The following is a 144179-nucleotide window of genomic DNA, read 5'->3' on the forward strand; positions in this document are numbered from 1 at the left end:
CCAGCTCCATTCTCATTGCACAATATACCATTAATATTTTTCTGCCCATGTTTTTCTACCAGTTCTCCATTTCCACAATGTTTCCTTATTCTAACCACAGGGTTGCTCCTTGGGAATATATATTGATCTCAGTGGGGAGGTTTCATGTAGAACTGGGGAAGTGTCCTTGAAATGGCCTTGCCATGTCATTAAATGAGAGCTTATCGCCACCAGCCCACATGGGAGGTAGTAGAAATCATGGATCTGTTTTGAGGAAGGTTAGAGAGCAAAGCAGGGAGATCCAGACAGCCCCCTGCCAGGATTCACTTACTACTCGGGCATGTAAGTTCAGCAGTGTGTTGTGAGCATGCTCCGTCCAGACGAGGAACTTGCTCCAGTTGCTGGCCTGGGTGGAGACAAAACAGTGGAGGAACTTCTCCAGCTCCTGTTTGGCCCTCTCTGTTTGCACATTCGACAGTGGGTGGAATCCAGAGGAGAGACTCACCGACGCCCCCAACAGGGAACAGAAGGCTTTCCAATACCGTGCGACAAACTGGGGCCCACGATCCGAGACGATGTCCTGGGGAAGTCTGCGAGGTCGAAAGACATGGGTAATCATGAGATCAGCGGTCTCCTTCGCTGAAGGCAACTTGGGTAAGGCAATGAAATGATCTGCCTTGGAGAAGTGATCAACAACCACCAACCACCAGGATAGTGGTAAGCCCTTGGGATGGCGGTAGCTCTGTGATAAAGTCTATGGACAGGTGGGACCAGGACCAGCTGGGGATGGGCAGAGGTTGGAGCAACTTGCTTTGGGCACGGGTGGAACAGGCCGCAACAAAGGATCTCACATCCTCAATCATGTTGGGCCAACAGAATTTCTGCCTCAGGAACTCCAGTGTCCGATTAACCCCTGGATACCCAGTTAATTTAGAGGACTGTCTCCATTGTAGTACTCAAGAACGGGCTGATCGCGGAACGTAAAGTATGTTAGTGGGTCCCCAGCCAGGGTCAGGTTCTCGGGTCTGGGCTTGTCGGACCGTGGTCTCAATACTTGACATCACAGGGGCCGCAATGCCGGAGCTGGGGATGATGGGCTCGGAGTCCCTCTCCTCGTTAGAGACATCAGATTGTAAGTGTTGAAGATTGTAAATTGACGTATTCGGGAGGGAGAGTGGAGAAGTCTTGGTCTCAATGGATGCAGGAAAACACAGCAAGGCTCTTGGTGGGGTCTTAGACATTTAGTCTGGCAGTCCTTACCCTTGTCTAGTAGGTGTCCCGTGGACCAGGAGAATAGTGGGTTATGTAACGCTAGCCAGGGGTACCCTAGGATATGGGGGTTCTCGGGAGCAGTGATCAAAAGAAAATGAAGAGTCTTTGAGTGGTTCACCCCAAACTGCTGTAAAATGGTCTTTGTCTGATATTCCACCTGACCGGAGCCAATGGTCCATCCATTGAGGGCTTGAATCTGCAGAGGGATGGGACACTTCACACAGGAGATTTGTAATTCTCTGGCGAAGTCCTGATCAACTAAATTATCTGCTGTCCCGGAGTCCACGAAGGCTTTAATCTGGTGCTGACGGTTGTCCCAGTGGAGGGTAGTGACAGATGGTGACTGGGTAGCTGGGAAGTAACTGCACAGCTCATCAGGGTCTCCCCTTGTCCTGGCGAGTCATAGCATTTCTCGTCAGCTCTGGGCATGTAGCACGGAGATGGCCGAGACATCCGCAGTAGAGGTAGCACCCTTCGATCATGCACATGTCACACACCTGTGGGCTCAGACGTGTGTGTCCCAGCTGCATGAGTCCTCAATGCTGTGTTCAAGGGGGTTGGGGTGCTCAGGAAACCGGGATACTGGGGTAGTGTCAAAAAGGCACCTTCTCACGAGTTCTCAGAAGTTGTTGTCGATCCTGATTGCCAGCGTTATCAGGGACTCGAGGTCCTCTCCCAGTTCCTAAGAGGCCAGTTCATCCTTGATGGAGTTAGACAAACCCTGGTGGAAAGCGTGACCAGGGGCTCCATATTCCAACCACGAATGTGCGGAACTCAATGGCGAAGTCAGCCACTGCTCTGGCCGCTTGGCAGATGTTGAACAGTCGGCTGGCCACTTCTCGTCCACTGACTGGGTGGTCGAAGACTTGTCTCAGCTCGGCAATGAAGGCTAATATGGAGCTGCAGGATGGTGGCTGCTGTTCCCACACCGCCGTTGCCCATGCCAGGGCCTTGCCCGAGAGTAGAGAGAATGTAGGCAATCATGGCCCAATCTGTGTCGAAGATAGAGGACTGTAGCTCGAACACTGATTGAGGAACCCCTTACATCCTCCTGGGTGGCTGTCATACCGCTCGGGGGCTGGGATCTTGGTTTTCCAGTGCAGGTTCCCTGGAGGAACAACGACGACGCCTGTAGCACTGGGCGATGAGACGTGAACATTGGCTCCTCCTGGGTTGAGGTTGGACTGTGGTTGGACTGATTCGGTAAGTGCCCAGAGGTGTCTCTGATATTTGGGAGATTTGTTCTTGCTGCCGCCCCAGCAGTGCTTCTTGGTGGGTTACAACCTTCTTGATCTGGGTGAGCTCTGCTGGTTCCATATTTTGGCAGAAGCTTGCTGTGACGTGGTAAGGCTGGACCCAGGTGCAGAGAAGAGAGCAGTTGGGGAATCAGTGGTTAAGGATAAACATAGTACTTTACTGAGAATCAGTAGACACAGGATCACAGTACACTTGAGAAAACAACAAACACTAACTCTCAAACTCACTCAGGAAACGAACCCACACGGTAAACAATTCAATCTTCTGCAAAGGACAACAGAAAACACACATCTTTTAACCTCTTAAGCGCACCCGACACGCAGGCGTCCCATCTAGCCATCTGGAAATGCAAATGCGCTACGCTAAATGCTAATAGCACTCGTTAAAACTCAAACGTTCATTAAAACACACATGCAGGGTACTGAATTAAAGCTACACTCGTTGTGAATCCAGCCAACGAGTCAGATTTTTAAAATGCTTTTCGGCGAAAGCATGAGAAGCTATTATCTGATAGCATGGAACACCCCAAAATACCTGAAAGAGACGTAAACAAAATAATTAGCATAGCCGGCGCTACACAAAACGCAGAAATAAAATATAAAACATTCATTACCTTCGACGAGCTTCTTTGTTGGCACTCCTAGATGTCCCATAAACATCACTATTGGGTCTTTTTTTTATTAAATCGGTCCATATATACCCTAAATATCGATCTATGAAAAGTGTGTGATTCAGAAAAAAACAGCGTTTTGAAACGCAACGTCATTTTTTTAAATTAAAAAAGTTGATGGTAAACTTTCACAAAACACTTCGAAATACTTTTGTAATCCAACTTTAGGTATTAGTAAACGTTAATAATCTATCAAATTGATCACGGGGCGATGTGTATTGAATAGCTCCACGTCTTCAAATCATGTTCTGAAATTTCTCCTCCAAAACATCCTGTCGGAGACCGGAAGGAATGGGCTCTCTCTTACTCGTTTGACCAAGAAACAAAGCCCAGGCAATTGACAAGACTGGCGACATCGTGTGGAAGCTGTGGGACTTGCAATCTCAGCCCCATGTAATTTGGTTTCCCATAGACAATACATGCAAGTGGCGCATGGATATTTTTCCCAGCTTTCGGTGATCAGTTTTTCTTGCGCTTTTCGATGAAACACACGCTCTGTTATAGTCACAGCCGTGATTTATCCAGTTTTAGAAACGTCAGAGTGTTTTCTATCCACACATACTAATCATATGCATATACTATATTCCTGGCATGAGTAGCAGGCCGCTGAAATGTTGCGCGATTTTTAACAGAATGTTCGAAAAAGTAAGGGGTAGGCTTAACAAGGTTGGGATATCATAATGAGTAAATTGGACACATCTGAGTGCCATTAATGTCTCAAAGACGGTCTCTGCCGCCCTCTGGTGACAGGTGGAACAAAGACAGGCACACTTGAAATGCGTTCCTCATGAAGCTAGTTGAGAAAATGCCAAAAGTGTGCAAAGGGTGTCTACTTTGAAGAATCTCCATTATAAAATATATTTATTTGGTTACTACGTGATTCCATACACACTTAAAGTCGGAAGTTTACATACACTTAAATTGTAGTCATTTATAAAACTATTTTTTTAACCACTCCACACATTTCTTGTTAACAAACTATAGTTTTGGCAAGTCGGCTAGGACATCTACTTTGTGCATGACATAAGTCATTTTTCCAACAATTATTTACAGACAGATTATTTCACTTATAATTCACTGTATCAAAATTCCAGTGGGTCAGTTACACTAAGTTGACTGTGCCTTTAAACAGCTTGGAAAATTCCAGAAAATGATGTCAAGGCTTTAGAAGCTTCTGATATGCTAATTGACATCATTTGAGTCAATTGGAGGTGTACCTGTGGATGTATTTCAAGGCCTACCTTCAAACCTTCAAACAGTGCCTCTTTGCTTGACATCATGGAAAGTCAAAAGAAATCAGCCAAAATAATTGGAGACCTCCACAAGTCTGGTTCATCCTTGGGAGCAATTACCAAATGTCTGAAGGTACCACATTCATCTGTAAAAACAATAGTATCCAAGTATGAACACCATGGGACCACGCAGCAGTCATACAGCTCAAGAAGGAGAAGCGTTCTGTCTCCTAGAGATAAACATACCTTGGTGCGAAAAGTGCAAATCAATCTCAGAACAACAGCAAAGGAACTTGTGAATATGCTGGAGGAAACAGGTACAAAAGTATCTATATCCACAGTAAAACGAGTCCTATATTGACATAACCTGAAAGGCCTCTCAGCAAGGAAGAAGCCACTGCTCCAAAACCGGCATGAAAAATGAGATGTATATGAGAAATTATGACATTTACATTTACATTTAAGTCATTTGCAACTGCACATGGGGACTTTAAAATAGTGCATCTAAATCTTAAAGTGAGGATTTTCCTGGAGAAATGTCCTCTGGTCTGATGAAACAAAAGTTTTGATAGAACTGTGGTTGGTCATAATGACCATCCGTGGTCTTGTATATTTGGAGGAAAAAGAACTTGGGGGTTGAAGCTTTCTGGATGAGTTGTAGGGGTTTAATGGCACGGCAAGAACACCATCCCAACCGTTCCTGTGTGAAGCACGATGTTGTAGGTGAACCTACAGGAACAGCATCATGTTGTGAGGGTTCTTAGCTCTGGGAGGAGGACACAATGGAGTTGTCAGGAGGGACTGGGGCACTTCTTGCCGACAGAAATAGATGGCATCATGAGATAGGAAAATTATGTGGTTATATTGAAGCGACATCTCAAGACATCAGTCAGGAAGTTAAAGCTTGGTTGCAAATGGGTCTTCAGAGGAGAGAGTTAGCAAATGGACATTCCAGTTGAATGGACATTGACCCCAAGCATACATCCAAAGTTGTGGTAAAATGGCTTAAGGACAGCAAATGAGTTGATGAAGGGGAGGAGGTCTCCGGATTGGAGTGGCCATTGTTGGGCACAAAGCATCTGGAGAGAGGGGAGAAAGAGGTCAGACACAGGGTCAATGTGAAGCCATCTATCAGTCAGAAAATTGTAAATGGCAGATCTCAAAACATCCCAAAGTTGTGTAAAATGGCTTAAGGACAGCAAGTCAAGGTAGGCCTACAAACCTGACTCAGTTACACCTGCTCTGTCAGGAGCTGTACTATTATTCTGACATTTCACATTCTTAAAATAAAGTGGTGATCCTAACTGACCTAAGACAGGAAATTGTTACTAGGATTAAATGTCAGGAATTGTGAAAAACTGAGTTTAAATGTATTTGGCTAAGGTGTGTGTAAACTTCCGACTTCAACTGTATGTTATTTCATCGTTTTGGACAGATTGGAGTGGCAGCAAGTCTTAAACCTTAAATAGTTGAGCATTTAGCCATGTCATCTTGATCGTTTTTCCCCTGTAGCTGCCTGTAAGCTACAGTGTAGTAGAGCCATGCAGCATTTTCCCTCCATGCTGCCGTGTTAAAATGTCAATGGTGCCTGGAGGTCACCCTTCACCCTCCTCTACCAGGCAGCTGACTCCTAGATGTGAAGCGACACCCCTGGAATGTTGGAACTAGCTGCTCATTTGGAACTAACCTTTCTCCAGCAGGAGAGAGAGAGTATATAGATATATATACACACACACTGGGGCTAGGCTGCTGACATATGCTTTTCTCGGCTATAGGAACTTGTAGCTGACCCCTGACCTCCTATAGCCTTGGAGGATTACTCTGTCCGTCTCTACCAAGCTTGGATTAAGGAAACTCTGCATGCTACACATTGCACTTTAAAAAGCTTATTAAAACAGTGTTCGTTATTTAGGGCATATCAGATCATTTAAAGGTCTCCAGATTGGTACACTACATCAGTTAAATGGAGCTCATTAGCCTTCAATTCCATACTATTTTATAAATATGATATAAAAATAGATTATATGGATATAAATCATGTACCACAGGGACAGAGCACCAGCTGGACCGTGTATTGTTTTATTAGAATCTCTCTCTCTGACAGACAGACAGACAGACAGACAGACAGACAGACAGACAGACAGACAGACAGACAGACAGACAGACAGACAGACACACACCGACCTAACCTACCTACCTATTCACACACACCCTCAGTGACACCAGCCTGGCTAGTGGCCATCCACCCACAGGGCATGCCAAGCTCTTGTTGACTCTAGGAAGGAGAGGCTTGATAAGTTACAGCCACAAAGTTATAAAAATAAGGTGATCTGACAGACAACCTTGAAATTATGATATTTTCGGTGTATGCTGCTTATACAATAGTTGGCTACACAATGAACTATGCACTTTGCAGACTTGGCAATACACAGTATTAGTCATGTTATAACATATTAATAACCTTACACCACGTCCCCTACATTCCTTGCAGCAATCACTTTGTACTTGCACTTCAGTCTAGCAGACACCAATCTGACTGATAGAGAAACTGATAACTGAATGCAATTCTATTCAGATTATAATCAGATGATCACATTTTTTGGGAAAGGGTGTGTGTTTGTGTCTCTTAGGTTCTAGATAACACTTTTTTTTAAATATCTAGAACCTAAAAGGGTTATTCACCTGTACGCATAGGAGAACCCCTTTTTGTTCCGTATAGAACCCTTTACACAGAGGGTTCTACATGGAACACAAAATAGTTCTACCTGGAACCAAAAAAGGTTCTAACTGGAACCAAAAAGGCTTTTCCTGTGGTGGACAGCAAAATACCCATTTGGAACCCTTTTTTTCTAAGAGTATAATGAAGTGAACTGTATATGTATAAAAGGCAACAGTGAATGATGACAAGGAGTTTTATGGTGGCTGGCAGGCTGCCTAAGGTGAGCAGAGGTACTGCTGTGCCAGCCTCCAGACTCTAGCCTGGTATGTGTCTGATCTGTGGCAAATTGATGCACATCACGTGGGAGGGGAAGTGTCATGATGGCGTCATGGTAGCTCTTATCCTAGCAGGGTTTTTGTCAGGTCCCTGTCCCCGTCACACTGTCTGTATACATATTGCAGCTTAGAAATGGCCTTGGTCTCAAAAGGTGCATCCCAAATGGCACCGTAATGCCTATGCCGTGCCCTACATATGCACTATGTAGGGAATGGGGTGCCATTTGGGACACAACCACAGTCTCACATTGCACTCAGAGAGAACAGAGAGTTCAGATTATTACATGTTATTACTGTGGGCCCAGAGTTTTTCCTGAGCATGTGACCTGACTAGGAAAAACCCAGGTCCCTAATTATGACTACATATGAGCAACAACTGCAGGTATTTGCTGCATATCTGGCTCGTCATTTTCACTCATTGGAGAAGGAAACAGTAGCTTTACCGAAAGCATACGAGACAATACGGAAGTATTTCAAAAAGCCCAAATGGAGGAGGTGTGGACTGCAGACCCCCCAGCCCACTGTGTTAGTCAGTATCAGTGAGACAGATGATGAGGAGGAGGATGGTGAAGGTATTGGGATTTGCTTTCACAAGTGGTGTGTTGCATTGCAGACACAGTGACTGCCTGAGAGTGAATTGGATGGTGAACTGAATGCACCCCCAACCCACACAGATGAATCAGAAAGATTTCCTCTTTTCAGGCGTTGTGTGGTTCAGACTTCTTCTGTAAAAGGGCTGTACTCTTCCTGACTCAGTTGACGCCTGTGTATAAGGCCTGAGGGGAAATTCCTAGGCTGCGTCTGAAATGGTACCCTATTCCATATATAGTGCACTACTTTTCACCAGGGACCACAGGGCTCGCAGTGCACTATATAGGAAAAAGCGTGCCATTATGGACATAGCTCTAGATTCTGTACATAACTGTGGAGGTATGTAGATCAAATTGTTTTGACTCCCTCCCCTCTTAGTATTCTGGTGGTGTTTCCGAAAGCTTGCAGAGTTTGAGGATTTGTAGAGGTTATTTGGGGATTTTACTGTGGTCATGTGCTCTCTAATCTTGAGGTAATTATGGAAGACTTCCCCTTTTACCACATCAGGCCACCAGGGACAGCTGGCCCTGGCCATGTGTCGATGTGGCAACACTGAAAGATTGACACCAGCATTCTCTCTCCATCACATATCCCCCTCCTCCTAATAGCCCCTTCGTCTTCTCTTTCGATCCTCGCTAACCCTATTCTCACACTGTTTTCCAAGCAGCAGCGTTGGTCCATGAGTAGGCCTAGTGAGTGTGTCGCTATGACAACCGACAGTGAAAGGTTGACACCGGCACTCGCTCTTCCATCAAATAGCCTCCCCCTCATATCTTCCCTTTTCTTCTTTCTCTATCCTCTCTAACCTTATTCTCCCTCTTCATTTCCACCAGCAGCCTCGGCCCATGAGGAGTTGTCGCTCTGACAACAGGCAGGGAAAGGTTGATGACAGCCCCCTGTCTTCCATCACATATCCACCCACTTCATCCACAATTCTGTCAAAAGCATCCGAAGCCTGACTTTTAGAGGGAAAACCCTTCTTTAAAAGACGTCCAGGAAGTACAGATACAGGGACTCTTTAATACAGCTGTTTAATGGATACATTTACCAAAAGACTCTTGATTGGTTATTAATAGGAGTGCACATATGTGTTGAACTTTCACTGTAAATACGATGCCTATTGCACTTTCCATATGAAATGTCTTTGGACTTTTTAAGCACATGCCTAAACCAATTTCCCCCTGGTGGGATAATAAAGTGTTCCTAATCTAATCCTCCTTGTAGTGCTATCTTCTTGTTCTTCTCTTTCTATCATCCCTACTATTCTAACCTCCCTCCGTATTCCCCCCAGCAGTAGCGCTCTGGGGTATATTGACGACCAGCTTGTTCTGGCCTTCTCACGGTAGGAATAGGAAAGGCCAGGGTCATGTATTGTAATAGCCAGCATCCTCGGTGCAGGGTGAACTGCTGCTGGTATGGGCTCCCTCCCCCTTCCCTCCCCGCCTCCCTCTCATTGTGCTCCAACTAAGAAGACCCAGTAAGCTGGTGTTCTGGTTCAACTCCAACAACAGCTGTTTCCAAGGGAGGGAGAGACGGTGGATGTGTTTGTGCGAAGGGAGGGGAATGGGTCCATGGTCTATACACCACATCACAGATCCAACTCTGGCTATGTGGTCATGTAAGGTCCTTGTAACAATGTAATCATACTGAGGTGAAGCCAGCAAAGCCATAGTTGCAGACTGTCTGTTGTGGCCACAGCCAGAGTCCCTGAACCTTTACATGCCAGAACGATTGGTTCTGATTGAACATTTATTGGGTGACATATTATACAGTTGGGTGTAGTAAAAACATTCACTTCGATCGCCACCGGAGGAGTGAGCTTGACAGGAAAGGTCTCTGCCCTGTCAATATATCATGACACACACGCCAGGATAGTATGAGAGAATACGATGCGTATATAAAGTGTGCAAGCCAGGCTGGATGGTTTAGTATTAGACGGACAGCTTTGTTTGGGTTCATAGAGATTACCCTGGGGCTAGTCACGTGGGAGAAGAAAAATGAATGTATCTGATTGGTTCACAAGATGTCTTGAGTCATGCTGTATCTAAGCATTATTTCAAATCACTGATCTATCCATGGGTCTCTGGAATGGACCGTTAAAAGGGCTGAAAGCCAGCATTAGGAAATGCATGATTACATAAAAAGCTCTTTTAATGTGACAACTTGATGTACTGGGGGAAAATGTTCCCATCTAGAAATGCTGCTACATCATTCACAACGGTCCCGTATGGAAAGTTAGATTTACACCACACAAAAAAACGACTTTCCTGGTGGATCCATCCCGGCAGGGTAGAGTGTGATGACGTGGTGTCGTCCTGGGATCCTAACAGATCCCTGTGCGTAATGTTATATTATGCTCTTTTCTCTGTATGAACCAAGGTGAATCCAGGAGGATTATATTGTATAATCTGCATATGACTAACAGACCAGACACTGAACAGCAGAGAGGCTGGTGAGCATAGAGTCAGAGTCAAAGCAAGCCAAGGAGCCAGGAGACAGAGTCTGTTTAACTGTCCGTGATGCTTTTTGAATTCTTCCCCTATTCATGCAAATGGCCTCATGCACAATTCAATTACTGCCCGTATCACCGGTAAAGAGGTGTGCTGCACTGAGATAAGAAGGCTCTGTTATAGAAGCTTTTATGTCTCTGTGTTTTTGGTGTGCGTGCATGCGCGTGAGCACGCGTGAGTGAATCTTTGTGTGCGGTTGTGTGTATGTTAAATGACGTGTGTGTATGATGAGATTATGACCAATTCTCCGACACCCATTTCAGACTCCCAAAATGAGACGCTAGCCTCAAACTGGATTTAACTTTTGGTCCGAATGATTATAGAGGGAAGTGACTCTAAAGCCTTTCCACAGAGGGTTCCATATAGAACCCTTTCCACATAGAGGTTCTTCATGGAACCGAAAATGGTTTTTACCTAGAACCAAAAAGGTTCCAAAGGAGTGTATCTGAAGAGTTTTTTTTCTTTCTAAAACACTACTGTATATCCACTAAATGTTCACATTTGTGTTTTTTCATCAGAATGATTGTTTATGAGTACTTTCATGTGCGTGTTAGATATTAGTGTTCTCAGGTTTTTTTGATTTTAGAGGCAGAAAAAAAATCATCAAATGTTAGCTTTTTCTCTTGCAAACCACTATATATCCATTTTTGCTGGAATGGAATGTTTGTATTAGAGGTCGACTGATTATGATTTTTCAATGCTGATACCGATACCAATTATTGGAGGACCAAAAAAGCTGATACCGATTAATCGGCCGATTTTTTTAATATTTTATTTTAATTTTAATTTTATTTTTTGTAATAATGACAATTACAACAATACTGAATTAACACTTATTTTAACTTAATATAAAACATCAATACAATCAATTTAGCCTCAAATAAATAATGAAACATGTTCAATTTGGTTTAAATAATGCAAAAACAAAGTGTTGGAGAAGAAAGTAATATGTGCCATGTAAAAATGTGTGCCATGTAAAAAAGCTAACGTTTTAAGTTCCTTGCTCAGAACATGAGAACATATGAAAGTTGGTGGTTCCTTTTAACATGAGACTTCAATATTCCAAGGTAAGAGGTTTTTAGGTTGTAGTTAATATAGTATTTATAGGACTATTTCTCTCTATACCATTTGTATTTCATATACCTTTGACTATTGGATGTTCTTATAGGCACTATAGTATTGCCAGTGTAACAGTATAGCTTCCGTCCCCGTCCTTGCCCCTACCTGGGCTCGAACCAGGAACACATCGACAACAGCCACACTCGAAGCATCGTTACCCATCGCTCCACAAAAGCTGCGGCCCTTACAGAACCGTTCGATATTTTATCTAACGGGTGGCATCCCTAAGTCTAAATATTCTTGTTACATTGCACAACCTTCAATGTATGTCATAATTACGTAAAATTCTGGCAAATTAGTTTGCAATGAGCCAGGCAGCCCAAACTGTTGCATATACCCTGACTCTGCGTGCAATGAACGCAAGAGAAATTACACAATTTCACCTGGTTAATATTGCCTGCTTTAACTGGACCAGTAGTTATAACTAGTGATTATGATTTGATTGATTGTTTTTTATAAGATAAGTTTAATGCTAGCTAGCAATTTACCTTGGCTTCTACTACATTCGCGTAACAGGCAGGCTACTCGTGGAGTGCAATGATTAGAGCGTTGGACTAGTTAACTCTGTGGTTGCAAGATTGGAACCCCTGAGCTGACAAGGTGAAAATCTGTCGTTCTGCCCCTGAACAAGGCAGTTAACCCACAGTTCCTAGGCAGTCATTGAAAATAAGAATGTGTTCTTAACTGACTTGCCTAGTTAAATAAAAGGTATAAAAAATACAAATATATTTTTAAATAATTGGAAATCGGCGCCCAAATATCCCGATTTCCGACTGTTATGAAAGCTTGAAATCGGCCCTAATTAATCGGCCATTCCGATTAATCGGTTGACCTCCAGTTTGTATCCTGTATATTGGACTGTGATATCTGGTTGTCTCACCTAGCTGTAAGTCGCTCTGGATAAGAGCATCTGTTAAATGACTAAAATGTCAAATACACATGTTTTACATACTGATCTCAAATAACTGCGTCTTAATTTAATTATTTAAATAAAAAAATATGTCATAAATGTATTGTTTGTACAGTCATTTAAAAAACATTTGTTACATTTGACTGTATAAAAATGTCAAACTTATTTCTCTGAGAGTAAGACAGATAAGTAGCATTTAGCAAAAATAAATAAATAATTATTTGTTTCTCTAAAATGAAACCATCAAGTGGTAGATTTTAAACAAATACATTTCTGTCATTGAACAAACCTATGCCATGATTAGATAGTGAAAAAAACACACCAAGCTCTTTAATAATTTATTTAAACAATAAAACATATAATTTACTCATATTTCTGAAAATGGATGTAGCGTTTTGGAATGAAACTTTCCATCTATCTCTTGCATGTTGTGTTTTAACTGTGCCATGAGGGATTCCTATGTTTGCCTGTATGGTCCAGAGCAGTGTGAAACTCACATAAGGAGGATAGAGAGGAGTTTCCCTTGGTACTTGCATATCCAGATCGCTTAAATGCCAAACATCTGGGATGCTTACCAGATATGCCTCTGTCTTTCCACGGAATGGACCTAAATATAACAAACGCCAATCTCTTTATCGGCTGCTCCCTGTGTTGCTGTGTTCCCAGAGGCAACACACCCCCCCTCTCTCTCTCACCCAACAGTATAACCCCCCAGGAGTGCCTGGCACTGGCCACCGTGGCTAGACTATATTTACCAAAGTATGCTACACCCACTGCATGCCCCTAATGTCCTTCAATCCTCAATAAATACCTCCGCTCCTATTGCTTACACTGCTTATTCTGACATGTGCCTGTCAATTTGTACGTGTGTGTGTGTGCACATGTTTGTGTGTGCACTGTGTATTAATCGGGATTTACGTCTGTTTTGTCTGCGCGCGTGCTTGTGTGTGTGTGTGTGATCAGTTGATCCCAACTGAATGGGATCAATGTTTATTATACCCAACGCTAAGCATTGCTTCATTATTGCTAAACCTGGGAGGGAGAGGCAGGGTGGAAGGCAAGGAGGAGGGAGGGAAGTGAGGTAGATGGGGAGGCAAGAGGGAGGGAGAAGGCAGGGAGGGGGAGGCATGAGAGAAGGGGAGGCAAGGGGGAGAGACGTGGGAGGCAGGGGGAGGTAGCATCAGGGCACCCAGAAGGCAATGCTCTGGCTCAGCCTCCAATACTAATCTGGCCTAGTTTGCCTGCCTGGACTACATCTTGCAGCGGTGCACTCACACAGCATTATAGCAGGTGGGCTGTCAACATCACAGGCTGACTCCAGCAGTCTAACCTCTCCCATTTCCCAGAAAACACACAGAGATCCAGCTGAGACCAAATCAGACAATTCAGCATTATCCTAGATTCTCTGTTCATCACTTCAAATCAATGTACACATGCAGATAGTCTATTTTAAAAAGGTAGCCAACATCCAGTCACCCAGTAGTCAGGGAATATCCTTATAGAATAGACTACTTAGTCTTAACACACATTCACATTTCTTTCCCCATTTACCAGTGCTTTGATTGCACCGCTTTGGTGTCCTGGAGGATAATCATTTAGTAGATAGGATAGAGACTCAGATCTCTCATTTCCCCAGTACGGGGTTCCACACCCTCTAATGTGAGCTTATCTTAATTACAGTCTGTCTCGCTGCCTGTCTGTCCAGCAGGAGCACAGAGGAAGGGCTTGGCTGGTGGTGGTGAGAAGGTGGAATGAAGCTTACTGGAACTATGAGAGAGAGAGAGAGTGTGTGTGTGTGAGAGAGAGAGTGTGTGTGTGAGAGAGAGAGTGTGTGTGAGAGAGAGAGTGTGTGTGAGAGAGAGAGTGTGTGTGTGAGAGAGATAGAGAGAGAGAGAGAGACTGCCAGGTCTGCAGACAGTGATAGATATCGTCCCCAGGCTCTAGGCCAGATGACCTGCCCCCTGACAGCCACCCATCAAGTGGTCACACGCACACACACACACACACACACACAATCTCTCTCTGAGGGGAGGATGTCTGATCCTTACAGATTCACACACCTGCATCACTGTCCCAAGCAGTAGAAGCCTAACAGCTTTCTGTTGTGTGAGAATGCGAGCACAGAGTATGTGTGTGCACATGAGTAGGGGGAGTGTGTGGTGTGTGAATCTTTTACGTCAAGGTGTGGAAAATCGTGCCTTTGGAATCACTTTGCTGGCTTAGCGTGTCTGACAACCCAAATTGTTCTATTCCCGACACCCCTCTATTCACAAAACAATGGCAGGAATGCTACATATCCCACAATGTACACACACGCTGTACTGACTCAGCCTCTCTCAATGCAGTGCACACGTTCTCACAGGTCAAGGGACAGACAACCCCAAAGAAAATGCCAGTGTCCGTTGTCTAGACAGTTTGTTTTCGATTTGTCAGAGTAATTAACCATTTTCGTCAGAACTTGTTTCTGCGGTCCTGTCATCGACAGCGCAGTTATGAGACTGAAGAGAAGCTGACATCCGCTGGGTGGGTTTGACATGTAACCTGCCTGTAGCAACTCAGTGCATCACACTTCCTGGAAGAAAACGTGGCAATGGTGTAACAAACTGCTGTGTTTCTCCGTTCTGCTTCATCCTATGACTGATCATAGTTTATTTTTTTGTTGTTGCTTTTAGTGTTAACACATTCCGACCCATCCAGGAACATATAGTAAATACTGTGTGTGTTTGCTCTTGATCAATATTCTGGGATGGTCCAAGAGACTTCTGAATTTGACATTCAGATCCATGTCGGGACAAAAGGAGGCAAACAACAGAATATGGATCTCTATTCATTTACACCTGTCGTTGTTCAAACAAGTCCAAAACGCAGAAGCTCCCCAAACGTGGGAGAGGCTTTCCAAATGCAAGCGCTTTCCAAGCACAGTTTGCAGTTTGGTCTGTTGGTGATCATCATGGCTCTGCCCTCATTCCTCGATCTAGAAATGGTCAAATTTACAGGGGATGGGATATGACCAAATGTTACATACTATGATGGTTAGGTCAAGTGTAAACAGGGCCTTTGGCATCCCTCTATCCCCTAGCCGCTAAATATAGCCCCACTCCTCTTTGCCCTAGGGCGATGTCTGGGGGTAGTGGACCTGGGAGAAAGGGGAGGGAGGACTGGACGAGGTCTATGCAGAGAAATGTCTGGCATGTGACCGCTCGGCTGGAGCAAAACTTTTCACCCCCACTGCTTGTTTGTGTTAGATCAGACGACTTAGAAATCCTTTATCACCTGAGTGACTGGTTGTGGCAGTTTGTTTAACCAGCCCGACAATAAAGTAGTGAGAAAGAGAGTGGTGAGCAGTGGAGGGAGCCGAGCTTGCCTGCCTGCCAGCATTGTGCTGGAAGAAAAAGGGAGTCGTGATGGAAAGGCACGTGTTGGCCGGGGGTATCGGGTCTCCAGCTCTCTCGCTCTAGCTCACTACAAACTCACTCTCCTTCCTCCTCCACTCAGAGACAAGAGCCCGGCCAGCCAATCACAGGGCGCTGAGCACGGAATCTTTTGCGTCTTTGTCGAGGCCTCTGACTTGCCTCCAAAATGAAAGCCGTTAAGCCGGAGGCGCGCTCAACGGGTTCAGTGTGCTGTGCTCTGCTGTATGCATATAGGACGCTACATGCACCACATCACTGTGCCACACAGGTCATACTGCGAGTTAAGCATCCCCCTCAATACATTGCATTTTACACATGCCTCAGCGGAGAGACATATAGGTTGCTGAACATCTGGCTGTTTTTTTCTACAGCTCTGTGATTGTAGGTGATGCTCAGTCGTGAGAAGCACACGCACACCATTCATTCATAGTCTTTCCCGCTCTTGTTGTTAATTGTACATTGACTTATTAAGAGCATGTCAGTGATGTTACATGTATTGTAGATTTATCACTCAGTACGGATTATCCACGTGACATGAATGACAGTGACCTAAGATTCGGATGAAATTGGATGCTATGAAGAGATGTCCGAATCAATCGTTGTTTTGTTTATATACATTACCAGAGATAAATGTGTGTGAGCTAAACGCTCAATGAAATCAATCAACCACAAGAAAAGCCACTAATTTCCAAATAGTGTCAAACTGCATCAAAAGTTGGCATGTAAATATAGGATAGGGCATTTTCGTTCTTCTCTCTTATAGAACTCTCCCAACCATACATTACTGACTGATAATGGGCATGGTATCGATGACGCCCATTATTGACTTGTGAGCTGACCTGTCCTCTTGACCCCCGATGGATCACAACAAAATTGTCAGTGATCAGTCACAGGTAGCGAGCGGTATGATAAGGAGGACCCAGACTAGAGCTTACCACTTACGGTGCATCAACCCCTAAAATGATCCGCGCCATTAGATCAGACATGTGACTGGGGCTATGCCAGGCCGCGTCACATTGGGAAATGTTGTCGACATGCGGCGAAAGCGACGTGTTGCTCTCCTTTCCTTTCCATTGATCATGACTGAGCAAAATACCCCTGTCACCAATCAACAACAGTGGCGTGCTAGCCCCCCTCTCGGAAAAGATTGTGTGAATCCGATTGATTGGCGTCCTTGAACAACTGGGGTAGGCTGAGCTGAACGTGCAGCAGGCAGCCCCACTGTATTGACCTCCCACATCGCATCAGGCCTTTCCTCCTGACAGATCAATGAGATGATATAACTGATGAAATGGGGCACTCTACTGATTGATGACCATAGACAGCCTAGTTCTAGTAGTAGCCCACGACAACAACGTTTCCTAGTAGTCGACAGCAACATTTCCACTAGCCTGGTTCTGTTTGTGCAATTCCTATGGTCATTGTCGTTGTAAAATCAAGTGTTTAGGATCTGAACACATGACTAAAAACTTTTCTGCAACACTTTTTAAACGTGTCAAGCTATTTAGAATTTCAATGAAAATACGTTAGTGTTTTTGTAAACATATTTATTTGCTGTAGCACTTTTTAAATGCAAAAGCACATTTATTCAGTACAAGGCGTTTAAGTTTTAACATAGGGTGTAACGCCGTATTTGCATATTTCCCAGCATGTCTTTTGAGTGAATGTGAGAGATACCCACCCATGACTGTCTTTGTTAGTGACAGAGACATGCCTGTTGCATTCATTGATTTCTATTCCTGAAGCCTTCACCAAGTAACTGCCAGAGTGAATGTGTTTCAATTCAAAGTGAACACTTTATGACCGCATATTATACATTTAATAAGGCCTTTAGTTATGGCCTAGTTATCCTCAACATTATGGTCTGAAAATCCTGGCTCATGGGCCCCATCAGACTTGCAAGTCATATTATGCTGGTTTGTGAAGTCTGTCGGAATCCTGCCAGAGGGAAGAATTTGAATATTTCATCACCCCCAACCTGCACTCAGAATGACTGCTAAGGTGAAGGTCTCAATAAAAAACACTACCTAAACCATCTTAACTGGAACAACCATGTCAGTAACGGGTGCAGTAAATCCAACCCCTTACTACAGATAGGAATAGTTTAGAAAAATGTTATTTATCTTTGTATAAGATAAATGAATCAATCAATGTGCATGAGATATTAAAACAAACTATTCTAAACATAAACCTGCAACAAAGCATACCAGGAAAAATGATAATGAGGCCCCCTTCCCATGTCTTTTTTACGCTGAGAGTTAACTGAAATTAACTCAATACAGTTGAGTAACAACAACACCACGCAATTGAACAGATGACAAGAATCAAATGACCTGTTCAGTGCTGAAATATAGGTAAGATGACAAACATTCCTAACACTAACCAGGTTTCCATATAATTGGCGACAGATTTTTATGGTAATATTCTAGAATCGGCATTAAGAAAATATGTGCATTTTCATACCAGTGGTGTGCTTCCACCAAATTGACTTGTTGTGTACCCGATAACTCTACCGATAATGTTGTCACAAAAACGGCATTAAATAGCAAAATGTGACTATTCTGATTTTAGCATGTGCGCTTTAGCGAGCCAACAGCTCGCAGATACAGTGCAGGTAGGCTATGCAGGTATGCTAGTCTACCTGATGAGATTATTATGGTAGTCAAGCATTATTCATGTCAACAGAATAAGACCCTCAATATTTATTGGAAAGCAGCATCAAGATCACCATGCACTTTCACCACCCTGTGAAGTTTATCAGAATTTATAACATCTGTAGCCTAATAAACTGCATGGTTTCAAAATCAAATAAAATTTTATTGGTCACATACACACGGTTAGCAGATGTTATTGCAGCGAAATGCTTGTGCTTCTAGTTCCGACAGGGCAGCAATATCAACAAGTAATCTAACAATTCCACAACAACTACCTAACACACACAAAACTAAGTAAAGGGATGGAATAAGAATATGTACATATAAATATATGGATGAGAAATGACCAAGCGGCATAGGCAAGATGCAAAAGATGGTTTTAAAACCCTTTGCGATGAGACTCAAAATTGAGCTCAGGTGGATCCCGTTACCATTTATCACACTTGAGATGTTTTTACAACTTGATTGGAGTCCACCTGTGTTAAATTCAATTGATTGGACATGATTTGGAAAGGCACACACCTGTCTATAGGTTCCACAGTTGACCGTGCATGTTAGATCAAAAACCAAACATTGAGGTCAAAGTAAATGTCCGTAGAGCTTCGAGACAGGATTGTGTTGAGGCACAGCTCTGGGGAAGGGTACCAAAACATGTCTGCAAAAAATTAGCTTGGCCCCGGTGATGTACTGGGCCGTACGCACTACCCTCTGTAGTGCCTCGCGGTCGGAGGCCGAGCAATTGCCATACCAGGCAGTGATGCAACCCGTCAGAATGCTCTCGATGGTGCAGCTGTATCACCTTTTGAGGATCTGAGGACCCATGCCAAATCTTTTCAGTCTCCTGAGGGGGAATAGGTTTTGTTGTCCTTGTACCACACGGTCAGGTCTCTGACTTCCTCCCCATAGGCTGTCTCATCATTGTCGGTGATCAGGCCTACCACTGTTGTGTCGTCAGCAAACTTAATGATGGTGTTGGAGTCGTGCATGGCCGTGCAGACATGAGTGAACAGGGAGTACAGGAAGGGAATGAGCACGCACCCCTGAGGGGCCCCCGTGTTAAGGATCAGCGTGGTGGATGTGTTGTTACCTACCCTTACCACCTGGCGGCGGCCTGTCAGGAAGTCCAGGATCCAGTTGCAGAAGGAGGTATTTAGTCCCAGGGTCCTTAGCTTAGTGATGAGCTTTGAGGGCACTATGTTGTTGAACGCCAAGCTGTAGTCAATGAATAGCATTCTCACATAGGTGTTCCTTTTGCCCAGGTGGGAAAAGGCAGTGTGATGTGCAATAGAGATTGCATCATCTGTGGATCTGTTGGTACAGTATGCAAATTGGAGTGGGTCTAGGGTTTCTGGGATAATGGTGTTGATGTGAGCCATGACCCGCCTTTCAAAGTATTTCATGGCTACAGATGTGAGTGCTACAGGTTGGTAGTCATTTAGGCAGATTACCTTAGTGTTCTTGGGCACAGGGACTATGGTGGTCTGCTTTAAACATATTGGTATTACAGACTCACACAGGGAGAGGTTGAAAATGTCAGTGAAGACACTTGCCAGTTGGTCAGCGCATGCTCGAAGTACACGTCCTGGTAATCCGTCTGCCCCAGCGGCCTTGTGAATGTTGACCTGTTTAAAGGTCTTACTCACATCGGCTGCGGAGAGAGTGATCACACAGTCACCCGGAACAGCTGATGCTCTCATGCATGTTTCAGTGATACTTGCCTTGAAGCGAGCATAGAAGTAATTTAGCTTGTCTTGTAGGCTCGTGTCACTGGGCAGCTCTCGGCTGTGCTTCCCTTTGTAGTCTGTAATAGTTTGCAAGCCCTACCACATCCAACGAGCGTCGGAGCCGGTGTAGTACTATTCGATCTTAGTCCTGTATTGACCCTTTGCCCGTGTGATGGTTCGTCGGAGGGCATAGCAGGATTTCTTATAAGCTTCCGGGTTAGAGTCCCGCTCCTTGAAAGCAGCAGCTCTACCCTTTAGCTCAGTGCAAATGTTGCTTGTAATCCATGGCTTCTGGTTGGGGTATGTACATACAGTCACTGTGGGGACGAAGTCCCCGATGCACTTATTGATAAAGCCAGTGACTGATGTGGTGTACTCCTCAATGCCATTGGAAGAATCCCGGAACATATTCCAGTCTGTGCTAGCAAAACTGTCCTGTAGTTTAGCATCTGCTTCATCTGACCACTTTTTTATAGACTGAGTCACTGGTGCTTCCTGCTTTAATTTTAGCTTGTAAGCAGGAATCAGGAGGATAGAGTCATGGTCAGATATGCCAAATGGAGGGCGAGGGAGAGCTTTGTACGCGTCTTTGTGTGTGGAGTAAAGGTGGTCTAGAGTTTTCTTTTCTCCCTCTGGTTGCACATTTAAGTTTCCTTGCATTAAAGTCTTGGCCACTAGGAGCGCCGCCTCTGGATGAGCGTTTTTCCTGTTTGCTTATTATAGGAATACAGCTCATTGAGTGCGGTTTTAGTGCCAGCTTCGGTCTGTTGTGGTATGTAGACAGCTAAAAATACAGATGAAATCTCTCTAGGTTAGATAGCGTGGTCTACAGCTTATCATGAGATACTCTACCACAGGCGAGCAAAACCCTGAGACTTCCTTAGATATCACCCCAATCTGAGTGATATTGTCTCCATTGAGGTGTAGTCTTTGTGAATTACTTATCAGTTAGGATCAAGGGACAGGAATTAGGGAATTGACCAACCAAGAAATGACATCCTAAAGACATATTTCAATTAATTTTTTTGCCTTGAAAATCAGAGCTGATTATTTATTTTCCAAGGACTTCTATTAGGTCAGCACAGGGATACATTCAACCTCGAGTTCAAGACACACAACCAACCACCAGGCATTCATCTCAAGAACCTAAAATGTACATACAGAGCATCAACCATCTTGTCAATCAAAAAGAGCATATTAGAACAAATCAAATTCTAATGAAACGACAAATGCATTATGCTTCTTTGATATACTGTGCAACATGCCTGGCCCACATTCATTTGTATTGCTGGAAGACTTGGCCAAGATGACAGGAAGATTACAGGCGAACATTAATGCCAGCCTATGTGGGTTATTTTTGAAACATCCTTAGATTAATTTATTTAAACCAAATGTCCAACACAACATGATGAAGACCCGTCATAGAAAAGGGTTACGGGACCTAAAAATAGGAATGAGAGTACCAGTATATGATTTCTTAGACAGTGGCATAACAGAGTGAAGACGTAACAGCAATTGTCCCTGGCCTTGTCATGTTCAAAGCCCTTACTGTCCAGTGGTGTGACATGCTGGCATCAGCTGCATACAAAAGCATTAAAGGACTGTGTTTGTGCACATTTGTGTGTGGTGAGCAAACCAATTAGTTAGCTAATCGTGTGTAAACCTTGCTAGGGCAATTGTACAATTCATAACCTTCATAAGATAGCTAAGTCAACAATAAGCACCATTAGCTGCCTGTGTTGAGTTGTGAATGGTAAATAAATGAAGTGGGGCATTGGGGAGTAGATGGAGGAACCACAATGTAGTAGCCGAGCTTACACTTGTCCCTGAAACATGATCCAACTGATATGCAATCAGGAGGGGCAAAGGTGGGCCAAATGAGCAAACCATATATCCTTACCTGCTGTCAATAGGGATATTGTAGGCATAATAGCAAGGAATGACAAATGTCCATTTATTATATTTAGATTTTGACCCCATTTTTTTTGTGTGTGGGGGGGGCACACTGTTGGAGTGGTGGCAAATGTCCTGAATTCTGTGCACTTTATGTATTACAGGAGTGTGTCAAAATAGAACGAAATGAAAATGGAAAAGTATGTTCAAATATGAGTTATAGATTGTTAGGCTTGTTGTGTAAACAGATTAGTTGCTTTGCGTGTCTGAGTCATCATCGTAGTCACCACACGCAGTGTCCATTCTAGCCTGGCAGAAATTCATATTTTGCTCATATCAATGTTGTTTTTCCAAGCATTACTTATGTCAAGGTCAATATGCCTACATATCGATTGATTTGCACCTTTCGTGGGTAAATGTATCTAATTTGCTTATTCAAACAGTGTTATGACATCATTACTTACGAGGCTCGGTAATAGTATATCTGTATTCAGTCTATGCCGTCTATAACAACGCCCTCAACCGGCGACTAGCTGCAACTGCATGTGAACAGACCTGTATCACACTGTACTACATACAGTCTTTGCCTGTATACTCCGCTCTCTGACTTCTCCGCTCTCATTCTCTAGAAAATGGCGGACTGCGCTTCACTGTTAGATGAGGAGCTCACTTCCTTTGTCTTCAATTACCTGACAGAAAACTCCGGGAGCCAGGTAAGGGATGTTCATATTCTACATGTGCAGGGTCAGGACTACATTGCCGGGGTTTCATGTTTGCATGTTATTCACAGAAGCATGCGTAATTTCATCTTCATGTGTGCTCTGGCTGTAAAGCATCACCGCTCTCGATAGCTAACCGGCGTCTTCAAACCTTGACGCCTGGGCTTCACGTGGAGTTTTAAGGAAATGTCATTAGCGCATACAACGTGGTGATAGGACGTCATAAAACATTTAGTTGAATAGTTTTGTTTGTGCTATATGATTTTGGTTTTAACAGCGACATAACAATGTATTTGTCGCTTTTAAAACGTTTACTCTACTTTTACTCCTTCTTACAATTGTTTTACTAATGTCAGTCGTGCCAAATCAGAGACTAACGTTAGTACTAATGGCATGAATGTGACTTGTGGCTCTTTAAACAGTTGATATTGAAATAACTGTAAAATACTGATATGTTGGCAATATTTTTATACAAAGGTTTGACTAATGTTATCTAGAAATATTGATGCATTTGTTATGTTGGTTCTACTACTACAATGCAATTTTCCCCCATCCTATCTACGTTAACGTTAATAGCCAACAATCTATAAGCAATGGGTCGTTACGGGACGAAGCAAGGTTGTTTTGATTCATATTTCTGTTATTGCAAAACAATGCAATTTGCTTGTGTTGACTAGCCTACTGTTTTACCATCACCAGCCATCTGAAAACGAAAGATATTTCAACTAGACCGGTAGGCTGCTGTTTCTGTATATTACGCCTCTCACGGTTCAAAGTTTAGCAACTTCAATGCAACGAGAATGATAGTCGACGTCCTTGGAGTTTCAGGTGCTGCAAGAATGACGATGAGATTGACAAATGCGTAATATTGTGCCCGTCTGTGAAAAATTAATGCGATTATGTATTCGTAGCTAATCGTTTGCGTAAGCACCGAGCTATTGTTACAAAACCTTGTTACCGGTAGTTCCCAAAAGTGTCTGTCCTAGTGTAACATAATAATTAGGGTGAAACATTCTGGATCTGATTCGCATTAGTGATATTAGCATTGTATAATTAGATTCGTTGCGGTGTTACATACTGTTGCATGTTCATTTAGTCGGGTTGACAGTGCTATATGGTCATTGTAATAGTACTCGATTCTCGTGACCAGAATTATAGAACACGTAGTTGCTGCAGTCATGTGCTTTCTGCAGTTATGCGTAGTAGTACGGAGGCGGTTCCAGTGACGTGCATGAGCGACAGCTACACTCCCTTCTTTTGGTTGCATCATGTGACTGCTACTGCCGCCACTGCTGCTGCTTCTAAGCAGCCTAGATCACGACTAATGCTGCGTTCACAACGATGTGGGAAGGTGGTATTTACCACATACGACTGGGGAAAATATCTTGAACGCCCCTCCAACTGGTAATAAGTGGGAAACTCGTTTATCATCAGTGAGGTCTGCTTTATCCCACATGATGACCTCTGCCGTCACCTACTAAGGAAATTACCTTGATAACATCATTTTCTATAGTTAAATGGAAACAACTAAACATTATTTATTAGAAGCAATCTATTAATATATTTTTTAAACAATATAATTTGTTTACAAGCATGTTAGCTGTACTTTTAGTTTATGGTGGAAGCAACTTGTTGGCAATTGGCCAATCAGCCTCACTCAACAAGTTCGAAGCACGTGAATGCATCCAACTGGTTTTTACGACTTTACAACTGGTAATTACCACCTTCCCACTTCACCTGGTCTACTCAAGTCTTGTCCAGTCAAGAGGATCTAAAGATCCGGCCTACTTACACACAACCCTGCCTGAACCACATAGTTCTAGTTTAGAAATTGATCATGCTGGATCTTATGTCCTGTAGTATTTGCAGATCCATCTCAATCCATTTTTATTAGATTTTTTGGAAATGTAATTATCCATTTTGATGTAAATATTTAAAAGCCTGTGCTATTATGTAGCCCAGTTATGTTCTTCCCCTAATATTAATGAGATGCATACATAGCAAATTAATTTCTGTAGTTTATTTCATCATAGCCTACATCATACAGAATGTGGTTTTAACAGCTGCCAGTCAGTGGTTCCTTTGATTCTGGTTGCTGAGAGAGTTGTTGTCCAAAAGGACTCCTGGCTTAGTCGTCAAATGTATTATGGTCATATCAGCTTCGAAACGGAAGTCTTATGTTCCCAGATTTAGTCAGACAGAGAAACAATATAGCCCACTGCACCAGGCAGTCTTCGCTTTGCTCAGCAGTCTCTCTGCAATGAAATGCTGTGTATTATTACACAGACACAGAGCTGTCCTGTCGTGATGGAATACTGCAGTGTTATGTGTTCAGCTTCCGTGATATGGGCTGAGTCACCTGTCAGCCCTAAAGTGCAGACCTATTCTGTAACTAGAGCAAATGCGTTAGGCTATGTCTATGAAATGAGGACTTCCTACCGTACCCCTCCCTGTCTCTCAGATGGAATAAATTAAATTAGCTTTGGCTATGCTGTGTACTGATTGACTGAAGATGATGGATAAGACTGGCCTTTATTTTTGCTCAGGGGGGTTCGATGCTGGTTTAAACTGGGCACGATCCACAGGACACTTTGAAGAGAAGTGTCAGACAGTAGCTTATGTGTTTGGATGTTCACTGTGACATTACTGTATCTTTTAGCCCTATTTGAAATTGTGCTAATCTGGGAAACCAATCAATGAAACTGTTACAGAGATGATTCTTATCACCGATAAGCGTGCTTCTTTCTTTACCTCTTTTATGTTTTTATATGGATTTGAGTGGATTATCATAATATACAACCCACTGGGCACAGACATCATTTCGATGTCTGGTTTTAATTTACATTTGTTTGAGTTGTCAACCTAATGTGAGTAAAACGTGAAATCAACAAAAAAAATAGTTCATCACTCAAAATGATCAAATCAAATGAGGTTTAAGGAGTCTAGTCTCCCAGAAGTGTTACTGGGAGGTTTTGCGTGTGTCACTGCCTGGCTGTGTGGTTTGTCACTGAGGATGTGAATGGTTGCTTCCTCTCCCAAAGCCCCAGAGATCCATCATCCGGCTGAGGCTTTAAAGCTCGGAGGCTTCTCCTCAGGGAGGCCTGAGGATGCACTGTCACGGATCACTGTACCGCTCCCCTCCCCTTCGCTCTGAGCCTCTATGTGCTTCCCAAATGTCACCCTATTCCCTTTCATAGTGCACTACCTTTGCCCTGATGAGCTCTGCTCAAAAGTACAGACGCAGGATCTTAATTTGAGCCAATTTGCTGCAGCAACTATGAAACAGGTGATTAGATATCAATAATTGATGCAGACTAATACGTCTTCGGCTGATTGCACAACTGGCATCAAAGGTTAGCCTTTGCATGGACTCGCGAGGCACACACTGACTACATCACGCAGTTGGTTGTCTACATATTCAGGCTGTGTACTTCTAAGTCAATAAGGAGAAAATATTTTTGCTTTTTATTGTGTTTTTATTATCTCTTGTCCTATGACTCATCTTTTGCTGTGCCAACATGCAAATGTCGTATCTTTTTGCATTTTCTTTTTTGAAATTAGCCGTGGTTTTTAAACTCGTCTAGAAATATGATATTATGAAGGAATGGGTTATGTATAGTCAAGCCATACTGTTTTTGCCTTTAAGATTGAGTTATGTCCTTAATGAATTAATATCCAAGTGTTTTGTATTCATCACAACAACTCTAATGATATTGACAACACCATCATGAGGCTGTTTCATATTCTGTACCTTGCTTGGGGAAATACATCAAGGGCTTTAACATTATGCCTTATGGGAATAAATGACATGTTAGAGCTGAGAAAGGTCGAAACGCAGATTCAGCACCCATAGGCTCTGGTCAAAAGTAGTGCACTATATAGGGAATAGGGGGCCATTTGGGATGCACGAATTTACTCTGGAAACTTTAGGAGCACAGGCAGCTGCTTCACTTTGTAGTCTGCCGTGTGTGTTTGTTTTTCCTGGCCACTAAAGCAGATGACTGTTGAGACAGGTCATCATATGCTGCAGAGGCCAGGACAGCAGCAGACTGTCTGATGAGGCTGACTTATGCAAAGAGAAGTTGGAACTGGGTTGCCAGGTGTGCCCGTCCCCTGATGATATTCACCACCACCTGCTTTACTATTTAAATGTGCAATCAGGCATTTGGCCGTAGTCAGCATCCTCCAGGTCATTGTACTGTACCACAGCCACGGGCAAACAATGGATCTGTAGGTAGCCTATTGTTGATGGATTAGGAGACAGATTGTGTGACTGTAGGGTCAACAGGCTTGCAAGTTAGTTTTTGAAGTTTATGTTTTTTATGGTGTGTATAAAACATTAGGAACACCTGAACAAAGTGACCAGGTGAATCTAGGTGAAAGTTATGGTCCCTTATTGAAGTGGATTGAAAGGGTGACATCAATCATTGTAGATGAAGGGGAGGAGACAGGTCAAAGAATAATTGAGACAGTTGAGACATGGATTGTGTATGTGTGCCATACAGAGGGTGATTGGGCAAGACAAAAGATGTAAGTTCCTTTGGAACAGGGTATGCTAGTAGGTCCTAGGCGCACGGTTTGAGTGTGTCAAGAACTGCAACGCTGCTGGGGTTTTCACACTCAACAGTTTCCCTTGTGTATCCAGAATGGTCCACCACCCAAAGAACATCCGGCCAACTTGACACAACTTTTGGAAGCATTGGGCCAGCATCCCAGTGGAACGCTTTGGACACCTTGTTCTGTCCATGCCCCGATGAATTGAGGCTGTTCTAACGGCAAAAGGGGGTGCAAACTCAATATTAGGAAGTTGTTCCTAGTATTTTGTACACTCAGGGTATTGTGTTAAGACGAAATGGGCCTGAAGATTTCTTTCCTGAAAAAACACAAGATGAACGTTCATATTCATTTAGATGATTTAAAGCTGGAATCCTTAATGGTCAAACTGCCACGCCTGTTTGCGACAGTACAACAAGAAAGGAGTTACTGCAAAAAAACAAATACGTTTTCTTTTTTTTTTCATTGTACAGGCGATAGAACAGAGTAATATATACTTTTACCATGTTATGTGATGCTCTTTACCTCCGCTTCATCAACAAACAATAATAATAACAGCGGCCGTGGGGCGGATTCCCCTACAATGGCACCGTTTCCCCGACCATCTTTTCTGGACACTTTGTAGTAGAAGTTTGTAAAACAGCGATTAATGAGAGAGCGAGAGGGTTGCAGTTAGTTCAGTTGTAAATTCAAGTCTGGTCAGGTTGAGTGGGCAACGGTCCAAGTCTTTGTCAGCCCTGAGCCATGGTAAATGAACACATTCTCTCGCAGATAACACTTCACATCCCAAAGTGTGGTCTTGCATGATCATATACAGTGCGTGCTCGGGCAACAGAGTACAGACTCCTCTTCTGTCAAAGGCGTGGAGAGTGTGTGTATGTGCCAGTGCGTGCGTGTGGAATATGGATTGAGATACTTAAACCCTGAGGTTTAAATAGCCAGTCTGATCGGCATTGCTCACTAATTCAGAGTGTGTCAGGAGAACCATTAGATGTAGATATGAATAGAATTAAGCAATAAGGCACGAGAGGGTGTGGTACATGGTCAATATGCCACGTCTAGGGGTTGTTCTTAGGGTACGACGCAACGCGGCTTACCACAAACATCCTAGGTGTTTTATTGCTGATATTTGTTACCAACGTAATTAAAGCAGTACAAATACATTTTTTTTGTCATACGGCTTTCAGCCAATCAGCATTCAGGGCTTGAACCACCCAGTTAATAATGTCCGAGGCAGCACTTTACATGTGATTCTGTTGTTGTTATTTATTTATCCCTAAAGCCCATCCATCTGATGATCTGGGTGATAAATGCATGACTTTTCCACAACAAACCCTCACTGTTGGTGGACCAACCGGTTGAGGCGGAAGCCTGCCTCATACTAAATGACCTCCACTCTTTGTAGTAAAGTCATGTGCACTCTAAATAGCCTGGTGGCCTGAGTAGCCAGAGGACGTGGCCAGGGTCAGAAAGCGTTCAGCGACGACATCACTGAGATGTGGGCTTCTCTCTCTCTCTCCCTCTCTCTCTCTCTTGCTCTCTCTCTCCCTCTCTCTCTCTCTTGCTCTCTCTCTCTCTCTTGCTCTCTCTCTCTCTCTCTCTCTCTTGCTCTCTCTCTCCCTCTCTCTCTCTCTTGCTCTCTCTCTCTTGCTTTCTCTCTCTCGCTCTCTCTCGCTCTCTCTTGCTCTCTCTGTCTCTGTTCTCTCTTTCTCTCTCTCTCTTGCTCTCTCTCTTCTCTCTCTCTGTCTCTCTCTCTCTCTTGCTCTCTCTCTCTTGCTCTCTCTCTCTTTCTCTCTCTCTGTCTCTCTTTCTCTCTCGCTCTCTCTCTGTCTCGCTCTCTTTCTCTTTCTCTCTCGCTCTCTCTCTGTCTCGCTCTCTCTCTCTCTCGCTCTCTCTCTCTCTCTCTCGGGTGTGATTGTAAACCACGGAAAGGTTAAAGGAAAATTCCAAGGTCCTGATAGGGCAGTACTGTACGGTTTCGCTGTGTACCAGCCCTGCCATGGTAACTCAGCACATGGGACTGGGGAGGGCAAGCTCAGACTGGCAAGGGCTTACCTCCTAACACCGGCTGGGTTATGGATGGCAGCTCAACTCAATTTCATAACCTGCTCATTAAGTAGTGGTGTGTATTGTTCATGCTCAGAGCAGGAATGGATGTTGACTTCCTGTTCTTTAGTTTAACAAGTTTAGAACTCACCGGCTGACAGTAAATGCCTAATCTGTTATTATGTCAACTATGTGGTAAGGCACAGGCGGTATGTAGTGCTTGACCTGCAGCTATAGCCTACTCGGTTATTTATTATACAGGCTGGATATTAGTGATGTATATCACATGCTCAATAACCTTTTGTCAGACATCTCTCATGTACTGTTCCTCTGTTGGCAGTTGAACACACAACTCATGGCTATAACACTGTTCTTAAAAAAACTGGTCGCTAATGACTAGGGCAGGGAATTGCCAGGGACCTCACGATATGATATTATCACAATACCTAGGTGCCGATACGATATGTATTGCGATTCTCACGACTCTATATGTATTGTGATTTGATGTTCCAAACCTATTGCTCACCATTTGACTGCTGCAGAGAGACAAGAGAAAGCAAAAGTAGATTTTGTCAGGCATGGAATAGAAGTGCTGAAAACATGACGGCTCACTATTTAAAAGATGGAGAACAAGCTATAGGTTGAAAAACGGGTGCAGGTACAGCCGACTAGCGCAAGCTAACACACTTTTTTTTACATTTAAAAAAATCTTACAAATCAATACTTTGAGTCAAAGTATCGCTATAATATTGGCCAAAATAATATTGCGATGTGCAGCTGCATCAATCACTACTAATGACACAGCCAGGCATACAGAGCCTCGGACCGGCTGACAGCAAGCGAAGTGAACAGAAATCCTGCATTTTTTTAAAGGCTAGGGTATTACTATTCTTATCAGCACGATTCCTTGTATTTCCACTGCCTAAATGAAGGTGCAGTTTATAAATAGCTGCCATGGCAGTGGCACAGTTCTGCATCTGCATGATGTGTTGTCAGCATGTCAGGTTAGATGACCTGACCGTGTGAAGTCATGATGCCGTCTTATCATCATCAAGCTCTCTGGGGGATTACGACTCCTTTACAACTACTCTCCTTACTGCAACCTGAACACAAGATAGAGTGAGAGTTACTGCCTGGTTGTCTTTCTATATGATCACCCATCTGCACTATCCAGAGTGGCCTATCTGATCGTCACTGCTCTGTGATGTGGTAACCAGTTATGAAAGGGTAAACATGAACCTGCCCTGTGGAAATGGACCGGACAATTGATCTGACCCTTGTAACGTCATGAGTGCAGGCCATCACTATCATCATGATTTTGACTGTTAACTTAACCTCAGAGTTACGAGTAGAACACTTTAACCATGATGGTGACCTTTTCATGGACGCCTGGCACACACTTTTAAAACTTCACCTGTGTTGTGTTGTGGTCCCTCCCCTTTTCTTGCCTCAACATTTTAAATTTCACTCAAGACACATTATCTTCACACATATTTCAGATGCTTTTCACTGACAGCCGCAACTCAATAATCAGCTAGGTTTATTCCCGAATAGGCATAGGCCTACGAGCTTGTGATTTGAAACAATCCACAGCAATTTTTTTTAATAGAAGCTAATGATCCTTGATTCCTCTGTGGCTAAGTCATGCTTTCTGGTGAAGTATTTTTAATGATTTAATTTGTTTCTGTTTAGGCGGGTGTAATTATATCATTTTGGCAAATGCATTTCCATTTACTTCCCTATTGGACCCAACGCCATGCCATTTCTCTCCTGTTCTATTGGTTTTCATATGAACCTTCTTTCGTTGTCCAGAAGCCAAAGGCACAATCCTAGTCGTGTTAGCAACCCATCCCAGTTGTTGCATTTTTAGATTCCCCCTCTTTCTAAGTTTCTAACAGAGATTTTCCTGTCACTTGTGGAACTGCTATCAGTTGTGCTGTTTAGAATAGTGTTTTCCCAGGTGCGCTGTTTAAAATGGTGTTTTCCTGCAAATTACATTTTGGCAAATGTTTGAAAATGACATTTTATTGGCTGCTTCATTACATTAGTTGCATGTTCTGTTAAGATGTATTACCATAATCAAAATGTGATTTGTGTCATTCTGAGCACGGTGGGTGGATGCCCTAATGGGTTATGCACCCAATGAATATGGATCTGGTAAATGTATCAAATGAAATAAATAAATACAAATCTTCCCAGTCACATTTTCCTCATGGAAACCCTGGTAGGTAGGTAGGTAGGTAGGTAGTAAACATGTTGCTGAGGGCTGCTACTGCCAGGGAGTGTGTAAATGTTACACAGTATGAAACTGTTTGGGTGAGTGAGTGATGGGGTGCACTGCAAGCCACTACCCACACACGTGTAAAAAAAAAAAACCCATTCCACTCACGGAGAAGAAAAGGGCTCCGCTCAACAGTACAGGGATGCGAGAGGCTAGCAGTCTACTGGTAACGGTGTTCAGTGACCAGCACAGTGCCCTCCCGCGTCAACAAGGCAACACAGTGTTCCACCACACGGTGTGTTGGCTAGGGAAACTACAGGAGCAGGGGAGGGATCTGATTGGTGGTCTGGTTCTCTAGTGCCTCCCTAAACTCTCTGATTCCCTGACAGTGGCCTCCAGCCAGCCAGGCTGCTCAAAACCTGTACATTTCCATTATCCCTGTTCAGGCGGTTTGGCAACAACAATGGCTGGTTCACCATGATGGCACCCAGCGTCGCAGGTGAACAGTAGGTAGAATCACCCCCCCCCACTGACCTAGTTCGACAGTGAACCTTTTGCTTGGCAGGCTTAGGTGTTGGTTGCGTGACTGGAGCTTGGGGGCTGAAGCTGGTTTTTGACTTGGGAGCTTGACTGGCTTTACTCACAGCAACCCTCTGACCCCTGCTGCCGCCCTACGCCATAAATGTCCTTCTCACACCCCACCCCTCCCCACCACCCCATACACTGCTCCCCCACCCTTAGGCTTTCTTGCTGTTCTAATAAGAGACCATTTCTCTGCTGACTGTCTAATGCACAGGTGGTGAAGGGCCTGGATACAACACTTTATTACCTTGTTTTGTAAGATAACTCTGTATTGGCTAGATGGTCTCTTCAGCTGGGATTTGTACAATTTTGTTCAAACGAGTGTTGGCTTGTCCTGTGTCTGCACATGATTACAACTAAGAATACCAACCCATCTCATAGTATTTCCTCCCACTCGAAACATACCAGATTCCCTCTGTTGAAATACGGCGTGCCATGATGCAATACAGGTAACTCTTACAATCCTCAGTCAAGGCTGTTACCTTGAAAACCGGTTTTCACACTTTGAGTTCCTTCCAACATGTGTATTAGAATGGTAGGTTACATCTCCCAAATAGGATCATAAAAATACTAAGAGAAAATATTGGTATAATTGTGGATTCCCAACCTTGACTTGCACAGAGAGAAATCAAATTGAAGATGACTCTCTCTCTCTCTCTCTCTCTCCTTTTGCTGGACATATCTTGGGATGATATTGTAGCTCTATGTCTTCGGTTTGACTGATATGGAACCTGACGGAGCCCAGTGACATCTCCTACTCGCTGCATTTGACTGTTGCTGCTTCTGCCCCACTAGAAACTCGGTATAAGTAGCCTAAGTTAAACCTTTCTAACTTCATGGAAGAAAGTGGTGTGTTCCTGCGATAAAGGTCTGACTGTCTCGGTCCTCGAAAGCCCTTGTCTTCAACCACCGAGGGAAGAGAGAGTTAAGTCCTTTAGACAAGGTCTACTCTGGGCCCTCGTTGTTGTTCAATGCCAATGGGCACATTTTTTGCAATCACCAAAGAATGTTCCGGAGTCAGTTCTATTCCTTGTCAAAGCCTTGAATTCTGCCCACTCCACAAAATGCTTTTTCTTTCTCGTTCTCTCTCTCCCCCTGCATTAGTCCTTTCATGTACTCTCTCAGCACTCTTTGTGCTTTTCACTGCTTCACTGCTGCCTAGCCTGACCTTATTTTCAGCCTTTCTCCGTATTCGTCAACACAAGGAAGTAAGAGCCAACTCATTGGGACGACTGCAGATTCATTTGCACGTTATTCTTTGAATAAATTATTCGAACCTGATGATATCAGTGCATCATCAGGTTCGATACAGAATGGATTGTTTGACGCAGACAGGTGAAAACACACACACACACACACACACACACACACACACACACACACACACACACACACACACACACACACACACACACACACACACACACACACACACACACACACACACACACACACACACACACACACACACACACACACACAGGAACACACACACAGGAACACCTATTAGCAGAGACTGTAGGCGTTATCCCCATTTTTATTTATCATGTATCTAGTAAAAGTGTCAGTCACCTGGGAAGACGCCTGGATGAGGAAGGCAAACAGTGAACGGAGTTGACATGGGGATGCTCTCTGGCCCTGATGACTCATTGATTTCTCTGCAGGTATTTGTCTTGAGGTGATTTTAGGAAAGATATGGAAAACGATTTGCACAGATTCCCACTCTGCCCACTTTCCGGACGCTTTCTCAAGGGACTGTTTCTGCTTTTCTCTACACTCTATTTAGATAACGTGGCCAAGGGGGAAGGTCTGTGGTTGGCTGCGAGTCTAGAAATGCAGAAGATATGTCTGCCTGGGAAGATTTGTACTCGTGCTAAGCCATTTCGGGTTTTCCTTTGTCTGTAACTAGATCCAATGTTTCTCTGCTGTTCCTCTCTCTCTGCTGAAGGTGCTATGCTGAAGTCACAAGACTGAGCTGGATCTCCCCAGCGGCCTGATGATTTTTCTTCAAATTCCACTCAAAAACAATCTTTTGGGATCTGTTTCATTAGTACATTGTCCCAAAATGTTCCGTGTGGCTCAGTTGGTAGAGCATGGCGCTTGCAATGCCAGAGTTGTGGGTTCAATTGCCATGGGGGACCAGTTAAAAAAAAGTATGCACTCACTCCTATAAATCGCTCTGGATAAGACGGTCTGCTAAATAACAAACAACAAAAAAGCCCCACTCTGTTTGGAGAGAGTATGGCACTGTGCAGTGGAAAGGGAATGCATCATGCTCTGGTCTCAGACAGCTCATCAGGGACTCTAAAGGCCAAGCACATGTTTTAGAGGCTTCTGCCAAGCTGCGGTATCACTGACAATACAATCCTGCCTAATTAGGAGTCGGGTCATGTGGAGGCTGCTGGAGTTGTCCTTTTATGTTGGGGTACATGGCAGTGTTTGGGTGGTGTCACCATGATTGTCTGTTGATGGTGGTGGGCCATAGTGAGGACTGAATGCTTTCAGAGGGGTCTCTCTGTTTCTATCTGAAGGGTCATTAGAATGCGAGAGGCACATTGGGCCATTTGTTTCATGCTATTTAAGCGCAATGTTGGTACAAAAAAAGGGTGAATAGAGCTGGAATTGTTAAGAACCTGTGGAGGAAGTTTTTCTAGAATGTTCTAGCACCATGTTCTTAGCAATGCAGCCGAGCTGAAGGAATAAGACATACCAGCAACACAGATTTAAATACGTTACAATTAGGGATGCCAACATGCCAACATCGGTATCAGCCCGAAGTCTAGTTTAACAGCGATGTTAAAAACTGATGTCAAAGCTGCCGTGCATACCTATGTAACGTAGGTACATGACGTGATGACGCCACGTACAATTGTGCGCTGCACGTGCAACACAGCATCCCTAACCTAGCCTACAATGTCTCATTTGTGGATTGAGTAGTCAACAAGTCGAGCAGTCGTTTGAAAGAGTAGGAAAATTTCTGCGAGACAACTCAAAGGCGAAATCCATTACAGCCAAGATAATTGAGTTCATTGCCCTTGACAATCAACCACTCTCTGTCTGGCTTTCTGGTCGACTGGTCGAGCACCGGTACACACTACAAAGTGTGCTTTTTTTCAGATGTTTCCTTACCGGATTTACACAGTAATAGCGTCACTGCTATTAGCTTCATGACATACATACTATGGAACGCCGTTTGGGTCTTTGCGTGTCAAAAAATGTACAGTAGCACTGTCAAAGCTGTACAAAAAAGTCTGTAAACACCGGCCACGAACAATGTGTTTTCAATACCGCGTTGGTAATAAAACATCATTTGTTCGACCGCAACTTCTGGGGTAGCTAGATTTAGCTTGGTACCTAGCTAGCACCAATACATCCCGCCTGAAAACAATGACCAATAGAAACTGCAGTCATTTTCATTATTCTTAGCAATGATTTAGGAATCATTGTGAGTAAATATTAGCTAGGTTGCCACTTGTTGTTCGCCTATTGAAATTGAACTTCAGTTCATGAAAATAAATAGCTAGCCAGCTACTTAACCCAGTTGCCCAAAGCTAACGTTATAAGCAGCGAGTTAGCTTCATTTGGCTAGTGAGGCTCGACCGGACCGGGTTATGTTTTGTGAAGCTAGCCACAATAAGGATTAGGCACAATAGTGGAATTTGCGGTTTGCCTTCAAAATAAAAGTATGTCATTGACAGGGATGGAAATGAATACAAATAGTAGAATTGTGCCATAATTTTATTTTGAAGACTAACCGCAAAGTCCACTATTGTGGCTAATCCTTATTGTGGCTAGCTTCACACAGATGTGTCCGACCACCATTCATCAATCAAGAACCGTCTTATAAATTACAGTTATTTTAGATGATGACACCTAGCTATATAGTTAGCTAGCTAACTGAAACAAGAATAGAGTGACGAGTTTCAGAAGAAAGTTCTTTGTTTCTGGCCATTTAGAGCCTGTAATCAAACCCACAAAAGCTGATGCTCCAGAACGGTAGTGTATATTTTTTGACATGCAAAGACCCAAACGGCGCTCCATAGAAATCCTGGTTGAGAATGAAATGATTGAAGAAATGGACAATGAAACAGCACAGCAAGTAAGTGTAATAAATCGTTTTTGATTATGTTTTACTGGTAATGGGGACATTTGTAAATGCCAAAAAAATTATTTTTGTGTGTGTGTGTAACCTTTTATTTAACTATGCAAGTAAGTTAAGAACACATTCTTATTGACTATTTTCTGCATTGTATAATAATAGTGAAATAATATACAGAATCACGTAGTAACCAAAAACTGTTAAACAAATTATTAAAAGTTGCCTTGATGACAGCTTTGCACACTCTTGGCATTCTCTCAACCAGCTTCACCTGGAATGATTTTCCAACAGTCTTCAAGGAGTTCCCACATGCTGAGCACTTGTTGGCTGCTTTTCCTTGATTCTTTGGTTCAAATCATCCCAAACCATCTCAATTGGGTTGAGGTCAGGTGATTGTGGAGGCCAGGTCATCTGATGCAGCACTCCATCACTCTCCTTGTTGGTCAAATGGCCCTTACATAGCCTGGAGGTGTGTTGGGTCATTGTCCTGTTGAAAAACAAATGATAGTCCCACTAAGCGTAAACCAGATGGGATGGTGTATCACTGCAGAATGCTGTGGTAGCCATGCTGGTTAAGTGTGCCTTGAATTCAAAATAAATCACTGACAGTGTCACCAGCAAAGCACACCCACACCTCCTTCTCCAAGCTTCACGGTGGGAACCACACATGCGGAGATCATCCGTTCACCTAGTCTCTCACAAATGCACGGCGGTTGGAACCAAAAATCTCACATTTTGACTCATCAGACCAAAGGACAGATTTCCACTGGTCTAATGTTAATTGCTCGTGTTTCTTGGCCCAAGCAAGTCTCTTATTCTTATTGGTGTCTTTTAATAGTGGTTTCTTTGAAGCAATTCGACCATGAAGGCCTGATTCACACAGTCTCCTCTGAACAGTTGATGTTGAGATGTCTGTTACTTGAACTCTGTGAAGCATTTATTTGGGCTGCAATTTCTGAGGCTGGTAACTCTCTAATGAACTTATCCTCTGCAGCAGAGGTAACTCTGGTTCTTCCTTTCCTGTGGCGGTCCTCATGAGAGCCATGGTTGAGAGCCATGGTTTCTTCAAGTGCGACTTAAAATGTTCTGGATTGACTGACCTTATGAAGCTTTTTGAGAGAATGCCAAGAATGTGCAAAGCTGTCATCAAGGCAAAGGGTGGCTACTTTGAAGAATCACAAATATAAAAATATAAAATATATTTTGATTTGTTTTACACTTTTTTGGTTACTAGATAATTCCATGTGTTATTTCATAGTTGTGATGTCTTCACTATTATTCTACAATGTAGAAAATAGTAAAAAGAAAGATAAACCCTTGAAGTAGGTGATCTAAAACTTTTCACTGGTACTGTAGGTGAAGGGGCAAGTTACTACATCTGCATGCAAGGGTAGTAACTTTTCATGTTTCACAATCCGTTACCATGAATGTGAGGCCAGTCGTGTGACGTTTCTGTAGGATTAGCAAAAGACTCCAGTGATGTGAGGGAAATGTTGGTGAAATTAGTAAGTCATTCTGTCCTCTCGTCTAGCAGTGAATTCACCCTGTGCTGTGCTGCCGACTGACACCGACACCTGTCCTGAAATATTCTATGGCAGCACTTACAAAACACCAGGGAATTTTCAGCACACGATACCTGAGGTATTTGTCCGGCAGGTCCAGAGGGCTATTTTCTCTCTATATCACTGGCATTAATAATTAAACCACTAGCCTTGATGTTGTGGACTGTTCAGGGCTAGCTAACGATCTCTTGCGACACTAGTTGGAAACGTACTGGGGCACTTTCATCAAAGGCGCACATCCGTCACTGGTGAATCGTGTGTGTGTGCCACTGCCAGGGGCTTCCATTAGTGGAGTAGCGTGACTGTGAATGACAGCGGAGCGTCAACAGCGCAGAGCACCCCCCCCCGTCTTCTGGTGTCCCGCAGGGTTACTGAGCTGTGAAGGGGACATTCCTTTCTTTCGCCCCAATTCCTCCCTTCCTAAACCAAGGCCAGCCCTCTCTCCTCTCCTCTGTGGACTGTCACGGGGGACACCTAGTCAGTGGGTGGACACTTCCTGATGACATGAGGTGGGATGGGAGGAGGTGGGACCGGACCCGAGAGGGGAGAGGGGCCTGGAGATGGATCACCTGGTGTCTCTTTCCACTGATCACCACGTATGGCACAAAGTCCTAAGAGGACCTCTTTCACAATCCCTCTTTCACTGTTTCCCTCCTCTACCTCTCCTATCTTCTTGGAGAGGACACAGTGTCACACAGTCAGACAACAGCAGGAACATGATGCAGTGATTAACAGTACTTAGGGTTCTGCTCTGCCTCAGAACAATCACCAAAACAATTGCAACACGCTTCACACGCCTGCACTTGTTTGCTCTACTTTAGTTTAGCTCTTAAACCCATGACCCTTATCGATACATTTCAAACACTTATATAGTGTATCACAATTAGCAAGAGTGGTTACACATAGTTAGGAAGAAGAATAAAATAAAGACAAGCCTAACCAATCACAGGGTGTTCTGTGGGACTGCTGGCGTGAAGGTCACCATGGTGCCATAAAGAGCTCCACTGCTCGAGGTCACCCGCTCCATCCTGAGGGTGACACCAGTGTAGCGTGTCCACATCCCTCCCCTCTACAGGGAAGAAACATGGGGCCGGGATAGGCCTTCAGAGTCTGGAATCACAAGGTCACTCGTGAGATGAAGTGAACTGGACGGGAGAACGAGCTTCACAGCCATGTATTATTTACTACTATTACCTCAGCAAACAAGCGTGTAGTGCTGCCTGCCTGCCTGGATACAGCGACCCCATACAAGGGGGTTTGAGACAGTTTGAACCTGCATGGCTTAAGGTTTACAGTAGAGCTGGGGAAAATGAAGCAGCCCCATGGTGGCCTATAGGTCTTGCTCTGAGAAAGAGAGAGATTGATGGAGAGTGGAGCCATTTGGTCCACATTATTCCTCCACTGGGTCTGTTTGTTTGAACTCATGTATAATCACCTTTTTGCGAAATGTAATAAGAGCGATGAATAGAATAGTCTTGATTGTTACCTTTGTGAAGCAGGTGATTTTTTTACATGTGTTTGGGCTGGGGTCTTTGCTTTTGGGGACGTAGGCTTGTGTTGTGTGATTGCCATGGATCTGTGCGATAGCGGGACTGGCAGAGACCAGGCTGTTTGTGGAAATCTCAAAGGAAGATGCTCTTTGATCGGACAGCTGTGAAGTTCAAAGGACTAGCGCCTTGTCTGATGAGAGAACGCGTGTCCTTTTGTAGTCGCCCATGTCCTTTTTAACCGGAGCTGCTGTTCTCTCTGATAAGATAGGCTGCACCGATGACACACACACACACACACACACCATTTTAGAAAAAGAAATGGCCAAGTTAACGAAAGCCAGATTTGTGTAACTATTATTTTTAGCCAGTCAGTGGGCTTGTCTTGAGTTGACTGTATTTGGTGATTGATTGAGGAAGTCAAGCAGCCCAGCAGGGTTTAGTGCAGAGTCTGCAGACGCTTTCCTCTATCACTGTTTTACTCGGATGAGGTTTTTCTACCAAATATGGCAGTGGAGCTGAGGAGTCACATGCTGCTAGAGCCTCACAGTTCACTGACATGGTTCTCATAGTCCCCGGTTGTTTCAACAGTGTTTCAACAGGGTTATTCCACTGGGTAAACAAGTGTGCACCTCTAATCTCTTCCAATCATTTTCTTGGAAAAAAAATGTAACGCTAACCAACACGACACCAATGTCAGATCTGCTCATGATGATTTACTCACACCATAAATGTTGTAACTGTATCATGGTGAAATAATGTTAGAGTTCACCAATTTCTCCACTAAAGTCTCGTCTCCAAAGGGAAAAATAGCCAACTCTGTAAGCTTTTAAGCTTTTTTTATATTTATTTAGTCAAGCTAGGAGGATCTTTTTTTTTTAGGGTTGTTGTGTCAAGGCAGAGCTGAGACTGTCTGCCATCTGTCAACTAAATGTTAAATGTGAACGTCCATTTCTGTGTGATGTTTTTCTCTATAACTCAATTAGACAGAAGAAAGCCTATAAGACCCTGCAAATACAGGGAAACAGCAGTTGACTTAAAAATCATTACAGTAGTGTAATTCCTAACATTATTTTAACCCTTAGAACATTAATAGCTTAACCACTATGCCCAGTTATCTCCTCACATTCAGTTAAGCTCCCTCCCACAACAGCTATTCTGATTGACAGCACCTGCCCTTTTGCCTACTTCACCCAGGCACCCAAAATGGTAATGGAGGAAAGATAGCAGCCAGCGAGTCTCCCGGGCTGGACAGTCCAACGACACTGCCTGGTCTCTAGTACTATTCTGTCTTTCTGTGTGAATGTGTGGAATTTAAGAGGCTAATTTGGCAAGACGTGTTACTGTTAGGCAGGCTGTCAGGCAGTGCTGCTAAGGCTAAAGCCAATTGATGTTTCCCAATATGCATACTACCATGCTCCACACTCTCATGCGCCCAAGTTCGTTCTCCGACCACGTTCTCTTGGGTGCTTTCTTGTGAGGGCGAGAGTGTGGAGAATGCATAAAACAATACATTTGAGCAGCACTCACACTCCCCACTACTGTATTAACTCACTCTTCACATCCCCATTCACTGAACCTTCTTCCAGCCAGGACAATGGGAACAAAGCATACATTTTACTTCATAATTATCAGCTAGATATGCGAATCTTAATAATCTAGCTAGCCAACTATTTAAACAGGCAATAATTACCTAAAGCTAATGTTATGCAAGGTAGATATACATTTTTTGTAGGTAATTACCAATTATTCGTAGCTAGCTAGCCATTTAGTCCTATTGACTTACTATGGACTGACCCATTCACTGAACCATCTTCCAAGCAGGACAACCATGGCAATGGAGACAAAACATGATATACACAAAGCAACTGTTTTACTTCATAACTATCAGCTAGCTATATGTGAATCGTAATAATGTAGTTAACCAGATAGTTTAACATGCAAAAAATACTAATATTATGCAAGATATATGTCAGTTCTTTGTGGGTAGCGAGCTAACATTTCTTTGTGGCTATCTGGCTAGCTAACAGTACTAGTAGCTAGCCAGTGAGCCCTATTGACTTATTATGGGCTTGTGATCTACGGTACGTAGGCTGGTAAACATGCCAAAATGAACACAGCAGGGATTTATTAACGTATCAAATAAAATATTGGAGTCAGGCAACATATGAGATGTGAATAGGCAACATTTCATTCCAAAGTTGGAGTCTATTTTCTCTTGCTTCAGCTCAAATAATGGCCGCCATTGATTTCAATACCTTTTGCTCCATTTTTTACATGGTTGCGTCATATTTCTTTGTATACTTTCCATTGAAGCTTGCATCAAAATATGTACAAATGGAGTACGCATTCAGGAAGTGGACCCTGTGTCCATTTCGCATACTTTGATTTGGACTCATACTCCGACCCTCGCTCGCTCCGGGTTTGGTAGTATGGATTTTGAGGAACACCCAATGTGTCCAGAGTGAGTCGTGATGATGAGCGCTGAAGGAAATCCTTTCTCGGTTGTCTGAGGTGAGGTGAACAGCAGGAAATGGCTGCCTTGTGGTTTGCCATCCCCATCCCCCTTCAGGCATCTGTGGCGCTCTGAATCTCTGAGAGAGAGAGGGAGCGTTACTCCAAGTCTCGCGCCGTGATAAAAAGTGCCCCAAATGTCAGCCATTTGCGGAGATAATAAAGGGATGCACACAGCAGCACGTGGCGCTCTGTGGTGCAGATGGCGTCACGACGGCGTCCTGAGGCAGACACACACACATTTAAACTGTCATGCACCTCGCCACCATCCCTTATCACAGCATGCCACGCACGTGGCTTACACACAGGCGCACAGACTCTCTCTCTCTCACACACACACACACACACACACACACACACACACACACACACACACACACACACACACACACACACACACACACACACACACACACACACTCTAAAACGGCAACATTTTCTCTCAGCTCCATAAAGCAAATTTCCTGCAATGGCTAATGCCATGTTATTTTACTCAAACATAATAACAAAATCAATACTGCTAAATCAATTGTTTGGAATCTTCCATTCCCTCTGACTGTCTAGCTTTTATTTGGTGATTATTAGTTCCCAAATATTATATTGTAAAATATATAGGTCCATTATCTTTCCTACATACTTTATATCTGCTTTTAGTCGTTTAAAAGTTTACACTGAAAGCCTTTTTCCATCCCGATTATTTTGGGTAATTAATTCATTAACCCCCCAACACACACAATCTAGTTTTTTTTACTGTTTGGTCTTAGGGGGCCCACCCAAGGATTTCAATGGCAAAAACACACACACACACACACACACACACACACACACACACACACACACACACACACACACACACACACACACACACACACACACACACACACACACACACACTGTCCTGGAATCGTGCCTGGGACAGGGATCGGTGATCTTCAGGCAGTAACCCAGACGTGGCTGCATGGTGTAAATCTGCCCCGATTTATTCACGTTGACCATGTCCCTGTCAATATCAGATTGAGGAAGACTTGGGGGGGGTTCTTTGTTGACTGTTGTGGTGTGGGGTATGGGGCAGTCGGGGTGATTCACCAGGGGGCTGGTTGATGAGAGCAGAGTGGAGAGAGGTGAGTAATGGGGTGGAAGTGTGGTGATGATGTGTCACAGAGACATCCCTCACCCTGTGTTTGGCGCTCAAGGACAGCAATGCTGATTATATTGGCAGTGGGCCAGCAAAGGCACAGGGGTGGGGTTTGGAGGAGGAGGGGAGGTAGGGGCACACCAGTCGTTGTGAGGTCGCTGGGGTTGTGACCGATATCTGAACACTCATCTGAAACATCGCTTAGTGTGCAACCTTAATCCGCCAGGGGCATTTCTTGGAATACACCAGAGTGTGATTCAGGTTAGCGTGGACATACATTCATGATATGTACCCATTGATTCTTAAAGAATATAACTTATGCAGTAAGTGCCTCGTGAACTTAGTTCAACTGTTGTGCCCAATAGGAACCCAAAATATAAGCTTGTTTTACCCCGATGTTTGTAAAAGTAAATGTAAAACTCTTTATAGCCTCAAAACATGGCTAAAGCTATAGTTTCGATATCAAGGATGGTCAGTCCTTGCATCCATAGCTCGGTCTATTAATTTGAGAGTGGTTGCATTTCCCCAGCCCCAGCCCCATTCAGATTCAGATTTTTACCGAAACAGTGGCGTGGAGAACGCTTTTCGATTGTTTCAACTGCTGATTGCCACTTTAAGCATGCATGACTATAACCAGAGTATGTTACCAGTAAAATAATAACCCTGTATTATGTCTCTCTCTCTCTCTCTGCACACAAACACACTAGCAGCCTTGTAATTGTGTAGCAGAATCTCGTCAACATCAGGCCAAAAGTCACCTTTAATGCACTAGCAGCTCTGATAATTACCTACCGCATAATAGCTAATGATCACTGATTTGAGACAAACTCACATGAGTCCCTGAATTAAATTCTCATTTTTAGGGTTTGCAGCAAGGCTTAGTGATTAAGGCTGGTGGTACTCTGAGTGTCACTAGTGATTGTTCACAGCAGGGGGGCTGTGAGAGGGTCTAGGGTGGTGTTGGTTGGGGGTTAGGGAGCATGGAGACGATCCAGCTCCAGCCGCCTGTTCTGCCTCTGTCAGTGAGCCGGACCTTGACAGTGATAGATTGGACAGACTGCGAAAGAGAGAATGACATCTGCTGTGACCTCACAGCCCCCCCCACCCCCACATCCCTCCCTCTGGATTTATTACACCCCAGGCACACACATGCTCCCTCCGTATCTGTGTGTGTGAGGGAGAGAGAGTGCCTAAAATCCCTGTAATGCTGTCATGCTTTGCATCATCCTGGACCTTGTCTTTTGTTTATGGAACTAGCCGACATAGTAAAAGTCCCTATGTGAGGTCACTGATCATAGAGCTGTGGCAGTTAGCATAGTGGTTTAGAGTGTTGGGCCAGTAACCGAAAGGGTCCCTTGTTCAAATCCAAGAGCCGTCTAGGTGAAAAATCTGTCGATGTGCCCTTGAGCAAGGCACTTAATCCTATTTGCTCCTGTAAATTGCTCTGGATAAGATTGCCTGCTAAGTGACTAAAATGTCATGTGAAATGTAGAACCAAGTCCTCGTCTGTCTGGTAAACCTGAACACAGGTAAGAAAGTAAAAGCTTCCCAAATGGCCCCTCGTCTAACTAATTGAATCAATAAGCAAATGATAACTGCGAGAAACGTAGGAGCTCAAGGTGCTCCTATGTGTTCCCCACGCTGAGTGGTTAAAGCCATGAAGAATAGAAACCGTCACCAGCAACACACTTTTTAGCATATTACGGCCACCACCCCAATGAATTTCCTTTTCACATGTTTAAGATGTTACGTGGAATTACGTGTGCGCCTAAGTTGAAAAATGTAGGTGCACACGGAGAGATTTAGGAGCACAATAAAAATATTTGAGATATTAAAGCTAGAATCCTTAATTCTTCTAGGCGAATTGGTGCTATTTCGGCGCATATGCAAGTAAAATGGTCGCACTGTAGAGCCCACTTTGGTTTCTGCCTAGGCTCTTCTCTTCATGATGCAGCTGTCAGAATGGCTACTCGTGAAGGCCAATGACACATTTCAAAAGGCTTCATAATCATTAGGGGAGATGGTAGGAGATTGTAAAATACTGTAAAGGGGCCATCCTGACCATACCACAGCAGGGACTAACGCTAGAGCCTGTTTCTACTCAGAGATCTGCACATTAGTACCCTGTAAAGGTGCTACATATCTGGTCACCAACGTACCAGCATACAGATGTAGGATCTTAATTCAACCAGTTTCTCACAGCAGGAAAATAATCCTACAGCAAATGGAAATGTGAATTATTGTGTGGATTATAATTAATGAACATTTTTGTAGGGGTTGATACATTTTTAAAATATATTGCATATCAAGTCTGAAATGTGGAAAGTACAACTTTAGAAGCCTTTTAAACCTTGAATACGCTACGAAATTTCCTGCAAGAACTGGGTGATCAGATTAAGATCCTACATCTGTATGTCCATCCAGCAGCGAATGTGAATCTGGGCCAGGCAAGTGTAATAGACCTTAGGGGACAAGGACCACTTTCTTAGCATTTCAATTAGTTCCCTCAGGAGGGCTCCTACTGTAGCTAGTAGCCTAGTCTTGGTGTAGGAGGAGGAAAGGGAGACATAGGATCTGCCTACTGCACCGCACGACTCCACTCTGCCATAGTGTCCTTGATGCCGGGCAGGGACGGACCGGTGTGCTGCGCTGTCAATGTGCCCTTCATGGCTTGTGTTGTGCGTATCAGCAGATTTGGGCAGACAGGCAGGAGGAAAGGTGTGGCCGTCCGTGGGGGTTTAACACCGCGTCGGTCGCTTAGCGCCAATCCCTGTACCTATGGCAGCCAGAGAAGTGGCTGCCCGTCTGTCTGTTCTTTTCCTACAGCACACCTCCCTTGATACCGGCAGACACACTGGCAGTGACACAGAAACAGACACAGCACCCTGCTACCAGAGCTGAGGGAGAGGGGTAGATGAAGAGATAGAGAGAGAGAGGAAGAGGGAGAGCAGGGAGTTGTGAAAAGCACCAAACGTGATGTATTTTACAATGCTGCCGGGCTTGGAGGGAGAGGGAAAGAGGGGCTGCTAAAGGAGTGGAGACATTTTTTTTTGCTTAGAAACCACACGTCTTTCTCTCTCCCTCCTACCTCTTTCTGTGTCCTGCTCTCTCTTGCTCACTCACACATGCCCCTTCCCCTCTTTCCCTCTACCTCTTTCTGTCTCCGGCTATCTCTGACTCACTCGCGCCTGCCCCTTCCCCTCTCCGGTTCTCTCACTCTCTCACGCTTTGAGTTCTCACTGCAGTCACGTGTGTGTGTGTGTGTGTGTGTGTGTGTGTGTGTGTGTGTGTGTGTGTGTGTGTGTGTGTGTGTGTGTGTGTGTGTGTGTGTGTGTGTGTGTGTGTGTGTGTGTGTGTGTGTGTGTGTGTGTGTGTGTGTTGTGCGCGTGCGTGGGTCGGCTAAGGATAGCAGCGTCTGCTAGGCTCCTTTTTCTCTGCTGCTGAAATGAAAGCAGCTGAATAGACCCGCTCGGTTTTCGACAGTGAAAAGATGTAAAGTCAGGCGGGGGTGTGACGGACCAACCAGCAAACCAACCACTGTTTCACCACTACAGCTCCTATCCTCCTCTGACAGACAGACACAGCTCATTCGGCTAATGAGAGGAGCGACGGTGGAGAACGTGTGTGAACTATCAGTCAGCGGGCAGACGGGCACTTTCTCCATCTGGCTCAAAGGGAGGGGCAGGGGGCTAAAGAGAAAGGTGTGACTGCACTGAGCGTGCCTGAACTGACTTCAAGTTGAATCTATCTCTATTCTTTCTCATTACTCAATGTTTATTTGAACTAGGCTCCTATTTAGTGCAACAAGGCTTAACCTATAAAAACAGTCTGGTAGATGGTAGATAAGAAAATGTGTATAATAAGTTACATATTCTCTTCATGTGTCACACAGGTGCTCTTCGGGGGGTTATTACTGTATTTGTCTCCTAGCAATGCTTTTGTTTAGGCATCCCTAGGCTAGGGTTGATTTCACCATGGAATTAATGCCTGAGTGAAAGTCCGTCGGAGGAAGAATGGGTCAAGGTGTAGCCTAGTCTCAACCCCTTATCTGGATGTGTCTGACAGACCTCTTTAGTGGCACTACTACCACGGCCCTCCCTCATGACTGGCTGCCAAGCAAGTTCAGGCTTCACAATCAAAGCAAATTGGAACGTTTTTGTGGAAGGCAAGGCGCCCTTTGCGTCGCCCCCTCCCACCCTGATTTCAATAGACGTCGTTGGCTGTGAAAGGGCGTCCATTCCTTTTTCTTATCATCAACCCAGGTCCATGATAAATGATTAAAGGGAGAAGGTGCCTGATGTTTTCTCTGCTTACACCCACTGTGGTGAATAAGAGGTATTTGTAGGATTCTTCTCTCCGTTTGAAAGGACCAAATCTATCCGTCAAACTTCAGCACTTGTGGAAGGTGATTTTATTGGACTGGCCATGCAGGGAACAACACAGCAAACACGGTCTCTTTCTCTAGTACTAATGGATTTGTGCCAGGGCTCGGTACTCTTTGAGTTTTGTCTCGGTCTGCATGCTCTCTAGATGGATCGAGGTATATACACTGTTCTCAGTTCAGTGAATATGGCCTAATGTGGACAGGCTCATAAGAGAGAGAGGGTGCAGGCTACTACCGGGTAGCTTAGCTCTTAGTGTAGCTTTACTGTGTTCACTAGGGAAAGGGGATCCTCTCCAATTAGAAATGAGTCAGGCCAAGGTGAGGCGGTGCACTGCGTGGAATACGACACGACGGCACCCACCGCCCGTCGTCTCCTCACGAGTTTCAGATGCTCAAATATCTCTGGTGGTGAGAGGTGGGGGGGCTCTGTTTCCACCCATCTGTGCAAGAGTCCGGATATTTAGCACCCCAAAGGTCTGACCTTTTGGAGTGGCAAGGTGCTGAGAGACACCACAGGGATATGATGGGACTGGCACATTGTATTCCCACCACCCCATCCCTCTGAGGTGAAATAGCAGGTACAGAAGCAAGCAGCAGGTTGACCATCATCACATGAGTTCAGAATGACTTCCATGGGTGCTCCAATTACATTTAGAATTACAGTTGCTCAGTTGTCACTTGTTTCCAGGGAGTAAACTGTTTGTTATTGTTAAATTGTGTTGAAAATACATCTGCAATGTTGTCCTCTAGGAAAATACTATCATATTCCACACATAGTAGTCCGAATGCACTGAAGTATAAAAAGAGAAGGATTTGTCTTGGTCACCTGCCAAGAAGAGAATTCATCACAATTTCTCAGAAAATGCAATTAATTTGGTTGGAACGCATGTGGCTTTGAAATGGCATGTCTAGGAGTACACACATAATCTACACTAAAAGACTATCAGATCAGACCCCTTGCTTCACAAAGCTCATTAGTCTGTTAGCTTTATGACACACGTGCGGTTCACAGGAGCTACTTTTGTTGGGGGGGGTCATCCAACTGTGCTCTAATAGGCCTACATACAGCCGGGTTGATTGATGAATGGATTAGTCCATAGACCAATCAGATATGGTCCAATTCCTAAACTCTGGAAAGTAATGCCTGACGACTGGAACAGGGGCTCCCATTCACGGCTTAGCTTACCTTGGTGAGGCATTTGTGCGCCGTACATTTCATACAGGAGATGTATCCTGCGGTTTAAAAGGAATGTGTACATGGATTTTAGATGGCTGGAAGGACCTGATTATCCCTTTCCCTCCATTAAGGGGGTCCCTGATGGGGAATGTGCCATTTCACCCAGAGGAAACTGGTCGTTAAGCGGGGTACATCATCGGGGTTACAGCCAGGACAACCCTCCTGCCCACTAACCCCCCCTGCCCCTAACCCCCCCTGCTCTGCCGGTCCGCAGTCATGACCTTCTGTCCCTTCCTCTGTCTAGGTGCAGTGCTCAGCACGTGTTAAGCTGGTGCAACGTCTTTAACATGACAGCCCGCTCTACCATAGACAGGAGGAAAACTGAAGTGGAAAAGAAATCTTGCCCTGCAGTAATTACTCCTTAACGACTTTAACTGTTGGCTTAGCCTGGAAGATTCATTAGTGGCCAAAAACAGGTTGCCTGATAACCTCCTCTGAGTTGAGTGCTAGGCTAAATCATAGCCATGCCTAGCTAGCCCAGCAGTGTTTCCACTGCAGCCATCTGGCTTGCGGCGCCGCGTCACAGAGAAATAGATGGTACATGAGGCGCCCTTTGAAGATGCTGAAACGGTCCACATGTGCTTTTCCTCCGCAAACAAAACGAGTGATGAGTAGAAATATCTGACAAACCCATAGTAGAATAGTTGATCTATTTACCTAGTCGACTTGTTGTTGTGTGTTCTATGCCAGAGAATTATTCCTCTCGAGGCGCATTCAAGTTACAAGTGCCATAGGGAGGGAATTCCCAGAATCTGATATAGGCTACATTTAGTTAGAAGGCTACTCAAACCTTTACCAGCCGCACCGGTTTACACCTTCTATGTCCTGCGTGTGGTCTAATGAACAAAAGCCTGAATGAATATGAGAGTTTACTGAGTTATTGAAAACGGTGCATAAGCATAAGCCCACCGCACCCCCCCCACACACACACACACACACACACACACACACACACACACACACACACACACACTTCTACACAGAGGAAACAATATTAAGCTTAGGCTATAACTGAGTTCAGTTAGTACAGTGTCTTCCTGTCTACCATTTCCCGAGGCCAACGGCTCTGTGCTTTAAATAATACATACCTGTCCGTATCTCTCTGTTATTTCAGACCTGGTCATAATTTTAAAAAGAAGACAGTTCAACAGCTTTAGGCATAGGATGTTTATAGGCGGATCCGCAGTAGACGAAGCCAGTTGTTGTTAAGGAGCATTGTGAAGGTACTTACTACTGGATATCAGCCCCCTAATGGCTACAGTAGGGAGGACGGCGAGCAGATGGCAGAGCCTTCTGCTTGACCATTAGATAGGATGAGTCACCCCCAACTTCCAAAGCTCACCTGGCCAAGAATCCCTGTGCAGCAGTGTCCTATAGACCTCTTTCTCACCCAACGACGGCTTCTTCCTTAAGGGCTGCATGGTAAAAAATGCTGAATCATAGAAAACACCTCATGTTGATGCAGGTTCCTGCTGAAGACTATAGGCTATGCTAGGCAGGCTGAGGGGGAACTGAGAGAGTAGATTTCAGAGCAGATATCTGAGGGGTTATGATGTCTGCCTTCTTATTGTGTCTCGTTTATGTAGAACCAATTACCATACTGTCAGAGTGTGAAGCTTGTCCTATGGGTCTGTGCAGGGGCAAACTGCCGGTTTGGGAGGTTGGAACCTACTGTCACTGAAATAACCTGCTTGGAGCAGCTGGAAGCAAATCAAAATACAATTTTATTGGTCACATATACATATTTTGCAGGATGTTATCACAGGTGCAGCAAAATGCTTATGTTTCAGTGCAGTTATATACCAAACCGTACAAAACAATACACACAAATACAAAAAAAAAACACAAAACAATCTAAGAAAGGAATGAAGGGATATCAGAATGAGCAATGTCAGGCCAAGCAGAAGTGTGAATTTTGAGATCCACGGTGACCACTTTAGCACTGCCAGGCATTTTATTATCTACAGTCAGTCTGATTTCCTTTTATTAGGTTGTATTTAATGCCAGAGAGCATTTTTGGTCATGAGGATGTTGGATCAAAATGTGTTTTGCGTCAATCCAACTCTATTTATGCCATGGGGTCAAGTATTTTAGAGCGTCAAAGTAATTTCTTAGAGGTTGAAAACGGAGGACCTTATTTACTGTGTTGTCAGTATACATGGATAGCTGGGTCACCTTACATAATTGTGGATATGCTACTGTAGGGTCATACTGTTTAGCCCTATTGGTCATACAGGGTCATATAGCCCTAGGTCTTAAACAAAGAAAGGTCTTCGGACATCTCCTGACAAGGTTGGAGGTTTCTACTAGAGGTCGACCGATTATGATGTTTCAACGCCGATACCGATTTATTGGAGGACCATAAAAGCCGATACCGATTTTATTTATTTGTAATAATGACAATTGCAACAATACTGAATGAACACTTAATATAATACATCAATAAAATCAATTTAGCCTCAAGTAAATAATGAAACATGTTCAATTTGGTTTAAATAATGCAAAAACAAAGTGTTGAAGAAGAAAGTAAAAGTGCAATATGTGCCATGTAAGAAAGCTAACGTTTCAGTTTCTTGCTCAGAACATGAGAACATATGAAAGCTGGTGGTTCCTTTTAACATGAATCTTCAATATTCCCAGGTAAGAAGTTTTCGGTTGTAGTTGTTATAGGAATTATAGGACTATTTTCCTCTATACCATTTGTATTTCATTAACCTTTGACTATTGGATGTTCTTATAGGCACTTTAGTATTGCCAGTGTAACAGTATAGCTTCCGTCCCTATCCTCCCTCCCCCCTTGGCTTGAACCAGCAACACAATGACAATTAGCGCGCGCTAACTAGCTAGCCATTTCACTTCGGTTACACAAGCCTCATCTCGGGAGTTGATAGGCTTGAAGTCATAAACAGCGCAATGCTTGACGCACAACGAAGAGCTGCTGGCAAAATGCACAAAAGGGCTGTTTGAATGGATGTCTACGCACCTGCTTCTGCCTACCACCGCTCAGTCAGATACTTGTATGCTCAGTCAGATTATATGCAACGCAGGACACGCTAGATAATATCTAGTAATATCATCAACTAGTGATTATGATTAATTGTTTTTTATAAGATAAGTTTAATGTTAGCTATCAACTTACCTTGGCTTACTGCATTCGCGTAACTCCTTGTGGAGTGCAGCGAGAGAGAGGCAGGTCGTTATTGCGTTGGTCTAGTTAAGGTTGCAGGATTGGATCCCCCGAGCTTGCAAGGTGAAAATCTGTCGTTCTGCCCCTGGATAAGGCAGTTAACCCACTGTTCCTAGGCCGTCATTGAAAATAAGAATGTGTTCTTAACTGACTTGTCTAGTTAAATAAAGGTGTACATTTTATTTTTTGCCAAATCGGCACCCAAAAATACAGATTTCCGATTTTTATGAAAACTTGAAATCGGCCCTAATTAATCAGCCATTCTGATTAATCGGCCGACTTCTAGTTTCTACAGTGTCTCAGTGTTTCTACAGCCAAATGGTCTGCTCGGAGTTGACTGTCGACCGCCAACGATGTGTGCGAGACTAGAACAGCTGTCTCAGTGCTGTCCTTTCAACCTTTGAATTCCAGCGGCAAAGATCAGCACGGCTCTTCAGTCAATTCTTGGGTTTCAAAACAAACCCCATTCGTTCTCACAGGGCACCCCAAAATAGAGGGGCAGATATTTTCTACCTCGGTTTCTTGGCCACTATCAAACAGTAGACGGGGAAACCTGAGAAGATTTATGCCGGTGGCCGTGACACTCTGCATGACTTTGGTTTTAGTGCCAAACCTCCCACCCTTTCACCCTTCTTCCCTTCCTCCCCCTATATAATATTAGTCTAACTGTTCCCATGCATTTGGGAACCGCTGGTCAAGTGAAGCCATTCATTTTTCCCCCCATTCTGGTGCATCAGTACATTTTCCTGACGGGCAGCCCGAAAGCAAGAGAGCAAAAAAATATTTCCATATTTAAACTGAGAGACATATGCAGCAGGCCAGTGTTGCTATGGGACAGTCCAGAGGAGAAGAATGTTCACTCCCATTAAAAGCGAGACACAGACGACAGGGCCCCTGCTGGGCCCCGTGACTCTCTTTGATCTGTGTGCCATGCGCTCTGCACCATTACATGGTTGTATTGGTGTTGTGGAACAGACACCTCGCCTCTATGTTTAAGTGGATATGAATTACAATTCACATTCCTATTCCTCCCCATGCTCTTCATGCCCTGATTGCAGATTGCTGCTGCCTGTACATCACTCCTCAACAGCATTGAGACATGGCTCACAGAGCACAGCTCAAGGACACAGCGGTCTGGCTGGCTCCATCGCCCTGAAGATGAATTGCCCTCGCAGCTTATTGGGGGAATGGTCACCTGAGAAAGCCTAGTAATATCCCTAACAGTGTCTGCTGCTGCCTTGTCGCACAGGCGAGACTGGAGAACTCAGCCGAGGAAAACGCATTTTAAAAATTTGATTACAGAACAAGCCGTCTTCACTGATCAGCTATCAGGCAGTTGCTGACTGCTGCATTTGAATTAGACAGAGCTGGACCCCAGCCAGATTTCCCCCTGCGTCGTGATATGTCTGCTCCGCAGTCACCGATATGTGAGGTGACCAGGGCCAAGCTCGTTTCCTGTCTTTTTCCTTCCCTCCCTCTCTCTTCCTCTCAGGCTGGCCTCTCCCTCATCCTCCCCTCTGTTTGTTATGCTGCATTATGTTAATCCAGTTAGTGCAAGGCATTTGGTACCTGCCCAACTGGCCGTCACTGATGAAGCGCCCTAATAAAACTAGTATGCTCCTGATTTGTCACACACCATACTCCGTCATCATAATTGAATGGCTGCTTTGCCCATAAATCAGGGTTAGAGTAGAGATGTGTATGATGAAGGATGTAGCGACCAGGTCATTAAGATTCCCTACTGTGATAGCTAGCCTGGCGGCATGATATCTGCCTGGTTTGGCTGAGCCCAGTGCTGGCTTGGTCCAACATAAACCATCCTCCATCACCTCTTCAGGTAATAATAACACCTTTAGGTAACTGCGTTGTGCTGTGATAGGTTGTGTTAAGAACATAACATGTGACACAGAATAGCCTGCCAGCAAACTTACACAAAGGTGTTGAAATTTGAGAAGCGTGCATCTCATTCTTCCACTGCAATGGGATATGGCCTCGGAAGTTCAGAAGTGCTGACTACCCCTCTATATCTCTTGCGGATCCTTCATCTCTTCCAACGTTTGGTAGCCAGCTCTATCTCTCTCCCCATACCATCCCCCCCCGCCCCCACCCAGTCTTCTCCCACTCAGGCAGTCAGTTAATGGCAGGCATGCATTACCTTTTGGGTAATTGAAGTCTGGGTTGTCGTTTTAGCGTCATATCACCTAACAAACATTCAGCTGATTAGCAGCAGGGATTCAGAAATGAGCACGTGTCGGTGGTAAGCAAAGCAATAGACTAGCTAGCTGTTTGTGTTTCTATCTGGGAATACAAATATGAGTGCATTTTGGGTGATCATTAGCTCTCATTGCTAATGCTGCCATGCCCATTTGTCTCAGCCAGCCTGTCTCTGTCTACTCCCCTGGTCGCTCCAGTCTCCATCTCATTACCCTGTTGGATGGGCTGGCTGCTCCCAGGCTGGCGCTGCAGACAGCCCCGACAGCACTTGACAAAGCTCCGCTCTCATAGGATGCGAATGGAGTCCTCCAGTAGAATAGAAGCCATCAAAAATGTGTATCAAGACAGGATGGCACGCTTTCCCTTCTCTCATCCCTCTCGCGGTATTTCTTTTAAACGCCGTCAGTCTTATTTTGACCTCGTCTGAGCGCTGTTTCAAGGATTGACATGCAGTTGATAGTGGAAGAAGATTTTGACTTGCCTGACTACCCAGCTCCAGCCAAACGCTACGCCACGCCCACAGCTGTTAGGTTCTTCTCCGCGATGAGTCTGGATCTGAGTACCTTCTTGATCCTTCACCGAATGTGAACACGTTCGGGGCCGTCTGATTGGTCCAGAAACCAATGGGTTTGGCCAGAGCCAGAACACGCATGGTAACGCGGTGGTTTGAAAATGTGTTATTGGCTTTGATATTCTGATTGGTTAGAGACGATCCAACCGGCGATTACTTTATTTTGTACAACGTGCCTTGTGCCCCTCGTCACCACAAACAAATTCAATGACGGCAGTGTCAGACTAAAGTATTTAGCAAACGATGTCTAGATTTTGGCATGTTTGAAAAAAGGTAAATGTACGATTTCACAGCCTGTATGACATACAGTACACATAACACTGTGGAATCTATCTGTCTTTTGCCATCTTATGTGTAGATACTCATGATGGCATCACTTAATTAGCCTTTTAATAATTGATGATCAGATTTTAATAACATGTTCTCCCAGTGTTACTGAATCTTGTTACCTCCCCACGAGGACCTCCGGCTCCCAAGTTGCACTTCACCAAGTCGGTCATTGCAGTTATTCTCCCTGTATCCTCACATACTGCTTATTAAAATAGGAGGGTGAGTGTCTGCAGCAACGGTATCTCTTTCTGCAGTGGTCGGCCTTTGTGCCTCAACAGGCAGTGTAATTAATCAGGGCGCATCACCGTCGCCAGAGAGGAGAGGAGTAGAGAGGCGGGCGGGGGTATTTAGGGTCAATTCCCGGGGGATTGGTGGTGGAGATCTGCGGTTCTGAAGGAGTGTAAGCTGGTCCAGTATAGTAGTCAGTGTAGGATCAGAGTCAGAACAGGTGAGTGCAGGAACGTTTCTCAGAATGAGCTGTCTCTAAAACCAAAGCGAGGAAAGGTGCCAGTTATGACGTAAGAAGGGAAGTTGTCAGTCATCTGATTCGACGCAAAATGGAGATTTAGCCTAGGCTATGGTAGTTGCATAGTCTGTACCTGATGTAAATGACAAGGGCTTGACATACAGACTGTGCAACTACACTTTGTAAATATAAACACAAACCTGTCCAGTCGTCACATACAAACCGCAATTTTCAGACGGACTAAGAGACTTGTTAACCCTTGCGATCTCTTGCCCTGCCCTTACTGATAAGGTCCTTCACCATTCTCTCCAATCTCGTTAAGGATTTACAAACAGGGCCTTAAGGGCCATAGATTACCAAGTGATCGGTTAAAAAAAGTAATGTGACCGAAATAATTGCTGTCACGCCTCGGACGACACGTGACAGGAAAGTCTCAGCAACCAGAGGTTTGTGTCGTAGAGAGAGGAGGAGTGGTGAAAGTGTCAATCTGTTACTACAGTGGAGCTTGGTTTCATTAAGCCTATACTACACCTGTACACCATCCTATTCTGTCTGGCATGGTTGGTTCCTATCGCACACACAATGTGATTGACACATTACCTATAGTAACAAAGTAGTGTTTTTATTGAGTGGGGGTTGGTTTAAGCAGCAGGCGCTAATTGATAATGACGTTATTGAAAAGAACATCAGATACACTGATTTACAGGTGATGAATCACAAGTATTGCAACTAGCCTGTAGTACTGTTGCCGGAAACAACTTGATCTGTAAGCACCAGATATTTGACTCTGTTAGGAAGAGTTACTATAGTAACTGCATTCTTGTTCCTCTTCAACCCCAGTCTTAAACTGGTAACCTATTGTCCATTCCTTTCTAATGCAAAGATCTCCCCCAGAATGAACTGGTAGACTATCAAAGCCCTTATTCTAAGCACTGAATCCGCTTTCCATTCAGATCCCATTACTGTCCTACCTAGTGGAGAGAGATTGTGTGCCTGAGAGCCCAGTGCTCTTCTCCCTCCATCCCTCCTCCAGCTCAGCATCGCCCACCTCTTCCCCCGCACCGTGGACGTCCTTGACGCGCACTTGATACGCGCCTCATCCAGGACCACTCAGACTTAGTTTGACTACTAATCTGACAACAGTTAAATGGGATTCAAAAGGGGTGTGGCCACTGCACTGTTTGGTGACTGCTGAGGGCACCCAAGGAACACAAGGGTCCCGTAATAACTTCTCTATGTCAGAGCACAGCTAATATTGGGTCATCTGTCAGAATCGGCCTTCGATCGTCATCAGCCCTTCTTCACACCAGCCGGTGGCTGATTTAGTCCAGATATAGAGTCGTCGTGGGCGTGTGTTCCTGTCTGGATAGAGAACAGATTACAGTATGTTACTGTCAGAGTGTGACTGTCAGTGAGGGGTTGGATAGAGGTTAGGTAAGTGTAAAGGATCTATTCTACAAGAGTAAGCAGTGGCCAGGGGAAGGGCCCCCAATCCAAACACTGCAATTGTTCTATTTCACGTTAAATCTTGACAATCCCTAGAAAATAAACAGGGCTTAAGAAGGTTTCCAAGACAATAACCCCCAGTTCTGCATCGCGAACAAACACAACAAAACACAAAACAATAGACAGTTTGGAGTGGCACAATGGATATATTAGCCAACTGTACTGCCAACTCTATTGTTTAGCATGATGGACTCCTGGATGCTTCTCCTTGGGTCCTCAAACAGGAGCTCAATAAGATGCATATCTAATTACAACAATCGTCTTGTTGCTTCATGGGAGATAAAAGGTGCGCTGAAAGTGAGCCAATGTCTGATGGGACTGAGAGGGGCACTCAGGCACTCCATTTTTAAGCCATAAGGACACTGTACCCGGGCTAAACAACGTAATAAACTGCTTACTGGACCTGTAAGGAAGACTTTACGTATCAATCCCACTGAATGATGGCCATGACAGGAACAATCAGTAATTGAGTGTATAGTACATGGCTCTCCCAGATCCCACTTTAACTGACCTACTTCTACTAACCAACTGTTTGCAGTTAATATAAATGGTTAGAGGAGACATCCTTCTTTCAGAGAGGCTTCTCATGAGGAACAAATCTAATAGCCCCCACTCACGAGTCACAATTCAAGCAGGACAAGTGCTTGCCAATCTGGAATTTCATTCATCAAAAGCCTCTCTCTCTCTCTCTCGTCAATATTCAGTTAGTCCATCTGTGTCTAGAGATGGGTCATATTAGTCACGTTAGACTAGCTGTCATGTAGTCGAGGGTCAGGGGAAACTAACAGGATGCACATTGACCTTTGACCTCACAGCTAGACTTTACAAGTCATCACTATTCCTCATAGGGAAAGACTACAGAGACTCCGAGAGGAGTATTATAGACATGGCGGCTATTTGTTTGTTGTGGATTTGTTAAATGAGACGATTGAAGATGACGTTGGATTGAACCCATCTTGTCCATTCATTTGCATTTACAGTTACAGCTTGAGTGTCGTGTGTGTATGTATGCGTGTCTGTCTGGCTTCCTAACTGTCTAGCCGCCTGTGTGTCTGTTTCCTGGAGAGGCTGAATAGAGCAGAGCCCATCTGCATTTGGCATGGCCAGAATCTAAAGACTGGCTGGCCCGTCACAAGCAGCTTGTGTAAGAGCCAGTCATAAGACTGAGGATAACAGCTATATATAACATACCTTAGATAGCAAGGGGCTCAAAGGGAACAGGGCACCTAGATAAGAGCCTATTAGCTAGAAAGTGCTGGAGATGAATGAGCAACCTGTTTGCTTATTAAATCACAGGACTTGGTAGGTATTGCTGAATCTCAAGGGGTGGTCCTTTCTTCCTCCCAAAGGCTGGGTAGTCAGGAGTTTAGGACAGGAGCTCGCTCTCCCTCTCTCTCTCTGTCTCTCTGATGTGGAGTTGAGCCCTTTTGATGGACATAGTAAGATACCTCAAAGCTAAAGGGTTTACTATTTCTCTTTTGAAGACCTGAAAGTGAAGGACAGTTGTCTGTCAGTTCAGTTGGCTTTACAACCCTCCTTGACCTCTTCCTTTTTAAAAAAGTTGTCATTGCACTGTAGTTGTCTGTTCATTCACAATCCAGACACCACAGTGGTCTTAGCAACAGTAGCTGTAACAGTAGTCAATGCTCCCTGTCCTCACTAGCCTACAGGTTGTCCTTGTATGGTTGTGCTCTGGGAGAGAGAGAGCGAGCAGCAGTGACCCGCACTGTGCGACTCGTTCCACTGACTTTGTAGCACATGACTGCACTTGTGACTGTGTGCGTTTTATGTAACACACCGCATGCTATAGAGAGCCTTCATACGCCGTCTGTAATTAGTTTTACGGGGAGTCGATATAGATGTCATTGCCGTTTTTGAATGAACAAAGAGGAAAGTGTCGCCTAAGCGACCACAAATGGAAATTCAACAAAGCATTGATTCTATTATTTCCCCCCCCTTCCTATTTTGAATGCAGCATATCAAGGCTGTTGGTTGTAAGCAGACAGGGACATCTAAAAGAGTGCATAGTTGACATTCCATACTGCCCCCCCCCTCAAGTGTTCTGGTCACCTTAGGCCTTCTGTCGATGTCACATATTTGAGAGGTGGTGGGATACAATAGCAGCTGCGAGGGAGCGAGAGAACAAGGTATGAGGTGGAAGACAGAAAAAGTAAGAACGCAGAGATAAGAACAGAAGAGCTGAAAGGAGGGTGCTGTTGTTCTTGATAGTATCTTATGGCTGGATTAACAACGATGCGGCAGCCTACCTACAGTAGCATAATTATCTCTGTATGTAGTTCCACACAACACAGGGCCTGCTATGCCCCTCGGCCATGTCGTTATTCTAAATAAGAATTGGTTCTCAGTGGACTTATTTGCTTAGATAAAGGTGAAATAAATTAACAGGGCTGAGCTAACACTGTTTTCATGTCTTAATTGGAAGTGGCTAATGCCACTTTAGAACACTGAAGTGTCTAGCTTATTTTGTCGGGTGACACATTTGTCCTTTTAGAGGCACTCTAAAATATCTACTCTGCGTTTGATACGTTGATTATTATTAAAAACCTTGTTTTGACTCAGCATCAATCCGCACCACGGCACATAGACTGCGTTTTGATTCCTGAACTGGGGCACATTTAGCAGGACACAACGTTTTGGGAACGTTCAGATAGAAATATGCTAAGTAGAAAAAACACCCCTTCCTGACGTGTAGAATAAGGAATCACGCCGGCTCTATTTGTGGCATTTCTATCTGCAACGGTTGGCTACTGAACGTGGCCTTGGTGTTCAGTTCAGTTGATTGGCCACCAGTGTGGATTGGTGGGTGGAGTGTCAGAGGAGAAGACCCTTGAGTTGAATGGAGTGGCTTCTAATGCTCACTCCCATTATCCCCACAGTCAGTGTGTGAGCAGCATGTGATATGACTAAATGATTCCAGAGGCCAGATCCACTTCAAATAAGGCTATGGTGTGGTTCTGGTATGTGATTCAATCTGCCACTCTTATGTCCTCTGCTACATAGAGCATGGCTGCTGTGACTGCTCCTGATAATGAATGGGTCATTATGCATGTCCATGGCACATCCCTCAAGTAACTGCACATGCGTTAGCTGTGTGTGTGTGTGTGTGTGTGTGTGTGTGTGTGTGTGTGTGTGTGTGTGTGTGTGTGTGTGTGTGTGTGTGTGTGTGTGTGTGTGTGTGTGTGTGTGTGTGTGTGTGTGTGTGTGTGTGTGTGTGTGTGTGTGTGTGCCTGACCGTTCTGCCTGTGACCTTAAACCTTCAGAGCCCAAGGATGTTTTTATTGATTGATATCCAGGCAGTCTGCAAAGGAGACTGGAGAGAAGGGAGGGGAAAAAACAGGTAAAAAAGACAACGCCTGCCTGGAAATGAAGAACGGTCGGACTTTGTTGAAATTGATTAGCCTGGCCTCTTATTTTCCTTAGAGGGGGAGAGAAGGAGGATGGTGGAGGGGTAAACTTAGCTAGGGGGAGGGAATGAGTCAACTTCTGAGATATCACACCAGCCAGGTTGCCACCACAGCTCTCTCTGTCTCTCTGTCTCTCTCTCTCTCTCTCTCTCTCTCTCTCTCTCTCTCTCTCTCTCTCTCTCTCTCTCTCTCTCTCTCTCTCTCTCAAAACATCTTAATTCAGTTTGCTTGAGTAACCAGTCATTTGTTCATTACACCACAACTGTGTCGCTCTACATCTGAAATTTATGAACTCATAAATGGTATCAATTTATTATGCCCTAATCTTTGATCCAACAAACAGTTGCTAAAATGTCACCGAGTGTTGGTGTTATATCAAAGAGAACACACATCCTTCCTGTGATAAGGTTTGGGTACATCTCACTAACTACACAAGGAGGCACTGATAGTTTGTGGCACATCTATGTCCTGAAAATGTCATATGTGTTAGAAAGGACAAAATGACACTTGTTCTACTTGTGTCTATGTGACTGCCCATCTCATTGTCCCCAGAAAGTGTCTTTGGAAGTGATGGCTGATGATTGGTTGAAACCGGGCTGACCCCAAAGCCAGTTTAATGAAATGAGTGGAATTGGATTGGATTGGTTAGCGGAGACGGTTGCGACGTGAAACAGAGCTGGAGTATTTAGTGTTAGTCACTCATCAAAGATGCATAGCTAGGGCTCTGTGGCACAGAATATTCAGGTTGTGGTTAGGCTACACTAGGGACCTCCTACAAACTGCATTGTCAAAGGCAGGCACACCCTGTATACAAGTGTCCCCTCTTCTGGCATTCCAAAGGCAACAGGTGGAGAAGGCTATCAGCAACACATATAAACACACACACACACACACATACACATACATACATACATACATACATACATACATACATACATACATACATACATACATACATACATACATACGCATACATACACACACACATACGCATACATACATACATACATACATACATACATACATACATACATACATACATACATACATACATACATACATACATACATACATACATACATACACACATACATACATACATACATACATACACACACACATACATACATACACACATACACACACACACATACACACATACACACATACACACACACACACACACAGACAGTACAAGTCTCCTCCATGTCCTCCTCTCCAGCTCCACTCTCCACAGGCAGAGCCTATTTCCTGTGCTGTCCCTCTCTCCTTGAAATGTGGTTTCCATCTCTCCCCTGAGGTGACTAGGATCACTTCCCTTCAACACTGGCTTATACCCCAAAATACTTTTACTATCCGTGGACCGCCAAGTTAACTGTGTTATATAATATCACACTTTCACTAGGGCTCATTAGAAGACTGTGGTCTCAGTCTTTCACTAGGGCTCATTAGGAGGCGGTGGTCTCAGTCTTTCACTAGGGCTCATTAGGAGGCTGAGGTCTCAGTCTTTCAATAGGGCTCATTAGGAGGCGGTGGTCTCAGTCTTTCACTAGGGCTCATTAGGAGGCGGTGGTCTCAGTCTTTCACTAGGGCTCATTAGGAGACGGTGATCTCAGTCTTTCACTAGGGCTCATTAGGAGGCTGAGGTCTCAGTCTTTCACTAGGGCTCATTAGGGGGCGGTGGTCTCAGTCTTTCACTAGGGCTCATTAGGAGACGGTGGTCTCAGTCTTTCACTAGGGCTCATTAGGAGGCGGTGGTCTCAGTCTTTCACTAGGGCTCATTAGGAGGCGGTGGTCTCAGTCTTTCACTAGGGCTCATTAGGAGACGGTGGTCTCAGTCTTTCACTAGGGCTTATTAGGAGACGGTGGTCTCAGTCTTTCACTAGGGCTCATTAGCAGGCTGAGGTCTCAGTCTTTCACTAGGGCTCATTAGGAGGCGGTGGTCTCAGTCTTTCACTAGGGCTCATTAGGAGACGGTGGTCTCAGTCTTTCACTAGGGCTCATTAGGAGACGGTGGTCTCAGTCTTTCACTAGGGCTCATTAGGAGGCGGTGGTCTCAGTCTTTCACTAGGGCTCATTAGGAGACGGTGGTCTCAGTCTTTCACTAGGGCTCATTAGGAGGCGGTGGTCTCAGTCTTTCACTAGGGCTCATTAGGAGACGGTGGTCTCAGTCTTTCACTAGGGCTCATTAGGAGATGGTGGTCTCAGTCTTTCACTAGGGCTCATTAGGAGACGGTGGTCTCAGTCTTTCACTAGGGCTCATTAGGAGACGGTGGTCTCAGTCGTTCACTAGGGCTCATTAGGAGACGGTGGTCTCAGTCTCACTAGGGCTCATTAGGAGACGGTGGTCTCAGTCTTTCACTAGGGCTCATTAGGAGGCGGTGGTCTCAGTCTTTCACTTGGGCTCATTAGGAGATGGTGGTCTCAGTCGTTCACTAGGGCTCATTAGGAGGCGGTGGTCTCAGTCTTTCACTAGGGCTCATTAGGAGGCGGTGGTCTCAGTCTTTCACTAGGGCTCATTAGGAGACGGTGGTCTCAGTCTTTCACTAGGGCTCATTAGGAGGCGGTGGTCTCAGTCTTTCACTAGGGCTCATTAGGAGACGGTGGTCTCAGTCTTTCACTAGGGCTCATTAGGAGACGGTGGTCTCAGTCTCACTAGGGCTCATTAGGAGGCGGTGGTCTCAGTCTTTCACTAGGGCTCATTAGGAGACGGTGGTCTCAGTCTTTCACTAGGGCTCATTAGGAGGCGGTGGTCTCAGTCTTCACTAGGGCTCATTAGGAGGCGGTGGTCTCAGTCTTTCACTAGGGCTCATTAGGAGGCGGTGGTCTCAGTCTTTCACTAGGGCTCATTAGGAGGCGGTGGTCTCAGTCTTTCACTAGGGCTCATTAGGAGGCGGTGGTCTCAGTCTTTCACTAGGGCTCATTAGGAGACGGTGGTCTCAGTCTTTCACTAGGGCTCATTAGGAGACGGTGGTCTCAGTCTTTCACTAGGGCTCATTAGGAGGCGGTGGTCTCAGTCTTTCACTAGGGCTCATTAGGAGACGGTGGTCTCAGTCTTTCACTAGGGCTCATTAGGAGGCGGTGGTCTCAGTCTTTCACTAGGGCTTATTAGGAGGCGGTGGTCTCAGTCTTTCACTAGGGCTCATTAGGAGACGGTGGTCTCAGTCTTTCACTAGGGCTCATTAGGAGGCGGTGGTCTCAGTCTTTCACTAGGGCTCATTAGGAGGCGGTGGTCTCAGTCTTTCACTTGGGCTCATTAGGAGGCGGTGGTCTCAGTCTTTCACTTGGGCTCATTAGGAGACGGTGGTCTCAGTCTTTCACTAGGGCTCATTAGGAGACGGTGGTCTCAGTCTTTCACTAGGGCTCATTAGGAGACGGTGGTCTCAGTCTTTCACTAGGGCTCATTAGGAGACGGTGGTCTCAGTCTTTCACTAGGGCTCATTAGGAGACGGTGGTCTCAGTCTTTCACTAGGGCTCATTAGGAGACGGTGGTCTCAGTCTTTCACTTGGGCTCATTAGGAGGCGGTGGTCTCAGTCTTTCACTTGGGCTCATTAGGAGACGGTGGTCTCAGTCTTTCACTAGGGCTCATTAGGAGACGGTGGTCTCAGTCTTTCACTTGGGCTCATTAGGAGACGGTGGTCTCAGTCTTTCACTAGGGCTCATTAGGAGACGGTGGTCTCAGTCTTTCACTAGGGCTCATTAGGAGGTGGTGGTCTCAGTCTTTCACTTGGGCTCATTAGGAGACGGTGGTCTCAGTCTTTCACTAGGGCTCATTAGGAGACGGTGGTCTCAGTCTTTCACTTGGGCTCATTAGGAGACGGTGGTCTCAGTCTTTCACTTGGGCTCATTAGGAGACGGTGGTCTCAGTCTTTCACTTGGGCTCATTAGGAGACGGTGGTCTCAGTCTTTCACTTGGGCTCATTAGGAGACGGTGGTCTCAGTCTTTCACTAGGGCTCATTAGGAGACGGTGGTCTCAGTCTTTCACTAGGGCTCATTAGGAGACGGTGGTCTCAGTCTTTCACTAGGGCTCATTAGGAGGCGGTGGTCTCAGTCTTTCACTTGGGCTCATTAGGAGACGGTGGTCTCAGTCTTTCACTAGGGCTACTTAGGAGACGGTGGTCTCAGTCTTTCACTTGGGCTCATTAGGAGGCGGTGGTCTCAGTCTTTCACTTGGGCTCATTAGGAGACGGTGGTCTCAGTCTCGTGACTTTGTGTGGCACATGTTTCATCACTATGTCCATCAGTTATAATGAGCGTGTGCAGAGAGATTAGGGGGGACTGTCTCTTTCAGAGGGCTCTGTGTCATTGACAACTACACTGTACTGTACTGTAGTAGTTTACTCACTGTGTCATTAACATGAGCGTACTAATGCTGATGATTTTTCACATGAACTTTCCAAACTATTTGATATTTTATAAGATATCTTCAATGTACTGTGTTTCTTAATGAGTTGCCCTTTGATATAACAAGAGTCTAAAGTGACCTTTCCTCCCTCTTCTTCTTCCACTCCCTCCTTCCCTCTCTCTCTACAGTATGGGGAGGAGGAGGTCTGCTCGGACCGCCTGGACGCCGACTTCCCTGACATTGACCTCTCTCAGCTGGACGCCAGCGACTTTGACTCAGTCAACTGCCTCAGCGAGCTCCACTGGTGCAACGACCAATCAGACATCTCCGCTGCCTCCATTCAGTACAGCACAGGAGACCCTGAGTTTTTTGAGGTTAGACACCCCCCCCCCTCAGGATTCCACTAGCCTGCTCCCAGATCTGTTTGTGCTGTCTTGGAAACTGATCTGGCTACCAGGCTACGATTCCACCAGGACCAACCCCTCCCACACCTATGTAATGGAACTCCAACATAGGGACTAGGACTAGAATAGCCCTGAGATATGGCTGTAGACTCCTATGGCGTAGGACTAGACTACACAGTGGACTACATTAGTGGTAAACTAGAGGCTCCAGTCTGAGTCTATGATAAGGTTGTAGACTCCCATCTTAGAATTCCCCTCGGTAATCGTTATCAATCTGTCTAATGCACAGACCTCGTATAATGTGTTCATAAGCATCATCCACTAACACAACACTGTTGTTCCTGGGTCTATTTTTACCTTACCATCCACTTGATCATAATTCCTTGTTCAGATTGATTTTGGAGACATAGGAGTTGGATTGGGACGATTCCCCCCGGTCCTTGTTTTGGATGCCTGTGTGGAATCCCATTGATCTCCCAGCTTAGTTCATTTAACCTTCAGATGGGAGGGTGGGGGGTGTAAAATGAAACCTCGCTCACTTCCCGTAGGCTGTCCGCTATCATCCCACCACCAGACTCGATGCTTCTTAGCAAGATGGCTGCTGTTGAAACGAACAACAGTGTGTGGATGGTTGGCGCCCCTCAGACTACAGGGAAAGAGTGGAATTTTATAAGCAAAATACTCTGTGTTGTAAGGAAGAGGGGAATGAACTGTGTTGTAAGTGGGTGGTGCGTTCACTGATGCCCCCTCGCTCTCCTGCCCCCTCCAGATAGAAGATGAGAATGAACTGTGTTGTAAGTGGGTGGTGCGTTCACTGATGCCCTCTCGTTCTCCTGCCCCCTCCAGATAGAAGATAAGAATGAACTGTGTTGTAAGTGGGTGGTGCGTTCACTGATGCTCTCCTGCCCCCTCCAGATAGAAGATGAGAATGAACTGTGTTGTAAGTGGGTGGTGCGTTCACTGATGCCCTCTCGCTCTCCTGCCCCCTCCAGATAGAAGATAAGAATGAACTGTGTTGTAAGTGGGTGGTGCGTTCACTGATGCCCTCTCGTTCTCCTGACCCCTCCAGATAGAAGATAAGAATGAACTGTTTTGTAAGTGGGTGGTGCGTTCACTGATGCCCTCTCGTTCTCCTGCCCCCTCCAGATAGAAGATAAGAATGAACTGTGTTGTAAGTGGGTGGTGCGTTCACTGATGCCCTCTCGTTCTCCTGCCCCCTCCAGATAGAAGATAAGAATGAACTGTGTTGTAAGTGGGTGGTGCGTTCACTGATGCCCTCTCGTTCTCCTGCCCCCTCCAGATAGAAGATGAAAATGAACTGTGTTGTAAGTGGGTGGTGCGTTCACTGATGCCCTCTCTCTCTCCTGCCCCCTCCAGATAGATGAGAATGCGGCGCTGCTGGCTGCTCTCACAGACAGCCTGGACGGCATGGTGGAGGACGAGGTGGGGGGGCTGTCTGTGTTTCCCTCGCTGGGGGAGGGGTCTGAGGAGGACCTTCCCTTCCCTTCAGGCTCCCTGAGTGACGGCTCCCTGAGCTCAGAGACAGAAGACCCGTCTCTAGTAAGAACCCTTCCTCACTGTTTAAGGTGGATTTGGATGGGCCTCTGCTCTGACTACCCCACAGCATGGGTATGATAGGCAACAAAGGTCTGAATTTTTCTCATTTTGGGCTTTTCCATTCTTTTTTAGCAACCACTACTTCTAATAAGAATGCTTTTTACCGGCAGGCAACCTGGCTGAACCACAACTGTGGTCTCTTAAAGAAACTGTGGCTCTCACCTCTTTTTGACCCCCCCTATCTCCCCCATCTCTCATTAAATCTTCCTTTTTTCCCCTTCTCCCCCATTGTTCTACTTCTCTCTCACTCCTTTGCCATCATAAAGGGGTAATATATTACTCTCGTGCCCATGTCTGCCTCCTAGGACCTAGCCGAGCCTCCTATAGCTCCAGCAGTTAAACTGGAGCCAACCCTGATGCAGAGTACCCTGTGACACAGTCCCTCCCTTTTCCACTATTCCCCGCTTGTCCCCCCCCCCCCACCCCTCCTCTTTTCACACTGTCCTGCGGGATGCCTCCACCCCTCTCTCCCCTGCAACCTTCTCCTCTCAGAACCACGCTACTAGGAAAAACATGTTTTTCTTTTCAACTGTTGTCCCTATCTACTCATGCTTGTTCTGGATTGCAACAGAAAACGGGTTGTCTTTTACAGAGAATACGATAGGATTTCATTACGTTAGGAAACATTTGGCTGGCTGCTATTCAGTGTGCTCGGATGAGCATGCAAGTGAACTAGAAAGTCTGGTGTAATATACTGTATGTCCTCTTATTGTTCTGTAATACATTTTTATTGTTCTTGTCCACAATAAAGCCAACATACTTCCTTAAGTTTCAAACGGACACACACTTTGGACTGGGTTTAAAGAGACACAGAGATCTCACATTATCAAGGCAAGGGTTACAAAGGTCCTGTTGTGTTACAGCTCTGAGAGAAACGAGCTATGTACATACAGACACATACATATATATATATATACACACACACACAGTATATCACAAAAGTGAGTACACCCCTCACATTTTTGTAAATATTTGAGTATATCTTTATGTGACAACACTGAAGAAATTACACTTTGCTACAATGAGTGTACAGCTTGTATACCAGTGTAAATTTGCTGTCCCCTCAAAATAACTCACACAGCCATTAATGTCTAAACCGCTGGAAACAAAAGTGAGTACACCCCTAGGTGAAAATGTCCAAATTGGGCCCAAAGTGTCAATATTTTGTGTGGCCACCGTCATTTTCCAGCACCCTCTCTTAACCCTCTTGAGCATGGAGTTCACCAGAGCTTCACAGGTTGCCACTGGAGTCCTCTTCCACTCCTCCATGACGACATCACGGAGCTGGTGGATGTTAGAGACGTTGCACTCCTCCACCTTCCATTTGAGGATGCCCCACAGATGCTCAATAGGGTTTAGGTCTGGAGACATGCTTGGCCAGTCCATCACCTTTACCCTCAGCTTCTTTAGCCAGGCAGTGGTTGTCTTGGAGGCGTGCTTGGGGTCGCTATCATGTTGGAATACTGCCCTTCGGCCCAGTCTCCGAAGGGAGGGGATCATGCCCTGCTTTAGTATGTCACAGTACATGTTGGCATTCATGGTTCCCTCAATGAACTGTAGCTCCCCAGTGCCGGCAGCACTCATGCAGCCCCGGACCATGACACGCCCACCACCATGCTTGACTGTAGGCTAGACACACTTGTCTTTGTACTCCTCACCTGGTTGCCGCCACACACGCTTGACACCATCTGAACCACATAAGTTTATCTTGGTCTCATCAGACCACAGGACATGGTTCCAGTAATCCATGTCCTTAGTCTGCTTGTCTTCCGCAAACTGTTTGCTGGCTTTCTTGTGCATCATCTTTAGAAGATGCTTCCTTCTGGGACGACAGCCATGCAGACCAATTTGATGCAGTGTAGCGTATGGTCTGAGCACTGACAGGCTGACCCCCCACCCCTTCAACCTCTGCAGCAATGCTGGCAGCACTCATACGTCTATTTCCCAAAGACAACCTCTGGATATGATGCTGAGCACGTGCACTCAACTTCTTTGGTCGACCATGGCGAGGCCTGTTCTGAGTGGAACCTGTCCAGTTAAACCTCTGTATGGTCTTGGCCACCGTGCTGCAGCTCAGTTTCAGGGTCTTAGCAATCTTCTTATAGCCCAGGCCATCTTTATGTAGAGCAACAATTCTTTTTTTCAGATCCTCAGAGAGGTCTTTGCCATGAGGTGCCATGTTGAACTTCCAGTGACCAGTCAGTATGAGGGAGTGTGAGAGCGATGACACCAAATTTAACACACCTGCTCCCCATTCACATCTGAGACCTTGTAACACTAACGAGTCACATGACACTGGGGAGGGAATATGGCTTAATTGGGCCCAATTTGGACATTTTCACTTAGGGGTGTACTCACTTTAGTTGCCAGCGGTTTAGACACTAATGTCTGTGTTTTGAGGGGACAGCAAATTTACACTGTTATACACTCACTACTTTACATTGTAGCAAAGAGTCATTTCTTCAGTGTTGTCACATGAAAAGATGTATGCAAATATTTACAAAAATGTGAGGGGTGTACTCACTTTTGTGATATACTGTATATACACTGCTCAAAAAAATAAAGGGAACACTTAAACAACACAATGTAACTCCAAGTCAATCACACTTCTGTGAAATCAAACTCTCCACTTAGGAAGCAACACTGATTGACAATACATTTCACATGCTGTTGTGCAAATGGAATAGACAACAGGTGGAAATTATAGGCAATTAGCAAGACACCCCCAATAAAGGAGTGGTTCTGCAGGTGGTGACCACAGACCACTTCTCAGATCCTATGCTTCCTGGCTGATGTTTTGGTCACTTTTGAATGCTGGCGGTGCTTTCACTCTAGTGGTAGCACGAGACTGAGTCTACAACCCACACAAGTGGCTCAGGTAGTGCAGCTTATCCATGATGGCACATCAATGTGAGCTGTGGCAAGAAGGTTTGTTGTGTCTGTCAACGTAGTGTCCAGAGCATGAGGCGCTACCAGGAGACAGGCCAGTACATCAGGAGGCCGTAGGAGGGCAACAACCCAGCAGCAGGACCGCTACCTCCGCCTTTGTGCAAGGAGGCGCAGGAGGAGCACTGCCAGAGCCCTGCAAAATCACCTCCAGCAGGCCACAAATATGCATGTGTCTGCTCAAATGGTCAGAAACAGACTCCATGAGGGTGGTATGAGGGCCCGGCATCCACAGGTGGGGGTTGTGCTTACAGCCCAACACCGTGCAGGACGTTTGGCATTTGGCAGAGAACACCAAGATTGGCAAATTCCCCACTGGCGCCCTGTGCTCTTCACAGATGAAAGCAGGTTCACACTGAGCACATGTGACAGAGTCTGGAGATGCCGTGGAGAACGTTCTGCTGCCTGCAACATCCTCCAGCATGACCGGTTTGGCGGTGGGTCAGTCATGGTGTGGGGTGGCATTTCTTTGGGGGGCCTCCATGTGCTCGCCGGAGGTAGCCTGACTGCCATTAGGTACCGAGATGAGATCCTCAGACCCCTTGTGAGACCATATTCTGGTGCGGTTGGCCCTGGGTTCCTCCTAATGCAAGACAATGCTAGACCTCATGTGGCTGGAGTGTGTCAGCAGTTCCTGCAAGAGGAAGGCATTGATGCTATGGACTGGCCTGCCCGTTCCCCAGACCTGAATCCAATTGAGCACATCTGGGACATCATGTCTCGCTCCATCCACCATCCGCCAGAAGTCAGGAGCATGCCCAAGCGTTGTAGGGAGGTCATACAGGCACGTGGAGGCCACACACACTACTGAGCCTCATTTTGACTTGTTTTAAGGACATTACATCAAAGTTGGATCAGCCTGTAGTGTGGTTTTCCACTTTAATTTTGAGTGTGACTCCAAATCCAGACCTCCATGGGTTGATAAATTTGATTTCCATTGATCATTTGTGTGATTTTGTTGTCAGCACATTCAACTATGTAAAGAATAAAGTATTTAATAAGAATATTTCATTCATTCAGATCTAGGATGTGTTATTTTAGTGTTCCCTTTGTTTTTTTGAGCAGTGTGTGTGTGTGTGTGTGTATATATATATATATAGTGCCTTGCGAATGTATTCGGCCCCCTTGAACTTTGCGACCTTTTGCCACATTTCAGGCTTCAAACATAAAGATATAAAACTGTATTTGTGAAGAATCAACAACAAGTGGGACACAATCATGAAGTGGAATGACATTTATAGAATATTTCAAACTTTTTTAACAAATCAAATACTGAAAAATTGGGCGTGCAAAATTATTCAACCCCTTTACTTTCAGTGCTGCAAACTCTCTCCAGAAGTTCAGTGAGGATCTCTGAATGATCCAATGTTGACCTAAATGACTAATGATGATAAATACAATCCACCTGTGTGTAATCAAGTCTCCGTATAAATGCACCTGCACTGTGATAGTCTCAGAGGTCCGTTGAAAGCGCAGAGAGCATCATGAAGGAACACACCAGGCAGGTCTGAGATACTGTTGTGAAGAAGTTTAAAGCCGGATTTGGATACAAAAAGATTTCCCAAGCTTTAAACATCCCAAGGAGCACTGTGCAAGCGATAATATTGAAATGGAAGGAGTATCAGATCACTGCAAATCTACCAAGACCTGGCCGTCCCTCTAAACTTTCAGCTCATACAAGGAGAAGACTGTTCAGAGATGCAGCCAAGAGGCCCATGATCACTCTGGATGAACTGCAGAGATCTACAGCTGAGGTGGGAGACTCTGTCCATAGGACAACAATCAGTCGTATATTGCACAAATCTGGCCTTTATGGAAGAGTGGCAAGAAGAAAGACATTTCTTAAAGATATCCATAAAAAGTGTTGTTTAATGTTTGCCACAAGCCACCTGGGAGACACACCAAACTTGTGGAAGAAGGTGCTCTGGTCAGATGAAACCAAAATTGAACTTTTTGGCAACAATGCAAAACGTTATGTTTGGCGTAAAAGCAACACAGCTCATCACCCTGAACACACCATCCCCACTGACAAACATGGTGCTGGCAGCATCATGGTTTGGGCCTGCTTTTCTTCAGCAGGGACAGGGAAGATGGTTAAAATTGATGGGAAGATGGATGGAGCCAAATACAGGACCATTCTGGAAGAAAAACCTGATGGAGTCTGCAAAAGACCTGAGACTGCGACAGAGATTTGTCTTCCAACAAGACAATGATCCAAAACGTAAAGCAAAATCTACAATGGAATGGTTCAAAAATAAACATATCCAGGTGTTAGAATGGCCAAGTCAAAGTCCAGACCTGAATACAATCGAGAATCTGTGGAAAGAATTGAAAACTGCTGTTCACAAATGCTCTCCATCCAACCTCACTGAGCTCGAGCTGTTTTGCAAGGAGGAATGGGAAAATATTTCAGTCACTCGATGTGCAAAACTGATAGACATACCCCAAGCGACTTACAGCTGTAATCGCAGCAAAAGGTGGCGCTACAAAGTATTAACTTAAGGGGGCTGAATAATTTTGCACGCCCAATTTTTCAGTTTTTGATTTGTTAAAAAAGTTTGAAATATCCAATAAATGTCGTTTCACTTCATGATTGTGTCCCACTTGTTGTTGATTCTTCACAAAAAAATAGAGTTTTATATCTTTATGTTAGAAGCCTGAAATGTGGCAAAAGTTCGCAAAGTTTAAGGGGGGCGAATACTTTCGCAAGGCACTGTATATACACACACCTACTGAAGTGACATTCTTTCCAATTTGATTACATGTCCCTCACGATGTCCTTAGGTGGCTTAAGAATCTTAATAGGATTTGGCACTGATAACAGCAATAAGACAAAATTAGCAAAAACCGGTATTATGCAACTGTTGTTGTGCATGCTAAGTCACGTAGATCCTATGGGCGGAATGATGGCCAATGAGATGCCACCATTTCATTATAATGTTCATAGCTTTCTGCACTGTTTTTAGACAAAAAAAAAAGGCCCATCCATATGGTGAAATGTGGTTTAACATGGTGACATGTACCAGTCCAACTTCCTCCCTCCCTGCCTGTCAGTCCCTTTCCATCCCAGAGACAGCCTAGAGGATTTGTTGCATGTGACCCTGGTGTTGTCATCACTGGTGTGTGAGTCGAGGAGGACTCCCTCTGCTGGCAGAAGCCGTAGTTGCAGCTGATGTGTGTGTGTGTGTGTGTGTGTGTGTGTGTGTGTGTGTGTGTGTGTGGTGTTTTTGCCATTGAAATCCTTGGGTGGGCCGCCTAAGTGTTTTTTCAGACCGCCTAAGAACAAACAGTGTAAAAAATGTTTGGGGAAATGAATTAATTACCCCATATTCATCGGGATGGAAAAAGGCTTTCAGTGTAAACCTTTAAATGACTAAAAGCAGATATAAAGTATGTAGGAAAGAATGTAATGGACCTATATATTTTTACAATATAATGAGAACTAATAATCACCAAATAAAAGCTAGACAGTCAGAGGGAATGGAAGATTCCAAACAATTGATTTAGCAGTATTGATTTTGTTATTATGTTTGAGTAAAATAACATGGCATTAGCCATTGCAGGAAATTTGCTTTAAAATTGCAATATTTTCTCTCATCTCCATGGCAGAATATGTAGAATAGCAGGAAATTCACTTTAAAACTAGAACCTTTTCTCTCTCTTCACTCCATGTAAAAAATGTGTAGCATCACAGGAAATTAGCTTTAAAACTGCTAAAAATGTCTCTCTGCTCCATGGAGAAATGTGTAGAATTGCAGGAAATTGGCAACAAAAAAAAACACACTTTTCTGTACACCGCCAAGATAAGGGCCTCTAAAACGTTCTCTAAAATTGCGTGTGTGCCTGAGTGTGCAAGACAGTGTGTGTGCGTGTATGAGGTTGTAAGCAGGCAGAGAACAAGGGCTGCATTGAGCAAGGCAGACCAGGAAGTGGGCCAGAGTAGGGTAGTCTTTCATGGCATGGATGGGCCTGGCGTGCCAACAGAATTTTGTACACAGAGATGGAAACCTTCAGCGCCCCTTCACTTCCTCAATGAAACACTGAGAGGCACCATTGAAGCCCATGCCAAGTTGGCTCATGCTGACAGGGATGGGCAACTCAATTAGCACTCTACTCATCTATTTCATCATCTGTTTCAACAAGCCTCTAAACGTGACATATAGGACCAGACACTATTTAGCTATCAGCCAAACACAACCAGCCGCATCATTCCCTCACATCTACAGTAGGCGCGCTCCGGTGCTATCCTCAGGCTTTGCCATAACCAGTGCAGCTTAGGGGGATTGTTGTTGTAAGCAGATTTATATCATCTGATGATTTCACATGCGATGCTGCTGCCTCAAAGTGTAGTGAAGGAAATGTGAGGAAGTAAAATACCCATTTGAAATGCAATGCGACAGCCTTACCGCCCCATTGCAAAGTGCGCAGGAGAGCTATAGAATCGCATTTCCGTTTGATCTTATATTCACACAGCTTCCTCCTGCCAGCTTCGGTTTGAGTGCTATATTGTTCAAACGCTGGATGAAAGGAGAATAAAGAGGGGGAAATAGATTTGCGAGTGGATGAGTCATGTCAAGAGTGATAATACACGTGGATGCTACTGTATGTTCTGCTGATTGATTGATTTATTGGCAGACATGTACATTACAGTTGTCCCAACCCATGTCCCCCTACAGCTGAAAAAGCTCCTGCTGTCCCCCCCTAACGTGCCCACGGGCCTGGAATCACACAAAGAGGGCAGCAGCAACAGCGGGCATCGCCATTGCAGCAGGAGCCTGCATCTGAAACCTGTCAGGCCTTTGGTTAAGGTGAGTGAGTTGGAGCTCTGTGTGTGGTGTTCTAGAATAGAGCTGTCTAGCAGCTCAGAATAGAGCAGGGAAGGCAACACAAGAGACTTAAAGAGAGGGAGAGCGGATACATAGGCTCCACGACAGGAAAGGTTTTCTATAGCTCTGATCCTTAGTCCTTTTCTAGTTCATTCACTGCTCTTGACACCGGATCCAGGATATGGGTTGAATAGGGGACCTAATCACCAAGGTAATGCTTAGATTATAGTGTTTTCAGAGACTAAAACATACAACAAGCTCTATGGAGAATACACCTTACTGTCTGTCTCTCCGACATTTGGAACATTGTTTCAATATTCAAATTCCATCTCAAACTGTCAAATCCCATAGTAATGAATGTGTAGGGAGTCGGGATGAGAGAGAGGCAGGCAGCGTTTCTCAACTAGTCGAAATCATGAATCAGCTAGCATCATTTTTATGGATAGATATATATATATATATACAAAGAAATGTCAATTGAAAAAAGGTTAAACAAAACTAAGTGCAGCTAGTTTGCTGTCTTTCCAGCTTCTGTTTGAAGTTATTGCGTTAGCTGTGTTGTTGGCTAGCTCCTCTGAACAACAGTGTCCAAACCAGAGCTCATTTTCTATGCCAGGCGAAATCGTGCCTCATTAGTTCATTGTTATGGATGTATCCAAATAAATGTTACTAGAAAACAGCTTAAACAAATGCAAATGCAGCTACTGTTGTTATTCTGTCTGCACTGTTTGACGTGACTGTAAATTAGCCGTAGTTGGCTAGCTAGCAAGCAAGGGTTAAGAACGTTGCAAGCCAGTATGGTAATAGAAATGTAGAACTAATGACTGGGTCACGTCCATAGATATAGAACAAAAAGACTGAACGACTGGGTCGCGTCTCTGGCAACCGAACCAATAGAACGAACGATCAGCTGGCTTGGGTAGCAAACCCTTCTTCTTCGATGATTTATTGGCTATTGGCATCCAATAAATGTTGCAGTACTGCCACCTACTAGACTGGAGTACAACTCCCTTTTACATTGCTTTAATTTTTTTTTTAACTAAACAAAACCATATAACAACACTCACAAAAAAAGAATACATAAATAAATCAAATAATAAAAAAGAACACCACCCTACTACACTATTTAAATCTATTTAGTCCTACCTCAGGCCATCAACCTGAAAGGATGGGACACCACCTCTTTAATATACCCTGTAACTCTTCTGATGTCAAGTCTCACACACCCAAATGCCTCTCTGCAGCTGCCACCACAAGCTCAGTTTTGAGCGACTCATTTTCCATCCCTGCAGTACAGTTGAAAACCATTGCTATAAATTCTTTAAAAAAAAAATCCAATCTTACTGAAACATGTATCACTTGTTGGCCTATCCCTCTATACTGGTACAGATCTACTACTCTCACCACTCCTCTCAGGAACCCTCCCTCTGTACTGGTACAGATCTATTACTCACACCACTCCTCTCAGGATCCCTCCCCCTGTACTGGTACAGATCTACTACTCACACCACTCCTCTCAGGATCCCTCCCCTGTACTGGTACAGATCTATTACTCACACCACTCCTCTCAGGAACCCTCCCTCTGTACTGGTACAGATCTATTACTCACACCACTCCTCTCAGGAACCCTCCCTCTGTACTGGTACAGATCTATTACTCACACCACTCCTCTCAGGATCCCTCCCCCTGTACTGGTACAGATCTACTACTCACACCACTCCTCTCAGGATCCCTCCCCTGTACTGGTACAGATCTACTACTCACACCACTCCTCTCAGGATCCCTCCCCCTTGACCCATCTTCCTCTACTTTCTTCACTGTCTCAGCATATAACAACTTCTGCACTACTCTATCCCTGGAACCTTAAACCTGCCTCTCTCGCACGGGACATTTCTGATCCCCAGCCCCATGAGCACCCCTACAATTAACACATACCACAACTTTCCCCAATGCTATGCATTCCTTTGTTTCATGCCCTTCTGCATACTTCTCACACCTAGGAACCTCCCTCCTACACACTGCTGCCACATGCCCATAAGCTTGACACCTGTAACAACGTAATGTATTCTGTGCAAAAGCTTATACAAGATGGCTTATATATCCTAACATCACTTTGTGGGGCAAAACCTCAACATCAAAACTCAAAAGAACAGACAATGATTCTTCTGTTTCACCACTCACGCCACCCTGTCTGCGTTGCACCAAACGACGAGCATCACAAACACTGGGAATCTTCCCCTTCAGTTGGTCAACTTTTACATTTACTGCTACCCCAGTAATCACTCCTTTCAATGGTGCCCCTTTGTTGAGAGCAAAATAATTCAAATGTCTTGCCCTAATTCGTTTAACATGGAGCGCCTTCTCCCTCTGACCAGCAGAAACACAAACTATTATCACAAGACCACTTCTGCTTACCCTCACCGATTCCACAGCACCCAACTCTATTTTCACCCACCCTTGAACCCACAAGCTGGTGGTTACATAGATTCTAGGATGCACTCTCTCTCTCTCTCATGATACTGGGAACGTTGGTATGATTATGAAGGAATGTTTTATAACTTTGAATCTTTGTGGCTCTCTGTGCTGGTTTTGGTTACTCATACGTTGAAATTGTTCCCTCGGCACTGTATGTTCTCATGGCCTAGACATTCCTTAATATTTTGGGCCATACAGTGCACAGAGGCTCACCAAGGTCATTTTATAGGTAGTAACTCTAACTCTTTCTTTCTGTAGCGTGAAAGCACACAGGAGCGTAAGCCCCGAGCGGTGCGACCAGCAGGACGTCTGTGCACAGAGCTCCACCGGCACCTGACCTCTGCACAGGAGGCGGAAGACACTCCTTCAGCCGACACAGAGGATGAGGAGGACGAGGAGGAAGATGATGACGATGAGGACAGTGAGTCCGAGGAGGAAGAAGAGGGGGACGAGTCCTCGGGCAGTGAGAGTGAACGCTCCACTCCCCTTGAGCCCACCAAGCCCCAGTTCTCCTCGGAGAAAGAACTCAAATCTGTGGTGGAGCTCATCAAGTATATGCACACATACTGCCTGCCCATGCGCAAGCAGGCTGGCTGGGAGCGCAAGGAGCGTGAATGCCCAGGCCAGGTACGCAGGGCCAGGCCCGAGTGCCCCACGACCCTGATCCACCCGAACTGTCACAAGGCTGCCCCCCAGGCCCAGAGCTGCGCCCCTCGGCCGCGCCTCGCCTTTACCCGCAGACGGGAGGTCAAAGCCAACTCTCTGCTGCGCGAACTGCTCAAAGCGGTCAACTGCTTTGACGTGAGCAAGCCTTACAGACTCCACAGCCCCCCCTACACCCATAACAGAGATGCTATCACCAAGCCAGCGCATGACAGAAAGACTGAGACCCCTAGCCCGACTGCCAGCTCAACCAAACCAGAGTTTATGAAAGAGCGCGGCCTAGAGGTCCCTCTGAGCCCTGACCTGGAGGACGCCTCCTTCTCAGTCCGCCGCTCCCGCAGGCTCGCTTCTTTCCCCAGCCGCTTCGCCAAGAAGGTGCGTGCAGGCCGGGTGAGGGAGGAGCCTGCGTCCGGGGAGCGGCGCCCTGACGAGGAGGACAAGGCGGTCAAACATCCCCCGGGAGACGACCCGGAGAAAGACTCCGCCGCCAATAACAACAGTACTTCCCAAACCACGGCAGACGCAGCCGAACCCGATAACCTCTGCTGTCAAAACGGTAAGGCAAGATGGCGACGATGTCAGAAGCCCCAAGCTCTCAAAGCCTGTCCCGATTTTTCAGTCCACATGGCTCCATCATGCAGTATCTTTCTTCAATTTGATGTGAATGAATAACACAAGTGCCACTGTTAAACGGCTGGTAAAATGTTGTTTTTATACCCGCTGACTCTACTGTTGTGTTCTCTGACCATGTATGTAATCATTGGTACCAATGGCTCTTTCTGTCATTCTGATTGCAGAGAAACGCGCCTGCCTCTGTCTGCCGCTGACTCCCAAATCTACTGGGTTTGTTTTCCGTACTATAGTCCTATACACTACAATACATATACTGCTTGCCCATAGCCCCACTGGACTCACAAAGCTATTTTAATGTACACTTCTGGAAGTCTTCCGTGCGTGAAATGACTGTGCTGTTCTCTGGCCCCCTAGATAGTTTTTTTTCTTCAGCTTTGTGGACTCTCTAATATCCCCAAAGCACTCCACACAAGCCTTTCATGGTAACACAGATCCAAAAATAGAACTCAATAGGAGAAGGAGCTTGTACTGTAATACCAATCATAGACGGCTATAAAGGAAAGCTATTCTCATGTAGTTCACGTTCACAATGATAATGTAATACAATCTCCAACAAAAGAAAATAAATCCTTAAAAAAAAAAAAGTAAAATCAGAGCACCGAGCAGTACATCCTTTTGTCGCCCCACTACCCGTACCCCCTTCCCCTGGCCCTGATGATGACTCTGCAATCTGTCTCTCTCTCTCTCTCTTTTCCCCATGATCAGAGACACACAGTATGCCAACAGGCCCTTTGAGCAGACTCTCAGCGTGGACCTGTGTGGCACAGCAGGTAATGTTGGGGCTTTGAGTTGGTGTTGATCACCTTGACGTCTTTTACGCCTTGGCTTGACGAGACAACATTTTGGAGCTATATCCTTGTCTGTCAGAAGTAGCTTGTCTAGAGGGAAGTAAAGTCTAGCAAATATAATATGTTGTAGACTGGTTTATCTCTTTGAGATATACTATTGCTAACACAGCTCGGTAGCAAAGCAGTAGAGGAGAGGGGGAATGCATTTGTATCGTGTTGTGAAGAGCATGACTGGAATCTAATGACGTGATCTGTCTCCTGGGTAAATGTCATCTTGACATGGCTAATTTGGTTGCATAGCTACTTGGGAAGCGGAGAAGACAAATATAACAATGCTTTACAGTGTCTGCCGCTGATATCTTCCTCAAAAGCCGTAATGTTAACAACTGAAAGTCAAATACGCACTTCGGTCAAAACTAATATGCGATCGTGTGCTCGCCTTGTGCCGTACCAAGGTGCTGTGTTACTGTAATGTTACAAAATAACAGCCTCAGAGCAATTTGTTGAATTGGGAAAGCCATTGAAAGACCGATAGAAGTGAACAGAGTAACAGACAGTACACCCAGTAACAGTTAAACATGAGCAGTGTTTTAAAACGTGACGTTTCTCTAATGTTAACCCGACGGAGCTGTTTGACACCACTGTGAGGTACATGTGACTTAATAGAGTGGCGTGTGTTTTCAGGCCTCACCCCTCCCACCACCCCCCCTCACAAGCAAGTGGAGGACGAGCTGTTCAAGCCAGAGGGGAAAGGAGAATCCACACCGAAGGGCTCGTGGCTGACCCGGGCCCACTCCCGCAAGCTCCCCGAGCAGACTGAACTCTACGCCCAGCTCCGCAAGATGGGCCAGGCCATCGATGCAGAACCCAAAGTCCACAGGACGTTCGGAGACCACGACTACTGCCTGCTGAGTCTGGGGGAGAGCCGGAAGAGAACCGCCGCCATGCTGGCCCACTCGCTGTTCGGACGCTCCTCTCCGGAGGGGGACAGGGCTGAGCGCAGGGTCCAAGGGGACAAGAGGCTGGAACAGCAGCGTGAAGACAGGCTCTTTTCCAAGGTGCCAGAGTACCTGAGTAACGGTAACAGGGCTGACAGAAAGGGGGACGCTTTATCCCCCCACAACTCAGATGAAGAGGGGGAACGCTCCTCCCGTTCACCCTCCCCCATTCTCCACTCCAGCTGCTGCCAGCCCCACTCGCCTAGCAGCAAGCCCGACTTCAGGTGAGAATATAAACCACTGTCACATGCCAATGTCTTCTCTCATTGGCATGTGACTCAGGTTCTTCCATTAGCTCCCGTCTTATTCTGTCTCTGCTTTGTGTCTCTCTCCTCAGCTGTGAGAACTCTGAGACGTGCCACGGAGACAAGCAGAGAAACAAAATCTCCAAGTCTGTGCTTCAAATTGACGAGGTAAACACCAGTTTTGCTATTATGAGTTTTTCCAGTGTGTGTGAAGTCGGCATTATTTGCCACTGCGGCAAGTGTCTTGTTCTGACGGTTGCCATTGTGTCGTTGCCTAGGACAACTGCCAAGTGTTCTACATACACAACCTGCCAAGCAGCGTCACACAAACGATGCTGCGCAAACGCTTCGAGGCCTTTGGAGACCCGGAGGACTGCAAAGTCATCACCAAACACGAGTAGGTCATTTTTTTATCAGCCTGCCTGGCCTGTCTGTGACCTTCCAGAGTACGGAATGCAGTGAAGGTGGGGGCCACGTGCCGAAACTCTCTGTCTTTTTGTGTGTGTTGATGTGTGTGTTTGCGTGCGCTTGTGTGTGTGTGCGCATAGGGAACGCTGTGGAGTCATCAAGTTCCGTCCGGCACCCAGCGGGCAGCAGATCCAGAGGCACAGACGAGAGCCACTTTTCCAGAACGGAGGGGGTGGCATGCACAGGCTCAGCAGGAAGAGATATATAGATCTGGGTAAACAGAGATACAGTCAGAGTACAGTCAAACCATGAATGTAGAAAGTCGTTAAAAGGTGCTACTCATTGGATTTCTTCAAATGTTTGCCTTGTAATTTCAGAAAATGTCCATGATATATCTGCCGCTAATAGTGGAATGATAGGGTTTCACGGTATTACCCACCAGTGTTGTGATTGGCTGTTGTATTTTCAAATTGATTTCTCCTGCCCAGTGGCAACTGTTGTCAAACTGGGAAAGCTGTTCTGTCTTTGTGGCTGTGTTATCTTGTGGAAATGGCTCATGTTTGCTAAAATTCTACAATGTTCGCTCAGTTTCAGTTTATGTGAGAAAACATGTTGTGAATAGTGTGGGGAATCATTGTACCATCTCAATCGCTGTGAAATATATTTAGTATATTTCACAATATAAATATATTTAGTATATTTCACAGCAATTTAGATGGTACAATGATTCCCTACAGTATTCGATGCTTGTTTTCTCACATAAAAAGTAATGCTGTGAAACTATCATTTCATTATTAGTGGTAGATATATTATGGACATCTTTCTGGAATTACAATGCATCCTTTATTTAACTAGGCAAGTCAGTTAAGAACACATTCTTATTTACAATGACGCCTTACCGGGGAACAGTGGGTTAACTGCCTTGTTCAGAGGCAACAGATTTTTACCTTGTCAGCTCAGGGATTCGATCCAGCAACATTTTTGGTTACTGGCCCAGCGCTCTAACCTGTAGGCTACCTGCCCAAAAGGATGATCTGTTGGATGGCGGCAACGCTGAGATATTGTACAAGTTGTATCTCCATGTAATGTTGACGGCTATGATGACACTGTTCTAACTAAGCTGTGTGTTTCCCTCTCCAGACGAAGCTGGACCAGGGCCGGTGAAGAGCAAGTATGACGCCCTGGACTTTGACACCCTGCTGAAGGAGGCCCAGAAGAGCCTGCATCGCTGACGGTGCCTCGACTGGGCCTCGCCTTAGAACCCTCATACCAACCCCAGACTCGGCTCAGTACCTCAACCAAGGCACCTCGTCATGTTTACATTTTTAACATTGGAATAAGAAACGGGCCTTGTCTCTTTCAGCTGAGGATACTACAGAGGAAGCTAGCGGGGGTTGTAGGAGAAAAAAAAAGCAACGAAACAACATATAATGTATCTGAACACAAAAAGCTGCTTCCTGTCTGTGTTCATGACTTTGTTGTGACTCGTCGTGGTCCCGTTGAGAGCCGATGGGCGTGTGGGCGGGCGAGACCTCTGTAGCAAACCTTGCTCCCTCCGTTGGTCGTTGTGGTGTGTGTGTCTGCGTGTGTGTGTCGTTTTTTTGTACCCCCTTGGTCACTACTGGTGGAACTGCAAGCTGTATTCGCCATTACGTTCGTACGGTATATAACAAAACCTGCTTAATATTAGCAAAATTGTGGATGTTCAAACTGTGTGTGTTATGACATAAAATACAAAAACAAAAAAATCCTTCGAACAGCTTAGAGTTTACAAATCGAAAATGAAAAGAGAAAAAAAAATCTTGTTTTTTGTCATTTTAGTGCTTCCTTGATTTAATCTATGCACTCTAACGAGGTAATCATGTTTCCTCACTTGACTTCTTTCCCCTACTCTGCCACTCAACACTGCTATGCTGTTGGCTGCTTTACTCTATAGGTTACCTACCCACTGCTGCTAAGCTAGCCACTCTCACAACCTGGTTACGCTGATCTAGGATGGCAGTCACTTCCTATCCTACCAATTCCACATAAATGGGGCTATGACAACTAACACTATTATGTCATGAAGTTAACTTCGAGGCATATTTACCATATGAAAACTCACACACTCTCCAGAGCAGAATCACAGTCTATCCCAGCCAATTCTCTGCGCTGTTTGTACTATCTGAACATGTCTGATCTCAATCAGTAAGCGCAACCCAGCCAAGGACAGAGCAGAGTCAGACATTTACTCCAGGTTCTAGAATATAACGTATACTATAGTAATGGAATGTACACTTCACTGATCTGAATGTAGAGCCCTTACCCGAATCCAAGTCTCTGGAGTTGGTCCTTTAATAGAGCTGCATTGCAGCCTGTCTCTTTGTGATGCACCCAGCAGCATAGCTGAAGGAGAGAGTGTCCAAGGCTCACCGCACCATTCACACCAGAGAGAGGGATGGTAAATCAAAAGTCTGTTGAACTCTGTTGAATTTTCCCAGAGATCTGGATGGTACCACATCAGACAAGCGTCTCCACCTCATTTAGATCCTTCTTCTCGGGTGCTCTCTCCCCCTTTTTACTCTTGCTCTTCCTCCTCTGAAACACTCATTTACTTCTCCCAAGCTATCCTTTCTTATTGGTGGAGGAGTTCAGCTTGCTTTTCCTACTAAAACTCCCATAACTCGCCTCGTGGCTAAAAACTCAAAAATAGTTTGCGTGTCAGTTTTTGGACCGTGTATCCAATGTGTACCTGGGTGTGTTGTCTGTCTGTCTCGTGTTCGAGTTGGCGCTGCCATCGCTGGGGATCCCAGAAGGACCTGTGGTCCTCTGTTGTGCTTGGAGACTGAAAACCAATTTTCTTCTCTCCCGCTCTCTTTCTTGTTTTCTTCAAAGACCAGGTCCCCCAGCCCCTCAATACTGTACAGCCTAGCTCTTCTGTGTGTGGGCATGGGGCCTCGTGCTGCCCCAGCCGTGGCAAACCTCCTTCCTTTTTTTCTAACAGATTATCCCTGTCTCTCTCTCCCTCTTCCCCATTTATCTAATCTTGTCCATTTATCTAATCTTCTCTGTAACACACATGAAATTGAATGTTTACATCACTGAATTCTCGTTCGACTTTATTAGAGCGCACACTAAGTACAAAGACGCCTTATTCAGTGTTAGAGTATCCTATCAGGATGTGCCTTCGTGGCTTACCCTAGTAGGTTTACTAAAGGAAAAAAAAGGACAAATATTTAGTGCTATACATACTGATAAAAATCAAGCAAAAAAAACTTGCTAATCAAAAGAGGAAAAGCTGAATGACTATTTGTGCTTAGTATGTATACTACTAAAAAGTGAGAGAATGTGCTGGTTTACATTTAAAAAAAAGATATATAATGTGTATATAGCACTATACGTAGTGTAAACATGAAATGTATCGTTGTGTCTATACAGCGATTTGTAGATGTGCGTTATAAAGGTGGTGGGACACCATTGCAAATCAGACTGGCAAGGATAAACTGTTTAAAGATGCAAGGTTAAACAATACAGGGAGTAACTGAACTGAAGGAAATTTATTTTAAAATGACTTGACACAAGTCAAACACTGTTGTATAAAGTATCCCTTTAGATATGCTATAGAAAGTTTAATTTCTTTTTAAATGATTTCAATATTTTTGACGATTTTTTTCTTTTTTTTTACGCAATTGAGATGCAATACATATATCTATGAGACAGCCTTTCTCAAAGATTGGAAGTGGTTATTTCAGTGGTTGGTTGTTAAAATAAATCCTTGAAAACTGATCCTGTACTGTACGTTGTAGAACTGCTGTTAAAAAAAAGAGATATATAAAATGACAAATAATAATAATAATGTGGTCAGTCATGCCATACATTTAAAAAAAATCATGTATAACAATAATACCATTGCACATAAAGCCCCAAATAGTGAAATATCTGTTCACAACTTCCCATGAAAGGAGCTCGGCTTATTACGGACACATGTTGGTAGACGGGTTGTTAAACTTGTTGAAATTCAGTGGACACTTGTATAATGATTGGCAACTTGTGAACACGTATGACTAAGCTTTGGAGAGAGGGAAAGGAAACAGTCACTGCGCTTTTTAGCCCCTGTTGAATTTTCAGACTACTTGATGCCAGTGGAGTGCTTCCATTGGTAGAGTTGAATGACAACAAAACAAATTCTCATGTGGAGAGCCTTAAAAACAATAGGGGGGAACTTAAGCTATCACTATAGCTTTTAATATTACCGTTTTATCTCCTTTCAAATCCAATGTGTTTTATTATTATTATTATTATTATTATTATTACAACTTTTTTCAATACAGCCATATTATAAAAGGTATATAAATATATATACATATGAATATATATTTGTGTGTTTGTGTAGATATTAAGATGATATTATATACTTTCTTATAGAAAACTTTGATGTTGACCATTTTCCTCGGTGTTTCAGAGCACTTCGGCACATTTCAACACCTACTGTCAATCTAGGATTTGTTAGGTTGGGAGATGATCCAAATTGAGCCCCTTCCAAAGGTAACCCTCGTCAGAACAGAATGCAATTCTTCCCATTCTTCATTTCAGAAAATGGCAAGAAATTAACTTGAGGCAAGTTGACCAAAACTATATTTGATGTTGGCTTTAAATCGAATTCGGAGAGCCTTGTCAGATTGATTTTCTAACTGTCATTATCCAACTACATAGTCCACACAAATACATATTTAAGTTTTCCGATTTTATTTCATTGGAAAATGTCTCTTTAAACTCACCATGTTAATAAACTTGCCCTATAGAAAGAAAGTGCAATACTGGTCCTTGAATCACCATTGTTCACTGTACCCTAGATGTAAAATGGCCATGTGTATCAAAGATTATTTTGTATCCCAACAGACAGAGCGCTTTCTGTCAACTCACAGAAAACATCTGATAACATAATGGTAATGTGATGTCAATGGCCACTTTGGGGGCTGCAAACTGTCACAATCTAGCTAGCTGTGAGCGGGTCTTTGGTGGAAGAAAAATGGACATAAAAGGGCATACATTGTTTGTTTTTCCTGTTTAGATTTTTTCATTGCTATTGATTTTTTTGTTGTTGTCTATTTACATCTAATAACTATCAAAATTCAAAATTATTTCCTTTTTTTAATGTAGTTTTGGTAAACGGTAAATACTGCTAGTAAGATTTTATATTTTTACATCTGTTGGTTTATTTTACTTTTATTATTTTTTATTTATACGCCACTTAGTTTGGATGTCTTTTAATGGTGTTTTTTTTCCCTGTTTTGTGTGATTTTCAGATGTCTTCAGAATGTGGAGACAAAATGCATTTCAGTACTTTTGAATTGTTAAAATCTAGTTTCGTAGCTACATTTATCTATAGACTGAAATTATCTGCTGTTATAAATTATATTTTAATTCATGTAAATAGTTTCAAAATGAAGACTATGCTTCATTTGAAACTGAATACATTTCTCTTCAGAGATTGTTTACATTATTAAACTGTAGAAATGTTCCTCATATACTGTAAAAAGTACATATTTTATTGATTTGCCTCCAAAAAATAAAATCCTAATGAACAACATGTGAAGGTTTGGACATTATACTATCAAGTTGGGCATTAATTGATGTGTCAATGGTTGAGACTGTACACACGCACTGGAGCAAATAGAGTAGAGTAGGCCTTGAAGTATCCCTGTGCTACTATGATTTGGTGTTACACCACAAGGACAAGACGACACACAATCGCAGTAGTTCAAATAGTTGAATTCATATCTTTACAGTCCTTGTTTATGTGTTGCATATTCAGAGCCAATACATAAAGTGCATTGACACTGATACTATGCATACTAGACCTATACTATGCATACTAGACCTATACTATGCATACTAGACCTGCATCAACTATTAATTACAATACAAGGAAGCAACAAAAGGGTATTTCTCTGGCTAAAAGGCTTACGCAGCAAATCAATTCAAATGAATTGAATACATACACATATTTAGCAGATGTTATTGCGGTTGTTGCAAAATGCTTGTGTTCCTAGCTCCAACAGTACAGTAACATCTAACAATTCACAACAATACACACCAATCTAAAGTAAAAGAATAGACTTAGGAAATATATAAATATTAGGATGAGCAATGACGGAGTAGAGCAATGCCTACCATTCCCCCTGCTTTCTACAAGGAGTAACATCTCATCTGACACAAGCATATTTGGTATGATTCTATAATTCATTATTTTGATACAGTGGCTTGGGGAAGGGGAGGTGGGGGTCCCTTGGAGTGTCTCTGTCAGCACTGAGCACTTATTCTTGCTAAGGGGACATATCTAGCTAGCCTAGCAGGCGGACGGACACACTGACTGATTAAGGGCGACAGGTAGCCCAGCAGTTAAGAGCGTTGGGCCAGCAACCGAAAGGTCGTTCGTTCAAATCCCAGAACTCACTAGGTGAAACATCTGCCAATGTGCCCTGGAGCAAGACACTTTAACCTAGTCGCTCTGGATAAGGGCGTCTGCTAAATGACTAACATGTATCTTAAGGAGCCACTGGCCAGTTTTCCGCTCTTCTTGCCTGTGGTTCACACATCAGTGTGATATTCTTTAACTGGATGTCTCATTCCTCTGCAGCCTCAGCCTCTATACGGCTACGCTGCATCACTGAGCATCACAGCCCTATACGGGCAACCCTGACTGCAGCTCTCCCCTATTGGTGAAACACAGAGAGCGAGGCAGCAGCATCACCATCACGAGTGACGACACTACAATGCAGTGCTTAGCGAAGTGCTTGCGTGTGCTCACTACTGCGTGTCTAGCTGTGTGGTGTATAGTGGTGACGCACGGCTCTTTGCTACTGGAAAGGAAAACCCGCCTTCTGATCCCCTCTTCCAATCAGTTCTCATTCTACGCGCTCAATTAGGTTGCCACCCTCACGGGCATCGTTCTGTGTTTTGTAAGATTGTTATGTATGGCCCCAGTGGGACAGTTAACACACACACACACTATATCCTGAGGGAGGATGCGGCATCGCAGAGGGTAAGATGCTAATGCTGTGGACTTAATTCTGCAGTGAGGGCCCAGTGCAGAGTTGAATTACAGGTTTATGTACATTATTAATAACCATAGGATAACCACTGTTGAAATCAAAGATATATGTCTACATATACACTGCCCCCCAAAAATAAAGGGAACACTAAAATAACACATCCTAGATCTGAATGAATTAAATATTCTTATTAAATACTTTTTTCTTTACATAGTTGAATGTGCTGACAACAAAATCACACAAAAATGATCAATGGAAATCAAATGATCAACCCATGGAGGTCTGGATTTGGAGTCACACTCAAAATTAAAGTAGAAAACCACACTACAGGCTGATCCAACTTTGATGTAATGTCCTTAAAACAAGTCAAAATGAGGCTCAGTAGTGTGTGTGGCCCCCACGTGCCTGTATGACCTCCCTACAACGCCTGGGCATGCTCCTGATGAGGTGGCGGATGGTCTCCTGAGGGATCTCCTCCCAGACCTGGACTAAAGCATCCGCCAACTCCTGGACAGTCTGTGGTGCAACGTGGCGTTGGTGGATGGAGCGAGACATGTCCCAGATGTGCTCAATTGGATTCTGGGGAACGGGCGGGCCAGTCCATAGCATCAATGCCACATGAGGTCTAGCATTGTCTTGCATTAGGAGGAACCCAGGGCCAACCGCACCACCGGGATGCGCCATGTCTCCTTTCTGTTTGATTTGAGTTGGTTTGTTTGTGGCTGGTCACATCGCCAGAGACTGTTGGTCTGGCAGTTCTATTTTCACGAGCAACGCACAGGAACTCACAAGGGGTCCGAGGATCTCATCTCGGTACCTAATGGCAGTCAGGCTACCTCTGGCGAGCACATGGAGGGCTATGCGGCCCCGAAAGAAATGCCACCCCACACCATGACTGACCCACCGCCAAACCGGTCATGCTGGAGGATGTTGCAGGCAGCAGAACGTTATCCACGGCATCTCCAGACTCTGTCACGTCTGTCACATGTCCTCAGTGTGAACCTGCTTTCATCTGTGAAGAGCACAGGGCGCCGGTGGCGAATTTGCCATTCTTGGTGTTCTCTGGCAAATGCCAAACGTCCTGCACGGTGTTGGGTTGTAAGCCCAATCCCAACCTGTGGACGTCGGGCCCCCATACCACCCTCATGGAGTCTGTTTCTGACCATTTGAGTAGACCCACGCACATTTGTGGCCTGCTGGAGGTCATTTTGCAGGGCTCTGGCAGTGCTCCTCCTGCTCCTCCTTGCACAAAGGCGGAGGTAGCGGTCCTACTGCTGGGTTGCTGCCCTCCTACGGCCTCCTCCACGTCTCCCGATGTACTGGCCTGTCTCCTGGTAGCGCCTCCATGCTCTGGACACTACGCTGACGGACACAGCAAACCTTCTTGCCACAGCTCGCATTGATTTGCCATCCTGGATGAGCTGCACTACCTGAGCCACTTGTGTGGGTTGTAGACTCCGTCTCGTGCTACCACTAGAGTGAAAGCACCGCCAGCATTCAAAAGTGACCAAAACATCAGCCAGGAAGCATAGGAACTGAGAAGTGGTCTGTGATCACCACCTGCAGAACCACTCCTTTATTGGAGGTGTCTTGCTAATTGCCAATAATTTCCACCTGTTGTCTATTCCATTTGCACAACAGCATGTGAAATATATTGTCAATCAGTGTTGCTTCGTAAGTGGACAGTTTGATTTCACAGAAGTGTGATTGACTTGGAGTTACATGTGTTGTTTAAGTGTTCCCTTTATTTTTTTGAGCAGTGTATGTTTAGCCATTGGAAATGATACCCACCCACTTTATTCTAACCGAATTCCATATTTCTAAGTCAATTTTATATTGCCTAATCAACGAGGACAATCAGTTCATTGTAAATTCCACTAAAATGCCTAAGTATTCACATTCATTGCACAGGAATAGGCTGTGTTTGACATTGTCCACACCCTGCTCCATCCTGTGGATCCTGTAGCCTGATACAATTCCTTCCATATATAGGCCAGTGTACAGCACAGTGCAGTATACTGTAAAGCTATGCTAGGCTAATGTTAATCAGCTCTTGTAAATCGATATCGGGTACAGGGACTGACATTTGGTGCTGAGAAGAATAGTCACTTTGGTCCAGGACTGGGGACTCTCTAGTCTAGTTGACAACACAGGTCTTTGACTGGGAGGCTGCTTCGGCTGCACTTCCTGTGTGAGAGATGGAACAACACAGGGTTAGAGTACAGGGTCCGTATTCACAAAGCGTCACAGACTAGAAGCGCTGATCTGAGATCAGGTCCTCCCTGTCCATATACTCGTATTCATTATGATCTAAAACTGATCCTAGATCAGCACTCCTACTCTGAGAAGCTTTATGAATATGGGCCCTGATCTCACATTGATTAAATGTAATTAGCCCCAGAGCATAAGCTATACATTGTTTGAAACAGAGATAGTCTGCCATGTTTGGATTCCCCCCCAAATAGCTGCTCTTAGTAGTTTCCTCCATGTCTGAAGAGGACGTTTGGGGCATCTCTTAATGATATGGTCATTACTATGAGTGAGGTTCTTCACCAATGTTATAAATTCCATTGTGTAATAAATGTCAACAGTCTTAATCCCTGGTCTTTCCTGTGTCTGCCTGTGTGTCTCTTGGTGCTGTGTGTGTGTTTGTCCTTGTGTGTGTTTTACCCTGCTTGGCTGCGGTGGTGGCGACGGCTACCTCCTCTTTGGCCGCCTCCAGAGCGGCCAGCTTGGCTTCGTGCACCTCCTTCAGAGCATTCCACTCCCTTCTGTTGATCAGCAGGCGGTCCAGCATGGGAGTAATCTCCACCTGGAAACGAGAGAACTCCTAGAGGAGGTGGGGGGAGATGGGGAGGAGGTGGGAGGGGGGAGAAAAGGGGAAGAAGGAGAGGTGTGAGACAAGAGGGAGGTAGATGAGGAGGGAGGGAAAACATTCAGTTCAAAATACTATTTAGATATATTTTGCTTGGTCTTCAGTGCCATCTAGTAGTTATTGATTCATAATAGAGATGCAGGGACTAAACTTGTACACAAAAGCACAGACAAAATCGATGAAACCAAACTGCATCTTGGGAAGATCAGCTGATTTGGTCCTGTCCATCCTTAGCTGGGGGGAAAAATATGAATCATGGGATTAGTAGTGCAAATGTACTGAAACAACAACTGGGCTCTACTTACTCCAGCTTAAGCAATCAAATAAACCTAAACTAAAATGTCCCATTCTGACACAAATGCTCTTAAACTCCTAGGGAGCTGTCTGGGTAAAACGGTGTGAGTCAGGATATGGTCCAGTTGACTGGGCCGTGGTGACCGCTCTTTCTGACTCAATGTATTACATAACAGGCAGTACATCACCACATGCCCAATGGGAATGCTCTCTCCCTCTCCCTCCCTCCATGCAGTTCTTACAATAGGCTGCTGCTCCAGCCCCGTCCTCTCCAGGTCACCCTGCTCCCAGAACTCTGCAGCCACAGACAGCGCTACCTGCAGGCCCACACAGGAATGGTCACACTTAACACTGATTACGAAACTTACAGTATGATGATGTCCATAGCAACAAGAGTGCATTTGTTTGTGCACTCTTGTTAGTACGGAAATATTCTATTAAGATTTCATAGATACTGTAGTATGAAAGGCCTGCTCCTGATGCACTCCAGACCTCACGAGCAAAATGCCATTACAGAAAGGATATTCCACATTCCGCTCACATCCTCTGCTGAGGGCAACAGTGTACAGTAGTTCTGCAGTTACTATGCTGCCATATGAGAATAGCAGCAGGACTTCATTCTTCAAACATCTGTGTTAAATCCCCCATGTCCACCAGACATATGTGTTTTGTTTTGCCGGATGTCTAGCCTGCATTTTCCGTACTTGACGTATAGGAAAGCTAAGGCTAGCTTTGTCAAACAGAAATGTGCATCCTGTAGCACTAATTCCAAAATTAGTTTTGGGACACTGTAAAGTCCATGGAGAATAAGAGCACCTCCTCCCAGCTGCCCACTGCACTGAGGATAGGAAACACTGGTACCACCGATAAATCTACAATAATCTATCATTTCAATAAGCATTTGTCTATGGCTGGCCGTGCTTTCCACCTGGCTACCCCTACCCCGGCCAATTTTTCAGCACCCCCTGCAGCAACTTGCCCAAGCCCCCCCGCTTCTCCTTCACCCAAATCCAGACAACTGATGTTCTGAAAGAGCTGCAAAATCTGGATCCCTACAAATCAGCTGGGCTAGACATTTTGGACCCTCTCTTTCTAAAAATATTGAAATTGTTGCAACCCCTATTACTAGCCTATTCAAACTCTTTCGTATCGTCTGAGATCCCCAAAGATTGGAAAGCTGCCGTGGTCATCCCCCTCTTCAAAGGGGGAGACACTCTAGACCCAAACTGTTATAGACCCAAACTGTTATAGACCTACAGTATATCCACCTCATCCCCATATTATTACTTACCCTCTTGCTCTTTTGCACCCCAGTATCTGTACTTGCACATCATCATCTGAACATCTATCACTTCAGTGTTAACGCTAAATTGCTATTATTTCACCTCTATGGCCTATTTATTGCCTTACCTCCCTACTCTTCTACATTTGCACACACTGTACATAGATTTTTCTATTGTGTTATTGACTGTACGTTTGTTTATGTGTAACTCTGTGTTGTTGTTTTTGTCGCACTGCTTTGCTTTATCTTGGCCAGGTCGCAGTTGTAAATGAGAACTCAACTTGCCTACCTGGTTTTAAATAAATGTAAAATATTTTATTTTTTAAATATATGCTTCACTTTTCAACTAAATAAAAGCTAGCTAGTTGGAGTCTGTGTTTGTACTTCCGTTTGTACCACCTCAAGGTAAAGCAACGCAAGAGTGGAAAATACTGAACGCATGCAGTACACAGAGCGCAACGCAGCTTTGGGAACTACTCCATTGACAATGAATGTCTTTTGCCGGAAAACACAGAGTTTGATGCATTTGGTGGACATGAGGCATTACCTTGCTCTGGATCTCCCATGGTTTGGCGACAGCAGACAGATCACAGGCCGTCATCATCACAGCCCTGACTATGTAGAGGACAGATAGAGTGTGTTACAGTTCGAAGGTCTGTAGGAAAAGCAGTTGTACAATTATTTTCTCCACACCTTAGTGAAAACATAATTGATGACGGATTGTGTTTTAAGTCTAATGTGGTCTTGGACCTGTAGCCAAAGACATCCATAGTTTATCTTTGTCTTAGTTTTTGTCCTGTCTTAGTTTTGTCTTTGTTTCTGCCCTGTTACCATGACTCAGGATGCCGCCCAAATGGTACCCTATTCCCTGTATCTATTCCCTATATAGTCCATTACTTTTGACCATGGCCGATAAGGTTCTGTGCACTATGTAGGGAATAGGGTGCCATTTGGGACAAACAGACCATCTCCCTGCTCTCAGGTATGTACTGTATGTGCACAGTTGGTAGAGCATGGCGCTTGTAACGCCAGGGTAGTGGGTTCGATTCCCGGGACCACCCATATGTAGAATGTATGCACACATGACTGTAAGTCGCTTTGGATAAAAGCGTCTGCTAAATGGCATATATTATTATTATTATTATATTATTATTATGGGGACATGAATTTAAAAGTTATTTGAGAAATACAGCGGTACCCACTCACTTGAAGTAGAGAGCGAGGTCGGTGGCGATGGTGGCGATGTCCATCAGATGTATGACATGCTCATGCTGAGCACGACTTAGATTCGGACAAATATTTAAGGCCTGAAAACAGGTACCAAGATAATACTTATGTTATCACATTCAAACTTAACATGTACTGTTGAATCTGGGAATACCAACACATATGTATAATATATCAAATGTATGAATAAGCAATAACAAACAAAGTCCTAGGATAATTCACATATTCCAATTCCTGGAGGGAAGTATGAAGCCGCTGCCTGCCACAGTTCATGGTTCGGTGATATTGTGAACACTGAAAGTTGCCTAATTATCTGATGGCTGGTGGGCAGATTCTCCCAGGCACATTCTGTGCCATCAGAACTGCATCATTCACAGTCTAGCTTCTCCAAGGGAGAAACTACCCCTCTCAGGTCAGAACCTAGAGAGGCTCAGGCAGCATCCCAAAAAGAATCCTATTCATTATATAGCGCACTACTTTTAACTGGAGCCCTATGGGCTCTGGTCAAAACTAGTGCACTATGTACAGATAGGGCGCCATTTGGGAGGCAACCTCACTCACAAGATCTCTCAGCAGGGTCTTCCCAATCTCCAGATGGTGTCTCTCCAAGATGGAGGAGCCGTGGAGCTTGGCAAGAGGTTTTCCAGATCTGACAAACACAGGAGGAGGGAGAGGAATTTTGAGATCGATTGCAAAGATAGATTAGCCATTGGTAAGTAACGACTCATTGCTTTCTCAGTTGCTGTCTCTACACTTTTCCAGGTACATGTATCACTGTAGGCAGCAGACCTGCGTTCAAATAGTATTGGTTTTCCTTCAAATACTTAAGCTACGCTTGATTGAACTTACTCTAGCTTACTCTGGTACTCTAGACAGGCTCAAATCAAACATTCAAAGTATTTGAATGACAACAAACACTATTTGAACACAGTCATTCCATTACTTCACCTGGTGTAGGTTGTTTGTGCCTCTGTGGTCGATATCGTGGTATAAGCCGGCTGTTACCATGGCCATGGTCTCTAGGTCTGTGTAGTAACGCTTCAGGTCACCTGTCTAATGCAACGATACAGAAAGTTAGGTCACATGTCTAATGACACAAGAAATTAGGTTAGGGCCAGGATACCTGGAGCTTCCCCCAGGAGCAGTACGGAGCCACACCTGTGCCTCTTATTAATGTCCTTGCAGTGACACCCTCTCCACCCCCACGCCCCTCCCAGCCTGCTCCTATGGAGACGCCTGGCTCTGTAGGCCTCATTAGAACCAATGAAGCATGGACCCACCGAGCTACACAGCCACGCAGGGCCGCTGATAATGAGCCTGACGCTCCTCTCTGCTCCTCCTCCCTCTGCGAGTTATGAGGAATTTACTGTGATTATACATTATAGGGACACTGCAGCGAGAGGAAGGGTCACGCTAGGATGACTCGTTACATTACATGGAAGGAGGGTATTGGTGTCAGGAGGTTCACAGTGCAGTAAAGATAGACTCTTACACCTGGCCACCACAGCTTAAAGATGTATTACATGTATCAACTGTCACGGTATCATCATCCATGGTATATGTGTACGGTAATGTAGGTTATGTTTTTATCCCTGAGGGTTTGTGTAATGTAAGGCTTAATACGTCCCAAAGGGCACCCTTTTCCCTATAGAGTGCACTACAAGTAATACAAGTACCTGAGGAATAGGGTGCAATTTGGGACTCCTCTTTTTGTAATAGAATGCTGGTTAGCTGTAGATGAGAGAAGGTACTCACCATGAGCAGAGTGAACATGGTCTGGCCCACGTTGAAGCCACGGTTCCAGTTGTGGTAGGTGATCTGCCTGTAGCCCTTACTCAGGGAGTAACAGAACCTGGTGAGGGTCTGAGAGGAACATACATAGGGATAGTTATGGGTCAGCTAGTTATAGCAGAAACACATATCCTAAAGCCAATGTAACCAGGGTAGCGAACATCTTCTACATCGGGATCCTATCAAATCATTAACTATAACCAGCATAAACTGTCATGATTTAGTTATTAAAAGTTAATCATGCAATTGTTACGAATGAAATGTATAGCGTTGCTTTATTACACATTATTGAGCAGAACTATGCATCTGTAATGGAAGAAACGTGACTTGGTAACAGTAGGAACAAGAGACTCTTGCCAAGATGCTTCTTCCTCAGAGATGTCTCACCTCGCGGGGGACGTGGAACTTGTCCACCACACCAAACTCGTAGTACATCTTAATGCCTAACATGACCAGGTCTAAATGACAGAAGTCACAGAAGTGAAACTTAAAGATCTCCGACTTGGTAGAGGGCGGTAGAACTTCAGACTGTATGGAAACAGGGAAACAAAGTGCATTATGTAGACTACCAAGGCAGCTAGCCAGACAGCCAGCCAGCCAGTCAGCCAGCCAGTCAGCCAGTCAGCCAGACAAGAGGCAAATAGAAAATAAATGGAAGTTGGAATAGTTGTTTACCAGGAGTGCTTCTAGGTCAGCCTCCTCACACTCATGAGGCTCCTTTCCATCCCTCTAAAAGCAAATAACACCAAAAGTGTTCACCTAGGATGACATAAAGCTATATCAATCCATTTCTGGATTCCCTGAAAACCACTGTTCTTTTTCTGTAAAAAGTTATTTGTTTAAATCTCACAGATGGTAACTAACATTCCGCCATTGATTGATTACCCCGTATCTAGTATGGCAGGCTATTTACCATGTTATACATTTGTTTTTCACCACCTGTGTGTGAATAACTTGACTTTACCCACCAGGAGATTCTGGGTCTCATTCGTCCTGCACTTGATGTGGTACAGCACCATGTCCTGGAAGATGTCCTTCAAGTTCTCCCCGGCTTGTTCCACTTGTCATAGGCATCTGTGTTGAGCACAGACCAGCCAAGGAACTGGGTAAGAGACTGCAATGACCAACGATAGAGTTAGACTATTGTATTTCAGACCTTGGTTCACAAAATCAGTATACACAGGCACTATCAAACGGGATTTGAGAGGGGGATGTGGTACAATAACGATAGGGAAGCTATATTTTAAAATGGATTACTGTAACTTACAATGTTATTGATTCATATTTCAAAGGCTCTATAAAGTTATATTATGTGTTAGCTGGCACTATCCCTAATGTAAGAGTGGATGAGAGGAGAGGAGAGTAGAGGAGGAGGCTTGACTCCAACCAATAAATAATGCAGATGCTGTCAATGGCCTGTGTTTATTTATACAGCGGTGACTCAGTATCTTCGCTCTACTTCCCCCTCAGTAACACTTGAGAGTAGCATACCTCCATTAAAGTTGCATCCTGCTCGTCAAAGGGTTTCCCATCTTTCCTGAGGTCGAAGGTGGCCACTGCAACTATTTCTTCCTTCTGGGACAGCACCTTCTTAATGGTCAAGCCAGATGTATCTACAGGCCCTTTCTGAACAGGGCAAGGAAACAGGAACCATCTCACCTCAATGGCTTTGCATTGGGTTCACAGCAGTACAAAAACAATATTTGACGACTTGAACCTGACATCCTTGACTTTGAACGTGTTCGTCCTCAGCGATGCATGACTTGGAACTAAAATTTGAAATACTTTGTATGGATAAGTCATTGCCAAATGCTGGAAATAGCAGTATCAATCTACTACAATGATACTCCACCTGGCCACAGGACTATAGCCCCTTCAGTAGCAGAGATAATATCTGTTTTAATTGATGCATTCACTCTCTAAGATCTGACGTCGACCCTGTTTGTGACAGGTGTCGGCATGCTACTGCTTTAGTGATACATACGTTTTGGTCTTGCCCTTCACTACATAACTATCTGTCTGCCATCTTTAATACCATATCTAAAGTACTACAGGTACCTTTTGCTCCTACTGCCATAACATCATTATTTGTTGGCAAGAAGGTTGATTTTACTTCGGGGGAAATCACCCTCTCCTCCTCATTTTGCGTGGAATAAAAATGTCTTACACTTTAGTAAATTGGAGAAGATATACCCTACGGGGTTCTATCGAAGGTGGTAGCCTTTCTTTAACTATGTAGAGACAATGCAATTTCCCTCTACTCCACTGCAAACTGCCTAGCCTAGTTTTGTATTTAATTTATGTACCTTTGTTTGGGTTTAATATTAGACTGACTTACTATTATAATTGTTCTATTCATTTTGAAGACTAGCTGTGTTTAAAACGTTGTTGTTGTTGTTGTTGTTGTTTATTACATGTTTTGTTATGAAAATGTTACTTAAGAATTTCATATTCTTGTATGGCCAAAAATACATTCATACATCCTTCAAAAAGCATTTTTACATGGTATATTTTAATGTATAAAATCACATGTGCAATATTCTGTATTTCAATCATTGTTTACACTGGAACTGTGAAGAAATACCAACACAAATAGTTACAAAAAACAACTACAACAACAATTATTTGTGCATTTGACAGCACTGGGCTAATCAGACAGAGATCTGATCTTACTTGGACGCTGAAGAAGTAATCCTGGGCTGCATTCATAATGTTACAGATCTGGAGGGGAGAAGAGGAAATATGGAAGAGAGGAGAGGATGATCATGGTCACTCAGATGAAAAGCACTGCACGATTAATTACAATATCCACAAAATTGCAATTATCCATCATTTCAGTGCAAGAGTACGTTTCATTTCCAGGCTGTGTGCGTTTGACAGCTGCGTAATTAACTATAATGACTATCTGGTTGTCTGGTGCCCATGGATACCATGTACAGGGAAGAGAAGACATGGGCTGCATCTGGGAATGGCACACTACCATCCCTATGCACCCTGGTCATAAGTACTACAGTACTACATATTGAACAGGGTGCCATTTTGGATGCATTCATTCTTCAGTAAGTAAGGGAAGGCTTCTCAGCTCACCAGTCCCTTCTTAGCCACGTAGGTGGGGCAGGCCACTGGCAAGAGCCCAGGGGTCCGGAGCGGGGTTCCTGACAAGAATGGGGGAGGTGGAGACAAGAACATGATACTATTACTTCAAAGTTCCAAGAAAATAAGTTTATAGGTGTGTAATTTCAAAAAGTACCAAATCAACTTCATTAATACATGCCCCAAATGTAATTTTGTGTGTAAAAGCTGCACATAAATATGATAAGATAATGTCCTGGTCTATAATTTGATGTTCTACATCATTGAGGAAATTACTCACAGTATAACTTTCGAGGTAAAATGTAGTCAATCACTTTGTAGAAGTTTACTTCCTGGAGATAAATGAGTTGCATGTCATTAGAATCAGATTGTATGAGTTGATGTATGAATACATAATTGGACACAGCAGTGTATGGACTCTGTACAGGTGATTTGTCTACTGTACTGTTTAGTCACTAGTCAGTCACTCTGCCATCAGGAGTGTCTCTCAATATCTGTGATCTCCTCAAACACTTTACTGGCAGACCAGAGCAGGACCTATAAGGATGGGAGGAGGTGTAGTTATGGAGTCAAGCAGGAAAAGCATATCATTTAGTAATAAAGAAATATAAGCAGGCCTCATCATCAATTTAATCTGGAGAGGTCTTACCTGTCCCATTCTGGTCTCACAATTGTGATGGTAGCTCAGATGGAACACTCTTAGGATCAAGTTCACATAGTTGAGATACTTCAACAGAGTCTGTAAAGTGCAAAAACATCTAAATTCAGTCTTACTTACTTACAGAAATGCAGTGATGCATTTCTGAGCTTAATCTTTCAACATAAGCAGGCTGAGGGTCAGCGGCAGACTGGCTGGTTCATTCTTTGCCCAGTGGGCCTGTCTAACCTGGGTTTTTTGCACAAAATTACAATTATTTGGCTAATAATGTAGGCCGCAAGGAGGGGGTGTCCAATGTGGGGGCCTCAAGTAAAATACTGGGCTGGTGTGTTAGAGATGCCAGGGACGATTCTTGGTCCCAGTCCACAGCTGCTGAGGGGAGTGGGTAGGGTTCACAGCTATCATAGCAGTCACCATATCCTTGCCGCTCATGATGGGGGCAGCCAGGACACTTTTGTTCTGATATTCTTGGATCTGGTCCACAAAGTCACTGTAGTGGCTGCTCTGAGGGGGTAATCCAGAGAAAGGTTTTTAGAACTAATAAACAAGCATCTGTCAATGTGCTGCATCTTGTTACATTGAATTGTTACTTTTGATCATAAATCCATTGTTGAGATCATTTAACTTGCATGTCACAGTGAATCCCTAGAGCAAACGTTGCTAAAAACATAATACGATTTTATGGAGACTCATATTAATCCAAGAATAAATGAATTCACTGTCATATCTAACGATAAGAACGGTTTGTTCTCTCAGTGTCATTGTGAGCTATTCTTGACTGGAGAATATGTATCATGATGAAAAACATCTGGATTAAAAGGAAAGGACATTACAGGTGACTTTGAATAGAATGAAGGCGAGATCTCTTGCAATTACACTAACTTGGGGAAAATGGCTTTGAGCTATGACCTTTAGAAATAATCCAGGATCGCTCTAATTCAGCTGAGATTAAAGGGCTTTATCCCCTGCAGGCCCAGTAACACCCAGCAGCCATGCCTCCCTGCACAACCGATTGCCGTGGCAATCCCACACCACACTTACATATCGCAGTAATGTTGGTTCTGTCTTTCACTAGGGAAAAGGAAGACACAGAGCTCGAACCATCCTCCCCCTAATTACCATAAATAATTCTGCCAACTATACCAGGGTGAACTGAGCAGTCTCTCTCAGGGGTTGGACACTCTGTAATCCTTGATATCAGTTGAGTAATCATATGTCTCTATTTCACAAAACAATGCTACCTTTGAGAAGGTCTATTGACAGGAAAACATGTCTAATCATGATGATACTTTGGCTATATTACTTTGTTATTATTTGATAAAGGATATATTATCTGTGAGTGTTGGTGAATAACAAGGTTCTAGATGTGGATACTAAGAATGTATCTGTAATCAAAGGCACTGCATGGTTTAATATGAAAACAGCAAACACATCACTCATTTTAATACAGGTAGGGACAATGATGGCCGTCCACTGAGTTTAAGTAGTAACGTGACAAACGTATAAAGTATGAAAATAAGCTTGGCAATCATTTTCAAATGTTAAAAGTATTGGCTCTAATAAAAATTGACCTGGCTTTAAGGGAATTAGTATTACAAATGTGATGGCCTTATGCTGCCATCTAGAGGCAGTAGGCAAGTAGGCCTCTGAATCTGTCAGTACTAATGCTCACATCTATATAGTGGAATGCAATACTTCATGTTCACTACATTGCATAGAAATAAACATGTCCAATTGTATGAGATAACACAAACTGGGAGATCAACTGTAAAGTGGCGATTAGGTTCATACCTGTATTGGGAATGTAATTTTTTAAATCGCAAGGTTTCTCCACAATTGAGCTAATCTCTTTATATGTTTACCTGTGAGACATCTGGAATGTTAACAGTCTTCTTAGTGGTGATCACATGGCCCACGATGCCAATGTCCATGGGAAAGACTATCTCACTATCCGGCTGGACCAGGCACTCCTCCAGGGTGGCGTCCTTGTGCACGTCTCGTGGCCAGCCGTGCCGTTACGCATCCGGTACATGAACAGGCTCATCTTCTCTGACCGAAAACATGAAGCTGAGATGTTTCGTGAAATTCAAGCCTTCTCCATCTGGTGGTTGTCCTGCAGGTCTCTGACCATGTCAAATATGATCTCACTCTCTTCCACCATGTTCAGCTCATGGAAGCTGCTGATATTCACTTGGGAAGTCAAGTTGTCTTGAAAAAGGTTAGAGATGACCTTCGGGCGGAACTTGCCGTCATAGTATTGCTTGGCGAAGTCAGGGTTGCTGTCGAGAAACTTCTCCGCCACATCCTTGTCCACGGCTGCCATTTCTCAGTTGCTGTGTGTGGTGTGTGTATCCTCCTTCTCCTCAGAGAGTACCTAAACTGACTGCAGGTAGTTGAGAAGAAATTAGCAGGATGGTTTTAAATGTGTGTTGATAAGCCTGCATCCAATTATACATTGAGATTATAATACGCTATGTTATGTTCACATGTTGCCAGACCTGGAATTTGTCTCCTCAATGAATAACCTTTTGTAGGCCTACAGTACTCCTGGGTGTCACGGCAATCGTTCAAGGAAGACCAAGGTGCAGTGTGGAGAGCATACATTTTCTTTTATTTAGTGAAATGTTGTTGCTGGCTCCGGACTGGGGACCCTCGCTGGAGGCTCCGGACTGGAGGCCGTCGCTGGAGGCTCCGGACTGGAGGCCGTCGCTGGAGGCTCCGGACTGGAGGCCGTCGCTGGAGGCTCCGGACTGGAGAGCGTCTCTGGAGGCTTCGTGCCATGGATAATCACAGGAGGCTTTGTGCCATGGATCATCACTGGAGGTTTCGTGCCATGGATCATCACTGGAGGTTTTGTGCCATGGATCATCACTAGAGAGAGGAGACGTATGGGCAGCCTGGTGAGCCCTCTGGCAGCTCCACACACCAGGCTGCCCATACGTCTGGGGAGACATACAGGAGGCCTGGTTCTTGGAGCAGTCACAGGACACACCAGGCTGGGAGACATACTGGAGGCTTGGTTCTTGGCGGAGGCACCGGATACACTGGGCCGTGGAGGCGCACTGGAGGTCTCGAGCGCAGAGCCTGCACAACCCGTCCTGGCTGGATGGTTATCTTCGCCCTGCAAATGCGGGGTGCTGGCACAGGACGCACTGGGCTGTGCAGACGCACCGGAGACGCAGTGCACAGAGCCGGCGCAGGATATCCTGGGCCCGAAGAGACGCACTGGAGACCAGGCGCGCTGAGCCGGCACCATCCGCCCTGCCTGGATGCTCATCCTAGCCCGGCAGATGCGGGGAGCTGGGATGTAGCACACCGGGCTGTGAATGCGCACGGAATACACCGTGCGCTCCACCGCATAACACTGTGCCTGACCAGTACCGCTTCTCCCCACGGTAAGAACGGGGAGTTGTCTCAGGTCTCCAACCTGACTCAGCCAATCTCCCGTGTGCCTCCCCCAAAAATGTTTGGGGCTGCCTCTCGTGCCTACTTCGTTGCCGTGACTCCTGGTATCGTTGTCTTCCTCCCTTGCCACTTCCGCCTGTTTCCATGGCATGGTCTTGTCCCCTGCCATAACCTGCTCCCATGTCCAAGATGTCCTCCACTCTCTCTTCTCCCGGGCCCAGGATCCATGCTCCTCCTGGCCATGCTGATTGGTCCTTTGTTCGTGGGAAGTTCTGTCACGGCTGTCGTTCAAGGAAGACCAAGGTGCATCGTTGTGAGTGTACATTTTATTTTATTTAGTAAAATGTCACCAACAAAACAAGAAATAACAAAAACGACGGTGACGGCTATAGTACCCCTAACAAAGATAACTCCCACAATGACAAAAGGGAATAAAGGCTGCCTAAGTATGATTCCCAATCAGAGACAACGATAGACAGCTGTTCCTAATTGAGAACAATACCCGGCCAAAACATAGAAATACAAAAACATAGAAAACAGTACATAGAAATGCCCACCCAAATCACACCCTGACCAAACCAAATAGAGACATAAAAAGGCTTTCTAAGGTCAGGGCGTGACACTGGGTGTACAGAAAGTCCTACGGTAAATATCTTAAAATGTCGTGAAAATAATTTGTAGCCTACTGTGCTTTACAATAACTATTTTACTCACAGACTGAGTAGAAAAATTATCATGGCACTAAAAGCAATAAACAGTGGTAGAATGATTTGAACTGGTTTAGTGTATCACCCTCCTGCAGCTGACTTAATAAACAATGTTATTAAATGTTGAAATGAGATGGAGTGTGACCTACCAAGCTCTTAAGTTCAAATATTTCCCAGAGTGTGAGTTTACAGCCTGTGTAACATGCTTGCCTAATGAAAACCTTACACTAAGTCTTGAGTTTTGGCAATGACAAATATGACAATATTTGTGTCAAATACTCCTGACCTATATTTTCTGTCAGCCTGCAGGCTGCATGTCCTGTGCTGTAGTGCAGGGGTTTTCAAACTGGAGTCCATGGCCTTCCAAGTGTCAGCGGATGTAGTGTTTTATTTTAGAATTACACTTTTTCTTTGGTGGTGGTGGGGGGTTATGGGAAAATAATTATTTTATGAATATCACTAGCTGTAAGAGATTACCATTGTGGATACCATTGTAATGTTCTTGCGTCCAGTATGAAGGAAGTATTAGTGCAATGACTGGAAGTCTACAGGAACAATTAGCATTCTAGCTGTTCCTGTTCAGCCGACTCTGGGGAAGTAGATAAAGGGCTTCATTGTCAAAACTCTCTCTTTAATATGAAGGAAATTGCAGTAATTGGACATAATTACAGTTTTTTTTTCTGTATTAAAAATTAGGCAGGGCATGTAGAGTAAGTGGTCATTTTCGGGATGGAAAAACAGTACTTTCAGTTGAGTGTCAACTTAAATGACCAAAACCAGATAGAAAGCATACATAAAATATATTGATCAAATAAAATAAAATCTAGACAGTCAGGGAGAATCAAAAACAGGTATTCATGGCACATGCCCATTGATTTTCTTATAATGTTTGAGCTGAGGAACACAGCATTAGCCCTGGCAAAATGCGTAGAATTGCAGAACATTTGCTTGTCTGACAACTCTATACCAAACTGTGTAGAATTGCTGGAAATTTGCATAAAAATAGCAACATTTTCTCACAGCTTCATGGAAGAATTTCACTGGTTTGCCTGGGCAAGAAAAGTTTGAAAACCCCTGCTGTAGTGTATAGCCTTTGATCTATGTTTGTCCATGTATCTGCACCCAGATGTGACTACCCTATCAGGGGGAGCTGGAAATAGAAGCCAATGCATCCGTGGGTTGGGTTTAGGGCAGGTGTCCCCAAATACATTCAGCCACGGTCCGATTTTTTCATTGAGTGGATGGTCAGGGGTCCGGAACATAGTTATAAATTATTTGTACACTGCAAATTGACCATAATAACCTTAAACAGATATCGAATTTGACAAAAATAGAATAATTTCGAACCTTGATTACACTGGGATGACCATTTTGGGGGGCCAAATATAATCGGTCTGCCTATTGGGGGTCCCTGGTTTAGGATGTCTAGCATGTCAAAGTTACACTGCATGCCATTTGGGGGCAGTAAAGAGAATGCGTCTGCAGCACTGTATAATTTCTCAATCAGACATTAAATTGTCATAACACTGACATACTACATTCATGTTGTGATGTTCTTAAGGATGATTCTTCAGACTGTTTTTCTCCCTTGAAAGATATAAGGTAAGAATAAAATGCAACCCTTTTTCTGATTCGAATGTGTGTGTCACGTGATGGGGGCCTTTGCGTTTTGCTTCATATGTCATGACGTACAAGCCGAGTGCTACGCTGAATCCCTGGCAGAACGATACATAAAAGTATCCAATGATGTTGTTACTAATAACCCCTATAAACGAAGATCAGGTGAGTAACCTATTAAAATGTGCATGTAGTCTAAACTGCTGTCAACAAAGTGCAGGAGGTAACCTGGTGGTGCACACGTTGGCAATATGTTTACAATGATCCCCATCCATAACATAATGTAATCTGTATTTACCGTTGTAAAAGTTATCAACAAATATTTTAAGCTATTATATAGATATTGATAGCCTAACAACTTTATTACAAAGACTTAATTGAATGTGTTCTTAAAACGAGGTTAAAGTCGTTAGAACCATTATGCAGTGGTTCCCAAACTTTTTATTCACGTACCACTTTATCACCAGGGTCAGCGCACTCTCAAATGTTTTTTTTGTTGTTGCCATCATTGTAAGCCACGATGCATTTATTAAACATAAGAATGAGTGTGAGTTTGTCACTACCCGGTTCGTGGGAAGTAGTGACCAGAGCTCATATAATAATAAACAAGAATTTTGCTCTTTATTTAGCCATCTTACATATAAAACTTTTTGTTCATCGAAAATTGTGAATAACTCACCACCGGTTAATGAGAAGGGTGTGCTTGAAAGGATGCATATACCTCTGAAATGTTGAGTTGTATTGGAGAGAGTGTCAGGACCCGGTTACGAACCCGGGTCTCCGGAGTGAGAAACAGTCACTTAACCAACTGAGCCACGAATAGTCGGCAGAACCCAGAAGATGAGGCAGACACAGCAGTACTTGAGACGGTGTATTTAATGAAGTAAAAAATGAAGTTCTTCGGGAAAACATGTAACTCCACAACCTCAAAAGGAATCCTACAAGAACAAAGGTAATCCTACAAGACAAAAAAGGTAAATCCACAAGGTGGAATGTAAAGCACAAAAAGCCTCAAAAGATACTCAAAAAAACAAACAAGAGCAAAAAAAACAGAATTCCACCGGGATCAACAAGAGTTCTGAGTACTAGGGCTGGGTGCTAACATACAAACACAGAGCAAAGAACAGAGGAAAACAAAGGGTTTAAATACAATCAGGGGAAACGAGGCAGAGGTGCAAATAATAATGGGGATCAAGGGAAAACAAAAAGTCAAAAGGCACAATGGGGGCATCTAGTGACCAAAAACCGGAACAACCCTGGCCAAATCCTGACAGAGAGTCTCAGTCTTAAATAATTTTCCACACACAGGCTGTGCCTGTATTTAGTTTTCATGCTCGTGAGGGCCGTGAATCCACTCTCACATAGGTACGTGGTTGGGTTGCAAAGGGCATCAGTGTCTTAACAGTGTGATTTGCCAAGGCATGATATTCTGAGCACAGCCCAATCCAGAAGTCTGGCAGTGGCTTCTGATTAAATTAAATTTTTACAGAACCGCTTGTTGCAATTTTGACGAGTCTCTCTTGTTCAGATATCGGTAAGTGGACTGGAGGCAGGGCATGAAAGGGGTAAGGAATCCAGTTGTTTGTGTCATCCGTTTCTGGAAAGTACCTGCGTAATTGTAAAAAGTACCTGCATAATAACTCACTCAGGTGCTCCACTATATAACATTTAACATTGTCCGTAAGCTTGAGTTCATTTGCCCACAAAAAATATCATACAATGATGGAAAGACTTGTGCGTTGTCCTTATTAATGCAGACAGAGAAGAGTTACAACTTCTTAATCATAGCCTCAATTTCCAACGTTGTTCGGTGGTTTCCCGGGTACGGGGGCAGTAGCTCTTAGGCTGCATCAGATTCACAACTGTCAGTGTCCATGCTAGCTGTGCTAACAACAAATGTAGAATTACTGATGCTAGCATCTGATGTGCTTGTGGAAGCAGAACAACTTTTGTCGTCGACAGGTGTAGGTGTAGTACTGCTGGTAGTAGCAGTAGAGCTGGTATGTGTCTCTATGGACGCGGGCCTTACTTTTTTAAAACAATTTATCTATTTTCGAGCAAACGAAATGAGCAGCAGTTACGTTTGGCTACATACTGACCATTAGTGGAATTCCCGCGAGTAACGGTTAGTGTGATTGGATGCTAATTATTTTACGAGGCCACCTGTATTTTATATGGTTGTTATTTCGCTAAACACTAGATGGTTTAATTTTATTTTTGGCAGTGAAACGAGGCTACTCAGTCGAGAGAGAACCTCAATAAAATGTACAGCCCCGTTTGAAAATATAAGTGGACTGTTTGAAAATTATTTTTGAAATATTATAATTGTTGTTTAAATTTTAAAAAATGTGAATCACATTTTTATTTGGCGTATACCCCCGGTGGCATTGTGCGCACAAAATGTTGGGAATACCTGATCTACAAGGTTATAAAAGTGTGCTGTATAAAGTATATCCATGTAGATGGCATGTCAATGTGACATGCACTTTTTGCATAGCTGTGTGGTTACTTAGGAATAGGAATACCACGTATTCCTCTCTCCTGGTCAGTTTCTTGCATGACCAGTTCATACTATTAACATAGCCATAGAGATCTGTGCTCTAAAACCCTGTTAGGGTTGAATATTTTCCCAATATTTTACAAATGTTCCATCCAGAGAATAAATCACTTTTCTCCCGGGTAACCGCATTAAACTGTTTGGATTTGATTGGAGCTTTGATCGACACGACAATTCTACCTAAACCTGATGAGCCCTACATTAAAGAGCCCAAGACCAAAACAAGACCAAGTGATTATTCCTTTATCCAATACATAGCCTATGATATGGCTACCAGACATATCAAAACAGAAATGTATAAAAAGCCAAAGATGTAGCTATATATGCTCTCTTGGTTAAATAAATGAAACAAGCTCCAGTAGGCTAATCATTTTGATTTTGGACTGTATAACTTAACTGGACTGTATAACGTTGTATTATATAGACTTTAATTACGCACCTCATTCAAACCATGAAGCTGGGAGAGAACATGCAATGCTGGTGCAGGACTTGCGGATTCATGCCCATAGGGGTCATAGGGACACGTCCCCCTCAGATTTGTCCTGTTTAAAATTAAAATCACTTTTTTAAATGTTTCTCTGTAATACTACTAGCCACATAGCAATTTTATGAAGTTTGCTTTAGCTAGCCGATAGGTTTCCAACCTCATCACTAGCTACCAAGAAGCCATTTCATTCTATAAATCAAGTTAGTTATACAAGCTAACTACTCTATCTTGGGTGGCAAGGTTGGTAGACTTTAGAAAAGCAAGCAATAACTTAATGTACTGAGTAAGACTCCCATTCATTTCAATCTTTTACCCAGATTTTAGCAGAGATGCAGAGAAGCATCCCTTCCCCCATATGAAGTATACGTGACCCTAGTTTCAAGAAGCTAGGCAGATGTCGCACACAGCACTACTTCACAGGAGAGACATTTGAACATACAGTACCTGTCAAAAGTTTGGACACACCTACATTCATTCAAGGGGTTTTCTTTATTTTTACTAGTTTCTACATTTGTAGAATAGTGAAGATATCAAAACTATGAAATAAAACACATGGAATCATGTACTAACCAAAGAAGTGTTAACTAAATCCAAATATATTTGAGATTCTTCAAGGTAGCCACCCTTTGCCTTGATGACAGTTTTGCACACTGTTGGCATTCTCCTAACAGTCTTGCCAAAACTGTAGTTTGTTAACAAGAAATTTGTGGAGTGGTTGAAAAACAAGTTTTAATGACTCCAACCTAAAGTGTATGTTATCTTCTGACTTCAATTGTATGTTGAAAACGTTTTGGGGAGATGCGATAGATCACTGGGGATCATTCAATATTCTCTTTTGTTGTTTGATGGAAAAAAAAACATTTACATTTAAATGGTGTAAATATTCATTTACATATAGTCCCACGGAAAGTTTCCACCTCTGAATATTCCCCCAAATGTGCAAAATTTTCATCACTTTGCTACAGACAAATTGTAAATTACTTTTCCAGAATAAGTTTTCATCAATTAGAACTCAAGAATTCATCAAGAATCCAGTGGATGTGACTTGTTCCATTTCATTCCCACCAATTGAGAGAGAGAGATATTTCTTAGTAGTGAATACAGTAAAGTTGGATTTTAGAAAAACACAGTTTAAAGATAAACAAATGATCTGGACCATTCAGAAATTACTGAATCAAAATGATTGTGTGATAAAATTGGTATTATCAGCAAAGAGCATGTGAGGTATGGTAGAAGACGCAGTGGCAAGGTCATTGATATAGATTAGGAATAACAAAGGTCAGATTATCCAACCCTGTGACACACCACAGGATAGCTTGGCCCTGGTAGATGCACACCCATTTGCATAAACACATTGTTCTCTATCATAAACATAACCAATTACATGTATGATCATGAAAACCGTAATAAAATCCAATTTAGAAAGTCATATTTCATGATCAATCATGTCAAACACTGGATAAATCTGAAAAGATGCCAAGAGCGTATTCATTATTTTCAAGGGCTGTAAAACTTCTTATCCCCAAGTTGCAAAAGAGCCATATCTGTGGAGTAGTTTTCACGAAAATGTAAAAAGATTATAGGTTCAAAAGATCATAGGTTCAACTCACTGACGCCATGCCACAATAAGGAAATAAATGTGTTTGCATGATTAATTCCTAAGCAAATGTCCTATCTGTGTTTTGGAGTTCAAAAGAGAAAATAAGGTAGCAGTCTTATTGCAACGTTCAGTGAAAACCTCTGTCACGCCTTGGTCTTAGTATTTTGTGTTTTCGTTATTTATTTGGTCAGGCCAGGGTGTGACATGGGTTTATTTTGTGGTGTGTTTTTGTATTGGGGTTTAGTAGGTATTGGGATTGTGATTGAGTAGGGTTGTCGAGCATAGTCTATGGCTGCCTGAGGCGGTTCTCAATCAGAGTCAGGTGATTCTCGTTGTCTCTGATCGGGAACCATATTTAGGTAGCCTGTGTTTCACTGTGTGTTTGTGGGTGATTGTTCCTGTCTCTCTGTTTGTTGTCACAAGATAGGCTGTATAGGTTTTCACGTTTCGTTTGTTGTTTTTTCATTAAAGAACATGAGTAACCACCACGCCGTATTTTGGTCCGACTCTCTTTCAACAGACGAACGCTGTTACAACCTCCAAGAAACCTATAATGTATGTTCTCATTTACGCTAATAAAACCTCCCAGGAAAACTTTCAGGGAACCATAGTAAAACGTTCTCAGTATCTCCCTCAAACCCCCAAAAATGAAGGTGAATTGTTCACTTCCGTTCTCAGAACGTTTTAAAAACGTTTAGTTTTACAGGTCAGGAAATGTATGGCTTCGTTCTCAGAACCAATAGGAATCCAAAAATGTGTCTTCCCACAACTTCTAAGGAATCAAATGTGCTAGCTGGATCTTGACTTTAACTGACTTTTTCTATCAAAAGGGGACAAGGTGGGCCTGGTATGATGGCTGAAGAAGACTGCTGTGCCTCAGCAGATGAGGGAGCGAAGAGTGGACCACACGCCCCTTTAGTGCTGAAGAGAAGGGAGAAGAAGCAGGAAAACTGGAAGGGAGCTGTTTCACACCAACTAAAAAGCAGTGCACATGCAGCTCAGAGCGAGCCAAGGCCCAGGTTCTGGGGTTCATCCCCATCCGAATTGGCTACCAACTCAGAGACTGGATCCTGGTTGACGTCATGTTTGGGTTGATAGTGGGCATCCTGCTGGTGCCCCAGTCCATCGCCTACTCTCTGCTGGCGGGCCAAGACTCTTATCTATGGCCTCTACACCTCCTTCTACTCCAGCATCATCTATACCCTGCTTGGCACCTCACGCCACATCTCTGTGGGCATCTTCGGGTGCTGTGCCTGCTGGTGGGCCAGGTGGTGGACAGGGAGCTGGCCCTTCCAGGGTACCTCACAGAGAGTCGCGGTAACAACACTAGACTGGGGAACACTACTGTAAAAAGTAAACACAGAGCTAGGCCTGCTGGTTAGGGTAATGGTCTCAGCCTTCTGTGTGTTGGGGGGCACTTAGAGAGCCCAGGCCTTAGAGCTGGGCTAGGCCGGCCAATGGGAGCTTTACATGGACCTGGCATCCTACAAGGACCTGCAGACCCAGCCTGGGGTGGCCATCTTTGTGCAAGACGGCCCTGTACCACTGCCTGGGCCTGAACCCCGTCAAGGAGAAGGCCAAGCAGAGGAAGCTGTAGAAACAGGACGAAACAGGAAGAAGTAGCCATGACAGCAGGAGAGGAGGGCAGGACTAAGATTAATAAAGAGACAGAGTTGACCACCGCCACCAAAATCTTCCTACCAAATCAAGTCAACTTTCACTCTGTGGTTATAGACTGCAGCCCTGTGCTGTTTATGGACACAGCAGGGGTGAATGCATTGAAGGATGTCTGTAAGGATTATAAGGAGTTGGGACACCAGGTGTTCCTGGCCCAGTGTAATACCTCAGTACTGGAGTCACTGGACAGAGGTGGCTACCCTAAGGAAGAGAAGGAAAACATGTTTCTCACCATTAGCAATGCCGTCCACTACTCACAGAGCCTCTCATCTCAAAATGGAGAATGTGACACGTCCTGTTAACAGCTTTAAAGATTGTATAGCTACAGAAATAGATCTTAATACTAATGTAGGGTTGCACAATTCTGGGAAGTCCCTGATTTTCTTGAAATCCCAGTTTGAGGATTCCCGGAATCAGAAGGGAACAGGCAGGAAATCCTGAATCCTCCAACCAGGATTTCTGGGGAAACCAGGGAATTTATTTAAAGTTCCCGGTATTTTGCAACCCTACTTAATACACAACATATACACTGAGTGTACACACCCACTCTTTACATGACAGACTGTCCAGGTGAAGCTATGATCCCTTATTGATGTTACCTTCAATCAGTGTTTAAAGAAGGATTTTTAAGCCCTTTGAGACAATTGATACATGAGCTGTGTTCGAATACTCACACTAACCGCACTAACCATACTATTTGTGACGTGAATTGAGTATACAGTATGCTTATTGGTCATAGTATGGATATAGTTAGTATGCCAAAAGTTCCCGAATGTTGTACTAAATTCGCCAAAATACGTAGTATACATGCAATGTACACTTTCTGTGCATTTAGGGCCCATAATGCAATTGTTCAGAAGATGGGTGTGGCTTCACAGCGTTTTCAGATTTGAGAAAATTACTAATAACTAATAATGCCAAATGTTAAGAAAATGTTGATCAATGTAATAAAGTAATGACTTTTCAAATAAGTTATGTTGGCTGACAATTTATTAGCTACGCTGTCCTTACAAACTGCATAGCATTACAGCAGTATGTACCGATATGTTAGTTAGTTACCTAACGTTAGTTGGCTACTAATACATCGAACTTGCCAGGCATAATATTAACTATCTAACTACCAAACGTTTATTGACTTTAATATTCACATAATTCTTACCTAATTGGTATAGTCGTTGAGCATTTCATTGGACATGGTTAATTCTGTCTATCTACTCCTATTTCAGAGCACTCTCGTGCAGAATAACTGATGAATTTACGAATTCTCAACACATGTAGAATATGGCTGGTGTCAGTAAATGTAAAAAATTGCGTAATTAAATTGTTGCCAGCAGCAGAGTTAGTCATCAATACTCTGGATGACAGGAAAACAGCCTAACCAGCTCTGCTAGGGTGAGTAAAATGATCAGTGAGGTGTGCTCTCATTTGTATGAGGAAGTAGCTAGCCAACGTTAGCCAGTTAGCTTGGGTGCTTGAACGCTCGGATCACCTCTACTCCTCGGCTAGAGTGTCCAGGGTGCGCTCTGAGAGCGAAACGTTCTGAATTTGCAAAAGGACAATCTGACAACGCTCTGGATTTATGAACGCCCAGAGCGCACTCTGGCACCCCAGATTGAATTTACGAACACAACGAAATCGTAAAATGTCTAGCTAGTCATTTGTTATACTACCAAGACGTTGCATAGCAACAGCATCAACTTCCAGTAGACAGGCAGATCTCTAGTATGCTCAACTGGAAGGATACTGTTGGTTTACAGTATACTAAAATGAAGTAATAGTATGAAGTATATACACTCATTAAGTATGTAGTATACAGTATGTTAGTATGGGTATTCAAACACAGCTATGGAATGTTTATGTGTGCCATTCAGAGGGTGAATGGGCAAGACAAAAGGTTTGAGTGCCTTTGAACATGGTATGTGTCTAGAACTGCGACGCTGTTGGGTTTTTCACTCAACCGTTTCTATGTGTATCAAGAATGGTCCACCGCCCAAAGGGCATCCAGCCAACTTGACACAACTGTGAGAAGCATTGGAGTCAACATGGGCCAGCATCCCTGTCGAATGCTTTCGACACCTTGTAGAGTATTCTGAGGGATAGAAGTACAACTCAATATTAGGGAGCTGTTCCTAATGTTTTGTCTTATTCAGTGTACATATACAGTATCTATCTCAAACTACATAAAACACAACCAATATTGTTATTGTGCCATACAGGAACATGTGTAAATGTATCCAAGATGCTGTGCCTTTTTCTAGACACTTTTTGCAAGACTACAAATTCTTTGATTTGAAAGTTGAATGTCATGTTTACAGTACAGCTACACAGTGTAACATTTTGAGAAAATATTGTGGACCAAAAATGAACTTTCTGTTACAATCTCATCTAAGATATAATCCATTGTCATGCTTTAGGACAATAGCAATGTTCTGAGATGGTTTTGGTCCATGATTTAACACCACATTTATTGATCCATGTTTGGTTCTTGTGCAAACAGTGGGAATGTTACTGTTGTTGAATTTGTTTTGCCTTTTTTATTTTAATTCATTTAGGCAAGTCCGTTAAGAACAAATTCTTATTTACAATGACAGCCTACCCCGGCCAAACCCTATCCCGGACAATGCTAGGCCAATTGTACACCACCCTATGGGACTCCAAATCATGTGCCAGTTTTGATACAGTCTGGAATCAAACCAGGGTCTGTAGTGACATCTCTAGCACTGAGATGAAGTGCGTTAGGCCGCTGCGCTACTAGGGAGCCTATGTTACTCTGGCAAAAATAGAGCTGCCGTCAATAAGATGAATGGTCATAGAGTCACTGAAGATGTCTGTTTTGAATACCATATAAGATTGTCAGTCTTATGTAGCTTTTGAAATGATACATGATTGTTTTTTTGGACCTGCAACATGTTGAAGTAGTGATTGATATTGTGTTGTCTTAGCTTTTTGGAACCAAACTATTTACATTCAAGATGAATGAGATTGTAAGAAGTTCATTGACATAGATCATAATATATATATATATATATATATATATATATATATATATTATTTTTTTTTACAGGCTGATGACTATGTTGATCGTACTCTTGATCACATTAACAAACCAAAAAAATGCTGTGTCGTTATAATGCTATTACTATACATCAATGTCATTGTTTTTCTTTTTCAGATACGCTGTTATGATTGCATTCCATTTCCTATTTTCTTTGAATGCTTTAATTCCTGGAATACATGAATAGGTGCAATGATGAATGTATTGAAGTCAGTCAGGAATAACATTGCAATGAGTTGCAATGTTCTCTCACCCAGATGACTATGCAAAATCCAATGTTTACTGAAGCCTTTACAGGGGAGTGTGTATTCTCGCAACGTCCATATTATTGTGTTGCATTTGAAGGAGGGTGTGGGGATGAATTTTAAAAAGCCCTGCCATGCCCTCCTCTAGTTACAAGCATGATTCAGGGATTTAGCTTATTAAAATGTACTTTTTACACAGTACAGAGTCCTCATACCCCTTTACTATAAAGAAAACTAACACACGTGTTTCTGTGTAGATGATGAGTTTATAGTGTACAGACAGATTGGCAGGCGTCCTGAGGGGGGTGTACTGCAAGAGGAGTTATTTGGCCGGTAGGGCTACTCAATGTGACCCCTGCCCTGAATGGGAGTAGTAGTGAAGGGCAGTCAGGTCCAAGACGAGGTGAAAAATGCCTCCATTGACCAATTACAGCCTTCCGGACTGCTGCTCGGTGACACTCAGAATCCTCCACTCCAGCCAGCTTAGGCCATGCCAGAAGTTTTAATTTACTGAGAACGTTTCAGTTTTATATCAGAAAGATTTGGTGATACCAGTTCAAAAACAAAGCTTTATTTAAAAAAAAAAATCTATAGCGTTTGTGCTTTCAGGGTTTGATGCCTTAATGCTTTATTTTTATTTATTTTCAATGTATGTTTTTACTGTTGTTTAGCGATAGATATATACAGTATTAATGGCTGCATTTGACTGAACTTGTAATCAGTGCTGGTAGAGTGTAACCTTTTATTTTGTTGTAGTTGCAAAACATTTTTTTTGCATATAGAGACATTCAATGTTGAGATAATTATAAGGGAAACATCTATTACTGAAAATTGTAATGTCCTCTTGTACTTTCAAGTGCCTCTGAGATTGTTTTATATCATGTTTTATGAAGTCCTGACTGTCCCTGTATTTACATACACCAGTCTTTTGCTCTTTGATTTTCCCATAAGCAAAATGAGTTGAAAAGACTTAAAATAAGTAATTTCCAGATGTTGAAGTTGGGTTCTGAATGAGGTGAAAAGACGTATTTTCCGGACGTTGACTTATTATTCAACTTTCAGTCTGACCCGAAAATGAACTTGATGGACATTGGAAATGTGTTTTTTTGGTCATTAAATGGTCATACATTTCGACTGCACATACATTCTCAATGAAGTTTGCATTATATCACGATAACTTTTAAATCCATGTAATATAGAAAGAGGAGCCAACTGAAGATTGCAACATAGAATATTTATTATTGCTCCCATCTGTTACATGCACTTGTTGGCTTTTTCAAAAGCTTTAAGGCCCTTCATGCTCTCTTTTTATTACTTTTTTAAATCATCACTGTCTAATAAATCACTGTTTTATTTCATGAAATTAACTCCATGTATATTTTGTATCATTTATTTAGCTGAGCCTCCTTTTGGCATTGAAATGCTCAGTGATTATGTTGGCGTGTTACCAATTTAAATATATTTACATACAAAGCCCACATTGGCAGATTGGATCGTCTAAACTCCAGAGCAGGGGTCTCCAACCCTATTCTTGGAGAGCTAACCTCCTGTAGGTTTTCACTCCAACCCCAGTTGTAACTCATTCAGTTTTTCGACCAGCTGATTATTAAAACCAGGTGCCATAGATTAGTGTTGGTGTGAATCCACAGGAGGGTAGCCCTGCAGGAATGGTGTCGGAGATCCCTGCTCTATAGCCTACCCCGCCTACCCCTTCAAAGTAGGAGACATATGCAAATAAAAGATGACTGGTCATCGGTCAGAATAATCATATTAAATTGCGATGTCATGCTGTGGGCTTAAACTCCATCCCACCTGAAAAGGCTGAAATTACAGGCATGTTTTTTTCACTTAAAGGGCATTACCTTCATTTTCACAATTTTTGTTTTATTTTGACCACGTAGTGCGGGTAGGAGCGTTGGGCTAGTCGAATCCCCGAGGTGACCAGGTAAAAATCAGTCGTTCTGCCCCTGAGCAAAGCAGTTAACCCATTGTTCCCCAGGCGCTGATGACGTGGATGTCGATTTAAGGTATCCTCTGATTCAGAGGTGTTGGGTTAAATGCGGAAGACACATTTCAGTTGGATGCATTCAGTTGTACAACTATGTATCCCCCTTTTTTATTTTTTTGACTGCACTCCCCTGGTAAAATTGGCAGTGACGTTGTTCAAACCTTCTTTGGTATCATGGTGTTCCCACATTTTTGTGCATGCCGCCACCTACTGTGCAGGAGTGTTACATTTTGTGATACAAAAGGAAAGGAAAACATTGCACCACCATCTATCCCTACACCTATATAATACTATTTAATAAAAATAAATAAATAATCACCATCCCATTCCACTATTTGACCCTAACTGATTATTTCGTTCAACACACCTTAACTCTTCTGCAGGTAAACCTCCTGTCTCAGCCTCCAGTATTTATGTGTCAGGGGGCTAGAGTCAGTTTGTTATATCTGGAGTACTTCTCCTGTCCTATTCGGTGTCCTGTGTGAATTTAAGTGTGCTCTCTCTAATTCTCTCTTTCTCTCTTTCTTTCTCTCTCTCGGAGGACCTGAGCCCCAGGACCAGGACTACCTGACATGATGACTCCTTGATGTCCCCAGTCCACCTGGCCGTGCTGCTGCTCCAGTTTCAACTGTTCTGCCTTATTATTATTGGACCATGCTGGTCATTTATGAACATGTGAACATCTTGGCCATGTTCTGTTATAATCTCCACCCGGCACAGCCAGAAGAGGACTGGCCACCCCACATAGCCTGGTTCCTCTCTAGGTTTCTTCCTAGGTTTTGGCCTTTCTAGGGAGTTTTTTCTAGCCACCGTGCTTCTACACCTGCATTGCTTGCTGTTTGGGGTTTTAGGCTGGGTTTCTGTACAGCACTTTGAGATATCAGCTGATGTACGAAGGGCTATATAAATACATTTGATTTGATTTGATACACCCAAGCATCTATTCTCTGTAATTTACATTCCATTTCTGCAGTACAGTTGATAACCATTGCGATGAAGGCTAAGAAGCCAACATTACTGAAGCACAAATTCGTATCACTCTGTATTGGCCTAGGCCTACTGCTCAACCTTCACCCATCATCCTTTGCTCTCTATACTGCCTCAGCATACCTGTTTTACACCAATGCTGCAACACAATCATATTCCTGGCATCTAAAACACCTTAGAGGGCTTGGCACAAAGCTCTCACGGGATAACTGACTTTGTCAGGTAAAGACTCAGCTTAAAAACTCAAAAGGACAGACAGTGTCTTCTCAGTTTCACCACACTCGCCAAATGACGGGAGTCAGATAAGGGAAACTTCAATTTCAGTTGTTCCACCTCAGCCCTTAACACCACCCAGGAAGAAACACAGAAAATAATCAGAAGTCCACTTCGAGCTAACTCCACTAATTTAACAGTACTCAATTTATTTTCTACCCAGCCTGAGCCTACATATGGGTCAGCCAAAAGGCAGGGATCCACTTTCTCCAAAACTGTCACTTCCACCGGGCCAGAATTATCCTTTGCATTACCATCAGGCTGAGGTTCAGAGGACTTCACCACACCTGCCACCGCAGATAATGTATCCTCACTCACATCTAGCAAAATGGCGCAGACATACATGGCAGCTCTGCTTCAAGCTACTAAGCAACTTTGCAGCATTTAGTTTTTTTTTGTCGGGCCATTTTGAAGTCAGAGGGGACGCAGCCAGTTGTCAGGGATGAGTTGATGAGGGACGTGAGGAATGGGAGGTTGGGATGGGGTTGAGCGGGCAGGTTGCCGGGCGGCCAGACCTCACTAGTCACAGGATTTCATCTGTAGAGAGAGGGGAGAAAGAGGTCAAGGCGTAGATTACCACCTTCTTTTCAAAGTGGTTGACAAAGTTGTCTGCAGAGAGGTAGGGGGGAGGGGGAGAGGGAGGAGGATTAAGGAGGGAGGAGATGGTGGAAAGGAGTTTCCTAGGGTTAGAGGCAGAAGCTTTGAATTTAGAGTGGTAGAAAGTGGCTTTAGCAGCGGATGCAGAGTGAGAGGGAGTGAAAGAATAATAGGTCTTCCTCTATTTTCGCTCAGCTGCCCGCAGCCCAGTTCTGTAAGCTCACAATGAGTCACTCAACCACGGAGAAGGAGGGGAGAGCCGAGCCTGCCGGGAGGAAAGGGGACAGTGCGAGTCATTGGATGTGGAAAGGGAGGACAGTAGGGTCGAAGAGGCAGAATCAGGAGACAAGAGGGAGAAGAATTTAGCAGAAGGGAGAGATGATAGGATAGAAGAGGAGAGAGTAGTGGGAGAGAGAGAGCGAAGATTGCAACGGCACATGACCATCTGGTAACCATGTGTATGTGACCATAACATTTGATTTGATCTGGGTAGGGGGCTGAGTGGTTAGGGTTGGAGGAAAGAGAGACAGAAAAGGAAACAAAGTAATGATCAAATCAAATTTTATTTGTCACATACACCCGGTTAGCAGATGTTAATGCGAGTGTAGCGAAATGCTTGTGCTTCTAGTTCCGACAATGCAGTAATAACCAACGAGTAATCTAGCTAAAAATTCCAAAACTACTACCTTAGTGTAAAGGGATAAAGAATATGTACATAAAGCAGCCACTCAATGTTAGTGGTGGCTGTTTAACAGTCTGATGGCCTTGAGATAGAAGCTGTTTTTCAGTCTCTCGGTCTCAGCTTTGATGCACCTGTACTGACCTCGCCTGTACTGACAAAATTTCATGACCACCACAGCCCTGCTCAGGAGTCCTCTAGCTATAGAATGAAGCCACTACAATAATATTCTCAGTAACAATTTTTTTATGAACCTTTATTTTACTAAGCAAGTTATTTAAGAACAAATTCTTATTTACGATAATGGCCTGCTGGGGAGCAGTGGGTTAACTGCCTTGTTCAGTGGCAGAACAACAGATGTTTTACTTTGTCAGCTCCGGGATTCGATCCAACAACCTTTCAGTTACTGGCCCAACGTTCTGCCACCCCTATTACATAAATATGTTTTTTATTGCTATGGCTGTGATATGTTGTTGTTTATCTACCTTATTTGAATGCACTGACTGTAAATCACTGTATAAATGTAAAAAAGAAATAAATTGCAAAGCATGCTGGGCATTATTCTAATGAGCTCTGCCTCCAAACCAGTACAAATTTGGTCGATCTGGACCAGAACAAATCTGAAAGAATCATAGACATCTAGGCTATGTTTCACAAGTACAGCACAGTTCAGTAAGGTACAGGACAGTCAATTTTTATTTAATAGAGTAGAGTTCAGTAGAGTACAGTACGGTACAGTTTAGTTCATTAGAGTATGTTAGCGCATAGTAGGGTATATTATACTGTACTCTAGTGTACTGAACTAAACTTGACTTTTCTTACTGTACTGTTCTCTACTGTGCTCTAGTGTACTATATCCGACTTTTCTTTAAAGTATTGTAATGTACTGTACTCTGCTGTACTGTGTTGTACTGTGATGTCCAAACTTCATTGGTTCAGATTTCGTATGGACCAAATCTGAATCAATTATAGACATCTATGATTGGTTTAGATTTGTTCAGGTCCAACCCGACAGTGGACGTTGAAATCAAGGCCGGTCCAGACCACAACAAAATATTTGATAAAAAAAGACATCCAGACAGCACCAAAAACATACATTGCCGTCAGTCTGTGCCATAGTGGGACAGTGCAGCAGATTTGGTCTTTCCCGCTTCAACAGTTTGAGTCAAGTAATTTTTTGCATTACTATTCAACAAACTACTCTGACTTAGGTTCGGTTCTTTTTCAGTGGACAATGAAGTGCAAATTTGGAACTTAAATGTTCCACATTTATCCACACTCAATGTAAATTATTGTAGATACGTAGAGATTTATTTTGGTTTCCACATAAGTCTGTAAGAGTTTCAAGGTGAGTGGAAATCCTTACATACACTCTCAGTAAATTGATGTAATTGTGTCTAACACCCTATGTACCTCAACAAGATCATGACCAAGTAACTATAAGAAGACCTTGCCCCAGAATGCATCTTGTCCTATGCTAATTCTTGAATGACACTCTCACTCCAGCCACTACAAACTAGCTCTGCCTTGCCTTATGTCATGGAATGGGTCTAGAGTGCCAAACAGGTTCTTTACTACAAAGCCCAAGACCTTGCAGAGACATGTAATTATATAGGACATTCTGGAGAGTCTTCTCATGCTTTATGCATGACACAGTGTGGTTTTATACACTGACACATGGTTACCTGGTCATTGTGAACACATACTGTATCTTCATAGGTTCTCAGTTTTATTTGTAATCTGATGAGTTGCTGTCTCCTGTTGTCCTTTCATTAAATTTAGTTGGGTTGTGGGGTTGGCCCAGCAGCAGTAGGAGGCCTGAAGGCACTGGAATCAGACAGAGTTACCATTGGTTTATTTTACACACAAAAAAAAATCATAAACTTCAAAAAACATGATGCTCGACTTAAAAGAGGGCTGAACTGACTGATTTAGCTTCGGTTTCAATCCTCATTAGGAAATGCGACTGAGAATGAGATTTGGGTCTTGGAGGCGTGCTTTGATGTGGATGTTTCTTGTGTATGTTTTCGTACGTGGGAAGCGTTTGTAGATTGTCTGCCAAAACAGTACACATCTACAGTCACTCACTCTTCTAGATAACTTGAAACAGTCTCACCAGGTCTTGTGTCTGGAAGTAACCTAGGATAGCTAGCAAGTTAGCCAACTTCTTTCGCCAATTAGCTTCAGCCGGCCAGTGTGCGGCTGTGAAAAAATTGATATGAATAGCTTACCTGTGGGGCTAGGTAGAGACCGTCAATATATTACACAATATAAATAGGATAATATTTTCATGTTGCACACCTTTTAGTTCTCTCTAAATACTGTCAGTATTTGTATATGATTTTCTACAATTTCTACAATAGTTGGTTTGAGGATTTTAAGTCATTGAAATGTGAAAACGTTGCCCCATGTACATTGTGTAATTTACTGTACATTGAGTAATCATTTAATGACGGTCCCTAACCAGCCCCAAAGGGATATCCAATGTCAAACCAAATTTACCATGGCCTTTATGATCGGGTTTTGTCAAAGATTATCTATGATATTGACAAGATGGTCGAGTGACCACTCTAACAATGGAAATGCATGTCCTGAAAGATGGAAGGCAGGACAGATAAGGTGGGACCATTCTAGCAAATGAGAGGGCAGATACGCGTGTGAACAACAGGCACAACTCCGATATAAAGTCATTATACCAGTGCTTTCATAACAACCTAACTATTGCAAAACTTCTATTTGAGAAAATAAGCCTCACATAGCAAATAAGCAATTACATTTTTTGACCTCCATACAAAAACTCCTCACTTCATGGTCTTATTTTTGTGGACAGATTTTGGGCAGAGTAAACCCTCTTGCTTCGCCTCTTCCTCTCTGGTTGCGTACTGCTGCGCTCCGAAATGATGATTACTTGGGTGCTGCCAGCTGTGGGTATATATATAGCTCAATTTCGGACAAGACTGACTTTATGACCAAAATTATCCTATTTACACTTTGTAATCAATTTTGACATTAGAATAACTTTTTGGGGCTCATATCGATGCCACATAGGCTGTTTTCAACCAGATAAGTTGTTGTTTGTTTGATTAGATTAATTATTTGAACTTGGTTTTGGGCAATGGCCATTTGGCCCTAAAAAGTTACACACTCAAATGTTTGATGCTACACCATAGAGACAAATAGAGGACTTTTGTCTCCCCAAAAATTATTTTTAGCGTGGGCAGCTCCATTAACTCCCGCCTCACTGCTTATAACTATAATTTAACTATAACTATAGTGAACAAAAATATAAATGCAACAATTTCAAAGATTTTATTGAGTTACAATTGATATAAGGAAATCAGTCAATTGAAATAAATTCATTAGGCCCTAGTCTATGGATTTCACATGACTTGGAATAGAGATATGCATCTGTTGGTCACAGATACCTACATGGTCGTAAACGTCAATCCAGAGCCTCCCAAACATGCTCAATGGTGACAGGTCTAGTGAGTATGAAGGCCATGGAAAAACAGGGACATTTTCAGCTTCCAGGAAGTGTGTACAGATCCTAGCGTCATGGGGCCGTGTGTGATCATGCTGAAACATGAGGTGATTGCACTAGATGAATGGCACGACAATGGGCCTCAGGATCTCGTCACGGTATCTCTGTGCATTCAAAATACCATCAATAAAATGCAATTGTGTTCATTGTCCGTAGCTTATGTCTGCCCATACCATAACCCCACCGCCACCATGGGGCACTCTGTTCACAACGTTGACATTAGCAAACTGCTCGCCCAGACGATGCCATACACGTGGTCTACGGTTATGAGGCTGTTTGGACGTACTACCAAATTCTCTTGAACAACATTCAGTTCTCTAGCAGCAGCTCTGGTGGACATTCCTGCAATTAGCATGCTAATTGCACACTCCTTCTGTGGCATTGTGTTGTGTGACAAGACTGAACATTTTAGGGTGGCCTTTTATTGTCCCCAACACGAAGTTCACCAGTATAATGATCATGCTGTTTAATCAGCTTCTTGATATGCCACACTTGTCAGGTGGATGGATTATCTTATCTAGATTGATATAGATAGACCTATATCTATCCTACCCTGCCTTTCTAAGGTCTTCGAAAGCCAAGTCAACAAACAGATTACCGACCATTTCGAATCTCACCATACCCTCTCTGCTATGCAATCTGGTTTCAGAGCTGGTTATGGGTGCACCTCAGCCACGCTCAAGGTCCTAAACAATATCTTAACCGCCATCGATAAGAAACATTACTGTGCAGCCGTATTCATTGATCTGGCCAAGGCTTTCGACTCTGTCAATCACCACATCCTCATCGGCAGACTCGACAGCCTTGGTTTCTCAAATGATTGCCTCGCCTGGTTCACCAACTACTTCTCTGATAGAGTTCAGTGTGTCAAATCGGAGGGTCTGCTGTCCGGACCTCTGGCAGTCTCTATGGGGGTGCCACAGGGTTCAATTCTTGGACCGACTCTCTTCTCTGTATACATCAATGATGTCGCTCTTGCTGCTGGTGAGTCTCTGATCCACCTCTACGCAGACGACACCATTCTGTATACTTCTGGCCCTTCTTTGGACACTGTGTTAACAACCCTCCAGGCAAGCTTCAATGCCATACAACTCTCCTTCCGTGGCCTCCAATTGCTCTTAAATACAAGTAAAACTAAATGCATGCTCTTCAACCGATCACTGCCTGCACCTGCCCGCCTGTCCAACATCACTACTCTGGACGGCTCTGACTTAGAATACGTGAGCAACTACAAATACCTAGGTGTCTGGTTAGACTGTAAACTCTCCTTCCAGACCCACATCAAACATCTCCAATCCAAAGTTAAATCTAGAATTGGCTTCCTATTTCGCAACAAAGCATCCTTCACTCATGCTGCCAAACATACCCTTGTAAAACTGACCAACCTACCAATCCTCTACTTCGGCGATGTCATTTATAAAATAGCCTCCAATACCCTACTCAACAAATTGGATGCAGTGCCATCCGTTTTGTCACCAAAGCCCCATATACTACCCACCATTGCGACCTGTACGCTTTCGTTGGCTGGCCCTCGCTTCATACTCGTCGCCAAACCCACTGGCTCCATGTCATCTACAAGACCCTGCTAGGTAAAGTCCCCTCTTATCTCAGCTCGCTGGTCACCATAGCATCACCCACCTGTAGCACGCGCTCCAGCAGGTATATCTCTCTGGTCACCCCCAAAACCAATTATTTCTTTGGCCGCCTCTCCTTCCAGTTCTCTGCTGCCAATGACTGGAACAAACTACAAAAATCTCTGAAACTGGAAACACTTATCTCCCTCACTAGCTTTAAGCACAAGATGTCAGAGCAGCTCACAGATTACTGCATCTGTACATAGCCCACCTATAATTTAGCCCAAACAACTACCTCTTTCCCTACTGTATTTAATTTATTTATTTTGCTCCTTTGCACCCCATTATTTTTATTTCTACTTTGCACATTCTTCCACTGCAAATCTACCATTCCAGTGTTTTACTTGCTATATTGTATTTACTTTGCCACCATGGCCTTTTTTTCCCTTTACCTCCCTTATCTCACCTCATTTGCTCACATCGTATATAGACTTGTTTCTACTGTATTATTGACTGTATGTTTGTTTTACTCCATGTCGTTGTATGTGTCGAACTGCTTTGCTTTATCTTGGCCAGGTCGCAATTGTAAATGAGAACTTGTTCTCAACTTGCCTATCTGGTTAAATAAAGGTGAAATAAATAAACATTTAAAAAATCTTGGCAAAGGAGAAATGCTCAGTAACAGGGATCTAAACAAAAAATATTTTTGAGAAATAAGCTTTTTGTGAATATGGAACATTTCTGGGATCTTTAATTTCAGGACCAACCCATTACATGTTGCTTTTTATATTTTTTTTTCAGTGTATAAGAAATCTATACATCTGGTTTGCTAACTTGCTGGCTAAGTGGCTAGATGTCAAGGTCAAGTATCTTGGTTACAGCAGAGAGATTCAATCCCCACCTGGATCAAGATCCCTGTTGCCCAAATAGTTTTGTGCATCAAAATAAAATATTTTCGGCAATAATGCCTTGTTGTGCACTTCCAGTAATACCGTATAACCTGGCTCAGAAATGATATGATGGTTTGAAAATCTGGATACCGTCCAATCCATTTTTTTTGCCATCTCAGAAATAGTAGAATAAAATGGACTACTTCAAAATGGAGAAGTTTCTGTGCTACACGCATCAGAGTTTCCCATGGTCTGCCGCGAAGTACTCTACTCAAGCCTTTATGTCACCATAGCTCCTCGTACGGAGACAAACCAAACACAGTGTAGTTAATCCAATAAAACAACAAAAGACTAAAAATGACACAAACTATTCAAAACATAATTTAAGGTACCATAAATTAATCAAATTAAATCATTTAATTTAGTTCTGAACCCTGGGAACCCAAACTATTATCATTGGAATCTCCCCAATCAGCTTTGCATTGGTATTGCCACTTCCTGTTTAGAGAGATGAAGACCAAATGGTGACAACAAACAATTCTGATTTCATTGATTAACAGTTATGATCACATACTTTGCAAATATAAAAATGTGTCTGCGTATTTCTCATAAATACTTATGTAATAAAAAAATACTACAATAATATACAACATTGAAATTGGTGGTTACAATATATTCAGGTGTGAGAGATTGTAAAAAGTAGGAGGAGTTGCTATTTATGTACAAACAATATTCATGAAATCATGTTCTCTAAATATTACTGTTCTAAGACATTTGAGATGTTGGTTGTAGATGTGACCATAAACCAAAATATGAATTTATATTAATTTGTAGCTGGGATTTACCACACAGATTAATGTAAACTCCTCGCTAATTGACCTAATTCTGACATATAGCCACCACAAGTACTTGTCCAGTGGTGTCTTTTGCTAATGATCTCAGTGATCACTGTCCTATTGCAGATACCAAACAGAAAAACACTGATCCACATATAATTATGAAGATACTTTTTTTAAATTCTACCCAAGGGTTGCTTCATTATATGTATTATTCTGAGCTTTCTATCAGCAGCATGCCTGACCCTGAATTTGCTCTAGAATTGTTCTCATCTATTTGTATCTCTCTGGCAGACAAACACCCTGTGAGTTCCATCTCAGACTCTGCTGGTGATCCCTCGAAATGTTGTAAAACAGTTCATGCACTGAAGCGTGGAAATTCCTCTCCTTCCTTGCCTAAAGCAAGTTGTTTCAGACTCTGGCATCATTACTGAGAAAAAAATAAGATAAGTCATGATTTTAATCAGCATTTTGTCTTGGCAGGGTCTTTTCTTTCAAATAAATGGCGGTTTATTAATTTCCCCTGCTCTGTCAGCCGACTGCTCTTCCGTCTCCCAGGCTCCAGTTGGCTTGATGTAAGATCTGTCAACTTCCAGTGAATCTTTGTTTTCCTTTCAACAGCTTTCTGCTTGTGATGTGCTAAATGCCTTGCTTTAGATTTTTGTTTTAAAAAATCCACGGGGGCTGATCTACTTGATCCTTTTTTTTGCTGCAGCTTTCTGCTCCCCTGATTGTAGAATGATTGACACCTATTTTTAATCTGACGAAGATCTCGAGTGCTATACCCAGGGTTTGGTAGGCGGCCCATGTGCTCCGTCTTACCCCTCTGACCTAAAAAAAAATATATCCCGATCTCTAAACTGTCTTGCCTAGCGGACATTTCTGACTCTTTAATCAACTCAGCTGAGATCTTTCCAAGCTACGAAGTGTTTATCAATCTGGTTTCAGGCCAGGTCATAGCATCATCTCTGCTGCATAACTGGTTTTAAATGATGTGGTAAATTGTATGGACAAAAGGAAACACTGTGCTGACCTTTTCATTGATCTGTCAAAGGCGTTTGATACCATTGACCACTCTACTCATTCAAAGATTGTCTGCAATTGGCCTGGATCTGGCGTCATGTAATTGGTTTAAAAACTGCCTAACAGTAAGGAAACAATATGTGTTTTCTGATGGTGTTAAGTCAAATTTCCTTGATATTACAAAAGGTATCCCACAGGGTTCAAATATGGGTCCTGTACTTTTTACTGTCTATATACAGTGCATTCGGAAAGTATTCAGACCCGTTGACTTTTTCCACATTTTGTTATTCTGAAATGAATTAAATAGTTTTTTCCTCATCAATCTACATACAATGCCAAAGCAAAAACAGGTTTTAAGATTTTTTTTGCTAATTTATAAAAACAAAAAACCTGAAATATCACATTTACGTAAGTATTCAGACCCTTTACTCAGTACTTTGTTGAAGCACCTTTAGCAGCGACTACAGCCTCGAGTCTTCTTGGGTATGACGCAACAAGCTTGGCACACCTGTATTCAGGGAGTTTCTCCCATTTTTCTCTTCAGATCCTCTCAAGCTCTGTCAGGTTGCATGGGGAGCGTCGATGCACATCTATTTTCAGGTCTCTCCAGAGATGTTAGATTGGGTTCAAGTCCTGGCTCTGGCTGGGCCACTGAAGGGCATTCAGAGACTGTCCCGAAGCCACTCCTGCCTTGTCGTGACTGTGTGCTTAGGGTCGTTGTTGGAAGGTGAACTTTTGACCCAGTCTGAGCGCTCTGGAGCAGGTTCTCTCTCTGTACCTTGCCCGGTTCATCTTTCCTTCTATCCTGACTAGTCTCCCAGTCCCTGCCACTGAAAAACCTCCCCACATCATGATGCTGCCACCACCATGCTTCACCAATTTGTAAGTCGCTCTGGATAAGAGCGTCTGCTAAATGACTTAAATGTAAATGTAAATGGATGGGGCTGTATTTCCTCCAGATGTGACACTTGGCATTCAGGCCAAAAGAGTTCGATCTTGGTTTCATCAGACTTGAGAATCTTGCTTCTCATGGTCTGAGAGTCCTTTAGGTACCTTTTGGCAAATTCCAAGCGAGCTGTCATGTGCCTTTTGCTGAGGAGTGGCTTCCATCTGGCCCCTGCCATAAAGGCCTGATTGGTGGAGTGCTGCAGAGATTGTCCTTCTGGAAGGTTCTTCCATCTCCACAGAGGAACTCTGGAGCTACTGGCTATATGTCCAAAGTGACCATCACCTCCCTGACCAAGGCCCTTCCCCCACGATTGCTCAGTTTAGCCAGGCGGCCAGCTCTAGGAAGAGCCTTGGTGGTTCCAAACTTCTTCCATTTAAGAATGATGGAGGCCACTGTGCTCTTGGGGACCTTCAATGCTGCAGAAATGTTTCCATAACTTTCCCCAGATCTGTGCCTCGACACAATCCTGTCTCAGAGCTCTACGGACATGCACTTTCAAATGTGGGACCTTATATAGACAGGTTTGTGCCTTTCTAAATCATGTCCAATCAATTGAATTTACCACGGGTGGACTTGTAGAAACATCTCAAGGATTATCAATGGAAACAGGAAGCACCTAAGCTCAATTTCAAGTCTCATAGCAAAGGGTCTGAATACTTAGGTAAATAAGGCATTTTTGTTTTTTATTTGTAATACATTTGCAAAACTGTCTAAAAAAACGTTTTTGCTTTGTCATTATGGTGTATTGTGTGTAGATTGATGAAGGGGGAAAAAAACATTTCATCCATGTCAGAGTAAGGCTGTAACATAACAAAATATGGAAAAAGTCAAAGGGTCTGCATAATTTCCGAATGCCCTGTATATTGTAATTAATTTGCCAGACTATATTACATCTTCATCCCATATGTATTGGAGGCAGTGCGATGTTACAGCTATCTTTAGACATATAGCCAGTTGGCCTACCGACCACTGAGGTAGCCTATATAATTAACCCAACCAAACTAGGCCTATCTGAAATATGAAAATGATCAACGATGTCACCAGGTAGCTTTTGTTCAGGCAAAGATGCGTCCATAGCATATTGCTAAACTGTATTTAAATGTAAAAAAAATTGCCAGGGGAAACCGTAGAAAATTAAATGTGTGCTTTCTGGTCACTAATCTGGATATGTGCGCCCGCCTTTGGTCATTGGTCAATAGAAAAAACACGCACGTTTTTGGTTCTGAAAAACAGATTAGATGTTATTTTTTTTAATAATTTGGTGCAATGCCATAGGTCTATGTTAGTGACCAGATCGATTAAGCAAATGTATAAATATAAAATACAAATGGTAGGGTATATGTAGCTTATTAAAATAAGTATTACATTTGTTTTCTTCCATTCAGTTTCACCTGGGGAAACCTTCTTGTTACCCCCATTTTGAGACCCACGGCGTTAGCTCACCCGACCAGAACAGGCAAACATTTCTCGTCTGTTCTTAGTACGTTTAAAAATTGTTTACCGGCCAGGATATGTAGGGCTTCCTACCCAGAACCATTGGGAAAACACAAACTTACGTTCCCACAACTTCCAAGGAAACAATGTTCTCGCTGGTTTTGGTCTCAGCATGACTTCCTATCAAAACAAAGGTAAAAATAAAAACCTTATAGGACGCCCTGGCACAATGAATGCATGGGAAGGCCTTTCCCGAACCCAAACAAATGTTACAACAGTGATACATCGTTTATGTGAGCAGCGCCAACAATACACAGATAAATATTACAAACATGTTAAATGTTAATATCTGCTGGCATGATGTAACCGAGACAGGAATGAATGACTTGGCGTGTGGGTGTAGGTTCTTCCTACTCTTTACTCAAGGGCACCGCACTACCTACTTATTATGGTAACACCACTCTCGTGGTGAATGAGCTACCAATGTTCACCACGAGAGGGCAGCATATCCATGAGGATCTTTAATAAATATCAGTGACCACCTTTACATGCGCACAGTAATCAGAATAGTGGCTCACTTATACTCACAGACAATATTTTAACCGTTTTAGAAACTTCAGAGTGTTTTCTATCCAATGCTTCCAAGTATATGCATATCCTAGCTTCCGGGCCTGAGTAACAGGAAGTTTACTTTGGGCACGTCAGTCATCCGAATTTCCGGACAGGTTAAGGTCTTATTTGAGGATAAGCTGTTTACATGCACCTTTGATATCCCACTCACGAGTATCCTTGTATCCATGAATAAACTGCATATTCCTCATTTAAGTATATGGGTTGAATGGAATAGTAACTGAAATATGGACGCTGACCTCTCCCAAGTAGCTTAATATAGTATTAACTACTGCAGAATTATGCATTTCTTGCAGTGAAATTATACCACAAATGTTCATTTTGTTTAGGCAACAGGAGTGGAGAAATATAATTTCCTTCTGTCAGCGTCTCTTGGGAAAATGTGAATGAGCGTGTAATGTGTTATCTTTGACACTGTTATACAAGTAAACAGTATTTAAACCACATAAAATATGCAGCCAAGACGAACTGAAGTCTCATCATGAACGTGTTTCGTCGTTTTCTTCAGCTTTTAATTTCCTTAAAACCGGTCAAACGATGACATTTGAACATTTTGCACAGGACCAGTCTTTCCACTGTTTTGAAGTTATTGCGTTTTCTCCGCATCACTAAACGAAACAGACAACTTATCGGTGTTAACTCGATTACTAATGCATTAATTCTATCCATGTAAGACATTATTCTGGTGACCAGTTCTTTATTTATGTAGTCTTTGTCACGTTCTGGCCATAGTTCTTTTGTGTTTGCCTTGTTTTAGTGTTGGTCGGGACGTGAGCTGGGTGGGCATTCTATGTTGTGTGTCTAGTTTGTCTATTTCTATGTTTGGCCTGATATGGTTCTCAATCAGAGGCAGGTGTTAGTCATTGTCTCTGATTGGGAACCATATTTAGGTAGCCTGTTTTGTGTTGGGATTTGTGGGTGGTTGTTTCCTGTCTTTGTGTTTTCTGCACAAGTTAGGACTGTTTCGGTTTTGGCCACGTTTATTGTTTTGTATTATGTTCATGTTTTCTTATTAAAAAACATGAACTATAACCACGCTTCGTTTTGGTCCACCTCTCCTTCCCAGGAAGAAAGCCGTTACAGTCTTCTGGAGAAAAATGTTACGACAGAAGAGAGAGAAGCTGCACGTATCAAACTATAGTTAACAATCAAATGGCCTACCAAAATGTCTGAAATTATAAGCAGAAACGTGTCTAAATTCGAGGTGCAAGTAGCCAGTAGTAAATTATCATTAAACATTATTATCGTGGATGGAACTGCGCAGGTAGCCCATCTTTTTGACGTGATTTGTTTGACAAGCAGATGAAAACATCCTCACACAACACTCATGGTATGTGAACCTGAACCTGTGCAGACCACAAGAAGAACAGTCAACGGGTTAAGATGTTTATATGACACGGTGTCGCATTTTAGAACAGCACATCCCAGGCATCTTATCAGGCTTTCTCTTTACCGGAGACGAGCCTTTTCGGGTTATTGTAAACTGGATATGATGTTTATATGCGGCAACTCAAAAAACAGAATACTCCCAAATAATAAGTGGATATTGGTGTATATGTACATGTGAATGAGGTCAATAAGTATATTGAAATGTGGACTCCAATGTTTAAAAAAAGTTTTATGAAGATGGAGAGGCCCACAAGCACCAGTTAATACTTTTCCGAGTTCATTTTGTTTACTTCATTTCACAGAATGTTTTTTTTCTGCCAAACAACAATATTAAATTACATGCATAAAATCGGCCAAGTCCTGAAATGAACACTATCTGTATAGAACAGTGTACTGTAGAATAGTGTATTGCATTCAATTGAGAAATAAAGCTGAAACCTTATGTGGGTGCCCTTTTCCTCAGGCACAAATAGTACAGATTTGATGGTATTGAGGCTTTCATCACATACATTTATTTTCTTGTACTTCAAGCTGTCAGCCATTCTTCCACCATAATAGACGTGTTTCACCTGAAGAATGACAGTGGATCTGGATTCGTCGAGCGAAGAAGGAAACACTGTCTCCACATCGTTACAAAACAGGTATGTCATCCCATTCTTCACTGCAGATGTTGGCATGGACACCCAGACAAAAATATGACACAATTGAACCCAGCAATTCTATAATTCACCGTTTTAAGCTTGGTTTTCCATTGAGATAATTGATGGATGAAGCAAAGCAATATCTTCCAAAAGGGCATTGGATTTTAAGATCCTAAAACTGTAGAAGGAACATTTCTATATTTCATCATGTCAGTTCAGATAGAGAAACCAGAACCTTATGTTTGCTGTCATGGAGTATTGTATCCCCCTCATCTTTTGGCACTGCCAACCACTATTTATGTCTTCCAGGCATTTAACTTCTCAATGACAGCAGCAGCAGCAGCGAGTGCATGCAGGCATGACAGTGGACAGGCTAATGTCCCTCTCCCCCTCTCCTCCCTGTGGTGGTGTCTGGAACATCAGTCTCATCTGACTCCTGGCACACAACGACCTCCCCCCTCTCCTCTCTTTGAGGGAGGAGGACGCAGAGGAAGGTTCTTTGTGCCGATTAGGGAGCCTAGACTAATGTGTCAGTGCCAGCAGAGTGGCCAGGACTGAGGACTCCGCATTGATTTTCCCCTGCAGGTGCTGTGGGACTGAGCCCTATAATGATGTGTAATTGTAATTGATTAGTGGTCATGAGCTGCTCTGTCAACAGAGCTCTGTTCTGGGTCGTACTATTTAGGCACCAAATAGAAGAAACGGACTGAAACAGGAAGGGATCACCTGAACTTGTCAAATAAGAAAGGTTTCGCTACGGTGTGCTCTAATGAATATGACCGTGACCTGACCTTTCCTCTCCTGGGTCTGTCTGTGACTGTGTGAAAAGAAGATGTGACGTCCATCCTTGAGGTGAGACTGAGGTGAAACTCAGTCTTTAGTCTGGCAACACAGTATCTGGTTCCTTTTCCCTTATTACTATGACAAAATGGATGGACAAGAGAAATCAGCAATTCTGTTTAACTGAACACCACTGTGTGATTGGGCATGGCGCAGATGACTGCAAAGTTCAAATCAAAGCACTGTTATTCACAACGACGGTCAAACCACCGATTCTGTGGTGCGTCATGGTTCCAAGAAACTCAAGTCAGAAGATAAGGTAGGATTTTATTTGAGTTTCCTCTGTGAAATGTTAAGAGAATTTCTGTTAAAATGCCTTGGCTTGGTCCTTATCGTAGCCTTGGGCGACAATGTATATTCTCAGCATACTTAGATCATGCATCTCCATAAAGTATGCTGTAATAATACTATGTGTGGTCCCAAAGAATCCGTTGCACCGGGCCCACCACTCAGCGGCAGCTCTACCGTGGTCTCAGTGATTTCTCTCACAGCAGGGGCAGCATTAACAGAGCAGCCATTTGCCGTAATAGCTTACAGATGGTTCTTATTTGACTTGTCAGCCGAGTCTACCGAGCCTAGATGTGCTGCTATTGACTACGGCACCAAATGAACCCCACTGTTGTCCTGTCACCCTCCCTGTTGTCTCTGTAATAGTCTCATCAAAGGGGAAAGTCTACTTGGCACTTTATTACCGTTGCTTCTTTAGCCTTCATTGGCAGTACACACCCTCATTATCAACAGTCGCTATTACGAAACTAAGCCCACCCCTGTCAACCCTGAAGTAGAGCATTTGATTCCTGGGATACCCCATACGTAAACAACGTATGCACGCATGACCGTAAGTCACTTTGGATAAAAGTTTGCATGTACAGTGTTATATTATTATGAATGAGCTGAAGTTGCTTACATCTTTCTGTGCTACATTATTTCTCCATCCTGTTAAGTCTTTGAGGGGTATTCAGACCAGATGCCTTGGTTGGTATGTCTGTGACTGATGCCGATGCTGTTGCTTGGGGTTGTTTATCCCTTCATTCTCAGTCGACCCAGTGTTCATGTCCCAGTGTGGGGTCACTGTGTGGCTGCCCTCTCCTGCTGTCCCCCGCTGTCTGCTGGGGAGAGGCAGTGTTCGCTCCCTGGCCCTCCAGACTATTCTACAGGGCACATCTGAGGCACTCTTCAGCCCAAACCTCCCTCCAGCAACACTCCTCATAGCCCAGCCCTGCGCTTCCTCCATCCAGCCCTGCCTCCAGAGGAGAAATATGGCCAATAGTAGCCGGGCCAGGCGCTGCCTGCTCTCTGAGACCGGAGGGCTATCCAGCTGGCATGCTGTTGGCTAGGGTACGAATGCAACAGCTGCAGAGGAGGGAAGAGATAGAAAGATGGAGGAGAGGGGAAGAGATGATAGCCTAGTAGTGGGTGATGGCTAGAAGGGATCCCGCTTTTGTCAAATTAAATGCAAAAGTTACATTTTTTAGCATTTTCCCTAACCGTAACTCTTTTCATAACCTTAACCTAATTCTCCTAACCTGCTATGTTAATTATCCTTACCTACTGCGTAAATTCTCCTAACCTGATACGCAAAGTCTCCTTTCTAGCCATGACCCTAGTGGTGGTGCTAAAAAAGAAAGAAGCTCCCTCCCTACCAGTACCTAGAAGTACCCAGTAGCTCCTCAGATCAGATGTCCTAATTCAGTCATGTCCTCCTTTTCCATAAGATCAGCTCTTCTACTTGGTCAGCTCCAGCAAGTTGAAGAAGCAGCGTGGCAGACATCCCGATCTCGAATCAGAATGAAAAATAGATTTTATGAGCAGGGCCTTGTTCCAACGTTCTAGTGCTCATCACATTTCTTCCCGGAAAAGTCATCGACATTCATCCAACACGGGCAAGTCTTCAGTGGGGTCTGGTCAGTGACTCAGGATCTTTCAATGTTTTTCACCCATTATCAGCACTGTAACAAATGATGATTGACAGCTGTGCTTTACAATGCATAGTTGCCTAGTCGTCAACCATTTACTGGTACTCGTATATTATAACTATCTGGAAAGTGTTGAACATGAAGTGTCTGATACAAAGATTTCAATGTAGAAAAGGAACATCAAATCAAATCAAATCAAAGTGTATTTGTCACACGCACCAAATGCTTACTTACAGGCTCTAACCAATAGTGCAAAAAAGATATTAGGTGAACAATGGGTAAGGAAAGAAAAAAACAACAGTAAAAAGACAGGCTATATACAGTAGCCAGGCTATAAAAGTCGTGAGGCTACATACAGACACCGGTTTGTCAGGCTGGTTGAGATAGTATGTACATTTAGATATGGTTAAAGTGACTATGCATATACACTGGGTCAAATAAGTATTTAGTCAGCCACCAATTGTGCAAGTTCTCCCACTTAAAAAGATGAGAGGCCTGTAATTTATCATAGGTACACTTCAACTATGACAGACAAAATGAGGTAAAAAAATCCAGAAAATCACATTGTAGGATTTTTAATGAATTTATTTGCAAATTATGGTGGAAAATAAGTATTTGGTCAATAACAAAAGTTTATCTCAATACTTTGTTAAACGTTTTCTGTAAGTCTTCACAAGGTTTTCACATACTGTTGCTGGTATTTTGGCCCATTCCTCCATGCAGATCTCCTCTAGAGCAGTGATGTTTTGGGGCTGTTGCTGGTCAACAACAACTTTCAACTCCCTCCAAAGATTTTCTATGGGGTTGCGATTTGGAGACTGGCTAGGCCACTCCAGGACCTTGAAAAGCATGATGTTTCCACCCCCATGCTTCACAGTAGGTATGGTGTTCGTCGGATGAAACTCAACATTCTTTGTCCTCCAAACACGATGAGTTGAGTTTTTACCAAAAGGTTCTATTTTGGTTTCATCTGACCATATGACATTCTCCCAATCTTCTTCTGGATCATCCAAATGCTCTCTAGCAAACTTCAGACGGGCCTGGACATTTACTGGCTTAAGCAGGGGGACACGTCTGGCACTGCAGGATTTGAGTGCCTGGCGGCATAGTTTGTTACTGATGGTAGGCTTTGTTACTTTGGTCCCAGCTCTCTGCAGGTCATTCACGAGGTCCCCCCGTGTGGTTCTGGGATTTTTGCTCACCGTTCTTGTGATCATTTTGACCCCACGGGGTGAGATCTTGCCCCCCAGATTGAGGGAGATTATCAGTGGTCTTTTATGTCTTCCATTTCCTAATAATTGCTCCCACAGTTGATTTCTTCAAACCAAGATGCTTACCTATTGCAGATTCAGTCTTCCCAGCCTGGTGCAGGTCTACAATTTTGTTTCTGGTGTCCTTTGACAGCTCTTTGGTCTTGGCCATAGTGGAGTTTGGACTGTGACTGTTTGAGGTTGTGGACATGTATTTTATACTGATAACAAGTTCAAACAGGTGCCATTAATTCAGGTAACGAGTGGAGGACAGAAGAGCCTCTTAAAGAAGTTACAGGTCTGTGAGAACCAGAAATCTTGCTTGTTTGTAGGTGACCAAATACTTATTTTCCACCATAATTTGCAAATAAATTCATTAAAAAAATCCTACAATGTGATTTTCTTCTTATTTTGTCTGTCATAGTTGAAGTGTAAAAGACGGGTTGGCGGGTGGCGAGACACAATGCAGATAGCCCAGTTAGCCAATGTGCTGGAGCACTGGTTGGTCGGCCCAATTGAGGTAGTATGTACAAGAATGTATAGTTAAAGTAACTGTGCATATATGATATACAGAGAGTAGCAGCAGCATAAAAGAGGGGTTGGGGGGAGGGACACAATTCAAATAGTCCGGGTAGCCATTTGATTACCTGTTCAGGAGACTTATCGCTTGAGGGTAAAAAACTGTTGAGAAGCCTTTTTGTCATAGACTTGGCACTCCGGTACCGCTTGCCATACTGTAGTAGAGAGAACAGTCTATGACTAGGGTGGCTGGGGTCTTTTACATTTTTAGGGCCTTCCTCTGACACCGCCTGGTATAGAGGTCCTGGATGGCAGGCAGCTTTGTGATGCACTGGGCCGTACGCACTACCCTCTGTAGTGCCTTGCGGTCAGAGGCCGAGCAATTGCCGTACCAGGCAGTGATGCAATGCTCTCGATTTTGCAGCTGTAGAACCTTTTGAGGATCTCAGGACCCATGCCAAATCTTTTTAGTTTCCTGAGGGGGAATAGGCTTTGTCATGCCCTCTTCAAATCAAATCAAATTGTATTTGTCACATGGTTACCAGATGTTAATGCGAGTGTAGCGAAATGCTTGTGCTTCTAGTTCTGACAATACAGTCATAACCAACGAGTAATTTAACCTAACAGTTTCACAACAGCTACCGTATACAGACAAGTGTTAAGGGATGAAGAATATGTACATAAAGATATATGAATGAGTGATGGTACAGATATGAGATGAGTAATGTAGGGTATGTAAACATTATATTAAGTGGCCTTGTTTAAAGTGGCTGGTGATACATTTTATACATATATGGATTTCATCAACCATGTTGTCAAGAGACTGGACATTGGCGAGTAGTATGCTAGGGAGTGGTGCGCGATGTGCCCGTCTCCGGAGCCTGACCAGAAGACTGCTTCGTCTGCCCCTTTTACGGCATCGTTGTTTTGGTTCGCCGGCTGGGATCTGATCCATTGTCCCGGGTGGTGGGAAAAACACAGGATCCGCTTCGGGAAAGTCGTATTCCTGGTCGTAATGATGGTGAGTTGACGTTGCTCTTATATCCAGTAGTTCCTCCCTACTGTATGTAATAAAACCTAAGATTACGTAATAAGTAACACGTAAAAAAAAAAAAAAATACTGCATAGTTTCCTAGTCCCAGGATCCTTAGCTTAGTAACATACTCGTTTAAGTCTGTTTTACAAGGACATTCTGTTCAGGATTTATTTGTGTATTTGTTCAGATCAATTGTTATCAAACACTGTGAAGTGTGTATTTGTTCCATCCATTCTTACTTGTTTATTGAACCTTTATTTAACTAGGTAAGACAGTTAAGAACAAATTCTTATTTACAATGACGGCCTACCCCGGCCGAGTCCTCCCCTAACCGGGACGATGCTGGGCCAATTGTGCGCCGCCCAATGGGACTTCCGATCACGGCCGGTTGTAATACAGCCCGGGATCAAACCAGGGTCTGTAGTGATGCCTCTAACACTGCCATGCAGTGTCTTAGACCCCTGCGCCACTTGTCTATCAAACATTGTGAAGTAAGGTGCGGAAGGGGATGAACCGAGACCAGATGCTTCAAATGAACTACTGCCAAATGGAATCTGAGGTGAGCGCACTGCAGGAGTCTTAATCTGTATACTAACATCCCTATTACTGGATCAATTAGAAGTCAATAACCTTTGTACCCATGTGCTCCTATTAGAAAAACACAATAGTTAAATAACCCGCCAGCGTAACTGTCTGTTGACTTGTCAAGACTATATTTGGTGTGGAGATCTATATGTGAGGTGCCCATATGCAAAGCTTTGGCTTTGATCCAAAAATAACCAATTGATACAGTGTATTTTGTGAACTCGGTGAAGCAGAGATAATAGGATGCCAACTCACATTCCAAACCCCCAATAATACATATGTTTTGGATCCAGAGAAATCAGGCTTTCGCTGTCAAAACAGTCACCAAACACTTTGAGAATTTAAAGACAAGGCTATTAAATGTTATACCACAAAACTACTGGTTTTAACGAGATAATTTGTCCTTATATGATGCTTGCACTGTAAGCCTGCTGTGTGACTCAGAATGGACCACCCACTCCAATGTAAATTAGACCATTAATCGTTTCTTACACAGAGGATCCAAATCTTATTTGCAAATAGTCTCTGTAAAAATGCTTAAAAGCTGTGGTGGTTAATTTATTTTCTATCAAACGAGGAGAGACAAACTTATCACAAGTTATACTTAAATCAAATCTTTATTTAGTGAGAGCTTTGCAAAAGCGATGGCTGGTCGATGAATCACCCTCAGACAATTAGCTGAGAGCCCCGACACAAAAGTACAAAGGTCTTTTAGAGCTAAGATACACCCCTGTCAACCTATATGACGAACAACAGATGCAGTATATAGAATGGGTCACAACGTTAAGATCTGTATGAAAGATACCTATAATTCATAGCAGACAGTATCTGCACTCATCTCTGTGTACCGACCAGGGTCTGGCACTGGGGTCATCTCACCCTGGTACCATATAGAACAGAAACATTACCTCATGCTCTGAAATGCGGTCTCTTTAGGTTTTATCACCCAAGAGACATTGTAAATCTCCTGTCAGTGTTATCTCCCAGAGGCCCATCCTCAGTAGAACATAGACACACAATAGTTATAAGAATACTCGATTCTGTTCCATAAAAACAACTATTTGATGCAGTAAAAGTATTAGAACAATCTTGCAATTTTGCACCATAAAGCATTCTCTGAAATGTTAATGAGTGTTCAGGTTTGGGATCTCTATTTACTGCTGTTTCATATCTGCAATTCCTTTCCAGTTAATGATCCCATCATGTGTCCAGTTCAAGGTCACGAATCATCATTCTGCAAGCCACACACAGGATTGCATTTTTATACTCTAAGGGTGGTCAGATAAAGCGCCGTTGCGTTGCCTTTCACAGTTCTGACGTTTCATTTTAATGCTGTTTTGACTTTAGCTGTGTCTATCTGATTCAAATGAATTCTGAATTACACGTTTGATGTCAGTGTCATTTCACTTGTCAGCGTGGGTCTCGGTGTACACGGATCTAATTTCAGACAGGTAATTGCTGTGTGCTTTGCTATTTTTGTTTTGATCACATCAGGAGGGTAGTGAGGTAGCATACTGTTCCTTTTTTCCTCAACTGTCATGTCGCCTCCATCAATTTCAGAGGTATCGCGCCCTGCTAGTGTATGTAAATGCTTGGTAAGTATGTCCATTTGTGACACAATCAGTCCTATGTGACATTCAGAGTGACTTTAAGGAGTGACATGAAGGTTAATGTCCTCTGACTATCTTCCTGCAGGATATGACTCACAGTAGTAAAATGATCAAGTGCAGGGACACCTGACCCAAACCCTGTCTTAATAATCCTGTCCTCTGCCCATGTCTATCATGTGACAATGTGAAATTAGTAATATCCCTCCTCAGCCACGTCTCTGACTAGTGAGTCATCTTTCTATCGTTGAGAAAATTAGTTCTTTAGTTTAGTTCAGTTAAATCAATTGTCTGTTTTTTGAAAAGTAATTTTCCTTCAGTTTCTCTCTCTTGCTCTCTCTCTCACACTCTCTGAGCAATCACCCTCCTCAGCCACGTATCTGACTAGTGAGTCATCTTTCTATCATTTGAGAAAATGAGTTTTTTAGTTGTTTTTCAAAAACTTTTTTTTCCTTCTGTTTTTCTGTTTCCCGCTCTCTCTTCCTCTCTCTCCCCTCATTTAAACTGACATGACATCAGTTCACAGGAAAGAAATACCTGACCTTAGAACATCTGAATAAAGAAACCGACTGATTTCTCCGAGGTGATTGAAATCAACCGCTTGACCTCAGCTTGCCTCTGCTGTTCATCCCTTCCATTCTGTAGATACTCTGTAAACTCACTCCCCCATATCTCCCCTCTCACATAGCATGGTCGTCAACACAACACAGCTAACTCCCTCACACTGGACCGGACAACAACCTCCTTTTTTGGTGAAGTCCGGACCTGCTGACCAATATTCGTCCAACGGTTTCCATTCCTCCCAACACCAGACTGAGATAGAGATTATCCTCTGTCACGCCTCAGTGGAAGTTATTGGGCAAGAGCTAACGACTTGGCGATAATCAATGAATGTAGTGAACATTATGCAACTTCACACTTACAACCACGTCTGCCTTTACCATTACAGTATCCGGCATGATGTCATGAGTGTTAAAACCTCTTAGGGCTTGGCCCCTTTTTTTCTCCATTTGCGCCTGAATGACGTGCCCAAAGTAAACTGCCTGTTGCTAAGGCTCTGAAGTTAGGATATACCATTGGTACCATTGGAAAGAAAACACTTTGAAGTTTGTAGAAATGTTTAAATAATGTAGTACAATATAACACAATAGATATGATAGGTGAAAATCCAAAGAAAAAACAACCTGAATTATTTTTTATTTGAGAGACCATCTTCTTAGAAAGGCAAGCAAAAGGTCATATTGAAAATGAGCTCCCTGGATGCGGTTCCTACGGGTTCCACAGGGTGTCAGTAGTCTATGTTCAAAGTTTCAGGCTTGTAACTTAAAAAACGAATAAGAAATATCAGTTTTAGTACAGGGACACAGTCCTGGAAATTTGTGTCAGCGTGCGCCATTAAGACAGGACGCACCTGCTAAAATCGGTTTCCTTTTGAACATACTTCTTTCTGTAAGAAATGTTATAGTTTGATTACATTTTAGGGTATCTGAGGAGTAAATAGAAACTTATTTGGACACAAAGTTGAAACAAAGTTTAGGGGTAGATTTTTGGATTCCTTTCTATGCATGTTGAATGAGTGGATTACTCAAATCGATGGCGCCAACTAAACTGACTTTTTGAGATATAAAGAAGGATTTTATCAAACAAAACAACACTACATGTTATAGCTGGGACCCTTTGGATGACAAATCAGAGGCAGATTTTCAAAAAGTAAGTGAATATTTAATCATTATTTGTGAATGTATGAAACCTGTGCCGGTGTAAAAATATTTTGATGTGGGGCGGCGTCCTCAAACAATCGCATGGCATGTTTTTTTGCTGTAATAGCTACTGTAATACGGACAGTGCAGTTAGATTTACCAAGAATTTAAGCTTTCAGACGATATACGACATTTATATGTACCTAAATGTTTAACATCCATAATTTTTATGATTATTTAATTGAATTGCGCACCCTCCAGTTTCACCGGAAGTTGTCCATTGACATTTTAGACAAAATAACATGCCTTGACAGATGTTTGTCAAATAGTAATAATGTTTTGAAAGAATGAGAATAATATTCCCTCAAATTATTTTTGGAGACGGATGATCCCACACACTGAAATCTACACCTTCTTCCCACAGGATGAACGGAAAAGTGATATAACTTATTTCATTCTTGTGAGGCATTCTTGTGAGTCATCCGTCTTCGAACTCGCCAAGGTTGGTTTCATTCCTCACCTTTAGTACATCAGAGAAAAATACAATGGCCTGCTTCCCCTGAAAAAAATGGAATGGGAATATGTTTTACCGTTTCAGCGGGAGGCCACAGGAAACCAAGTTATATTATGAAAGTGCAGTTAGTGAGAATGAATTGTGACCAACCCCTTTGCCTCATGGGCCTTTTAGTATATCAAATTTAAATAGCTATCCAGAAGAGACATAAAAGCATCCTAAATCCAAAGCCAATAAGGGGCCTATGAATCACCTCTATGGTTGTCGTCAATGCAATTCTCCTGAACCAGGTTCCATGAATTGTTTATTTCTATTTCCTTTCTGATCTCCCATTGCCTTTATAGAGATGTATGTTTATCGTCTCTACAAGACCCATTTTTTCTAGCACAAGAACTCAGAGATAACCCTGAATTGGAGAAATTAGGGTTATCTCACATCATACTGGTTTCGCTTGTGACGGCTTGAGCTGTTGCCATGACTATGAGAGCTTGACTTCGAGGGGGGGGGGGGTAGGACCTGCCCTTAAACTGAGAGATAAGATTATATGAGGTGTTTATGAGACATAGCGAGAAGACACATTTTTCACAATGAGGGGCTGTGAACGATGTGGGGAAGGCAACAGGTCTATAAACATCCACCTTTTGGAAATATGCCTCTCAATCAAGAACACCTAACGCCCACTGCCTTGGTAATTATCTCGACATGAATAAGGCATACATGGGCTTTGGCTGGGGAAATTAGCCTTGGCATTTGGCAAACCTCAGTCATTTGATTGTGATTTATTGCCTTGCCCAAGGAGCTGGTGATATCAGGGTTCTGCACAAGCAGAAATCAAATCACATTGTATTCATCACATGCTTCATAAACATCAGGTGTGGACTAACAGTGAAATGCTTACAACAATGCAGAGAGAAAGAAAGTAGAAAGTAAAATAATAATAATAGAAAGTAAAAGACAACGAGTTAGCTACACACAAGGGGTACAGAGACAATGTGCAGGTGTAGGAGGTAATTGAGGTAGATATGTACAAAATGACAGACAATAAGCAGTAGCAGCAGCATACATGATGAGTCACAAAAGTTGAAAAAGGGTCATTGCAGATAGTTAAATAGTTAAACAAATAGCTACCCGGACTGTTTATCAACCTTATGGATTGGGGGTACAAGCTGTCCAGGGACCTGTTGATTCCAGACTTAGTGCATCGGTACTGTCAGATGGATTTAGCTTCCGGACCACATTGCTATTTCCTACCCAGTTCAACTTTTTAAACCAAATCCCCCTAAACAGACTATTTAGGGGTGGAATTAATTGATCAGCCTAATGTATTTATCAGACAATTAAATGTACAATATGCAGGAATCACAATGCCATTTCCTGATTGCTAAAATTATAATAGTATCTTCATTAACCAAAAATATTGTATTTTCAGCTGTTTGAAGCTAGTGTACAAAACCGAAAGTAAAAGACGCAAAAACAAAACTTAAGAATGGGAAGCATAGAAATAGCACACACATAACAGATCTACAAATTCTTAGACTTGCTTTCAATGAGAATGACAGATCTATAACTTACATTTCTATGTGAATTTGGTCAGGTAGTCCAAAAAGCAGAGGTGGGAACAAGTCATTGTTTTACAAGACACAAATAAGTCTCAAGTCTTAGCACTCAAGTCCCAAATCAAGACAGTCAAGTCCGAGTCAAGTCTCAAGTCAAGACCAACCAGTCTCAAGTCAAGTCTCAAATTCTAAACTTTGAGTTTGAACAAGTCATAATGTGCTCTTCACCAAATGTAATACAACTTCATATTTCATACAGACCCCCCCACACACACACTATCGAGGATCCCTATGGGGCGCAATCGGGTGATGTAGGCTTGTACACAATCTCCCAACCTTCGCACACACACACTGTGTGTGTGGTTACAGTAGGCTAACATATGTCAATGGCTTTAGGAACAGCATTAACATCAGGCAGGATTTAGGCTACCAGCTGCCTAGCCATTTGTAGCTCAATCTTGGGTGCAATGATCACGTTCCCGCACTGACTGACTGTGTGGAGGCTCATTGATTTCACATTACGTTAGCCAACATGCTACACTAGCAAAGTTATGAATGATATAGTGGTCGGCTATATTAGCCACGACTGACCATTCTTTGTGCAGCTTCAAATGTCGAACAAAGTTGGAAGTTGTTGTGTCTGTCATTTTCTACCCGCATGTTTTGCAAGTTGCAATCCATTTTTTGTTGATACAGCTTAGTCTTTATATCCGAAAATAATAATTTTGGATATCGTCTTTCCAAGTGCTCCATCTGAATTCACCCGCTGACGTTCCTCTGCATTGCCACAAGCA

General features: G+C 43.5%; 1 protein-coding gene, 1 long non-coding RNA gene and 1 pseudogene across 2 annotated transcripts; 2 read left to right on the plus strand and 1 right to left on the minus strand.

Annotated features, from left to right (window-relative positions):
- The first annotated feature begins 22794 nt into the window (after nucleotides 1-22794).
- On the plus strand, nucleotides 22795-86376 carry LOC118384008 (peroxisome proliferator-activated receptor gamma coactivator 1-alpha-like). Its single transcript, XM_052507402.1, has 12 exons — nucleotides 22795-22931; nucleotides 64993-65178; nucleotides 66586-66768; nucleotides 74448-74579; nucleotides 77331-78291; nucleotides 78533-78578; nucleotides 79074-79138; nucleotides 79841-80378; nucleotides 80492-80567; nucleotides 80678-80796; nucleotides 80948-81081; nucleotides 81948-86376. Exons 1-12 carry the CDS (start codon nucleotides 22851-22853, stop codon nucleotides 82037-82039), a joined length of 2613 nt encoding a protein of 870 aa, XP_052363362.1. The 5' UTR covers nucleotides 22795-22850; the 3' UTR covers nucleotides 82040-86376.
- Nucleotides 86377-89730: 3354 nt separating this feature from the next.
- Nucleotides 89731-101384, minus strand: LOC118384009 (rod cGMP-specific 3',5'-cyclic phosphodiesterase subunit alpha-like; annotated as a pseudogene).
- A 29382-nt stretch (nucleotides 101385-130766) lies between these two features.
- Nucleotides 130767-132997, plus strand: LOC118383581 (uncharacterized). Its single transcript, XR_004825650.2, has 3 exons — nucleotides 130767-131162; nucleotides 131753-131862; nucleotides 132172-132997. It is a non-coding gene; the product is annotated as an uncharacterized LOC118383581 (long non-coding RNA).
- The last annotated feature ends 11182 nt before the right edge of the window (nucleotides 132998-144179 follow it).

Source organism: Oncorhynchus keta, chromosome 4 (genome assembly GCF_023373465.1).
Source record: "Oncorhynchus keta strain PuntledgeMale-10-30-2019 chromosome 4, Oket_V2, whole genome shotgun sequence".
NCBI lineage: Eukaryota > Metazoa > Chordata > Actinopteri > Salmoniformes > Salmonidae > Oncorhynchus > Oncorhynchus keta.

What these genes read in the sequence shown, in the direction of transcription:
- LOC118384008 (XM_052507402.1), top strand. Translation starts at nt 22,851, where the DNA reads ATGGCGGACTGCGCTTCACTGTTAGATGAGGAGCTCACTTCCTTTGTC. An exon ending in CTGTGCTTCAAATTGACGAG is followed by an intron (nt 80,568 to 80,677) that starts GTAAACACCAGT and finishes GTCGTTGCCTAG; the next exon opens with GACAACTGCCAAGTGTTCTA. An exon ending in AAAGTCATCACCAAACACGA is followed by an intron (nt 80,797 to 80,947) that starts GTAGGTCATTTT and finishes GTGTGCGCATAG; the next exon opens with GGAACGCTGTGGAGTCATCA.